The sequence below is a fragment of the Monodon monoceros genome, unplaced genomic scaffold, assembly GCF_005190385.1.
Source record: "Monodon monoceros isolate NGI ecotype Baffin Bay Population unplaced genomic scaffold, NGI_Narwhal_1 Super_Scaffold_21, whole genome shotgun sequence".
In the NCBI taxonomy this organism is placed as follows: domain Eukaryota; kingdom Metazoa; phylum Chordata; class Mammalia; order Artiodactyla; family Monodontidae; genus Monodon; species Monodon monoceros.
This window is the reverse complement of record NW_021703778.1, coordinates 9,925,796-10,069,974: the sequence shown is the minus strand read 5'-3', so window position 1 is coordinate 10,069,974 and position 144,179 is coordinate 9,925,796. Positions and strand designations below refer to the sequence as shown.

The 144,179-nt window shown below is 45.2% G+C and overlaps 4 protein-coding genes across 4 annotated transcripts in view; 3 read left to right on the top strand and 1 right to left on the bottom strand.

Annotated features, from left to right (window-relative positions):
• The window catches only part of MYO3A (myosin IIIA), a 170,475-nt gene extending 151,985 nt beyond the window's left edge, over positions 1 to 18,490 (top strand). Inside the window, exons 30-33 of the mRNA XM_029236397.1 lie at positions 5,438 to 5,544; positions 12,298 to 12,338; positions 13,723 to 13,866; positions 18,373 to 18,490. Coding sequence (XP_029092230.1) covers positions 5,438 to 5,544; positions 12,298 to 12,338; positions 13,723 to 13,866; positions 18,373 to 18,490 — 410 coding nt within the window. The remainder of the gene's footprint in view (positions 1 to 5,437; positions 5,545 to 12,297; positions 12,339 to 13,722; positions 13,867 to 18,372) is intronic.
• Positions 18,491 to 23,286: 4,796 nt separating this feature from the next.
• On the top strand, positions 23,287 to 92,507 carry GAD2 (glutamate decarboxylase 2). Its single transcript, XM_029238239.1, has 17 exons — positions 23,287 to 23,382; positions 24,006 to 24,065; positions 24,261 to 24,410; positions 25,453 to 25,686; positions 30,281 to 30,371; positions 30,908 to 31,020; positions 34,884 to 34,999; positions 47,943 to 48,022; positions 62,792 to 62,846; positions 64,204 to 64,320; positions 66,502 to 66,566; positions 73,196 to 73,274; positions 76,404 to 76,553; positions 82,882 to 82,989; positions 83,304 to 83,393; positions 88,834 to 89,041; positions 91,982 to 92,507. Exons 1-16 carry the CDS (start codon positions 23,307 to 23,309, stop codon positions 89,005 to 89,007), a joined length of 1,758 nt encoding a protein of 585 aa, XP_029094072.1. The 5' UTR covers positions 23,287 to 23,306; the 3' UTR covers positions 89,008 to 89,041; positions 91,982 to 92,507.
• Positions 92,508 to 123,848: 31,341 nt separating this feature from the next.
• On the top strand, positions 123,849 to 126,711 carry GJD4 (gap junction protein delta 4). Its single transcript, XM_029236395.1, has 2 exons — positions 123,849 to 123,912; positions 125,789 to 126,711. The coding sequence occupies exons 1-2, from the start codon at positions 123,849 to 123,851 to the stop codon at positions 126,709 to 126,711; spliced, it is 987 nt and encodes a 328-aa protein (XP_029092228.1).
• A 561-nt stretch (positions 126,712 to 127,272) lies between these two features.
• Positions 127,273 to 144,179, bottom strand: part of LOC114903528 (frizzled-8-like) — a 29,753-nt gene continuing 12,846 nt past the window's right edge. The window contains exons 2-4 of the mRNA XM_029236392.1: positions 131,157 to 131,216; positions 127,559 to 127,798; positions 127,273 to 127,412 (exon numbers count right to left, since the gene is read on the bottom strand). Coding sequence (XP_029092225.1) covers positions 127,273 to 127,412; positions 127,559 to 127,798; positions 131,157 to 131,216 — 440 coding nt within the window. The remainder of the gene's footprint in view (positions 127,413 to 127,558; positions 127,799 to 131,156; positions 131,217 to 144,179) is intronic.

Below are 144,179 nucleotides of genomic sequence, written 5' to 3'. Positions count from 1 at the left end.
CTAATACGTATCATGCACATCATACAAAATAGTCACAAACCTAATTTTGCTATTGCCAGCGTTGATGCGCTGCTGGTAATTTGTGATTATAAATGTTTATGTCACTTTTGTAATTAAGGGGTTAGAATGACGTTGGCAGGCAGTGTCTGTGCTCCCCCAAAGGAACAAAAATTTAGAGGGCAAAATAAACTTAACGCCTTTCTGAAATATTTGTATGCTGAAAAGCTCACAGGCAGTTTGCTCTTCAAAAATACAAAATAGCCTGGGGAAATTTAATCTGAACAGTCAGACCCTGTTGAATACATTCCTCAATAATTTTCACTTACTGGCTGCCCAAGTTACATGGCCATGTGTTAAGGGAAGACACCCTTTAAGAATATTTAGCATTATCCTGGTGAAGAAAAAAGTCAATTCTGCAAGATATAAGAATTAATTGGAAATTCTGAAAATTCAACACGTTTTGGGATTTTTTTTTGTCTCTGTAGTATGCACATGCCCTCATGCATATTTATAATTTTACATAAATGTGACCATACCATACATTCCAGGATTCTTTTGAATGCAATATTTTTTTCATTTTCTCTTTTTTTCCTGTTTCTTCCCCCCTCCCGCCCACCGCCATTCTCCCTCTCCAACCCACATTACTCTCCCCATCAAGGAAGCTCTTATAAAACATGTGTTCTTTTATATCTTTTGTAGATGTGCATAAATGCCCTTACAGACACATACAGATATAGAGATTTTTTGTCATTATTTTATTATGCATCTTGCTTTTCTCCCTTACTACCTCAGCAGGAATCCCTGCACATCAACAGGTATAGCTAAAAATCATTCTTTTTAATAGCCATATGGTATTCCATATGAAGATCACAATAATTTATGTAACCTTTCTCCTATTGTTAGGTATTCACTTTGTTTCGATTTTTTGCCACTATGAAAAATGTTGCAGAAAACTTCTCTGAAAATGTCCTTGTATACTGATGATATTTTTATGGGATAAGCCTCCAGGGGTGGAGCCGTTGAGTTGAAAGGCATTTTGGGTTTTGATAGATTGCTCTCCTAAAAGGCCCTAAGAAGATGTTTCCTTCAACAATTTGTTTGAATTCACTTTTTCTGACATCCTGTCCAGCAGTGTTATCCTTCTTTTTAATCTTAGCTAATATGCCTGGAGTAAAATGATATTACACTGTTATTTTAATTCATATTGTCTTGTCTGCTGACAGGCTCATTTGCCTTTCATGCTTGTTGGCTTTTTGGATTTGAACTTGAACTTGCTATTTACATCTTTTGCCCATTTTTCTGTTGGTCTGTATTTGGTAGTCATTTGCCACCTTTTTATGACTTCTGAGTTGTAGTGAAGACATTTGTACCCCTACATTGTTCATGAAGTCATCCAGATTTCCTTTCAGGATGTTTGTGGGTTCCTTCATTTACATTTATCTTTGAAGAATCAAGATTTATTTTTGTATCTGGTGACAATACTGATCCAGTTAAGAAAATTATATTGAGTGTCTGCTCTTCACTTAGCACTGTGTCTCTAAGCTAAAATGGATTCAGTTAGGCTTTTTAGCATCTCCAAACACCTACCACCTGTACATCCAGTGAAGAAGCATGAGGGCATCAGATCCTAAGGTATAATGCCCACCATCCAAAAACATGGTCCCACTATTTTTTTAAAGTCATAGGTAAAAATAGTAAGAAGTATGAGATTAAGTGTTGCATTATTTTGCTAGGGCTGCCATAACAAAGTTCCACAGACTTGGGGGATTAAACAACAGAAATGTTATTTCCTCACAGTTCTGTAATCTAGAAGTCCAAGATCAACGTGTTGGCAAGTTTGGTTTCTTCTGAGGTCTCTCCTTGGCTTATAGATGCCATCTTCTCCCTCTGTCTCCACATGGTCTGCCTTCTGTGTGTGTCTGTATCCTAATCTCCTCTTCTTACGAGAACACCGAGCATACTGAATTAGGCCGTAGTGACCTCACTTTGAAGACCCTTTCTCCAAACACCTTCATATTCTGAGGAACTGGGGGTTAGGACTTCAGTGTATGAATTTTGAGGGGACACAATTCAGCCCATAACACGTTTCAAATAAATTGCACAGCCAGTGAGTACCACTGATGTTCACGTGAGACGGAGATGACTGGGCCATCTGTGAAAGCTTCACGGAAGAGGCGGAGGTGGAGACAGGCACTGAAGGATGCTTCAGATTTCAGTGAGACCATGAAAAACCTTTCTATGAGAAGATGAGAATAAGCAAAGTTACAGCTCTAAACATGGTGTGCTGGGGTTCCAGTTAGGTAACGAAGCTGACCAGAGGAGGTAGTTCATTTGGGGGGGAAGTGGGCGATCAATTGGAATGGCTGAGATTGTAAGTAACTTGGATTTAGGAGAGGTTTCGGTTTAATGGAGAAGGAAAAAAGCATCACGAATTTTTGGAAAGTGAAATTTCATCGTGGTATTTAAGGAAGGAAAATCTGGTTCTCATGTGTGAGATAAAGCACAGAGCGCATTAAGACGCTGCCACGGTTGTTAAATGAGCTGTTTAGCCCAGGGTGGTAGCAAGGGTAAGCAAGAACTAGTGGATGAGGATTAGGCATTTCAAAGAATGTGTCAAAAAAGTTGACAGAATTTGCTGATTGCCTGCTTCCAGGAAACGAAGAAGAGGAATTAGGCGCGGGTGACATCAATATTACAAACCTGGGGGACAGAAATACAGTGCCATTAAGGTTGTGGTGTACAGAATCTTAGATGGAGAAGAAAGATGACCCCTGGCTCACCTGAGTCTGAGAGTTTGAGATGCACGTATTCAACAGGGGTAGGAAATTAGGGCCGAGCTCTGGTGGATGAGAGGTTCTAGCCAAGTTATGGATTGGGAAGTCATCTGTAGGGGGGTCATTGTGCAAAGTACAAGGAGCTGGGAGCACCATGATTCATTCCAGGAGGCAAAGGATTGTTTCCTCATCCAGCAAACTTTTATTAATCACTTACTATGTGTCAGGCATTTCCTTAAGTGCCAGGAATACAAAGGTAAATGAGATAAGGTGTCTTGCCCTCAGAAACCTCACCCTCAGTCATAAAGGGAAGGGGTGGTCGATAATGTTAAATGGTCATGAAGTCAGAGATAATAAGGACAGAAAAGTGGCCTTTGGCTTGGGCAGTAAAGTTGTCACCCTTGACTGTCTAGAAGGCAGGTTCTGTAGAGTCTTGGTGATAGAAATCAGATAGAATGGCAACATTTGATGAGAAAATGAAGAAAGAGCAAGACTTCCTTTATTCCCAGAATCTGTTTGTTTTTCCCTTTCGTGGCATTTATTCAGGTTCTTTGCCACCTTAAATTTAATTAATTGCTGTTACAATAGTAATATTCTGATATTTTAATTCAGACTTTAAATAGTATTAAAGTCAAGTTAAAATTTAGTCCCTGGTCACCTTTATGTTTCTAAAAACATAATAACTTGATACTATATTTTAATGTTTCTTGCCATTCAGATTCAAATAAGATATATAAGTGCATATGGCCAATACGTTTAAAAATAATAAAACTTGGTAAGAGCCAATCAGAGCTGTTTAATAATCAGCCCTGGGGCTTCCCTGGTGGCGCAGTGGTTGAGAGTCCGCCTGCCGATGCAGGGGACACGGCTTCGTGCCCCGGTTCAGGAGGATCCCACATGCCGCGGAGCGGCTGCGCCCGTGAGCCATGGCCGCTGAGCCTGCGCGTCCGGAGCCTGTGCTCTGCAATGGGAGAGGCCACAACAGTGATAGGCCCACGTACTGCAGAAAAAAAAAAAAGAAAAAATCAGCCCTGGGAGAGAGGATAAATTAGGAGAAGGAAAATAATAAAAGACCACTGTTTTTGGTGGTGGCGAGAATTCAGCTTTTACCATCTTTCCTCGCGCCTGTGATGGTCTAAGACAGGATTCGGCTAGGGCTCCGGTATCTGGATTCCCTCCACCTCCTCTGTCTACTCCTTTGGAGGAAAAGGGAGAGAGAGAATGGGAGATGAACCTCCAGGGATTGGTTGGAAAAGCACTTTTACTCCTCCTGTCTATAACTGATCTCTATTAACGTGGTCTCATTAACAAAGATCCCGTTTTCTTTTGTTTTATTCTAAAAAGGACGGTAATGAATGATTGTCCTGGTTTGCACCGTTCCATGCCTTACACCACGATGACATACTCCCAACTAGCTGATCTATCTTTGTCATCCAGCAATTTCCCATAAATTTTAAAATGAATGAGTTGGCTAACGTTAGGATATGAATGCTCTTGTGATAAATATGTTCACACAGTGAGCTGGGGCTGGGACTAGAAAGTTAGGCATCTGTGAGTCTCCATCCTGGTTGGAGTGGTCTTTCACTGCCAGTCCCGGCTGCTCACACGTAGTAAGTATGGAGCATTCATTGATTTGATTAGATTTGACGTGATCTGATTAGAATCGTTTGGAACAATTCAGTTCCTCTGTGTATTTCTATCTCTGAGGATTAGGAATTATTGTTGCCCCATTATTATATGCAATAATGATCCATTGATGCCCTTAAAGTCCAGCTAAGAAATGTGTGCTCAGATATCTGTTGAATGTAAGCCATTCTCCAGTAAGCACCCATACCCTACTCCCAGCCCAACCCTGATATATTTATCACAAATGCACTTAGGGGATGAGGTGGTCAAGAATCGTGAAAAATAGACAGAAATTGTTTGTAAGCGGCCTATTAACTCTGTAGACATAAGGCCACTTGTAACAAAAGCACTGACAGCAAAGCGTGAAGATCCTCAGAAACTCTGATGATGTTGCCGCAGGTTTGAGGACTTGGCTCTGTCAAAGAAAGAGCAGGGAGAAGAGGACAAACCTAATTCTTTCTTGGCCAAGGATTCTAAAGTCCGATCTGAACATTCTAATAGTTTGAGATTCTAAATATTGGTGAATATCTGTCCAGCCTGCAGTTGAGCTGTCTCTTGGTTTGGGTCATAATATGAGGTGGTACTTTAAAAATGAAGATCATGCAGTGTTTGGATGGATGGATGGATGGATGGAAGGATGGATGGGTCACTCTGTAGTACCAGTGACGGGGAGGCAAGGAGACAACGAGATTCTATGAGCATAATCCTCCTTTCTAGAGATTTTATGGCAGCTTTGTCTGCTCGCCCCATCCACCCTCACCTGCCATTCCCACATTATCAAACTGTGCATTTCTTTTCTTCCCCGTCTTCTCTTCCCCTTAACTTCTCAAAATCCTAGACCACTGGACAATCGGAGGGAAACACATGATGAGGAATATAATAAGGGTTGGTGGGGGGGGGGGACAAAGGAATTTCCTCTTTCTCCCAGTTTTTGCCCCAGTTGTATGTATATAATTTGTCGTTTAACACAAACGGTAAACAGTGCTTGATACTAGCCTTTGTAACTGAGTGCTTGTTTATGATCACCTTTCTTGTAGGTATCTCCAAAGGAGAGGGGCCAAAAATATTGAGACCTCCAAGGCGGCCCCGGAAACCCAAAACACTAAATAACCCTGAAGACTCCACGTACTATTCTCTCCTACATGTAAGTGGCTCACTCTCATTATCAGGTGGGAGCCATAGCATTCCCCTAACAACCAGCGTGGAAACTGACCACACTAGTCCTGTCAAAAGGGAGGGCTTTGCAAAGGAGATGCGCCTCGGTTTCTGCTTACCTGCCCCTCCCTTGGCTGACAGTCTGGGCACTTGGCTGTCCGCCAACCCCTCTTCCTCAGGGTCCACGCCTCTCCAGCAGTCCTGTAACCCCTGTGCCCTCCCACAGTTTTCTCTTCTGGTCCTGTAATCTGAGCTGCTGTGCAAATATCAACCCAGAAAGAGAAGGGCCTCACAGCAGGAGCTCTCCAGGGAGGAACCTTAGTGTAAATGGACGGGGAGAAGGAAGGGGGAGGAAGAGACATTTATTGAACACCTTTTAAATTCCAGGCCTAGAGTGAGGTGAGTTCACACACATGGTGAGATCGAATCTTAGAGCCTGGAGGGTGGCATCCCCATCTCACAGATCAGGATTCTGAGACACGGATAAGGCACCTCTTCGCTGTCAGGGCCATTAATTGTACTGAGGTCTTCTGGTTTCCCAGCTCCCGTTGACTCACGGTGAGCAGCCTGGGAGCTCTCAGCATCACCCCTGCCAGCCTGCCCTTCCTCTAGGTTCCTGTTCTCCGTGAATGCCACCAGCATCTGCCCGGTTACCTAAACCAGCAGAACTGCGAGGCATCCGGAATCTTGCCTGCTGATCAGACACGCTGAAGTGGGACTCCTCCCCACAAAGGCTCGCCCTGGTTCATCATCTGGCCTCACGGCAGCGGCCCTGTTTCAGACCGTCTCACTCCTCACCTGGAGTAGTTCAGGCCCCACCTAACTGCTTCTAATCTCAGCCTCTGCAAGCCGTACCAGAACATCTCTCTAAACCATAACTTTGATTGTGTTCCTCCCTGGAGAGTCCCTTTAATGGCTCGGCAACTCCTTCTACATCAAGTCCAGACTTCTTCGCCCCCGTGCCCACTGGCCAGAGTTAACTGCTGGCACCTCTGCCAGTGCGTGGCCTCCCACGCTCCTGAGTCCTTTGCACCTGCTGGTCCTTCCATTTACAATACTTACTCCCCCTCTCACTTCCTGCTGCCACAGTGAAGACAGCAACAACCCTCCATGTCCTTGTAGAGCCCAGAGAATGTTTTCCATGAGTTGCAATTGAGTTTCCCACCTCCCCGGCCATAAATGAAGGTTGACTTTCAAATCAACCATCTCCCAGTCCTCTCCCTTCTCTCTGCTGATTTCTCTCCAGTGTCCTTGGAAGGGTCCTCTTCCCCTTGGTGTTGCCTAGGGTTCGATCTTAGACTCTCTTCTCATCTCATTGCCTTCGGACAGTCTCATCAGCTGACATGACATCAGTTCCACTGATTCCTGAATCCTGGCCTCTGGCTCAGATTCTCCCTCTGACTCCAGACTCAAATATCAGAGCACCTACCGTTTGACATATTCCACGTGATGCACGAAGGCGGTCATACGTATATGTACGCTCACCTATATAATGTGGGCAATACACACACACCTCCCTATATACTGTGGGTATGTACACACACACCTCCCTATATAATGTGGGCAATACACACACACCTCCCTATATACTGTGGGTATGTACACACACACCTCCCTATATACTGTGGGTACGTACACACACACCTCCCTATATACTGTGGGTATGTACACACACCTCCCTATATACTGTGGGTACGTACACACACACCTCCCTATATACTGTGGGTATGTACACACACCTCCCTATATACTGTGGGTATGTACACACACACCTCCCTATATACTGTGGGTATGCACACACACACCTCCCTATATACTGTGGGTATGTACACACACCTCCCTATATACTGTGGGTATGCACACACACCTCCCTATATACTGTGGGTATGCACACACACCTCCCTATATACTGTGGGTATGTACACACACCTCCCTATATACTGTGGGTACATACACACACACCTCCCTATATACTGTGGGTATGTACACACACACCTCCCTATATACTGTGGGTATGTACACACACCTACCTATATACTGTGGGTATGTACACACACACACCTCCCTATATACTGTGGGTATGTACACACACCTACCTATATACTATGGGTACATACACACACACCTCCCTATATACTGTGGGTATGTACACACACCTACCTATATACTATGGGTACATACACACACACCTCCCTATATACTGTGGGTATGCACACACACACCTCCCTATATACTGTGGGCATGTACACACACACCTCCCTATATACTGTGGGTATGTACACACACCTCCCTATATACTGTGGGTATGCACACACACACCTCCCTATATACCATGGGTACATACACACACACAGACACACACACACCCTTTTATTACTGTGGGTACATACACACACACCTATATACTATGGGTACATACACACACATATCCATCTAAAATACACAATTAAATGGTTTTCAGTATAATCACAGAGTTGTACAACCATCACCACAGTCAATTTTACTTATTTTTAAATTTATTTTCAAAGCAATTTTAACTGAACTATAGTTGATTTACAATGTTGTATTAGTTTCAGGTATACAGCAGACTGACTCAGCTATATATATATATATATATAGCTGATTCACAAATGAGTCCCTGCCCCCAAGAAGCTTACTTTGTCATTGTACTATTATTTTTAAAATGAGTATAAATTGTTTTCATGCATCTTAATTTATCAGTGACTGGAAACCTTTTTATAACCCTGGGTCTTGAAATCTGCGGCTTCAGTGAAACATAGAAAACTAGTATATTATTTGAAGTGAAAACACACCATGGGTTCACATTTATCTGGCCTTTACCCAGATTTGGGGTGTTACACGTAAGTGAAATTTATACCTGTGATGGAGCCCTACCCCCTTTAACCATCAAAGCATTCTCAGTACTTTTAAATGGTTTTCACAAACATCCTTCTCAAATACATTATACTGCACGTTTTAAACCTTTTCTTCATGACCCAGGTCACTGTAGTGAGCAAAAATGTTTGTACTTTATTCAGAACTATGCTTATCAGAGAGGCTCCCTGACAGCCGTATCTATAGTAGCACCCGTCTCTCTGTATCTTCCTGGCCCTACTTAATTTTTCTTCACAGCAGGTATAGATATGTATCTGCTCGTCTCCTGGCTGACTCTCCCCTGTGGACTAGAAGCTCCAGGAAGGCAGGGACTTTGCTCACTCTTATGGCCCGACTGTTGCTCGTCATGAGACTATTTGCTAAATAACACACGACTTACTTTAGACGAGGCTCTCAGGCTGCCGAGCTGTGGACAAGACACCCCTCCCTCATGCTTGCCCGACACGAGCAGCTGTGCTGACAGATGTCTCACCTGTTAATATAGCTTTCGTTTCTCCTTGGATGTCACCACTTAGGGTGGTCATTCCGACTGCCTTAACATCAATACTAGCTCTCTTCTATGATTTGATGCTCTTAGTCTCCTACATCTGGGGAATGTTGCTGTTGTCATGTCCAAAATAAGAGTAAGCTGAAGCTTAGAAACGTGGCTGTGGAGGAGAGAACATTAGCTGAACACTCACGCCCCACTGTCACGGCGTGTGGTGTCTGCTCTAACACGTAGAAGCTGTGCAGCCATCAGCAAAATGACTCCATGCCAACAGCTTCCTCAAGAAGTGAGTAATGGACCCCGTCACATCAACAAGTCCCTTCCGGTCCCATTATTTTTCTGGGGCCTTCCCTCAACCACAGCAGTAGGTGGTTTGGCCACTCCCCGGTCCCTTTTTTGTTATGTCTACATTTCGGCTACCCTCTTCATCCTTGTGAAGGCCTCTGAATACATTATATATTTGTGTATTTCCAAAAGGGAAGTAAGACTGTGTCCGCCATGATGTAATGGTGAATTTTAAAGTCTTACGATAAAATGTATTTCTTTATGTCAGGTGGGAGGGAGAGGGAGTGAGATGCAGTGACTGAGGAGTGGCTTCTTCAGTCCTCTGAGCTCAGACCTCTGTTCTTTCAAAGGCCTCCTCAAGAAACATCCTCACTGGATATCTCCTCCGTAAGTCATCTCTGTTTCCTTGTCTTTCTCTCCTCTTTACTCTAGTTTGATAAGAAACGGCCATAGGACATTTGCTGCTTCTTTGCATTTAAAATTTCAGGTTTGTAATTTGTCACATCAAAACTCTGATTGCAGACATCATTGGTCTTAGTAATTCAGGCATATCTCGTTTTATTGTGCTTCACAGGTACTGTTTTTTCTTTTTTCTTTTTTTTACAAATTGAAGGTTTGTCACAACCCTGCATTCAGCAAGTCTATTGGCACCATATTCCCAACAGCATTTGCTCACTTCCTGTCTCTGTGTCTCTTGGTAATTCTTGTAGTATTTCAAACCCTCCACCGGCAGTTTTATGGCATTTCTAGCAATAAAGTATTTTTAAAATAAGGTATGCATTTGTTTAGACATAATGCTATGGCACACTTAATAGACTATAGTAGAGTGTAAACGTAACTTTTATGTGCACTGGGAAACCAAAAACATTTGTGTGACTTGCTTTATTGCAGTGGCCTGGAACCAAACCTGCAATATCTCCGAGGTGTGTGTGTAAATGCTCCTAATATAAAGTCCTGTGTGATAAAATTCATATTAAGTCCTCTTCCAGGAAATGCAATATCCTTCTTCATGATCAATAATGCCATTTCATACATCCCTTTAGCCCTAGAGCCTAGGGGACTGAGAGACAACTAAATGTAAAGCTCTGTCTTAACACTCATTTCTTCTTCCCTCTTTGTTCCTTATTTACAACTCCTATTTTATTACCTTGATTACATAATTGCTTCTATTATGAACCATCTTAAATAATTTTTGGAAAAATATATCATTGAATTACATTTTATTAGACAGGCAAGAGCAAAATAAGCCCAGACAGTATTTACTCTTCTAAGAATTCCTGTAACTGAGAACCAACTTGTACACACCATCTCCCAGATGGAAGTGCTGATCCAGAATAAAAAGGGGTCCTCGCCAGGGTGGAACGTTATTTGATTCTTGGTTGTAGAAAGGGGATCTCTGTTACTCAGCATCATTTTGGATTATAGAAAATGGTTATCAAGGACAAGAGAGACGTTTCTTTCAGATAATGGATCGAGGAGGCAGGACCTCTCCTATTAAAGCAACCACCACAGCAAACACCACCCTGCTCCCAGGGATCATTAACTGAACTGCTAGGGGCCCTTGTGCTTGTGCTGGTAACAGCATTATTTGTAAGCACCTCCTAGCCTAGGGCACCGTGTCAAGAATGTGAAGTAACAGGAAACGGGAAGGAGGACAGGAATGTAATTGGTGTCCTGCCCCTTACATTGTTACTTCCTGAATGGTCCACTCCCAGACTTGATGCAGGAAAGCATTCATTTCCACCTCATCCACCCACTAAAATACCAACGATAAGAATAAAAGGAACTATGAACTATTTGCCTCATCTAACATTTTAAGTTATTACAAATGATAAGTTATGAGAAAAAATGATTCACTATGTCTAAGGATAACTTGGGAAAACCCTAGATATTTACAAACCATTATTATTATTATTTTTTTTTTTTGCGGTATGCGGGCCTCTCACTGTTGTGGCCTCTCCCGTCGCGGAGCACAGGCTCCGGACGCGCAGGCTCAGCGGCCACGGCTCACGGGCCCAGCCGCTCTGCGGCATGTGGGATCTTACCGGACCGGGGCATGAACCCGCGTCCCCTGCATCGGCAGGCGGACTCTCAACCACTGCGCCACCAGGGAAGCCCACAAACCATTATTAATTGACATTTTTATTATCTGGCACTTTTATGGTGCCACCCAACTTGATACTTGCATTACGGTTGCCACAATTATAATATCTTAAGCTTGTTCAAGGTGAGTGTGGTATTTGTTTTCTCAGCCTAAAAGACATATATCTTCTTTTCAACATGTAAATATAGGAGTTCAAATGCATTGAGCTAGAACACAGTGAAACACATGACTAATGTCACAATACAAAAGAGAATACTGCTTTGTATGTAAGATTAAATGAAATACCACTTGGTGTGTTCAAATTGAATTACTGATTAAAATATATCTAGTTATTTTTATACTTAAACATTCTAAAGTGTGCCGTGATACATCAAATTCCCAATTATGAAAAAACATTTTGCAGTGAACATATGTGTCATCCATGCTGCTACTTTTATGCCATAAGTGGGCTCCTATAGGTTAATGAAGTCAGATTTCCATTCTTCTGTGTCCTGTTGCAGCTGCCCTAACTATCCACCCATCTGCTTTACCTGCAGACAAGGATGACATCAAAGCAGCCTCATTACCCTGCCTAAATACAACTACATTTGTGATAGAGAGATAGACTTTCCAGAAAGTCTGACATTTTGTCCCCATTTGTAGGTAGATACACGTTATGTAATCTTGTGTAGACTGGTCACCACTGTGTGGTAAACTCTTTTTTTACATGGGATGCAAAGATTAATTTCATTCCCGGCCTGATTAAAAAAAAAACAAAAACACAAATTCATAATTAGTAAAATTTGAGTAAATTAAAATTTTTAATTGAGTAAAATTTCTTTAGATTGTAAATATATTTTATCCACTTGCTTATTTCTAAATCAGCTTTATAGGAATACATTTATATGTTAATACTATAGTAATATATAAATTAATCTTATTAAGATCATAATATGATATAGAGTCTTTTTTAATTATTCTATTCTGTTTAGAAATCAATCCAAGAAGAAAAACGAAGATCGAGGAAAGATAGGTAATTATTATGTCTAACTTTTAATGTCATCTTCTCAAACCAAAATATAACTCCATATGTTCAAATTATGATTAAAAACCGCCCATTTTATGTGGATAGATTGTGGGAAGTAGTGTGCTCTCAATACATTTTTATTATAAATATGAGGTTTCTATGTAATTTGTAAGATCTTACCTATCGTGTATATACTATATATACGGAAACATACTGAGATAACACAGTGCAAGTTATTTACTGAGAACTCAAACAGTTTTTAATAAATTGTACCGTCCAGTACGGCATTTGCTTTTCTTGTCCCATTAATATGGTTTTGATCGAGCAGTTTGAGCATGCTTATGTTCATGAACTTTTCTTTCCCCAAACTCTTTGTACTTTTTTGTTCTTCAGCACAAGCTAAATCACTTTTTATAATGTTTATGTATTTGTTAGGAAGATGAGGTTTATGTCACCTGCGTGTGGCCCACTTCTATTCACACTATTCCCCTTTCCCTGTAACATTTCAGCCCACCAGTGCTTTACTGTTTTAATATTATACTCTTTTAATATTATATTTCAAGCAACGAATTTCCAGACAGTGCTCAAAACAATCGAGGGTTCTTCTATTAAGCATGAGTGGACACAGAGTTCCTGATTTATGAATCAGTGGCATTCTGAAAGTTCATTTACAGATTGGTATCTTAACTTGAAAAGCACTTTTCCCCAAAATACTGTAACACCCAGTAGTTTTTCAGACTGACACCTGTTGACCTTAGATGAAGTTCCATCAGACCAGAGATACCAAGCACCACAGGAACCAGAGTGCAGTTTGACTAGATCCAAGAATGAAAATGGTTGAGGACACACCCCTGTGTGTGTGTTGTGTGCAGAAATTAAAATCTAGCACAGGAATCAATCCCCTAAAGACAAATGGGTAGGGAAGGACAGAAGGTTACCTGTGAAGGAAGTAAGGTAAGATCATGACACACGGTGTGCCTCAGTGGGCTGACAAAATTGGGAAATGCTCGTGTTAGTACATAAAGGTCAGCTTTCCTCATGGTGGCCCAAGGGTCAGTTGTGAGTCCTGATGTAGACTGGCCAAGTGAGCATTATAATCACCGGCTATCTAGCAACTACTAGTTTTGTGCCAAGTTGAACGTGGTAGAACTTGGAAAAGCTGTTCCAGCAGCTAATGCCCTCTTAGAGGTAAGAAGTGAGGGGTTTGTTTTTCTTTTTAATTTACGGTATATACTGTTTTTGCACATTTCAAGACCTCTCTCATTCCTGTTGACATACATGTGTTACTGCTTAGTTATTGTAAATACTTTAAATGAAGAGAACAAGTATCTTGTAAGTTTAAGTGAGTAGACAGCTTGATACTGTGGTGTGTTTATGTGTTCATTTGCAGTCAGGGAAAATTATTAGATTTGGAAGATTTCTATTATAAGGAAATTTTGCCCAGTCATCCTGGACCAGAGGAACACAACCTTAGTTTAAGAGAACGAAGACAGCAGCAAGAACTCCAGAATCAATGTTTTAAAGCTGATGAAAGGTAATAAACGTACGTTGAAGTACAGCATTTTCAATTTTATACTCACCATTCCATTTCTAAAGCATTTTCATTTACGTATGGACTAATGACAAAGCGTTCTTACTGAGCATTGCGTCTTAGGATTGATGTGTTGTTTAAAAGTAAAATCATAAGGATTATGGGAAGGTAATCAGACATCCCAGTTTTTCTAGCACAATCCCGGCTTTTACCTGTTTTCTTGGTGTACTCATGAAAAGCACTCCCTTTTGAAAGTTGTTCGGTTTGGGTGATAAATTATGTGGTCATACTGTATAATTATAAACAATATCTGTGTTTAATAATATCCAAAACCTGTGTTTAAGCTCTAACCAGTGTGATTTTATTTACTTATTGGTTTCTCGATTATGCTGTGTAATTTCTCAGAATCAGTGATGTCAGACCAAAAACAAAAAATTGGGGAGAAGTATTCATACAGAAATATGTATTTTGGATTTGATTTTCACTTTGCCACCAACTTTGTTTGACATTTAACTTAAACCATTTGTAGCTTACTTACTACTTTGGGAATGTTTTTTTTCTTTCCCCAAAAAATTCTTTGTAAAGTTTTGAAATTGAGGGCACATAATAAGATGGACATGTGGTATATGAGAAATGGGAGCAGCGCCAGGCAATGAAAAGCTGTTTTTCCAAAATCCTAAGTGAACACCCTGTCAGCCCAGGACACGCAGACCCTGTCCCCCCATAGCTGCCTCTTGTACAGTGTGCTGTGTGGTTAAGAGAAGAGGGTTTAGAGCGAGATGGTCTCAGGTTTGGGTCCCAATTCTGCCACTTAGTAGCTGAGTGACCTTGCCGTGTTACTAGACCTCTTTAAGCTTCCGTTTTCACATCTGCCAAAGGATTTACTAGTTGCCTCGCCGTGTTGTTGGAGAGATTAAATGAAACGATGAATGCGGGGCGCTTAATGCGAGACATGGTGCCGGGGAGGTGTTCCATAAATGGTGGCTGTCATCATCTTTATTTGCTTGTCCAGAACGGACCTGAACTATGATTTCTGCCCCTTGTCTCCAAAAGAAGATGTATTCTTCCATCTTGGAGCTTAGAGATGTTCTGGTCCAACCACAGAGTTCTATATGGGAGAATTACCAAGTGCCCGAGAGATTAAGGGACTTGCCCGAAGTCCCACATTGAGTGAGTGAACTAAAATCCAAGGGCTTTCACTCTTTGCTCAAATGGCTTCTCACTGACGCACCCACTTCCCGTTTTAACAAGCCAGTCTGCCTCCCCTCAGGCGTGTTCTCCCGTCCCCGCAGCGGCAGGCACACATCTACTGTGAACGTGTTCACTCCCTGGTGTTCCAGTGGCATCTCTGGATGTCAAGGCAGTTCACTAGACTAGAAGCTGGGAGCTCACCTCAGCGGAACGCTTGCGGTGTGCTAGGCTGTGCTCTTATCCTGTTACCTTTGCTCGTATCTCATTTAACCCTCACAGGAGCTAGCGAGATGGTTACTCTCCTTGCCCTATTTTACAGATGAGGACGCTAAGCCTGCTTAGTTTAATACTGCAAACAGTCACCTAGATAATAAATGATGGGGTTAGAATTTGAACACAGGCCTTTGTGAATTTAGAGCTGATAACCTTTAGCACCCACGCTGGGTGGTTGAGGAGGGAGTGATTCGGTCGTGTCCAAGATACATCCTTATATCTGTGTCTGAGGATCTGGACCCGAGAGAGAAAGGATTCGTATCTAACCATGCAGACAGGTAACTCCAAGGCGGGATATTTCTAAACTAAGGAAGATTAAAGAGACAAAACAACCAAGTGCAGTAGGTCAACCTTGATAGGATCTTGGCTTTAAAATAGAAAACAAAAACAAAACAGAAAAACAGCTCTAAAGGACCTTTTGGGACAATTAGAGAAGCTTCAGGCCAAGCTATATGTTGGAAGATGTTATTGTAGAAAGAATATTTTATATATCTTATTATATTAAATTATGATCTAATAAATATTATATATTTATCCTATATAGAAATATATAGTACATATTTTATATAGATACTAATACATTATTCTGATAAAATATTTATATATATTATATAATGCATACTCTATATATAGTGTGTTCAGATAAATAAATAAATATATATATTTATCTGAACATACACACACACACACACACACACACACACACACACACACACCACCCAAGTACACACAGAAGGTATAAGCAGGTCTGGGAATCATGGACAAAAGCAATGATGATTTGAGTGTCTCATGAATTTGAATGAATGAAAGCAAGTGCAAGGTAGTCAGTGATAACATGGATGACTGTCCTTGTAGCTAAGACCAAACCTTCCCTTTGTGCACTGAATTCTAGTCCTTCCATGTCCACCAGAACATTGTCTTGCAACTGTCCGCTCTCTCTTCTGCACCTTGAATGTTTGTTCTCTTTACCAAATCATTTCTGACAATCTGCGAACATGATCCAATTGGACGCATCATAAAAAGTACCCTTGACTCGATCTGGAAGTCACCCTTGACTCTCCAGAGCACCCGTATTCCTGCTCTTCATTACAGCAGAAGAGTAAATAGATGGGCGAGATCCTACCTCCTCCTGGGCCTCTCTTCCCATCCTTTCTTGAGCCACCATACTCAAGTTTCCATTCCCATCACTCCATGGAAACTGTCCCTGCCAAGGTCACCATATCCAGTGATGATTCTCCATCCTTATCTCACCCTATCAGCAGCATTTGACACTCTTTCTTTAAACATTTTCTTCATTGGCCTCCAGGACAGCAGCTCCTTCCCTTGGTTTGCCTCCTACCTCACCCTCTGCTTCTCATTCTCCTTCGCTGATTCCTCCTCATTTCACTGACCTCTCAGCACTGGAGAGTCCCAGTCCTTTGTTTGCATCATCAACACATACTCTCATGACCTTAAATGTCATCTATTTACCTAAAATTCCCAAACCGAAATCTCTAGCGTAGGTCAGGGCTTATATATCCAACCGCCTATTCAGTATCTTTTCTCTTGAATATCTAGTAAGTATCTCAAACTTAGCACAACTGAAACCAAAATCTTTATCTCCCCCTCCCCCATGAGGGGCTCTCCTGTAGCCTTCCCCATCTCGTTAAATGGCAACCTCACTTTTCCTGTAGTTTAAAGTAAAAACCTTGGAGACATTCTTGATTCCTTTCTTTTACACCCCACATCCATTCAGCAAACTCTTCCAGATTGACCTGCCAAGATAACTAAAATTTGACCAGTTCTAACCTCCACAAGCCTAAGCCTGTCAGTCTTGCTTAAGACTATTGCAGTGTCTCTTAACAGGCCTCCTTACTTCCACTGAATCACTCAACTCGGAAACCTCCAGTTTGTCTCCTGCTGTAAGTAAAATTCAAATTCTTGCCATGGTCTCAAAGCTCTATGTTGTCTGTCACACTGTCCCCTCATTCCTCCTGCTCTCGTCCCTCACTATTCTCCCCCTTGCTTGCCCCATTCACGCCGCAGTGGCCTCCTTGTTGTGCCATGAACACAATACACACACTCATCTTGGGGCCTTTACGTGGGTCTTGCATCATCCTGGAATGACTGCCCTTCCCCAAGAGATCTGCCTGGCTCTCTCCTCCCGTTCTTTCAGGCCTCTCGTCAAATGTCACCTTATCAGAGAGGCCTTTCCTGATCACCCTCTATGAAATTGCGTAGTCACACACACACACACACACACACACACACACCGTCAGCCTTTCCCCATGAACCTGCTTTACTTCGCTGTAGACTCTGTAGACCTCCCTCCACCTGGTGTATCGGAGCTGTCCATGGTCCTCTCCCCCACTAGACTATAAACGCTGGGAAAGCAGGGACTTGTGTTCACCCATCACCTACACTGCTGGCTGATGCTTACTAGGTGCTCCATGAATAAATGAAAGAATGTAGCTGCATTTTAGGGAGCTCCCCACTTCCCCAGGCAAGCTGCAGACCCTAAAGGGCTTCCCAGCAGTGGGTCCAGGAAGGTGACCCAGCAGCCTCGCTGAAAACGTGGAAGCATTAAAAAAGCTGACAGGGCCCACTCCTTGCGGCTAACAGAGGGGTGGGTCAGATTTGGGGGCAGCGTTTTAAGGAAACAACTGAGCAGTTGCAAAATGATGGTTGTCTGTATAGGCACCTTGAGTTTCCTGTTTGACCGGAACGTACTAAAGTGTTTGTTTCTTGGTTGTGAATTTATTTCAAGCCAAACCAAACTCACCTTTCTGAACTACACCTTCTGATGCTTTACTTAGCTGTCATTCAAACAACCGGGTTCCACCAGGTTCCACCAACCCTTCTGCTCCTCGCTCAGGAGTTTTGAAAACCTGCTGAGGCGATGTCGCAGATCCGTTTGGTCACTGCCCTGCTGTCTTGAACGTGCGGTTATCAAACGCCCGCAGTTTGGTGGGAGGTGTGGGAGGAGGACCCGCCTGGCTCGGGGTGGGCGGGGATGCGCGGCGCGCGGTGGCGCCGCTGATGCTCGGCCCCGGGTCTCGCTCGCAGGTGCTGGGCGGCGGGGAACCGCGAGGAGGAGGAGAATGGGCCCACCGCCAGCCCCTACGACTACAGGAGGCTCCTGCGCAAAACCTCCCAGCGCCGGCGCCTCGTTCAGCATGTGTAGCCCCGGTGCTCGGCGGCCAGCGCCGTCGGCATGTGCCCGAGACTGCGGAGCTTGCCGGAGCCAAGGCGGGGGATCCTCAGGCACTGCACCATGAGGCGCTGGGGCCGCAGCCCTGGCCTTGGCAGGGGCTGCCCGCTGTGCTCGCCCCTCGAGTGCCCGGGCCAGCCTCCGGTGCTCGGAGGGCGGAGAGCCCTTCGGACGCCGCGTCTCCGCGCTCCCGCATCCTCCACTCCCACCAGCCGCCGGTTTGGGCATCCCTGGCCCTGGCCCTCAATGTGTCTCTTTGTTCACTTGTTTGCGACTCCTGTGGACCCGACTGCGCCTGAGCTCTCGCCGACCCCTCCTCTCTCCTTTTGGGTAACTTCACTGATTTCGTCTTTCTCGGAAACGGCTCTGCCAGGCCCGCGGCGTCCTCGCTGACGGGTTGAGTCTGTGAGGACAGAACAAAGCCGGAGCGGGGGGCGAGGGGTGGCTTTGAAGATGAACTTCATCCCTTCCCTTGGTCATTAAGGTTATTAAATAAAGGAAGTGCCTTGGAAAGTTCGCGGCTTTCGGGGCTGGTCCGCTGGATTCCCCCTTGGGCCCAGGCTCCTGCTGTCCGGCTGTGCTGGTGGCAGGTGGCAGCGCCCAGGGAGGGAGGGTGCGGTGTCTTCGGTCTCCATCAGCGAACAACACCCCTGCCCCCAGCCACCCCAAACTTACCATCTAACGTAGAACCCCGTAATTGAGACACAAACGTGGCCTCTAGACAAAGCTCCAAATCCTGCAACACAGCGCGCTCACTCACACAGACTCTCTCTCTCTCACCCCACACAGCCCTCCCAACCGAGGTGTCCTCCTCTGGCCCCGCCTATAAAAATTCTAGTCCCGCCACCGAGCTGAACGGTCAGATTTTTAAGGTTCTCCTAGTCTGCAGATCTGGAGCCGTCTCCACTGCTCTGGATTTTAGTGTATGTAAGATGGAGAGGAGGGCGGTGGGCAGGCAGCCTTTTGCCTTCTTCAGTCGACTGCATCTTATTTAAAAAACCCAGGTTAAGCTCTTCTATGGAAGTGACGCCCTTTGCGTCTACACAGCCCGGAGAGGGTGATGGAAAGGGGTGCGGTGGTATCTTGGACGGCGGAGGTGGGAGCAGCGTTTTGGCTGGAAGGGGGCTTGTCTCTTCTGCCGGCGTCCCCGGCTCGTGCGCCCGCGGCCCCGAGCCAGGGAACTTGGGAAAAATATTCGAGGGGAGAGTGAGGGCGCGTGCAGCTGGCCGAGAGCGTTAGTTGCGCCACTCGCCCGGTGGGTGGTACGGTTGTGTCCATCCCAAACAGTTGGCACGGAAAGGTCCCCAGCGGTGACGTGGACAACCTCTTCCTTTTACCAAGAGGACCCGCGCAAGGGGAAACCTCCCACTGCGGCAGGGCTGAGCTCCGAGGCCAAGTGCGCTCAGGCCCCGGTCCGTAACCTGGGTTCACGCCGCGGCCTCCACCCGGAGCGAGGAGCCACCTCCGCGGTGTGGACCGTCAGCACGGCTGTGGTTGCGCCTGGCCTAGGCACCCACGAAAGCAGCGCTGCCGAGCACCATACCCTGGGGTGGGCGATGGAGGGGGACCTGTAACCCGAGGTGGCCCGGCCCCCTCGGCCACTTCTCACCCGTCCACCCACCACCAGGAGGCCTTAGGGGGAAAAATGAGCTCTGCTTCGTGGCCGGGCCTACTCAGTCCAAGCTTCCAGAGTGGCTCCTGCAGACCAGAGCCTTGGCAGCCCAGCCGGATGCTGGACAGAGAGGCAGTTGGGCCCCTCTCTAAAATCCATCCCTCCTCCCCCACCTTTTTAAGTGGGACTAGAAAAGGGAATAGCAAACACGTGCGGTGAACGGTTGCAATGTTTTTGTTCTCCTTTTTTTTTTAAATTTCTTTGTTTTCTCTCCTTTTTCCTTCTCTCTTTCCATCTCTCCTTCTTTGTCCTTTGACACCTAAGCGCTGGGAGGACACCAGGGAAAACTTGTAGCGCGCACTATTCTTCGGCAGGCCTGCAACGCAATTTCTGGGTAAACTACGGACAAAAAATAGGTCAGCCAAGGAAACCGGCCACCTCCGGCGGCCCCTGGCGCGTGGCTTTCTCTTCCCTTACTCGAGGAAGGGCCTTCGAAAGCTCTCCCCAAGCGCTGGCCCGCCTCCCCTTCCCATTCAGTGGCTGCATCCTTTGAGAACTAATGACGGTAATTATTACCTCCCAGAGCTCTTTTGTTATCTCCAAACCCAGGCCCGAGTGAGGGGGGAGTGGGCTCTTTTTCGAGATGACAGTCTTCATAAAGCAAATTTTCGTCTAGGCTGGTCCGGCGTTGAGGAAAGACAAATCAGATACCGCGTGTATCTGAAGAGGGTGTGTTAAATAAGAAACGTAAATACCACCATTAGATTCAAAAAATACCCTGGAGTTGCGGGATTTAATGCGGTTTAAACAGTAGGATTTAAAGTCATCGCGTTAAAAAAAATCTATTAAATTCGGGCTTTGTGATTTCTACCTTTCTCGTATTTTAATCCGTTTCTTTCTTCGCGGCTTTGTGTGTGTGTTAAATACTTGTTTTAAAGAACCTTTTGGTTTTTGACCGCTCATTCATAGCAGAAAAGTTCAGCAACTCCAGCCTTGCTGACTCGAAGCGAAACGTGTGCAGGATTTGGTGTGTGTTTAAACAAAGGACGGGTCTCTCCGGCTCGCATCAGCGCCGCTGGAGCAGCAGCCGTGGAGCTGCTCTGCCTGCGGCGCGGATGGCCAGCCCGCGAAGCCCTTACCCCGCTGGAGTTGTCGCCTGGATCCACTGGAGCACTGGAGCCCGGATCGCCGGAAACAGGGGTGGGACGCAGGCCAGGGTTCGTGCCAACCGCGCGGCCACAGCTTGACGCAGGCTTCTCGGCACGGCAGGCTCTGCGCCAGGCCTAAGGCCGGACCCGTCCAGCGCCCTTCCCCGCTCCCACTCCTGGGCTCAAGGTCCGGAGGCCACGGTGCAGATCCTACGGATCCTCCAGGCTCGGGCACGTGCCCCATGGCCCATGGTCCCCGGGACCCATGACGCCCTTCCTAAGCGAGAGTCGAGGGGTGGTAGCCAAGACTGAGGATCCGTGGGTCTCTGCTTTAGCAGCAGCTTTGGTAACGTGGCTCTGAGAGCAGAGAAAGAAAGTCCTGTGAACACAGTGGAAATGAGAAGCGCTTGCCCAAGGGGAGCAGCACGCTGAGGAATGCTCCGCGGGAGGCCGGACGCAGCACTTTCCCAGCCACGGTCATCCTCACCCTCTCTCTGCGCACCCAGGAGCTGCAAGGCAAACTTGACACTGATCTTAACTGCCAAGGGAAAGCAACGCGAACTCAACGGGCCCCACATTCTCAAGGCGCCCTCCCTTTGTTTAACAGCTTGTAGAGAAAGGAAAATGTAAGAGAGGAGAGATTATGACTTTCTCAGGAAAGCAGAAACCCCTTACCACCAAGCCTCAGAAATAGCGAAACTCCCGTTTTCCCCCACCCCACCCTATCGTGAAGATTCCCTTGGGGGATCAGGTGGTCATTGATTTGAGGCCCTCTAAAACGAGGGCCCAGCAGGCCATGCCTTCTTTCCGCCTTTGGACAGCTCAGATTGCTTACTGGAAACTCGGTGCACGCTTCCCACGCACACACCGATTCCCGTGACACGTAAGCAGCGGGCCCTTGCGCGCCTCCGCAGGCCAAGGTCACCAAATGACCTGATCCCATCCCCCCATCGGCCGTCAACCCAGCCGGCTCTAGCTCTCTTCCCAGTCCCCTTCCAAGAAGTGTCCGTTCATTTCTCTGCCCAGGCTGAGGTCCTTGGTGATAGATTCCAGCATGGATTTTAATTGCCTCAATCAGCAGTTTTTCTCCCCAGCCGTCAGTCAGAACCTGGACGGTGGGTTCTGCGACCACGCGCTCCGAAGCTCGGAATGGTGCGCCCCCGGGGACTGCGCGGCTCAGTAGGCAGGCATTAGGCTCCACTAAGGAGCTGAATTGAGCCCATCAGTGCATAGATGCCCTTCCCCCTCCGTCCCCTCCCCAGGCTCGCGAACCGCTCCCGATTCCGATTCTGGCCCAGTCGCCAGGGGTCCCGGGGTCACAGCGACCTCAGCACCCTCTTGGAGGAAGGCGGCGCGGGAATCGCGCCTCTTTCCCCGCAGCGGGAGCCAGACCTCAAACAATACACCAATCGAGGCAAATAGAAGACTGTCTCGACCACCCTTCCCGCCTCGCCAAGGTCTCTGGTCTACCCCTGCTGAGGCACGTGAGCACTCCGGACAGCGCACCCGGGCCCGCGGGGGCAGCCGGCACCATCACGCCTCACGCACGCCTGCCACCCACTCACTCTGACTCCAGCTCTGGCGCACTGTCTGCCTCGCACTCTCACGGTTCAGCTCCCTCCCTCTGCCGCTTTTTCTTCCGCCGTCCCCTTATCCTTCCCTATTGGGCTCCCTCTCCTTCAAAATCGCTCCGGCGCTCCGGGCTTTCCCATCTCCTGGCTGTGAGGACCCAGCAACTGCCTTCTCTGTTCAACCCCCAGAGCTTTCAGAGCGTTGCCACGTCTCTAAGCTCTAATCCCAGCACACACACACACGCGCGCACGCACCCGCAGACACGCACGTTTCCTGTCCCTGTGTGACACCCACCCTCTGCGGGGCGGCCGCGCCGGTCCCCGCGCGGTGTCCTCATCCCGCCACACACACACGCACACTCACACACACACACGCACGCGCGCGTGCAGGGCGGATTGGAGGGCAGCTCGCCGACAGTTCGCATTCGGAGGCGTCCTGCTCCAGCCTCGCAGAGCCGATGGCATCTCCCGGCTCCGGGTTTTGGTCCTTCGCATCTGAAGATGGTTCCGGGGATCCCGAGAACCCTGGCACAGGTAGGAGAACCGGGACCTGCAGGAGGCGAGCTTTGCGGGTGGACTGGGGTTTGCGGGGCTGGGGAAGATTGAAAGAGGTTTTTCCACTTGCAGTGGGAAACTTCGGACGCTTAGCCCTGCCCTCGGGGTGTGTCCCTGATGACCCAAGAGACCAAACCCCCCACAGGCTCTTATCCCCTGGGAAGATGCCCAGAGAATCTCTGGCCCTTTCCGCTGAAGCCTGGGAGAGCCCCCAAAACACGGCGGCGTCTCCTGGACACCGAACTCGCGGGCCTGGGGCACTGCCGCCATCGTCGTGTCTGGACGCTGGAGAGGGACAGAGTGGCGGTGGGGAAAAGAAAAACTGGAAAGGGGGGAGAATTCTCTGCCTGGAAGGAGAGCCTGTGAGGAAATGGACAGCCTCGGTGTCTAGGAGAACTCGCCCAAGCGAGGCAGGAAGGGGACTTTGCCCTAACCGAGTGGCACCTCCCGCGCGCCTCCCGCACCTGCCCGCTGTGCGGGGCCGCAGGCAGCCTTTCCCGGACCCCGTTGACGTTGACGTCGTTCACAAAGAACGAAATTTCACACGTCTTTCTGCTCTTTTCTTACGGCCTCGTCCTCCTCCTGCCTGTCTTTCCTTGCAGCGAGGGCCTGGTGTCAGGTGGCTCAGAGGTTCACGGGCGGCATCGGAAACAAGCTGTGCGGTGAGTGCCGGTGCCCGGGGGAGGGAGGCGGACGTGGCCAGGCGCCTCGGAGCCCGCGGGGGGCAAAGGCACCTTCTCATCTCCGCACCCCATCGAGGGTCGGAGATTCTTGATTTTTGGCCGGGGACGGGCGGGGTGCTGGGAGCCGGGCCGGCGGGCGGCTGACTGAGGTCCGCGCTCCGTGTGCTTGCCCAGCCCTGCTCTACGGGGACGCCGAGAAGCCGGCAGAGAGCGGCGGAATCCAGCCCCCGAGGGCCGCCTCCCGCAAGGCCACCTGCGCCTGCAACCAGAAGCCCTGCAGCTGCCCCAAAGCGGGGATCAACTACGCGTTTCTACACGCAACAGGTAAAGGCGCCTCGCGGGGCCCCCGGGAGCCTCAGCCCCTCGCCCTGACCCGCCCACCGCGGCCAGGAGGGACCCCGCGCCGGGAGCTTGAGCCGGGGCGTCGAGTGGAGGGCGGAAGCGGGCCTTAGGAGAACCTTAAGGCGACAGCGAGAAAGGCTGGGCCTGCCCCCCTCGGTCCGACCCCGACCCCGACCTCTTTTGGGCGCTGGGCGCTGGGCGTCGGGCGCTGGGCGCCCGCGTTCCAAGGGAGCTCCGGGGCCGCGGCGCTCTCGGCCGGGCGCCGCCCTCGGGTCTGCGGTGGCCGAGGCGCCCGCGCGCGCCCTGGCTCCAGGTCCGCTCCTCGGTGCCGCTGAGGCCTCGGGTGGGACGCAGTTTCCAGTTCAAAATTTCTGAGACTTTCTAGGTCTTTATATCGCAAGAGTAATTTGTAGCTGTATTTTCACAGGAGAACGATTCACATGAGACCTGCGCGCGGTTTTACTCCCTTGCGCTTACACACGCGGTCACCCAAACATGCGCGCGCGCGCACACACACACACACACACACACACACACACACACGCTGTCTTTGGAAACAGTGGGCTTTCTTAATAGGCCAGAGATCCTAACATTGCATGATCCACTTTGCCTGATATGCCCAAAGGCATTCCTCAAACATTCCTGACTTGAAGTGTTTCCGTGATCATTTAAGAAGATTTACTGAGAAATAACATTTAGCGGGAACGCTGGGGAAACGAATGGAGGCATAGTCTCTTAAAAAAAAAAAAGAAAGAAAGAAAAAGAAAAGAAATAAGAAAGGAAGTAAGCAAACAAGTTATGAACTGAAATGCAAGAAATAATTTGGGGTAGGGAGAGGAATCGGAATTTTTTTCATTCCTTCATCTTTGAAGAATCCCTCCTCTTTAAGAAAATGCTCTCGTTTCCAGAAGATTTTTTTAAAACGTAAAATCTCTCGGTTCAAAGAGAAATTGTCAGCTGACAAACTTGCCCTGGATAGTTTCATTGTAAAATTAAAATGTGGCATTTTGATTCCATTCTTTAGACCTGCTACCAGCGTGTGATGGAGAAAGACCCACTTTGGCATTTCTGCAAGATGTTATGGACATTTTGCTTCAGTATGTGGTGAAAAGTTTCGATAGATCAACCAAAGTGATTGACTTCCATTACCCCAATGAGCTTCTTCAAGAATATAACTGGGGATTGGCAGACCAACCACAAAATTTGGAGGAAATTTTGATGCATTGCCAGACAACTCTAAAATATGCAATTAAAACAGGTATTGTCCAATCAGAAATAATAAAGCTCTTTTTTCTTTTAAAGCTTTAATTTTTTCTATAAAAATGTTTCATTTTATGGAGTTAGTGATAATTTCAGATTTACAAAGTTATGTTTGTCATTTAAGAAAATAGTCATGATTAGAATGATTAACATCAATAGCACCCTTTGCTGTTACTGTTCGTGCTTGTGAAGTTGATAACGTCAGAAACGTTATCTACGTATAAATCATCAGATTTTACACTGCACTATTTGACCATGGAAATTAACCACTGATGTAGAAGCAACCATTTGTCAACAGAGGCCTGTAGAAATGACCGAAAATAGAGAAAGAGAGGGAATCTCGAAATGAAAGAGCAAAAGGCATGCTCCAAACAAAAGCCCAAATACCAGTGCAGTGCTGGTATTTCCTTGGCATAGAAAGCATCAGAAATTGAACAAACCATCCATGTAATGGTTGAAGCAGCAGGATAATATTTTGGCATTGTCTCAAATGACCAAGACTTCAGATGTGAACTCCAGGTTTCCTCTATTTTTAAATAAATGTACACAAAAGAAAACAGAATACAAACTAGCTTAACAATTCAGCCATGTTCTACAAGGATGTTCATGCTTCCTAACCATTCTGTATATATGACAAAGAAAAAAGGGATAGAGGAGAATCAGATATCCTTAAGGGCAAACATTTTTAGTCTATTTTGTATTTATTGCTTTTTTATAGTATTCTTCACACTCTATCCATTTTATAGCCCCAGGTGTAACATTTATGTGGGTGCCCTCTAAGCTTTTATTTTATCTACACAAAGTCAGCTCTTCATCTCCCCAGGTTTTGATTACCCCTTCGTTTGCTACTTTGCCTCTAATCATCCTGATACATGGTGGCACTACACTTCATTAAAGCAATAAAAATAAATGTGAATGAATTTGGGGGGAGGGGAGATCTTGTGGATCTAAATTGATTTTTAGCCTTAAAAAAGATTTGCTAACAAATAAATATGTAAAATATCACAAAATATTAATTTCCCTAGAAACTTAATCTTTTTCTTTGCAAGTTTTGAATTACATGAATTATCAGTATCATTCTAATCAACAACAGATTTTAAGAATGTTTGCCGTGTGACTTTTAGCCCTTTGTTTTGTTTTGTTTTGTTTTTGCACGTCCTTTTTACCAACAGAGAGGAAAGATATGCATAGAAGCCTTAGGAAATTGATTTCCTGTACTATTATTATCCACTTTTGTGAAAGTATAGGCTTAGAATTAGATACATAGGGAAAAGAATTTAACTCGGAGATTTCTATCAGACTCAATCTATGGAATATGAATTTTGACGACTTCTTAGATTTCATTCTCAATTATATTCACAGAGAGTCCACATGATGTGTGTACTAGGTACTAAAGATGGTTTTTCTTCCAGATTTTCATGTACCCGTAGGTGCAAACCTGAGCAATACTTTTAGTTCATTTGTATTTGATCTATTCCCCAACCTAATATTTAAATACATTAACAGTAAATTGCTACCTATTATTTTGATTGTTACCAAGCCAAAAAGAATCTATAAAAATGTTTCACGTCTTCATCCTTAAAAGCTGGTGGTGTCTGAAATGCAATTTAGAGAGTTAAGATAATGGAAGTTGTAGGTCAATGATAGTAATAGTTCTGTCAGTCAATGTTCCATTTAGTGTCGGGAAAAGATGGGCCAACTTAACACTTAGATTTTGCCATAATGCTTGTGAAACTGTTGGTCAGTGTAGCTCTAATGCATTTTATTTAAAGGTCAGAAAAAGTATGATTGAGCTGGATTTCTGACCAAGGCATATCAATATTAATTCAGTGTCAATATTATTCATAACATATGTAGTCTTCTGGTCCTTCCCCCCACCCCCAATAGCATTTCAAGTAATTAACAGCTGTCACCTTCCTTTTTGACTGGCAAGTTTATAGGTTTCATGCTGTAACTTGTATTTGACAACTAGTACTATTTAGGGTCTGTGAAGCAGTTACCATCACTGCTACCATTAGGTGTGCTAATGCCCCTCAGAAGATTCTTTTATAAAATGCATGTTATCACCTGCTTTCTACTGAGAGTCTTTAACCTAATTTCCACTTGGACTCCAGGCTTAGAGAGAAGTGAGGGGCAGGGGGGAAGTCTTCATGCATTGTTAAAATTACCTCTGTAAGGAATGTTGCAAAAGAAAACTGAGAAGTGCAGAGAATGATAAAATTCTGGAATAATTAGCATTTGCTAGGGTCATTGGGTTTGCTAATGGTGGGGTGGGGTGGTGGAGGGCTTAATCTTGTCTTCAATCTCTGAACTCAGCCATGAGACAAAGGCATTGAAGCATCAGTAAACCAGACCATCCTTGGGTGTGTGTCACGGGTCCAGAGAGAGCAGCCTGGACCGACTTGGGGCCCCTTCCCAACGGACACCAGGGTCAGAGCTGCCTGCGGCTGGCTGTTCACAGAGTCTGCGCATCCTTCCTGGCTCATTTGCTGATCTGTGGGGAGTGGTCTAGAGGCGGGTGCAGCTCTAATCTCTGGTTTCAAACTCGCTGTCTCTGGCGGCAGCGCGTGGCCACCCGACTCCTTGGCCGGGTGCTGGCTCACAACATGGGGCCGGCAGGGTGGGCAGCAGCAGTAGCGGCTAGGACAGCAGGCAGGCAGGTCTCAGGGAACCCTACCTGGATTCGGCAGCAGCCTATAGGTTCATGGGAAGCGAGCAAATATAATATTTCTGCAGAAATCAAGAGGACACGTTGTTGTGATTTGTCAAAGCATCTCCCTGCGTGTTTCCACATCGTTATCAGTGAATGCAGATTTTGAGGCAGGAGAGATTTAGGTGAAATAGACCAAGGTCAAAAATTTATGGAAGAAGGAAGCCAAGCAAATGAAGCATCAAAGTTCTTTCCACGGTTTCCGGAAGTCATCAGGGTGAATTGACCTTCTGATTACCGGGGGCACAACACGTATCTTGGGATCCCTCTCAATTTTATGCAGAGGTTTTCATGCCAACATTTCCATAGAGTTAGTGTGTGATCATAGATACCAGATTTGTCCAGAAAATGCATGTGAGTTGGGAGAGTTGATTAATGGATAGATTTGCTAATCCTTATGAATGTCCTCGCTTCAAAGAAATGGCTTAGGGAAAGAGGGATGAAGGGGCCTCAGGAGGGAGAAGAGGGCTGTGATTTCAGCTGTGAGCGCTAATGAAATGGGGAGCAATGAGGCGGAGAGGAGTAGCAGGAAGCCTGTTTCCCTGCCTGTGGATGCGCAGACTGACAGGGTCAGCATCAGAGCAAAAAGCTTGAAGGGCACCGTGCAGGGCCAAAGGGAGGTAAAACAATGCCGGAGAACGAGCGAGAGCTGCCCAAACCCCAATCTCTTTAAGATGTGCTCTTTCCCAGCTCCTATCTCTTCTCGGGGTCTCATGGTCTGGCCACATGCCCGCGGCTGATAAGAGAAACGCTCTGGTCCTGGTCCGGAGATCAGCTTTGTGTTGACTTTTGTCTCTGCTTTCCCCATTGCCTTCCTTTATCTTGTTTTGTCCATGCTGGCATGGGAGACTGTCACATCCCCAGGCTTCAGACAGGCGTCCAGTAAGTGGCAGATGCCTTTTCATCAGAGGCTATTTCCATAATCGTTAATCTTCCAAAATTTTTGCTGCTAAACAAATCACAGATTTATAGATAGGCTTGTGTGGGGCAAGACAAGGAAGTGGAATTCTAACGAGATCTTTACAATCACATTTTAAGTAATAGCCTCAGGAGTGTTTGCGTGTCAACCCCTTTAGAGAGTTTTAGAGGAATCCAGGAGTTAAGTAGATAAGCCTGGCTATTAGACTGATCACTCCATTGACTATACCTTCCTGTATCTTGTTGACAAGACAGTGATGTTGACTGTATTTAGCTTTATTTTGAATTGCAACTACGAAGGAGCTCTGTTGTTTATGATCGAATATTCAGACAGAAAAGAATTGACAATTAGGTCTGTTCATATCATCTTTAGACAGTCATCACCTTTTGAGTCCAGGGCAAACCACTCAATAGAGTGTCATATTTTCTCATTTTTGCCTTGTCTTTTCTGGTCATCAGCCATTTGTCACTGATATTACCATGGATGTTAGCATGCCTGGCGGATGTCATGGTACATGACTGATTCCCAGGACGGCTTCAACGGAAAAGGAGTTTTTAACAGCACAAGTGTAAACAAGAAGCCGCCTGTCTTTGAATAGCTTGGATTGCACCAGCATTTGAGTTTGCAAATACATTGAAAGAATGCTAGAAAATAAACTAGTGTCCACATTGCAAATCACGATTAGTATTTTTTTTATAGGGTATGTTTAAAGGAAGCTTTTTAGAGTATGTTTTAAGAAATATCAAAACCCAAAACAGTTTCTCTTGTTAAAGGAAATGCCCCTTTGGGATGTGTGTGTGTGTGTGTGTGTGTGTGTGTGAGTGAGAGAGAGAGATGGGTTTCTGAGTATGCATTTCCTATTACTGAAGGATCTTTCAAGGTTCTTTAGCAGAGAAATCATGTGTTTCGGAAGCATTTATTTTCATTGGATTCATCCTGATTCTGGTGTTCTGTCTAATTCAGGGCATCCCAGGTATTTCAATCAACTTTCTACAGGACTGGATATGGTTGGATTAGCAGCAGACTGGCTGACATCAACAGCAAACACTAACATGTAAGTAGCTAAACGTGTTTTTGTGTAATCCAGGATAATTATTAATGAGATTCCATAATCTTTATTCTACCTCTCATGTGAAAAATCGCTTTTTATTAAGTAGCCCCTAAAATAGTGAGACGAACTTCAGAGGAGTATAGATGTTTACTTTAGCTTAAAAGATAGTCCTGATATATCTTTCATGCAATCAAAGTTATACACCATGTTCTAAACACCAAAGGGACATTTTGGGGCATGTTGGATTTATAATTATGTATAATATGAGAGAGCAATGGGACCGGATGTTGTCTTTTAGATAGTGTTATAATGTTACTCTGCAATATATTTATTCACTGTGATAAATGACCCTTGCTCATTAAGCCAATGATTGAAGCTCTTGACTTTAGGAATATAGAAAACTGAGCAAAACATTTTTCTCTCTGCCCAGTGCTATAATGGTAAATTGTTCTGTAGATTGAAATTGTTCTGTAGATACCGTAATGATGAATTATTCCTTTGAGTTACGGACATAAAATGTGGCCGTTACTACGTTTCAGGTTCACCTATGAAATTGCTCCAGTATTTGTGCTTTTGGAATATGTCACGCTAAAGAAAATGAGAGAAATCATTGGCTGGCCTGGGGGCTCTGGCGATGGGATATTTTCTCCTGGTATATGATATTTTAACTTTTCTTTGTGTTTTTTTCTTCTGATATGTCATGCCTTATTATGAACCTAGAAATGATTAAATATCTAGTCTGTGTTTCTGCATTAGGTTAAATAGGCTATATACTGATCAAAGGAATGACTGTAATTAAGTGCATGTGACCATTGACCACACCTCCAAGCCAACTACACCATGCTTGAATATTAATTATTTGTGTTCGAAAAAAGCATAGTCAGCAATGGTATTAACCCAGTACTTCTACTGTGATCCTACACATAGGATATGGATCATGTGGAACAAAGGAGGAAAGACTCCTAATAAGGGAATTATAGAATAAGGAGAATTCCCTCTCCCAAGCATCAGTGAAAGGAGGAGTTTCTTAGAGCTAAGAGAGAGGGTGACGATTTCTTCAAGAGGTTTCTCATTCTTTTGCTTCTTTATGATGTCATTCAATCTTCCAGTCTTTCCCATCCTGCCTTTTATCACCAACCATTGCATTCTCAGCTCCGTTATTTACACCTCTTCCAGCCAAGAAAATCAACCTGAGACGGAAAGTCCTGTTTTTGGTTCCTGGGTCTGTGTGCGTGACCTTGGTTTGATGCGGAGATGAAATAAAAGTTAGGAAGGCAGTGGGAAGAGAGAGAGTCACTGACCCATGGAAAGGAAAGCTGGCGGGCAGACTGTCACCTCCTCAGCGGCAAGAGAGGGGTCTTCAGAACGGGTGTTACTGCCCCAGGGCTCACCCCACTGGGGAGGCCAGAGCCACACCAGCCACTGTGTCAGGCAGAGCAAAGGCCAAGTCGTGATCCCTCTTCAGCAGATCTACAAAGACAAGGGGATGATGAGGGAGAGAGAAAGTGAAGAGAAGACAGAAGGAAGAAATGACGATGAGTAACAGTGGCCTCAGGGCCAAGTCTTAAATGAAGCAGCTTTATCTACAAGCTCAGATCGGCTATTTTATTTTCTGGTTTTAAAGCTGTAGCATATGTTTTCAGGTGCTGAAGGAAGATGTGTTAGTTAAATGAAAGGGAAAATTTGCCTTTTTTAATTTAAAGTCATTGAACACCAGCCGTGATGAATTTGAAGCTAGCTTTATTTTGTAGGGAACTGAGTATTTAGTGTTCCTTTGGAAAACCATCCCCAATTGAGGGAAGTTTGTTATCATTAACTGGAACTGATACTCTTAAGGTGTTTTTTCGTGAGGAACTAGGTAGGGTACAGAGATCAACGTTGTTTCTACCTTTATTCTTCCCTCTCTTGTAAGATCTGTTGTGTGATTGAGCTGTCCTGAGGCAACCAGGAGCACCTTGGGCTCTCTTTTAATGGTTCCCAAGAGTGGGAAGAGAACGGCTGCTCCTGTGGCCCCGGAAAAGGTGGCTAAGGGGGGTTGGGCCAGGCCTAACTTACCTGGCTGGTCTTGGGACCCACCTGCCCCAGAAAATACACAGCCAGAGAAAGACTCCTCTTTGGCAGTTCTGCTAAGCCAGATATGGACTAAGGGCTGCCACCCTCATCAATGGTGGGGAATGATCAGGTAGAAGAGACTAGAACTTGATCCTGAGGCTCCTTCCTTAGATCCTGAAGACCCACATGCTCTGACCCCAAGGTGGAAGCCGTAGATGCTAGGCTACAGTGTAATGTAGACCTTGCAAAATCAGAAGGGGACAAAAGAAAAGGTCATCAGCAACCTGTTTCTGCCCTGCTTTCTAGAAGGCGTTACAGAGGAGAGATGGATCATAGCATCCTTACTTGTTAATGGATGCCTTTCTGGGTAGCATCCAGCCTTATTCCTGGGGAAAGGGTCTTATGATTTAAGGGGTGGACATAAGGGAAATCACATATCTATGTGCCTGAGACCTGAGAGTCCCATTGCCTGGGACTAGACATGAAGAGTTAGGTCTGTGCTTGAATATATAGCGCAGCCCAGTGTCCTTACACCTCCATCTGTAACAGCCAGAGGCGACATGCTTCATGGAAAGTCCTTTGAGACTTCTAGAAGAAGTCTGTTTACGGGATGTAACCCTCAGCCGGGACCCAGAGAGAACTAGAGAACGTCACCGCTCAGGGAAATCTTGCACAAACCTTTTCGTACCTAACAGGATTTTCAGAATGTTTCGGGTCTTGCTTTTGCACCCTTTCTCTGGGAGATTCCTGGGAAAGAAGAGCACGTAGGGCTCATGCATCTGTCCTCCTGCCTGTGTGACACAATGCAGTCTGCTCTGTCCAGAGACCCAGGAGCCTCTTCATCCCTCTCCGGACGGCTGAACCTTTATATGGAGAATGACTGAGCCATGAGACAAAGAGTGGGAAGCAGAGTGGGACTCCCTGGACAGTTGTCCTGGGAAGTGCACTCTCTCTGTGTCCATCTTCCCCTTTTTCTTCCTCTCTCCTTTCTCCCCAGCCTCTCTGAAAAGAACTAGGGCAGTGGTTCTCAACTGGGAGCTATTTTGTCCCCAGGGGATATTTGGCAGTGTCTCTGGAGAAATTTTTGATTGTCACAACTCATTTGGGGATGGGGGGCATGTAGTCCTACTGGTATCTGGTGGGTAGAGGCCAGGGATGCCCAGGGAAGCCCCACCATAAGGAATTATCCAGCCTGAAATACCCCTGAGTGCCAGGATGGAGAAACCATGAGCTAGAGTGAAACTTCCTTTAAAAGCTGATCCTTTGCCCACCAGCATCCTGCACGGTCAGGCCTGCTCAGAGCAGGCTTGACCTGGATTCTAGTTGTTCTGTGTCTCTGGGGTCCGGAAGAGGTAGGGACTGCCCTCATTCTGACTGACGACAAAGCCAGGCTCTGGGTGACTACTGCTGTTCTGCCAGGTTGCCTGCTTGCATCAGAGCCCAGGGCAGAGACAGGGCAGAGTCATGGCCCTGCGTGGGCCATCCAGCTTGGTACAGAGAACCCTCCTCCACAGCCACCAGAAGGGAAAGGAGCTCAGAGAACTCACGTGATGGCAGAGCCCAGGCGCCTCCCCCTGTGGGTTGGGGGGGCTCGCTGTGTCTTCACTCTGCATCGTGGTCTCACAGCTCCCACACCAGCATATCCATGTGCATTCGCAACGATCTGTCTTTTACCTGGTTAGCAAAAATCCTAAACTTGCCAACAATCCTGGGGAGAAGCTCACTTTCCTTTGCTTGTCAAATGAAACTCTACTTATAAGATACAGATCTTATGGTATGAAATCCTTGCCAACCTCAGGATGACACATGAAGAGTAATTCAGTATGGACTTCAAATTCCCTTTGTTGTGTATTTTCCTATAATGATGAAATTGTAAGCATTAAAGTTATATTTCAATGATGGCATTGAGAGGGAAGAACCATTTGGGGGGAATTAACAGATGAATATGATGAGATGGGCTTGGATGTTTATCCTCATCCTATAAGGACTGTTAACAGTCCACCTCATTAAGAGCAACTGATTTCTCAGTCCAAGTGCAAGGCATTGCATGAAATGAAAAGTAATGTCCTCTCCAAATGTCCTCTCCATGATATAAGTTCATCACAGGCCTAATGCAGAATGACCACACTGTCAAGCCGAGAAGGAAGGCAGCGCTTTTTAAGTTCTTAAAAACCTCTTCAAAGGGCTCCTAGTAAGAGCAGAGTCAACTGCAGTTCCCCCAGTGACAGAGTTGGGTGTGGAGCGCTGGCATCCATCCTAGAGTTGGGCTAAATGCTCCTTCTCTGGACCCTCTTAGCTAGTGCCTTTGAGTCTGTGGATTCAACTCAAAGGACAGCCAGTAAGAAGGTATTCTCCTGTGTCCAAGGAGGACTCTAGGTCAATGGAAATAAGGAATGTTGCTTGCGTGTGAAATGATGACGTTGACAATGACTAGAAGAGGTAACTTGTTGCTCTGCCCTTTAGGTGGCGCCATATCCAACATGTACGCTATGCTGATTGCGCGCTTTAAGATGTTCCCTGAGGTCAAGGAGAAAGGGATGGCTGCGGTCCCCAGGCTCATTGCCTTCACATCTGAGCATGTAGGTGTCAACGTTCTTTCCAAGTTTAAGGTTATATTCCTTAAAGCCCCGGTTAAAGGGATGGTATTTGGAAATACTTTACCCCATGGTTTCTCTTTCCAGAAGATACTTCTTGGGAGAGAATGAGGGGAGAGATCGGCTGGGTGGTAAAATGGGGTGAGCTGCTTTGTCTTTGAAATTCAAGAAAATGCTCAAAGAGAAAGCAGAATGCTTTTACCCCTCATTCCTTTACTTACTTCTCTGTAATAATGTCACATGCTGGGGCAATGGGAGGAGGAGAGAGGGTAGAGTAACTGTGAACTCATTGCATCATCAATGCTGTGCCCATGTAACTCAAAACTCCCAAGCATCCTGTTGATACAGTCTTTCTGTTATAAAGTTCCGATCAGGTATTGTACCCTCTTGGTTCCCTGAGACACTTTTGCGGCTGACTTAACCAGAGGTTTCATCACTGTAGAGAAATGGTCTAGTGACTGTCGTATCTCATCTCTGGGCCGGATCTGTGTCAGCCAAGCACAGGCTCCTGTCTACTGCCAGGCTGCTGTCCGGGCAGGATGCTGAGAGTTTGGTGCTCCAGGGAATGGTGCTTCACATTCCTTCCATGGCCTTTAAAGAGTTAATGCCGTCGTTCCTACTACCACTTAGGCACTGGAAAAATGGCCCATCCTGTGCACATAAATGAAGCCAAACAGCTTTAGCCTGCCAAGCCACCATCTTTCTCGCATGTGCCAGGGCAATGCAGCACACAAGTTCAAAGCCACAGAGCAGCTGTTTGAGCAAGGCCTTGGTGCCAAACTGTCCTGCCACATGTGACCTGCGGGGAACCAGAGTCTGTTCTTGACAGGTGTTCGTAAGCATCACCTGCTGTGGAATTCCTAAGATTGTTCCTTCAGGACATCTGCTTCAAGGTAGCCTGGAGTCTAGGAAACAATTGCCTCAGAGATTGAAAAGCCTCTGAGGGCCGGGGAGCTGGGAGACGGGGAAGGACTCAGATCTACCGCAGAACTTTTCTTTTTCCTATTTTAAGTGGTGTGTGTGTGTGTGTGTTCATAACAAGGAAACAAAAGGCAAGTACCGATGGGAAGCCAGTGAATACAATTCACAACCACTCCACTAGCCGTGGAATTAAAGGAAACGAATGATTTATCCTTAGCGTCTTTAGCATCTTGCTTTCAGTCACGTTATAGCATTTTAATTTAATGCCCTTCCTCGATTTATAGGCATCAAATTTAGCAGCCTCTGATGTTTTACTTTCCTATTGCTGCTGGAACAAATTACTACAAACTTCACGGCTTAAAACAACATGAATTCATTATCCTGCCGTTCCGGAGGTCAGAAATCTGCAGTGGGTCAGGCAGGGCTGTGTTCCTTCTGGATATCGTAGGAGAGCATCCATTTCCTTGCCTTTCCAGTTTCTAGAGGCTGCTTGCCTGCCTTGGGTCAGGGCCACTTCTTCCATCTTCAAAACCAGCAGCAGCAGGTCTTCCAGTCCCCTCGCCCCCGTCTCTGACCTCTGCTTTCATCTCCTTCCCTGGCCCCGATTCTCCTGTCTCCCTCTTTCTCTTGTGATTACACCCTGGTAACACAGGATAATCTTTCATCTCAAGGTCCTTCATCACACCTTCAAAGTCCCCTTTGCCATGTAAGGTAACAGAGTCACAGGTTTAAGGGATTAGGATGTCAACATCTTTGGGGGGCACATCATTCATGCTACCAAGCCTAGGTCCCCACCATGAGATAACTCTCATTTCTCAGCTTCTCCATGGGTAGAAAAGTATAAGGTAATTCGCCTTCCAATTACGATTTCCCTAAAGTGGATTTGGATCCCTAAATAGTTACATGTACTGTATTCTCAGACTAAAAAGCCCAGGTGATCTTATACTGGCATCTTCTTCCTTTGGTTTCCGTGCTGTTTCCACATCCTGAAATGAGGTTGACCTACCAGCAAGTTCCTTGTGCTCTCTGATTTCTGCACGAGTTTCTTGGGCTCAAGTTGGATGTAAGTTCACTCACCGTTGCTCAGAAAGTCCAGGTCATGTGATCTGAGGATAATTTTGCTATGCCTTTGTTCCTTGATATTGTCAACTTCGATCTCTTTCTCCATTTTCCAAGAAAAGAAAGGTGATTCAGAAAGAAATGACTACGGCAACCATTCGATCCTCCCGCCTCCTTCTGGTATTTCTATCTGTGCCCATAATTAGGGAAGAACATTTGAAAATTATGAACCTAAAGTACCAGTCGTTTCTGACTCAAAGATTATTTTGACAGATGAACTATGCTTCCAATGTACAAAACCTTATATCTGATTGCTATGGACCATTTCCAACTTCTAATAGACAAAAGTTCATCTGATTCAACCTTGTGGGCCCGGCAGAACAGAGATTGTTCTCAGCATTTTTTTTTAAATGAAGAGGCTGCAGTTAGCTAGGTAGGTAGAGCCAGGATTAAGCAGATTTCCTGACTCCCAGACCAGTGAGGGCCCTGCCCCAGCTACCAGTGCAGAAACCAGATTAAAAGATACAGCGACAGAGTTTTATAAACCGCAGATCATCAACTGCTTTAACATTTTATACCTTCCCAAGTCAGATTTCCACCAAGAGCTTTTTCCTTTACGTGAAGGTGATGCTAAACTGTTCCTTCTCCATGCCCCCGCCACACACACACAAAAATCCTCCTTGATACCCATAGGTTGGGCTGGGAAGGGCTTTTAGAACTTGATTTAAAGAACTCCCATGTCTCCTGGAGCACTTGATCCAAACCATTCTGGACAGATGAGCCCTTAAAAGCGAGTCCTGCCTTGAAGCTCCAAGTTAAGAGGTAGCACAAGCCCCGTGTCTAGTTGCTGCTGGGCTCCAGACCTCAGGGCCATTCGACCCTATTCATCCTTTAGTACAGCTCCTTCTACCTTCAGGCCAGGCCAGATCTTTCCTTAGTCTTTTCGGATTTCACAGTCACTGTTCCCATTAGCCCCAGAAATAGATCTTCCCAGGCTAAAGAAAGAAAATTGCCAAGTCAGTTCTCAAATGCCTTTTCTCCAGGCCTGTTTCCATCTCTGCATGGAGGTTTCCTTCCTGAATCCCTTGACCTGCAGGGAGAAGGGTGATGGGGGAGCTGCTGTGTGGATCCTGTGGGGAAAGTGGAGGCCAATGGCCAAGGCAGGAGCTACTTCAGTTACGGTCTCTCTTTATGCTCTCGGAGAGTTTCCAAGGCCCAAGACTTTTGGAGAATCAAATGAGAGCCTTAAAAAACACTTCCCTCAGTGCCTGGGACATAGGGAGCTCTACATAAATATTAGGTAACTTGAAAACAACAACACCACCTTGTTTTATGGATGAAGAAGCCAATCCTCAGAGGTAAAAGATGTCTTGCCCAAGGTTTCGTGTCCAGTCAATGGCAGCATCAGCTCTAGAGCCTCAGTTTTCCAACAATCCCAACACTGCTCTTTCAGCTCCTAGGCTGGCTGACCTGATCGCCACTCTAGCTGGCTGTTCTCCATTCACTTGAAGCATCTTTTCTCAAATCCTGTTTTCTTCATGTTGGTTATTCTAATGCTAATACAATTTCCTGATCTATTGAACCAGGTCCAGTTACTGTCCTTTCTCCTATTCTCAGCACAGAGTTTATAACTGGATGTGGTTAGCACCATAGAGATGAAAATGGGGTTGAGAAACTGTCATCCTTCAGCACCCAGCCAGAAACTTCACATGTTCAGAAAGCAAAGGGTCATCTTTTGTTTTCTAGATGACACTTCACTCTGTCTCTGCCACATCGCACAAAGCTACCCATCACTTTTCCAGCCACCAAAACAGACTAGAACTTTCCCTAGCTGATAAGCAGGGCAAGCTGGGTTTGTTTTTTCGAATCAAACCGTTTTCTTGAAATTTGCATAGGACTAAATCAAACAAATAGTATTGCGATGAAGAACAGAAGAACATAAATCACTGAGTTGAAACAAGAGATAGCGTTTATGAGTTAGGAGCTCCAAGATGATTTTCCTCCAAAATGTAGAATCACAAAATTGGAAGGGATCTTAAAGATTATATGGTTCAGTACTGATCCTTTGCTGGAATCTCATCAAACTCAGCGATAGAAGAGCTTGGCAAAAATTAATCTGATGACTTTTAGGTCCTGTCTTGAAAGGAGGTTTAGAGGAAAGCTAAGATCCCAGCTCAGTAATTCACATCTCTCTCTCTCTCTAAATCTTCTGAAAGCCCCAACTGTGAGCTTAATTCCAAATTCCTCTTATTTCCTCATGTGACACAAGCTCTTCCAGAAATAACTTCAATGAAACAGCATAATCGCATCTAGGAAAAATGTTCCTTATAATCACAGCAGACACTGGGATCTTTCAGGCAAGTCACCATAACTAACTCATTCCACTCTTAACACGCCAGGCTCAGCTCGGGTCCACGGCTCCTGGAACCCGTCACCAGTGTTCTTCTGAGGCCCCTCGTGACCTCAGCCCACTTCCATGGGGAGGTGATTCTCATAATTTGCCTTAGAAAGATGTTTTCATATAACCACACTTTCTGAGAGGGTTTCAATTTCCAAAAAATAGACGTCCTTTCTGTTAAAAACAAAAGCAAAAATCAAATGGTGACCCAGGCAGCTCGGAAAAAGCTCCCATGTCATGCTTCTCATTAGACAGAAACACTGACCGAACTTCCAGTAAGTGAACTAGTGAACCGGATTCACTTCACCCCCGGCACCCCGTCCTCCGCCTCTGCGTTCCTCCCTCCTTTTCCTTGTAGGGTCCTCATCACCCCTGTGTCATCTTCTCTTCTACCCAATCCCATCAAAACCTACTCTTAGGAAAGAACCTGAGAGCCATGTATATGATTGTAAAAGCTAAGTGTTGCCTCTCCTGGGGGTATTTTCACTGCAATAGGAGACAAAGGAATGAGGAGACATTCTCAAAGAGCAGGCATTGTACTGTCAGAGAAGAGACAAATAAGAAGAGGACAGTCACCCATCGAAGTGCCCCTGAGGTCACATTCCTCATCGGGTGGGTGACTCTCCCTTGCTCCAAGTGCCGGGTCGGGAGTCACTGGCTAGACCTATTTTTCTTCAGGTTAGCGGACAGAGCCCATAAGCTTTGGAATGGACTAGAAATGATGATAGGCCCTGCTCTGCCACTTTCCAGGACGTGACTTTGGATTACCTACTTCATTTCCTCTTCATCTGTCCAACAGGGATTATAATACCCAGCTCATGTAGTTGTTGGGAGGATGAAGTGAGGTAATACAGTACCTGGCCTTTGGTAAACACTCCACAAATGGCAGCTAACACTGCCCTTGTAACCAGCCACCCACTGGTGTCCCGATGGGTAGAGAGCTGAACGTCTCCAGGAGGCAGGATGAAGGTGTATTTGGGGCCAGTTATTTTCTTAAGATGGATAATGGCCCCTCTCCCAAAATACAAAGCAACGCCCAAGGAGTCACAGCCGTGGGAGGGTTTGGATTCTCTATTGTTACTGTATGAATTTGAGATTTTTTTTACATGCTCCAATATGGTGTATGTTTATTTTAAGACATAAAGTGAATTAACATGTAATTTAATTTTGTTTAATTCATTAACAAAATTCTGCTCAAGGTACCCAGAGAGACCTGAGGATGGCATCACATTAGGTGTGAGGCTGGAGGAGTGGAAGGGCCACAACTCTGTGAGCATCTGTTGATGCTGGGCAACCTGTAGGTCCTTCCCATGCAGTAGCTACACTTCTCACACCAACAGGAGAGGGATTCATCCTTGCAGCTGAGCAAACAGTGGTTCACAATGAGAGAATAACTTGACTAACTAGAGCCAGGTCATTTTATCTCAAATGACCTCTTGCTTTTTTTAAAAAAATTTTTTTATTGAAGTATAGTTGATTTACAATGTTGTGTTAATTTCTGCTCTACAGCAAAGCGATTCCGTTATATATATAATCTTCTTCATATTCTTTTCCATTATGGTTTATCACAGGATATTGAATAGAGTTCCCTGTGCTTTACAGTAGGACCTTGTTGTTTATCCATTCTCTATGTAATAGTTTGCATCTGCTAATTCCTAAGTCCCAATCCATCCCTCCCCACCTTCCCCTCCTTGGTAACCACAAATCTGTTCTCTGTCTGTGAGTCTGTTTCTGTGTCATAGATAAGTTCATTTGTGTCATAGTTTAGATTCCACATATAGGTGATACCATACGGTATCTGTCTTTCTCCGTCTGACTTACTTCACTTAGTGTGATCATCTCTAGGTCCATCCATGTTGCTGCAGGTGGCATTATTTCTTTTTTTTTTTATGGCTAATGTTCCATTGTTTTTATGTACCACATCTTCTTTATTCATTCATCTGTTGATGGACATTTAGGTTGTTTCCATGCCAAATGACCTCTTTCCACTACACATGTTCATTTCACTCTTCTCAGGATCCTAAAATCATAGAAATAATTGCTTTCATGTGACTGCATACATGCTTAGTGCTGGTGTTCATGTTTGTCACCACACATGCCCGTTGGGTCTACTTAATCCTGGGGCACACCATTCGTTTCTTTTAAAATATACTTAGGGCACAAACTCACACTGGGGTAACTTTAAACTATAGCTTTGAAGGAAAGTAATAAGGTAGCAGCTTCACAGAAATGCCTTGTGTGCAGATCCATATCACCTCTGACTCACATGGAGTCTCTAAGAACGTGGCGGGCAATCCCCTGCCCTCCAAATCATGATCATTAGAAATGAATGAGGCAGTCTCCCAGAGTACAAGCTTCTCTGTACATCAGATGCTTTCAAAAGCAGGGTGCCCTTTTAGACCATTTGATGAGCAGAAGCAAGAACAAGAGCTACCAGCTTCTCTGAGACAGTATAGGAGGCAAACTAGGGGGTGCCGGGAAGGGGTGTGGAGAAATAGGAGGACAGGGAAAGACTATTGGTCCCGTCATCGATGATGGGGGAGGCGGCTCCAGGGTATGGGGAGAGGTCAAAGGAGCAGATTCCAGCTCTTTCATAGGTTGGACTTCAAGATTTCCTTGCTGGGCATCCATGATGTGTAACGATGCGTAATCCATCCGCCTGTGTTCTGTGTTCCTACACACACGTGCCATTCACTCCACCCACAAAGGGAAAGGCTGTTGGTACGAAAGGATCAAATCCAAGGATGATCGATAGACCTTAGAGCTAAGAGGTAAAGGTTTGATGGACTGTCAGAGTTAGGAGCTGAGTATTCCAGCCTAGTGTGTCCTTTTTCTTTGTTTGAAGTCTTTGGGTTGCTTCTTTTTCTTTCCCCCAAGCAGCTCGTCTGGTTAGAAGGGCCCACAACTGCTTCCTGCTTGGGAAGGACCCCATGGGAGGCTGTCTGGGGTGGGTGCCAAGAAGACCTCTGGACATGCTTTTATTTTATTTTATTTTTGTTGTTGTTTCAACTATTACCCTTTATTATAATTATTACTATCATAAGTGAATATGCAAATATCCATAGAACAATTTCTTTTTAAAACATTTTTATTGGAGTGTAGTTGATTTACAGTCTTGTGTTAGCCTCAGGTGTACAGCGAAGTGAATCAGCTATACACACACATATAGCCACTTGGATGTGCTTTTAGAACAGGCCATAGATAAGAGGCACTGGGGTCCATTTAGCCCACCGTCATCTGCCCCAACCACCAAAGCCACACGTCAACATGGCGGCCGGAGATTTATGGCAGCAAATAGTGGACATTTCCCTGAACTTGTTCTCTGCGCACATGGTCAGATTCAACAGATGCTTGTTAACTGTTTCAACAAAGTCTTCGCCCTCGTGCAGCCTATCCTAGTAGGGGAAAGACAGTAGGCTAATAAATATCTACTCTCATGTCAGGTGGTGACAAGAGAGTGGCATGGTAATGGCCTACTTGGCAACCTGGTCGTGAAAGGTGTCTGTGGAGGTGATGGATAGCAGAGACCTGCATCAAATGAGGCAGGGAGCCACATGCATAGATGAGGAAAGGGTTTTCTAAGAAATGCAACAGCAAGTAAAAAGGTCCAGAGGCAAGAACAAATTTAGCAAAGCTCACAAAAGACCAGGAAGGCCACTACCACCAGGTAGAGAGCAAGAAGGGAGGGGACGAGGGAGATGAGGTAGGGGCGATAGCTGGCTGCTGGGGGCTGTCTTGATCATCTTTGTGTCCCCGGAGCCTGGGACGCTTTCCCTGAAACCCTGCGGCCCACAAGGCAGCTGAAGCTGAGCCTCCGTTAAATATCTGGATGTGACCAACAATGGCTTGAAAGAATTAAGGCGGCTTTCTAAAATGCTTATCTCAGTTGTAATGGAGGAGGAGAAACCGGCATGGCGAGAGACCGAAGTGCTTTGTCTCGGAGCTTTCTACCATTCCCCTTACTCTCCCACCATGCCTAAAGACGGGAGACATTTATTGTCCCCATTAAAGAAGAAAGATCCCTAGGCATATTCTCCAGTCATGGGGATGGGTGGGATGGGCTCTCATTCTCACACCTTCTTACTCTGGATAATCTCATCCCACTCAAGCCCCAAAACTTGCTTCTTTTAAAATTACAATTATTTTATAACTGTAAAATCCCATGTTTAATTGCACCCAGTTAAAATACCAGCTGAATTATGTAGCCCATATCAAGATTACTTATATTTTTTAAAAGATGGAGAAATTAATCTTCAACCTTGAGTTTTTCATTTAGTGTAAAATAAAAATCATATGGGTTTTAATGTCTGTTACCCTTGAATAGAAATATGATTTAGTCCTAAGTAACCACTAGGTTCTATCAGGGGTCTATGTTTTTTTTTTCCAGAATCAGGGTGGGGGGAGGGGGCTCTTCGTTAACTCATCCCCCAGCCATTCCATTGATGAACAACTGATCATTACAAGAGCCCTGATGATTTGGGGATACGACAGAACCCTTGTAGCTTCCAATTTGTGTTCATGGTTTTACCTTCTGAAGTCACCCGGCGCGTCTACCCCCATCCTGGCGCAGCCCTTCAGATGTGAACCCGCCATGCCACGTCTCCCTAACGCCCTCTGCTTGTGACCAAGCATCCTCTGAGCTCTCTCTAGATACCTGGTTCCCAGGGTCCTCAGCCTCCAGGACGCTGCCCTCTGCTCTGATTTATCAACAAGTGGTTCCATTAAACATGGTGCCAAGGAGTAAGAATGATTCTCCTCACATGTTCTCACCAGCACAGGGAGTCCTGCCACTTAAGCTGTCTTCACGTTTCTTTGTCACTCGGAAGTGTCTTTTTTTTTCCCACTCAAGTGCCTTCTCTCTTAGGTCCCTGGCTATTTATGGATAACATTTAGCTATTTCCCTGCTCCCTCTCCTGAAAACGTAAACAAACTCACTGTTTGGTACCTAATTTTCTTCTTCACTCCTTTGTTCCCCATCTTGAAGCTTCCTGTTCCGGCAAGTGTTTTTCCTTTAAATGTGCAGCACTTGGTATGGTGATCCATTATCCTAGGTAATTGCTCCTCATTTGAGAATCCCCATTCTTCCTCATTAAAGGCCAGACAAGACTACTTCCTTGCATTGACCGGGTGCACCAGATCTCTTACTTACCCCCGGGGGGCCATTTAGCTGTTTAGTGCTGTCAAAAGTTCAGGAAGGAAAGAAACAGAAGCAAAACCAATGAATCACCGAAGTCATAATTAGTAAAAGTTTATGGTACACATGTTACCAAATCCAAGCTCAGTCTGCTTGCTGCAGGACAGGCCAATAATTGGGAGACGAGGTGTTGAGGCAAGGAATGGTGACTTCATTCAGAAAGCCAGGTGTCTGAGAAGATGGCGGATTAGCAGCCCAGAATACCAATTTACTGGGGTCTGGATGCCAGTTTCTTTTATAGAACAGAGAGGGGGAGGGGGTGAGGAAGTAAAGTAAAAAGGCCATAAGTCTTGCAAAACATCTCCTGGCTTGGCCAGCATTGGGGAGGGGATGTGTTAATTTCTTCTTTTCTGTAGCCTTTCACAGGTGGGCAGGGTCAGAATGTCTCCCTGTGAGCTGAACAAAGGCGCTTTAGTTTAACATTCAGACAGAGGGGCAGGGTTCCTGAGGCAGGCCATTATGCATGCTTACAGTTATAGATAGCATCCTTTTATTGATTACAGTAGCAAAAGCAACGAAAAGCAAAGGTTGAAGTAAGAGAAACAGATCCAACATGGAGTCAGATTTTGCTCTTCCCTGTTACACACATACCAAAAAGACAGTTTGCAAACCATGAGTGCTCCAACCAAAACATGGAAGGAGACTCAGAGGTAGGTTTTACAAAGCAGCTTATATAACGTGGAGGCAGTGACTGTTGATTCTTCCCAGTGATTGGTTGCAATAGAATTTTCTTAAATGAAAGGGAATTGGTTAGTGGTTCCCTCATATGAATCGGGGAGAACAATTTAAGTCTCACGATTTTCAGAGGCGTTAAGTGAGAAGTGACCCAGGTCAAGTGAGCCTCACTTGTCTTGCAAAATCAGCTAAATTAAGCTTTGCTTCTCTGACTAAACTGGTTTTGTCTGCTCAGGGAATATTCAAGTCTCCGTTTGTGTTTGATTTAACAGTGCTTACAAGCTCATTCACTGAGGGGCCTAATTTGGGTAGTGAATGCTTGCTCAGTGGGGCAGCTGGCACCTCGATTCTGTGCCCTCCTGGCAGAAACAGACTTAGTGCTGTTTTCCCCCTAAGCATCTTCTTTCAGGGGTGGTCCAGGGATCCAGTAACTATGTAAGAGAGAACACTTTTTTTTTTTTTTGGTGGAGGAGTCATGTATCTTTCCAATTAAGCTTTCCTAGTTCCCAGGTATCTTCCTAAGGATTCTGCATGTTGTCTTCCTAAGGTTGTAAAATGAGACTAATGATCCTTTCCCATCTCTACTCTTAGCTACACAGGGCTTTTAGAGCTCCTCTATTCAGTGCCTCATTTATTGGTTTATAGTATTGGCTGCTGTTATAAATGTGATTTCTTCTTGCTTACTAGCCACACCCCCTAGAAATATGCATGTTAACAGTTCCTAGCCTGCATATTTAAGAATTCAGAGGAGCCATTGACATGTGTACACTATTGATACTATGTATAAAATAGATAACTAATGAGGACCTACTGTAGAGCACAGGGACCTCTACTCAGCGCTCTGTGGTGACCTAAATGGGAAGGAAATCCAAAAAAGAGGGGATATATGTATACATGTAGCTGATTCACTGTGCTGTACAGCAGAAACTCACACAGCATTGTAAAGCAGCTATACTCCAATAAAAATTAATTTAAAAAAAGAAAATGAATTCAGAGTCAAAAGCAGGCATTCGAGGAGAGTACACTCTGGAGCCATCATTTAAAATTCCAGTCAGCAGCCCTTTGGTGATGTAAATTGAGGAAGCAGCTCCCCTTTTGGAAAGCTTAATGATCTGTAGTTAATAGTAAGAGGCTGCTCACAGATGCAGTACAGCTGGGCTAGGTTAGCCCCTCTCCACTCTCCAGATTGCACAGTGATTACAGCCATCGAGATTCGGATTCTTCCCTGGAATCAATAACCAAAATCACAAACAAAGATTCAGTGGTGGGCTGTCAGGGTGGCCTTTCCGCAGGCGCTGTTTGCCAAGCCAATGACTGATGCCTCCTTCCTGATCACACCCTGGCCTGGACAGTCATGTCCACAACAGACAGCCCCTCCAATGAGTCTGGGATGAAGAGTGCTGGATTTCAGGCCAGCTTCTCTTAATTGAGTGCACACAATTTCACTGAACTCGAGAGAAACTGAATGTAATCTCTGGGTAGGAAATATAAGTCTGGGAGCCATACAGTACACAGCTGCTGTTGCTGTGTTCTTATGCCTTGTACGTGAGATTGGCGTAGGTTACTGTGTGTTGGGGTAACAGGTTCTTGAATAATTTCCAGGGTCTTGTTATCTTCATGCAAAAGCCCAAGCGAATTCAACAACAACAAAAAACCAACCAACCCCCTTCAGAAAAGGGCAAAGAACTTGTATAGACATTTCTCCAAAGAAGATGTACAAATGGCCAATAAGCACATGAAAAGATGCGCAACATCACTAACGATTACAGAAATACAAAGCAAGATCATAATGAAGTAGCACCCCACACCCATCTGAATGACTGTTATCGAAAAACAGAAAACAACACCATTGACAAGGGTATGGAGAAACTGGAACAGTTGTGCACTGTGCGTGAGAAAGTAAAATGGTGCAGCTTTATGGAAGAAAATAGAGCAGTTCCTCAAAAACAGAATTACCATATGATCCAGCAATTCCACTTCTGGGTATATATACCCAAAAGAATTAAAAGCAAGGCTCAGGGCTTCCCTGGTGGTGCAGTGGTTGAGAGTCCACCTGTCGGTACAGGGGACGCAGGTTCGTGCCCCGGTCCGGGAAGATCCCACATGCCGCGGAGCGGCTGGGCCCGTGAGCCATGGCCGCTGAGCCTGTGCGTCCGGAGCCTGTGCTCCGCAGCGGGAGAGGCCACAACAGTGAGAGGCCCGCGTATCACAAAAAAAAATAAAAAATAAATAAAAAAATAAAATAAAAGCAAAGGCTCAAGGAGATATTTGTACATCCATGTTCATAGCAGCATTATTCACAATGGCCAAAAGGTAGAAGCAACCCAGGGGTCCGTTGATGCATGAATGAAAAAACAGATTGCTGTGTATACATAAAATGAATGTGATTGAGCATTAAGAAGGAAGGAAATTCCGAGACATGCTACAACATGGATGAACCTTGAGGACATTATGCTCGTGAAATAAGGCAGTCACAGAAAAATAATTATTGTGTGGTTCCACTTACATGAGGCACTAAAGTAGTCAGATTCATAGAGATAGAAAGTAGAATGGTAGTCACCAGGGGCTGGGGAGGGAGGAATGGGGAGTTGTTGTTTAATGGATACAGAGTTTCAGTTTTGCAAGATGATCAAGACTTAAACAGATAGATGGTAGTGATACAAATGTACTTTCTTTTGCAGAGCCATTTTTCTCTCAAGAAGGGAGCTGCAGCCTTGGGCATTGGAACAGACAGTGTGATTCTGATTAAATGTGATGAAAGGTGAGCATGAATCTGCAACCCTTGTCGGTTAGCAGTTTGCAAATTCTACACATACATCTCAAAAGGACTAAAGTCCGAAAACAGGCAATGACTGTAGAACAGCAAACCTGCGTCCATCCCAGCTGCTGGCCTTTGCTGTTTCTTTTTCACTCTTGCTTGGAGTCCTGGGACATTGTTCCTCTATGCCACTAACGCATTCACAGCCTTTGACTGAATCAGAACCTTTGTTAAATCAATCAAAATATTCTGGGGCTTCCCTGGTGGCGCAGTGGTTGAGAGTCCGCCTGCCGATGCAGGGGACACGGGTTCGTGCCCCGGTCTGGGAAGATCCCACATGCCGCGGAGCGGCTGGGCCCGTGAGCCATGGCCGCTGAGCCTGCGCGTCCGGAGCCTGTGCTCCGCAGCGGGAGAGGCCACAACAGTGAGAGGCCCGTGTACCGCAAAAAAATTCTGCACCAAGAAGGCGCAGAAGGACATTCGTCACCTGGGCACTTAAGCAACAACCAGCAGGTTGAGAACTGATTTATGGAGGTGTCATCATTCCAGGCACCATAGATCGTGTGAACTTGATGGAGTGATTACAGGAGGGGGGACAGTTTAGGGAGCAAGAGGTAAATAATGCCCCCAGCAACTCATCAGCTCAGTGCCTGAACCAAAGAGCTCTCTTAGGAAACATCTGTCTTAACTGGCACCCAAACGTTGTAGGTACTCTGGAAAAAGGTCGAGGGGAGGTTAAAATATTAATATAAGAAAATACATTTAGTCTTTAAAGGATGGAGTAAGAAATTCCACTAAATTAAAAGGATGCCACCCATTTCACTATTTATTTATTCATATATATTTATTAGACATTTATGACTGCTCACCATGGCACTAGGCTCTAGAATAGCATAAGGTGTAATCCCAGTTCCCTGACCGTGTATGGCCTAAGTGGGGAGATGTAGTAACGTCAGAAGGATGGCAGGCTCACCTGAGGTGGAGCAGGGCAGGTGAAGTGCTGGAACTGACAGGAATTACTGACTGGCCGGTGAGTGTGCAGGTTGAGAGGTGAGTTGAGGGGGAACGCCAGGCTTCGGGGCTCACCAGTTAAGCCCTCGCGGTGCTATTCTCTGAGGCAGAGAGCCCCGCCGAAGTGAAAAGTTTAGATTTGGAGCTGCCGAGTGTGAAGAGCTTATGAGATGAGACGTCCAAGTGAGGGTGTCAGGTAGGCAACTGGGAACAGCAGCCTGGATGTCAGAAGGTGTACAGTGGGAGCCACGCAGAGTGGCCTGGGAAAGAGCTGGGGAGCATCCCCATTTCGGGGACAGGCAGAGTCAGAGGGGCCCGCAGTGGAGACTGGGAAGCAACAGCCACAGTTGTTGGAGAAGAATCGGGACCCGGGGCCATGAGGGCCATGGACGTGTTTCTAGAAGGAGTGGTTAACAGCAGCAAATGTCACCAGTAGATGAAACGAGGGTCAACAGCTGCCCCTCAGCTTTCCTGATGAGAAGGTGGCTGGCGAGTCTGGCAGGAGCAGCTTCAGTAGAGGCGTGAGCGTGGAAAGCAGTCCGCAGGGGCTCGAAGGGTGAGGGGAAAGGAAACGGAGATGGAAGGCAGACGTTTCTAGAGGTGGAGCCGCGAAGGGAAGGTGGTAGGGCAGAAGGTGGACGGAGAAGATGTCGAGTCCAGGATGGTTTTGGTTTGGTTGTTTTAAGGAAGGGAACTCAAGGTGTATCTAACTGTGCAATGAAGGGTCTGCTAGAGATGAAATGTGAATTATATGAAAAAAAAGGGATAAAGTAGCCGAGCTTTCACTTCCTTTGTGAGTTCCTTATTCTTTTGGCTAAAATTATGTAGGCTCTTCCTCTCAAGAGCTCACAAGAAGTCTGAAATCATCTTACATTATAAAATGGGAAGGAGACAGAGGGGGAGGCAGGAGTGGTGATGGAAGGGCAGGGGCGAGGTTTAGGGAGGGCTGGCGGGGAGCGAAGGGGAGAGGGCTCTGGGCTATTGCTGTGCTGACCACCTGCTAATGGATTTCAGTCGGGAAACCCTCAGAGTTGGAAGGGTTCTTGGACATTTATTCATCCAGCCTTTTTTTTTTTTTAACTTTGTATTTTTGTGAATAATTTCAAACAAAGAAAAATTACAAGGATAGTAACAGGAACTCTCATACACCCTCACCCAAATTCACCAATTGTTAACATTCTGACATATTTGCTTGATCACTCTTTCTCTCCATGTATGCAATTTAATATTACATGTTGAATGTAATGAATATTACATACATACATTATTTGTATATTACAGATATAATTTTTTCAGAACCATTTGAGAATTCCTTGCAGACATGCCCTTTTTACCCCTTAATACTTCAATGCGTATTTTTTGATAACAAGGATATTCACTTACATAATCGCAGTCCAGTTTTCAAAATCAGGAAATTTGACATTGACACAAGACTATTATTTAATCTATACACCCTATTCAAATGTCATCAATTGTCCCAATACTATCCTTTGGAGCTATTTTTTTTCCCTGTCCAGGATCACAGATTACACTTAGTTGTCATGCCTTTTTATTCCCCTTTAATCTGGAACATGTCCTCATCCTTCCTTTGTTTTTCATGACATTGATATTTTGAAGAGTGTAAACCATTTATTTTGCAGAATATTTCTTAATTTGGCTTTGTCTGACGTTTCCTCATGGTTAGATTCAGGTGATGCATTTTAGGCAGGAATTCCAGGGAGGCGATGCCTGTCTTTCTCAAGTGCATCTGATCAGGAGTAATGTCCGCTTGCCTATTGGTTAAGGTGGTGCCTGCCAGGCCTCTCCACTGTAAAATGACTATTCTCTGCTTTGCAGTTAATAAATATCTGTAGGGGATGCTTTAAGACTATATAAATATTGTGTTCCTCCTAAAACATTCGTTTAGTAGTTTAGCATCCATTGATGATTCTTGCCTGAATTATTACTATGATGGTTGCAAAATAGTGATTTTCTAACTCCATCATTCCTTCTAAGTTTACTAGTTCCTTTCATTCTACTGTAAGGAAGAACTTTCCTTTCCCTTTTTCTCTCTCTCTCTCCATCTCTCTTTCTCTGTCTCTGTCTGTCAGTCTATCTGTATGTCTCTGTTATTTTTTATCAGTATGGACTTACAGGTACTTTAAGAAAGTAATTCTCTCTAGCATTCTCTTCCATTCTCTTCGATTTCTCCATAGCTTGCTCCTTCAGGGTTCCCTTTCACTTACCTAAGTTACTAGTAAATTGCTGTTAAACCTTACAGAAAATGAGTCTGACCGAGATACTTGATGCCTGGTTGGCACACGACTAGAAGAGTCACCAGCCTTCTTAGCTCCCTTGTAACACAAGAATTCTGTTAGCTATTTTGATTAACACTTTTATACCACAAAAATTAACTACTTATGCTTTTGTATACGTCTTTAGTTCTTTCAACTTATCACTTAGCTTTGTCAATTACAGTTACATTTCCCTGCTCTCCTGAAGTACCACACTTTGCCACACAATTGATGTAAACAATTGAAAGTATAAATAATCTGGGGTCATTATACTCTTTTATTCAATTAGCTGAGTTGTGGCAGGTGCCTGGAGGCAGTAGGGAAGCTAATTAACTTTCGGGTCCTCAGGGAGCTACTGAGTGCGCTGTAATAAGATAGACTTCACCCTGAATCAATTATTATCGCTCAGGGCTGTGGGGAGCCCCCTGAGTGTCATATCTCCTATGGGTTTGGATGCAGAGAATTCAGAGATGCTAGCAGTGTCTGTGCTTCATTACGTCCTATATCAAGAAGGATTCTAAAATAATAATAGCTGACACATATGGAGTGTTTATTATACGCCAGGCACAGTCCTAAGCACTTTACACAGTTGCTCTAATTAATTCGTTTATTAGAGACACAGAAGTATGTTCCCTCACATTTCCCTGGTGCTGACATAGCTTGTGAAGAGTTTCTATATACACAGTAGTCTTAAACAGTATGACGTGGTCTTCTTTCTCCATTTGACTCATGGTCTTGGCAGGGTGTGACAGCTACAAGGTCACATAGCTGGGAAGTGAAGAATCAGAGGTTGGACTCAGAAGAGAACTCCAAGTGTTCAACAATTAAGCATGGTCCCTTCTCTTTTTGTGTTTTCCATTTTTTTTAAGTTGTGGTAAAATACACATAAAATTTACCCTCTTAACCGTTTTTAAGGGTGCAGGTCAGCGATGTGAACTACGTTCACATTGTTGTGCTACCATCACCGCTTTCTGTCTCCGAAACTCTTTGCATCTTGCCAAACTGAAAGTCTATACCCATTAAAGACTTTCCGCTCTCCTTCCCCCCGGCCCCTGGCAACCGCCATTCTACTTTGTGTCTATGAATTTGACTGCTTTCAGCACCTCACTCCTTTTTGTCTTTTTGTGATTAACTTGTTTCACTCAGCACAATGAATGCCTCAAGGTTCATCGTGTTGTAGCAAATGTCAGAATTTCCTTCTTTCTTATGGCTGATTCCTCTGTTGAAGGACACTTTAGGTTGTTTCCTAATCTTGTCCATTGTGAATAACGCTGGAATTCACATGGGAGTACAGATATCCCTTTGAAATATTGATTTCATTTCCTTTGGATAATTACCAAGGAGTGGGATTCATAGATCACATTGTATTTCTACTTTTAATTTTCGAGGAACCTCCAACCATACTGTTTCCGTTGTGGCTGTATTAATTTACATTCCCCCCAAGAGTGTAGAAAGGTTTCCTTTTCTCTACAAACTTACCAACATTTGTTTTTTCTTGTCTTTTTGACAATAGCCATCCTAACGAACTGTTAGGATGTAACTAATAGTAACATGTAACTGTATGTGTTAGCATACAGTATTTGTTTTTCTCATTCTGACTTACTTCACTCTGTACGACAGACTCTAGGTCCATCCACCTCACTACACATAACTCAATTTCGTTTCTTTCTATGGCTGAGTAATATTCCATTGTATATATGTGCCACATCTTCTTTATCCATTCATCTGTCGATGGACGCTTAGGTTGCTTTCATGTCCTGGCTAGAAAATAGTGCTGCAATGAACATTGTGGTATGTTCTCTTCTTTTACTCTTTTTGAATTATGGTTTTCTCAGGGTATATGCCCAGTAGTGGGATTGCTGGGTCATATGGTAGTTCTATTTGTAGTTTTTAAGGAACTTCCATACTGTTCTCCATAGTGGCTGTATCAATTTACATTCCCACCAACAGTGCAAGAGGGTTCCCTTTTCTCCACACCCTCTGCAGCATTTATTGTTTGTAGATTTTTTTTTTTGCGGTACGCGGGCCTCTCACTGTTGTGGCCTCTCCCGTTGCGGAGCACAGGCTCTGGACGCGCAGGCTCAGCGGCCATGGCTCATGGGCGCAGCCGCTCCGCGGCATGTGGGATCTTCCCAGACTGGGGCACGAACCCGTGTCCCCTGCATCGGCAGGTGGACTCTCCACCACTGCACCACCAGGGAAGCCCTGTTTGTAGATTTTTTGATGATGGCCATTCTGACCATGTGAGGTGAAAGGAGATATGTCATTGTAGTTTTGATTTGCATTTCTCTAATGATTAGTGATGTTGAGCATCCTTTCATGTGTTTGTTGGCAGTCTGTATATCTTCTTTGGAGAAATGTCTATTTAGGTCTTCTGCCCATTTTTGGATTGGGTTATTTATTTTTTTGTTATTGAGCTGCATGAGCTGCTTATAAATTTTGGAGATTAATCCTTTGTCAGTTGCTTCGTTTGCAAATATTTTCTCCCATTCTGAGGGTAGTCTTTTCATCTTGTTTATTGTTTCCTTTGCTGTGCAAAAGCTTTTAAGTTTCATTAGGTCCCATTTGTTTATTTTTGTTTTTATTTCCATTTCTCTAGGAGGTGGGTCAAAAAGGATCTTGTTGTGATTTATGTCATAGAGTGTTCTGCCTATATTTTCCTCTAAGAGTTTTATAGTGTCTGGCCTTACATTTAGGTCTTTAATCCATTTCGAGTTTATTTTTGCGTATGGTGTTAGGGAATGTTCTAATTTCATTCTTTTACATGTAGCTGTCCAGTTTTCCCAGCACCACTTATTGAAGAGGCCATCTTTTCTCCAATGTATATTCCTGCCTCCTTTATCAAAGATACGGTGACCATATGTGTGTGGGTTTATCTCTGGGCTTTCTATCCTGTTCCATTGATCTATATTTCTGTTTTTGTGCCAGTACCATATTGTCTTGATTACTGTAGCTTTGTAGTATAGTCTGAAGTCAGGGAGCCTAATTCCTCCAGCTCTGTTTTTCTTTCTCAAGATTGCTTTGGCTATTCGGGGTCTTTTGTGTTACCATACAAATTGTAAAATTTTTTGTTCTAGTTCTGTGAAAAATGCCAGTGGTAGTTTGATAGGGATTGCATTGAATCTGTAGATTGCTTTGGGTAGTATAGTCATTTTCACAATGTTGACTCTTCCAATCCAAGAACATGGTATATCTCCCTCTGTATCATCTTTAATTTCTTTCATCAGTGTCTTATAGTTTTCTGCATACAGATCTTTTGTCTCCTTAGGTAGGTTTATTCCTAGGTACTTTATTCTTCTTGTTGCAGTGTTCTTTTTGTTGCAGTGGTAAATGGGAGTGTTTCCTTAATTTCTCTTTCAGATTTTTCAACATTAGTGTATAGGTATGCAAGAGATTTCTGTGCATTAATCTTGTATCCTGCTACTTTACCAAATTCATTGATTAGCTCTAGTAGTTTTCTGGTAGCATCTTTAGGATTCTCTATGTATAGTATCATGTCATCTGCAACGAGTGATGGTTTTACTTCTTCTTTTCTGATTTGGATTCCTTTTATTTCTTTTTCTTCTCTGATTGCTGTGGCTAAAACTTCCAAAACTATGTTGAATAATAGTCGTGAGAGTGGGTAACCTGGCAGCGGCAGGCTGCACAGGCTCCCGGGAGGTGAGGTGTGGATAGTGACCTGTGCTTGCACACAGGCTTCTTGGTGGCTGCACCAGCAGCCGTAGCATCTCATGCCCATCTCTGGTGTCCACGCTGATAGCCGCGGCTCATGCCCATCTCTGGAGCTCCTTTAGGCGGTGCTCTGAATCCCCTCTCCTCGCACACCCCGAAACAATGGTCTCTTGCCTCTTAGGGAGGTCCAGACTTTTTCCTGGACTCCCCCCTGGCTAGCTGTGGCGCACTGGCCCCCTTCAGGGTGTGTTCACGCCACCAATCCTAGTCCTCTCCCTGGGGTCTGACCTCCAAAGCCCGAGCCTCAGCTCCCAGCCCCGCCTGCCCCGGCAGGTGAGCAGACAAGCCTCTCAGGCTGGTGAGTGCAGGTCGGCAGCAATCCTCTGTGTGGGAATCTCTCCGCTTTGCCCTCCGCACCCCTGTTGCTGTGCTCTCCTCCGTGGCTCTGAAGCTTACCCCCTCCGCCACCTGCAGTCTCCGCCCGCGAAGGGGCTTCCTAGTGTGTGGAAACCTTTCCTCCTTCACAGCTCCCTCCCTGAGGGGCAGGTCCCGTCCCTATTCTTTTTTCTCTGTTTTTCCTTTTTTCTTTTGCCCTACCCAGGTACATGGGGAGTTTCTTGCCTTTTGAGAAGTCTGAGGTCTTCTGCCAGCATTCAGTAGGTGTTCTGTAGGAGTTGCTCCACAGGTAGATGCATTTTTGATTTATCTGTGGGGAGGAAGGTGATCTCGGCGTCTTACTCCTCTCCCATCTTGAAGGTCCCCTTCATCTTCTCCATTCTTAGCACATGTTAATATTCATCTCTTCAATTTTTTTTCACCCAGTTGTACCTTAGAATTATTTTTCTAGGTTCCCATTTCTTTAAAATTCATAAAGCTCTACATAGAATTATTTTGTAATATTAAAATATCCTTATAACCTTCTTTCTCATTTCAAATGTTACATTTTCTCTCTTTTTTATTAGACTAATCAGATATTTGTATATTCATTCATCTTTTCAATGTATGAGCTTTTGAATTTATTAATTTGGTTTACTTTATAAAGTTTCTAAATCACTGAAAAAACTTGTCTCATCCTTTCTGCCTACATTGTTTGTTGTTATTTTCCTAGCTTCCTGAATGAAATATGTTTAGTTATTTTTAATTCCCTGTTTAGTTATTTTTAATTTCAAAAGCATGTCAGGCTAAACATTTTCCTCTGAGAATGATTTAGGGTGCTTCTCATATTTTTATATGCCCTATTCCCATGTCATTAATTTTTAATGTTCTGGAAGTGCAGTTTTGATTTCCTCTTTGACTCGAAAGTTATTTAGAATAGCCAAGCATGGTTTCTTACGTGGTAAATTGAACTTCTGGTTTTTTTTTTGGCCACGCCACAAGGTACATGGGATCTTAGTTCCCTGACCAGGGATTGAACCTGTGCCCCCTGCACTGGAAGCGCAGAGTCTTAACCACTGGACCGCCAGGGAAGTCCTTTGAACTTCTTATCATGATCCTTTTCTTCTCTGTACCAACACGTCCAGGGAAGAGGAATGGCGGTTTGGGGAGGAGGAGGGGTGATGAGAGACCACCAGCATCCCTTCCTGCCCACACAGTTTGCCTCGTCATCTACCTCCCTCTCAGCCCCAATGTTAATTCCTAGTGGCAGCGATAAGGTTTCATATTTTCATATGAAAATAACTCTTTACTACATCATGGTTGGGGTCCTCAGTTGCCCATCACTCTAGGGAGTAAGTATAAGTCAGTGCTTTTGGAAAATGTAAAATTTTTTTTGTATAGTTGATTAACCATGATGTGTTAGTTTCAGGTGTACAGCAAAGTGATTCAGTTATACATATACATGTATCTATCCTTTTTCAAATTCTTTTAATTACTAGAATTAGACACAAAAATCACCAAAAACATCCTGTTCCCATATCCTGACCATAATGCCAAGGGATCCCATTGTGCATATTGGAAGACAAATCTTAAAGGAGAAAAATACAGTTCATTATTATAACGTTCTTTTCCCGAATCAAACTCTATTTTAAAGGGACCAAGGAAGTTCACTGTTTATAATTATGGTAAAATTTTTTTGGCGAAGGGCTTGGTTTTGTAATGCCAGTACTTCCTGAATGATCTGTTTTGACCGCTGTTTATTATTTTATCTTACGAGCCCTTCCTAGGATAAGTTATCACGTGGGTAGCAGCCGTGTGGACACACATGGAGCTCTTTTCCCCAAGGTGGTCCCCGAGAATGTTTTACCGTATAATTCCAGCAACACTTTTTTTCCAAGTCAATCCACGCAAATTGTCAAGTCACCACACAGTCCAGGCAATTTGAAAATTCACTTCAGTCCATGAATTCCCCTTGCTTAATCTACATGACAATCAATGTTAAAGAAATAGTCTTGCTAAGCACTGACTAGTTAAAAAACAAAAACAAAAAACTAGCAGTTTTCTGTTAGTCCTGTAGCCTTTGGGGGCTACATAGAACAATATCATCTAAGGATGATAGAGTGATAAGCTTTAGTGGGAGGGTCTATGTTTTTCTTATTTTACTAATCAGTACTAACAGCAATACGAACTGGGCTGAAGGAACTACTCAGTCCAGGGGGGGCTTCCAAGAGACCACAGTGGAAATACTACCTACATCATTACAATTCTAGGACTCAACCTGAAAGGTTTCTTGTTAAGTCAAGGTAGCAGGCATTTTTTGATAAACCCCGTAAACGCTTCAGAAGACATTTATTGTGCAGCACTGAGAACCCCGGGATCTGATGTCAGAATACAGCTCCAAGTTTGAAATCTGCCCCTACTAACTGTGTGGCATCCTGCAAGTCACACAATGCTAGTACTACTAGTAATAACAATGAGACTAACATGCATTGACTGGTTACTATATGCTAGGCAGAGTTTTATACTTAGTGCTTTACAGTGTTTGATATTTACTGTGACATTCAATCCTCCTGTAAACCTTGTGAGGGAGGTACTAGTAATATCAATTTATAAATGAATAAACAGAGGAACTGAATTCCTCAAATACACACAAGTAGCCTAGGGTCTGGAGCGGAAACCTGGTTACTGTCTCCACATTCCAAGCTTTTAGCCACGTTCGTCCGCTTCGATGAGCCTTAGTTTCCTTACCTGCAGAGTAAGGACAGTAAAAATTCTCTTGCGGGGTTGGCATGAGTGGCAGAGATCAGGAGTAAGGCATAGTACAGGGACAGCTTCTAAAACTGGTAATTCGTTATCACTGCTGGGGCTGCTGCTATCAACAGTGGTCGTAACATTAGTCAATTTCTAACGCGAAGGATCACGCGTCCTTTCTTCTTTGCACACAAATCTCTGTGAACAGAGCCAAGCTCTAAGCATTTAGGAAAGGTTGGTAGAATTATTATAGTTCAGCAGGGCCAAGGAGCAGGGTCACCAAAGGCTCAGGCACCCGATTTGTGACCATTTGGATGCCTGCCCAGAGATCTACATTCCCCAGTAACGTGCTTCTTCTGGTAAGATCGTTCTTCCCATCGGAGCCACGGGAAGATAGCTATGCATCTGGGTCCAAAGTCCGCACACGGGGTAATCTGTGCCTTTTGCTTCTTTGCACAAAGAGAAGGTGCTTCCAGCTGGCAGCTCTGGCTGGCAGTGTGGCATTTTGCCCAGGAAACTTCATGAAGTTATCTGACCCTATAGCATCACATGAATCTTTTTTAATTTTCTTTTTTTTAAAATTTATTGAGGTAGCATTGGTTTATCGTATTTATAAAAGTTTTACGTGTACAATGTAAGGTTTTGACTTCCGTATACATGACAGTGAGAGCGTCATATGAATTTTTAAAGACTGTCACAAAATCAAGAATCTCAGTGCAAAACAGCCACATCCGAAGCAGCGGTCTGGTTCAACAGTCCTCACTTTAATGGCAGTTCTTTCTTAAACACTAACACCTAACAGAGAGAGCATCGCAAAGCATCAGTCACAGCTTAACTGGGCACTTAAAGGCTGCATGGGTAAGCGTAAAAGATATGCATTTTTGCTATGGAAATACCTCTAGACCAGACATATGTGATGCAACAGCTGTTATCCAAAGCTGCCCCGCACCAAGACATGCTTGTCTGGAAAAGCCAAGGCTGCCAGACAGCTTCTAATCCTCAGAGGAGCCTGCTGGCTGTCATCCGGCTCTCTCTCCCTCCACAGCACACGGGCAGGCGGGGATGCACAATGCCACTTCCGGACCTCGCTGCCCTACAGCCGTGATGGCTCAAAACCCTGGGTCCTGTGGAAGGTGCTTGGCTAACCTGTTACACAACTACTGAAATACCTACCAGGCTAAAACTTCCATTTCTAAAGCAATATTTCTCAACATGTGGACTTAGGTCTGCCTGTGTCACCATCTCCTTGTTAGAAACGCAGATTGCTATGCGTGTTTGTCTATTTACTTGTCTCTGTTTGTCTCCCTTGTTAGCGTGTAAGCCCTGGAGAGTAAAAGCTGGCCTGTTTACTGTGGTGCCTCATACCCCTAACAGTGTTTGGCACATAATGAGGCCTCAATAAATTAATTTGTAGAATGAATTGATTCCCGGGCCCTATACCTGACCTCCTGAATCAAAATCCCTAAGAGCACGGCCAAGGAATATACATTTTAAAGACATACACAGATGACTTTTATGCATGCTAAATTTTACAAACCATTGTTGTAAAGTAATTCATCCAATTCTAATTGGAGAGATGAAAAGTTTTGTCTCTAGGGGCCCCCATACTAGCGGTCTTGTCAGTCTCTAAGGTAAAATGAACATATTAATACAATCCTAGGGGGAAACTTTTTCCTTCTACTCACATACCTCCAACAGATGTCGATCTGCCACCCACAGTGTGCCAGGCTCTGGGTTCCTAAGTGGACAAAACAAATACGGGCTTGGACGGCCAAATGCCTGGCAAAGTCTGGAGCCTACCTGTTAAGAGCACACCCAGAGCTTTCCACTCTGCGAGAAGCGAACACTTGGACTTGATTATTTGACAAGGCTGTCCCTTCTCCCTGCCCTGATATGGAAATGGGACAGACTGTATGTTCATTACTGTTTTCCCGGCAGGTTTGAATGACACCTCCGATCCATGAAAGCCAGATATTATCTCAAAGAATTTATCTTATCTTAAAAGACAATATAACCTTTCTAAAGAGGTTTCCTATATGTTTGGCCCTTTAAGTTTGTTCTGGAAGCTTGGCATTTTCTTTCTAGGTAAAGCCAGCCTTTACCTGGTCCTGGGCTGTCACACAGGTGACTGTCTTGTCCTGTTTCCTCATTTGAAAAATAAGACAATTAGACTAGAACGAGGTCTAGAGCCCCTCGCAATTCTGACGTCCCCTAATCTGTTACTTCTCCATGAGGTCTCACTGCCTGGGCTTCACAGAATATCCAGATGTGATTAGTGAGCAAACAGCTATTGTCAGGCCGGTCTCCCCAAAACTCTCCAAGGCAGAGAAGGTTAGTTGTGGTAGACTAGGTAACATTTGGGACTTGCAAACCATTTCTGAGAATTCTCTCTCTCAGTTTCTATGTTTGCCTACAAAAATACTACGGCAATTTTAATGCACTTAAAACTTGATGTAAAAAGGTAAATATAAGACCTGAATGTCCTCTGAAATTTGAACTTTTTGTTTCTGTCACGGTGGAGCAAGGTGTTTTAGCACAGCCAGATCTAGGAGAGGCTGAAAAATCACAGCTTTGAGGGACGCTCCCAAGCCAAGCTGTGAAGTATAGGGAGACACGTAGGGCATGAAAGGGCCTCCAGAGCCCTTTCCCCGACCCCCCCCCACCACAAAGCCTGCCCTTCCATTCCCTCTGTCCTTCCTTCAGAGGCGCATCTCACAGAAGTTCCCCAAAGGTAGGCTGCTCTGAATTAGAGTCATACCCTCAGCACCAAATTTAATGCCCTTTGTTCCATTGCAGCCCAACTGACTAATCACTGGTGATGTGTCCATTGCCATTGCCAGGTAATTGCATTTTAACTGCCTTTCTTTGGAAAACAGCCTCACAAAACTCAGTGGTTCTCCATTCTTTCAGACCCAATGTCTACGTTATATGCCAACTATTATGTAATACCTTCTTTGTTAGCCTGAAATGAAAATTGTAGAAAATATAACTTACCTACTCACTGTGCCCAAATTATTTTTATAAAAAGGAGCAAGGTTAGGGGCTTCCCTGGTGGCACAGTGGTTAAGAATCCACCTGCCAATGCAGGGGACACGGGTTCAAGCCCTCGCCCGGGAGGATCCCACATGCTGCGGAGCAACTAAGCCCATGCACCACAACTACTGAGCCTGCGCTCTAGAGCCCACGAGCCACAACTACTGAGCTCGCGTGCCGCAGCTACTGAAGCCTGCACACCTAGAGCCTGTGCTCCACCACAAGAGAAGCCACAAAAATGAGAAGCCCGTGCACCGCAAGAGTAGCCCCCGCTCGCCGCAACTAGAGAAAGCCTGCACAGCAATGAAGACCCAATGCAGCCAAAAAAAAAAAAAAAAAAATAGATAAATTTTTTTTTAAAAGGAGCAAGGTTAGAGAAGTAGTTTATAATAAGACAACATATTTCAATAGGTAAAGCTTAAGCAAGACCACTCTAGAAGCTCTAAAGGAGTAGCCCAAATGCTTGCTCTGTGTCTAAATCTATATCTACCTAAAGTCACAAGGACCACCACAAATGACTATAGAGCTAGTGACACATTCCAAAACCTCACTTACTGTCCCCTAAATGCCAGTAGCCTCCCCAACCATTTATTGTGACAAACGCCTCCCCATCATTTATTTTTCCAAATTGTCTTCTACAAACCTAGATCGATGGCCCAGATGTGAAAAGTTTAGCCAGTTTAGCAATGCCAAGAGAGCTATTTTAGTTTAAACAATAGTTCACAGCCTCCAGTAACATGCAGCTACTCTGTCCTCTGCCTGGTTTTTTTCCCCAAAATCTTGGGGTAGGAATGTCATAATGCATAATGACAATCTCAACAATAAAAGCTAACATTTATGGAATACTTCCCACATGCCAAGTGCTTTAAAAAATTTTTTTGCATTTATTAACTCATTTAATCCTCATAACTCCATAAGTAATATTATTATCACTGCGTTCCAGGGATCATAATAATACGCACAGGGAAATTCAGTAACTTGACTAAGATCACACATGTAGCCACATCTAACTTCTTGTAGAAATCAACTCCTTTGGTTATTATAATAGTGAGGTTTTATAGTAAGCAAAGTACTACCTGTGTTTCTATTTTAGGAAAGGAACATTTCAGAGATGAAAGGATGCTTCTTTCTCCAATGCCTGTCTGCCTGTTTGACATTTGAGTCCATGAGTTCTTGGCCTCCTTTGTGCTTTTAGCCCTTGGAATGTAATTAGGTAGCTTTTGACAATATTTTCATCCAAATGATTCGGAGTGGATTTTCTCTTCTTGGCGCTTCGTCTCTGTGTGAAATTGCAGGTCCATTCACTGGAAGATTTGGAATGCAAATCTTTTTCTGAACTCTGCTTTCATTGCCAAAAATCTTGCTCCAAAGCAGGTTTGTTTTAATCAAATTAAGAAATGACCTAAAAAGCAGGCTGTGTGCAGAGTGGAGAGACATGTGGACAGTGGGGTCGGGCATCTCCTAAACGTGTCAGAAATTACAGTCCAGCATCATTCAGGGAGGAAATGCCTTTCTTTCTGGAAACAACTGAGGAGTTGTTCTAACTGATCATTATTATCAATGATTTAAGGTTGGACTTCTACCCTCCTGTGGCTCCTTGTAAAGACGACAAAGGAAATTATTCAAAGCAAACTTGATATACTTATTTTCCTTTCAGGGGGAAAATGATCCCATCTGATCTTGAAAGAAGGATCCTTGAAGCCAAACAAAAAGTAAGTTTTTGAAGGGAGCTTTATCCAGCCCATAACAAGCTGATGGTATGTATTTCTGTTTCCATCCAGTAGAGAACACATTTCTGTTTTATTTTTAAAAGAGAATATGGAATTTTGCATTGTCGTTACTTATTTCCCTGAGTGATAGGCTCTGCTTTGAAAAGGTCTAAGTTACTGAACAAATACCATACGCAGTGGTACTGTAACAGTTTCCAAAGGATTTTTCTTCCCACGTGATGAGAATTGGCACTAAACAGACACATCGGAAGGACTGTATTCACAAGTGGAAAATCCCAGGAAGCTAATGTAGCATATGGGAGTTACTGTGTGTGGTTATTTGAAAAGAGCCAATATTTCCTGCCTAGACACATGCTGATGTGTTGGCCCTTCAAACACCTTATTTTTCAGGAAGCAATTCAGTACTTTTTTTTAGAAGTGACAATTTCTGAAGACCTGCTAAAAATTCCTACAAAGCTCTAGGAAGTCATTTACATCCCTGGATGGTTCACAGGCCAGAGCTTTTAGTAGATCTAATCTACAGTTCCTAGTTCAACGATATAACACACGAATTGTATTATTAGAATCTCAGGAATAATTATTAACTTTCCTATGCCCTTTTCCCCCCTACAAAGTGGCAGCTGCATCCTTTCCCCTTGTTCTGGTACTGGAACCACTTCTAGTCACATAAACCTTTGCTGCCACCTAAAGACTGACTCTGTAATGTCAGGTTCCATCATGAATTTGAGGCATTCTTGGGCATCTTTCAGCAGTGGCCTATTATTTCTATCCATTTTCATTTAGCCGCGGCCAGACAGACTGAGCCAACTTAGACAGATAAAAGTCATGGCTTACTGTTTGGCCCCAAGTGAACCCTCTCCTCTAAGACTCTAAATAGGAATAATGGGCTGGTCAGAGTTCTTCCCTTTGTCCTCTTGACTGCTCACTCTGGAAGATTTATTACGTTCAGAGGCCCTGTTATGAAAAAGGAAGATTAGAAAAGTAATCGGGCGTGGGGTAGGGAAGGGCAGAAAGTCTCCCTGGAATATATCAGTGGTTTGTGGGCGCCACGAAGCTTACTCACCTCTGAGTCCAGTGTAGCCTCTTCTGAGAACCAGAAGTCTGTTCTCATAAGGCAACTGGCAGGGCCAACAGAATGGCCTGGAGAACCTAGACCCTGGAAAACAAACATCATTCCTACTAGGCTCCAAGGTGTTGTTAACCCTCCTGATGGTTCCAAAAATGCAGACGTGTATGATAGGAGGAGAAAGTCCACTGTCTTTTTTTAATCAGCTTTTTAAAAGGATCCTTTGACCCCCCCCCCCATTTTACAATATTTGGGGCTCTCTCATTTGCGCAGGGATTTGTCCCTTTCCTTGTGAGTGCCACGGCTGGGACCACCGTGTATGGAGCATTCGATCCCCTGTTAGCTGTTGCTGACATTTGCAAAAAGTATAAGGTCTGGATGCACGTGGATGTAAGTATCCCATAGGGACTGCCACTACAATGTCCTTGCACGTTTTTTCACCTGGAGCTCATGGAATGAAATGTATTCTCTCTATTTTTTTACTTTAGGAGTTTATTTTCAGGATGGTGATAGTTAAGCTTTTAAAAATCGCAGAGACAAAGTAGTACACAACTCGCACAGTACATAACATTCACTGGAAGCATTCTGAGGCCGATTATGCCTTAACTTTCCCAACAGGATAATATTCTTATTTCTATGACCAGGACCTGAGCTGCGCACTTAGTTCTCAATTCATTGGACCATAATGTCCAAGGAGGAATATGGCCTGTGTACACACACACACACACAGTCACACACATGCAAAGCTTACTTCCCTATGAGAATGGTCCAAAGAGTAAATAGGAGTTGCATTTATATAGGAAATCCAATGGATGAAAAAATTCAGCTCAAGTCAGAGACTAGTATAATCAAACAGGAAAGCGGACTTGACAACTTGCTAGGAAATATGAATCCGAATTTCCAATGTGTTATCTTAGTCAGCTAGTAAGATAAACTATATATGAGATGTTTTGACTGCAGGGTTAGTCACACCAAAAAATAAAGGAGATGCACCCATCAAGACATTTCCAAATGAAACAAAATGTCAACTTTTAGAAGGACAGATTAAAGGGATTAAAGTTTAGACTGGTATGACTCCAAGTGTGGCTCCAAGATCGGCTGCTCTCTGCAAACTGTTTAGGACCCACCATGAGATAAGGAATCAGTGCCAAATCATCTCTAAGCACGATGCTTGGTTCAGCTGATGTGTTTTCCATTGTGAGACTTTCTCGAAGCAGGAAGCATAAGTTGATTTACATTCTGGTGCAAGAGGCTTATGTTATAGAGTAGACTGTTTTGAGTAGATCATTTTGGCTTTATAGTAAGCATTCAGACCAAATTAATCCCTCTTTCTTAATGAGCAGAAAACCTCCAGAGGCTAAGTTAGGTAAATTTCCATTACCCCAGAGTTATCCTGCATCGCAGTTTCCAGTCTTCTTTTCCTTCCCTGATTCACAGTGTGAGTTGTTCTTTAGCCTACCAGAGACCCCTTTATTTCACACATGAAGACACTGAAAAAAGGCTGACAGACCCAAGTACCATCAGTGACCTGGGTCTTGGAACTGGAGAGCCTATGAAACCTCACCAGCTGATTCAGGAAGAGGATTATCTTGACAGCCTTAAAAGCAGCAATGTGTGTCCCGAGCCAGCAGATGCAGTAGGCTCTCCTCCAGAATTTCTACTTAAAATAGAAGAACCAGTTGTATTAGCTTTCTTTGAAACATATCAAATTTATCACTCATTATCCTTACTGTTTATAATTCTATAATTAAACTGGAAAAAAATCTTAAAATATTACACATTTGGAAAATTGGATAATTTTTCAAAGTGTAAAGGGACTGAAATTACAACAGAGAAAAGAATGCAATTATACCCAGTTTTTTTCTTTAAAATTATCCCAGGATTATTTTTACACCCAAAGAATGTTAACATTTTCCAATGAATCTCCATCTTTACATCTTAAATTTGAAGGAGATCATTACACCAATTCAAATCTTCAAACTTGAGAACAAATTTTTAAAGGGGCACATTCTTTATTGCTCAACCAATTGGCTGATACAAATCTTGCCTGCTTGCTTTTTTTTTTTTGGCTGTTAGTTTTGTTTTGGCTTTTGGTTTATCTTATCCAAAATTACACATCAGTAAAATAGGCTTGGAAGGTGTCTCCTCCCCCTGGAAGCATGCAGACTTGTCAAAAAGAGTTTTCCTTGCAACTTGAAAGCAGTTTAAAGGGTCCCAGCCCATCTTATCTACTCTAAACTGTGGAGATACTAGGGTTTCTAGTTCTGAGATTATGAGCTTCACTAAGACTGAGTGGTGGTGATGGGTTGGGGGAGGATCTCTCTCCTTCTCATGCAGACTGAGGAAATGTTTGGCCCCTTACATCCATAGAAATCTGAGGTGGAGCCTGAGACCTTAGAATAGCCCCCCAATTTAACCTTTGGAAGTCTAGTGCCCAGTCTCCAAGTTACCTGGGGTTGAGGCTGTACCTTTCACCCTATGCAATGCTTGCTGTTCCGGAAGACACCAAACTCTAGAAATCCAGGCAATTAAAAACACTGCCTTTTTTTTTGTATGCTCTCCCTTTTCCAGGCAGCTTGGGGTGGGGGATTACTGATGTCCCGGAAACACAAGTGGAAACTGAGCGGCGTGGAGAGGTACACACATTTTTCTTGTTAAAAACCTAAAGTGTGAAAGCTGAATGTGAAAAGCAAATTACACCCAATTTCCAAGAACTGTGGGTGTACAGATGAGCCCATTCTGTGCAGTGCCTGTGTGCCTTATGTGCTCATGTATGCATGAATATTATGTGTAGACAACGAAGAAATTAAATCCCATACCAAGTGACCCAAGTGGAATGTTTCTAACTGGCCTCCATGGTTGGCCAGAGGACTCAGGAATGACCTTCCTGGGATCTCTGAACCAACTACCAAAACTGTTTAAAACTTCAGGCCGTCCACTGTTTTCTAGGGAGATATACAGCTTTCATGTTTCATGAGAGGATAATATCCGCTGCTTTAAAGAAACCAATAAATAATTTTGTGAAGCAAATAAGCACATTGTAATTTATCAGCGTTGAAAGAGGAGTTTGGGGTTTAACATGGCCCCTTTGCTTAAAGTGAAACCTGCCTGTGATAACATGATCTGATAGTTTCATCCCCATAATAATTTTTCTGGTGTAGCTCTGTTTGATGCTGCAAAGCACCTTTTATTCAGAGACTAAGCAGTAGACCATTGAGAAAAGCCGCAAAATACAAAGGAAATAATTTTTGATTAGCGTAAAGCCTACTCAGGGCCAAAGGAAAAAGGAAAAGAGATACAGAATGCAAAATCAGCCTCGGCCTTTAGTTCTGACCCACGTGCAGAGGGAGCTCAGAGTTCCTGGTCCTCCGTGCACAACATGGCAGGTCAAGGACAGTGGTGAGCTCTGACACTCCGGGCAACTGAGAAAGCCTGGATTCAACCAGGGCTGCCCATTGCCCACTGTGCCCTGCCCAGTAGCCAGATGCTGCCCAGGAAGAGTTTCCCACTGGCTCTGCCTCTGGACATCTTGGCACAATTTCTGTCCCAAGGCGAGAAGAGAGGCTGCTGGAGCTCAGAAGCATCTGGGAGCACTGGGCAGGCAGGGCAGCCGGGCCAGAATGAACGGCAGGGTGTGCTGTGTGACATCCAGGCCCACCCATATGTAGAGAAGCCGCGGCTGTGGAAGGGGGGCAGAGGCAAAGTCTGCGGCACTCTGCCGCAGTAGTGGAAAGAAGGCCGGACAGGCCAGCCCAGGCCCAGGTTGGCAGGGTTGTGTCTCTGAGTCTGCTGCCTGCCCTCTGACTGCAGGTGTCAGTTCAGGTGTGAGTGGGTGAGGACAGGCACGGCCCCTTCCCAGAGGGAGCCAGCTTTAGGTCTCTGCTTCTGGTCCATTGGGCTGAATTCCTTTTTTTCATGAAGATCCGCCTGAAACCAGAAGCTTAAGGACGAGGCAGTGAGCTAAACAGTGAGAGAGAATGAAGAAGAGAGAGCCATTCAGAAGGTGCCTGTTCAGAGGATCAGAACAAGAATTCAATTGACGTGCTATCGAGAGAAGTGGCCTGGACACAGAACCTTCTCGTCTTTGAGTCCCTTTCAATTGAGCAGCCCAAAAAGTGAGAGGCTGTTACTGTACCTTTCATACCAGCTGTGACTCCAAGTGCTGACGGCCAGCCGTGGAGCCCCCTCGACCAGTGATTACCTGAAAGCTCGCTAACTCACCTACCCTGGGCCTTGGAAAGATAAACACCCATGTGCTTTTGGACTAAAGACTAAAGACTTTTGAGAGCAAAGCTTAGAACATTCGTCATGGGACATAGCGTCCTCTCTAATTGCCGCAATTCTTGAAACTGTGTTGTAAGTAAATCTACTAAGTGGAATAGCCAAACAGGTAGTCTTTTTTAAAAACGAGGGACCGTCGGCCCTTCCCTGGCGGTCCAGTGATTAGGACTCCGAGCTTCCACTGCAGGGGGCACGAGTTCGATCCTTGGTCGGGGGGTTTGAGCCGAACCCCCTCAGCCATCCGTTGATCTGAGAGAATCCATCTCAGTGACTCGTTGGCAACAGGCACACTTTCTTTGGTGGATAAGATTGTAAGGCCACGGGACACCCCCGGCCATAATGTGCGTGGACACACGTTTAGGAAAGAAATTTGCCTCACTTGAGATGTTACGTTTCTCCAAGCACTAGGACTCTCTCTGAAGTGGAGGAAATCTGTGGTCGATTCCTGTCGCCAAATCCAGAGGTGGACCAGTGGTCACAGGGATCCCAGAGTACCGTCCTCATAACAAAATGGCACAAGCACCCAGAACCCTGCCTCGCATCCCCTTCGAAAGCCAACCCAGTTCTCAGAAAGCACCTTTCTTCCCTGAAAACAGTGTCAAGCTATTTAGGGATGCTGTGGCTGAGAGAGTGCCCAGAGCCCCGGCACTCCAGAGCATGTTTCTGGGTCCTGTCAGGGACCCTTCTTTAATCCCTCCTGGCAGCAGGCTGCTGTGTATCTGGAAGAACCCAGTGTTGCGGTCCACTCTCAAGACTTTCTGGCCAAGCTGAAGGTTCCAGCACAGATTCTGCCGAATTACCAATTATTACTCTCACTCCCACCCCTGAAACTCAGTTCCCAGACTTCTGTCATAGGCAAGCCACATCGCAAGGCACGGCGCGGGCACAAAGTCAAGTACGACACGAAGCCTATCTTCAAAGGCTTTAGAATCTAGTAGGGAGACTGCAGTCAACCATGGATTACAATTCAAGGCAGAGGAATTAAAGGCTCAAGAGACGATCGGTCTCCTAACCAGGGTTATTAGGAGGTTATAACCTCCTAACCAGGGTTATTAGAGGAGAGGAAGCCTTCCCCCGGGGGTGGGCAGTGGAGCTTCATCAGGCAGAAGTGGAAGAAGGGCGTGAAGGTGAAAGAGCAGGGGCACGGAGGTTTGAGCGGATCCTTGGTGATAGTTCAGACAGGTCTGGTTGGAGACTGAGATGGATTCATGGCAGTGACCAGGGAGCTAGCGGAGGGCCCAAAAGACGTCCTGCCCGGTGAGTCTCAGCGCGGGGCCTGGCCGCAGAGCCAAGTCCAGATCACCGTAAATCCCCGAGCTGAGCTTCACTGCTGTGTGAGCCATTATTACGCATGGAGAGCATTCTGTTTCTCAGGTTGGGGAGAAAACCTGGAAAGGCCCTGCCATAGCAGCCATAGTGCAGATCCGAGGAGAGGAGTGGCATTACCTGCGCTTTGGAAGGGCTCCTCTGGATTCAAGAGGAGAAGGAGGCCAGGACTGGCTAGACCCTGCTGGGCATCACAGAGGTCCAGGTGCAGGAGGTAGCGGAGGGGAGAGATGCTGAGGGTGGGAACCGGAGCAGCCGCAGCAGCTGCGAGGGAAAGGAGGACATGAAACCAGGAGAGCTGCGTTATCATCAGAGACCGGCTCTTCAGTGTAATTTGAAGGACCGCTGCTTCTGCTTCCTTCACTTGCTTCTGGAATATCTTGTGTGTGTGTATAGAAAAGTCGCACTCCAGTTACACTAAGAACACCAGGTGTTACAAATGCTGAAGCATGATTTGCATCTAATGCTTTTTTTTTTTTTTTTTTTTTTGCCTCGCTGTACTTTCTAATATTTTAGGAAGTTCCAGAGAGTTTCCTTTTTGACAGATTTTACAGTTTTGTATATCATGTTGAAAAGCGTGAGGGACATTTTTTTTGGATACGTCTTTGATTGAGCTAGCTTTAGCTTGTTGCATATATCAAACTGCCTGGGGAACTTTTTCAATATGCATATACCAGTCACATCCCAAGGAAACATTGCAGACTCTCCAGGGTTTTGAGTGAATACCTGTGGCATTAGGTCATGGTTAGAGCAAGGACCCTGTGTAGACAGGCAATGGCTTGAATCCCACTTGCTGGTTGTGTACCCTTGGGCAAGGTGTCTCTCCATCTTTAAAACTGGTACAATAACAGTATGTACCTCACAGGGTTACTGTTGTATGGATTAGATAAATTAGTCCATCTGAATCAATTAGAGCAGTGCCTGTCAATAGTAAATACATAGTACATGTAGTTAGTGTGTGAATACTGAAAATTTTCCAAATGATTCTCATACACACACACACAAAACCTAGCACCAAAGTACTACAGAATAAAGTGCTTTATACAGAATTAAAAAAAAAAAAACTGCGAGGGGTGATATCGGTAGAGGGAAAAAAAGAGAATGAAACCAAAACACTAAGGTTTGGGAGCTGGACGCTGGGAAGGAAACGGGTGCGAGGAATCGAGGTCCAGGATAGAGGAGAGAGAGAAGATCTGAAGGATGAGAAGGGAGCAAGTTAACGAGTTCACTTGGGATCTTCTGAGTTTGAGGTGCCAACGAGGGCCCTGCGATATGTCTCAAAACGGCCCTAGGGGGCTCAGCTCTCTCCAACTTACGGAAGATCACAGAGGACTGAATCCCACGGCAAAACGTTTTGAAATGAACCCGAGGCTGTTTTTCCCAAATTGCTAACATTTCTCCAGTAAACGAATGCCCTGTCTTTGAATCACTCTGTGCGTCTTTTTGCACCTTTATGAGGCAGCCCCTCTGAGAGAATTCAGTGACCGGTCGGTGTGAGTCTTGGCAGCTTCTAGTCTAGAAAGACAAATGGGCCGCTGCAGAGAAATAAACACCCTCAGTCAGAGCCGTGGAGAACAGCTATCTTCTTCTCCATCAGGTGCCATTACTGAGAAAGCTGCGTTTCATCAGGATCAGGCATCTAGCTATAGAATATTATAGAATGTACAGAATGACAGTGTATGTGTGCCCAGTGTCGCAAAGCTCGTGAATGATAGAGTTGAAATCAGTAGCAAGAGCCAACCTTATTTGATGTTTACTGTGCGTTGGACACAGTTATAAGCCCTTAACCCAAACAATTTACCATTATTCTCCTTTTAGACACAAGGAAATCAAGGCACAGAGAGGTTAAGTAACCTGCTTAAGGTCTCACAGTTAGGAAGTGATAGAAGCTGAATACAAACTCGAGCTCCCCTCCCTTAACCACTATTTTCCTACAGCTCAGAGCCCAGGTTTCTTAACTCCGGGGTCATTCTAAAGAGCAAGGAGAAGTTTTCCTAGAAGGAGCTTTTCAATATCAGTGTTTTGTTTGTTTTTTAAAAATTATTATTCCTGAAGTCTTTTAGTCCACCATGCAGGGGTGTAGCCATCTGGCCATGAGCTGCCTTCGCTTCTTTCCCTGATTCCAACACATCTGACAGCCAGTGTCAAAGCTAAAGAAAGACCAGACAATGAGCTGGACTATTCATCTATTCAGATAAGATCCCCAGGCCAGTAAGTGTTCCCTGACTGGCCAGCGATGACCGCCATTCATCAACTGGATGAATGGGATCTTTCCCAGCATCTCATTTCTTCCCAAGGTTCTCACACCTTGAGTGCCGGGAACAGGGTGAGCCCCAGTCTGTTGCTCAGCCAGGAGAGGGCCAGCAACGTGCAGCGCTCTGGAGACAGCTGCCATGGATGGTCCTACTACTTTCCTTCCTCCCGTGAGTCTGTTTATGCCAAGGTCGCGGTCCCAAGGCTCTTCCTCAAGGATTCTCTGTCTCTCAGAAGACATGCGCAGAGACTCCTGTGAAGAGAGTAGCTGCTTTCCCGGGAGCTGGGGGAGGAAGGGGTTGGAAGAGCACAGCGGGGAGTTGAAGAAGGCTGCAGAGACCATACTTGTTCGACCTTAAAGAATAAGTGGGATTTAACCAAGTGAAGCAAGGGGAGATGACATTCTAGGAAGAGGAAATAGCCCTAGGAGACCCAGGAGCATGAGAATAGAATTTTCTGAGAACAAAACGTACTCTGGTGTGATGGAAAGTGGTACGGCAAACTGACAGGACTCAAGACTGGCCCCGTGGCCTGGGGTCACCTGTGTGGACACGTGAGCCATACCCCGCAGTTTGGAATTTAGGCCGGAGGCAAAAGGAAAGAGGAGAGGGCCGTAAACAGAGCTAGAAAATAACTATGGTACCGGGTGGAGGATGAAATGGAAACCAAGCATCAGTTAAGACAATATATCCAGATTAAAATAATAATAATAATTATTATTATTAAAGGACTCTGTACCAGGACCATGGTTTAGGCTTTTCAAATAGCATAAACCCCTGAGCTGAGAATCGCTATTACTGATGGGAGAGCATTCTATTTATCAAGTATGTTGGGACAAAATAGATTGAAAGCTGCTGTAGGAGCCACAGCTCATCTCCCCCACGGTCCAGAAGGATATCTCTGGATGAGACAAGAGATGGAAGCAGGGGATGAGCTAGAAGCTGTTACGAAAGGACACATTTGAGACATTTGGTAATTGACTGAATGGGAAGAAGGAGGAACTAGGTAGGGAAAAGAACAAAGTTCAGCTGTGTCATGAGCCATTGCTCTGAGCTCCAGGGCAGGGCTATTGTGTCAGAAGCAGGGACACTGGAGGCACATGAGGGCCCCTGCCTGGTGCCCTGCTCCGTGGTGACCACAGGAGGGACCCTGGACTGGATGATCCCAGTCACTCAGAGAGGTTCTCAGACCACCTTGGAGGCTGAATGGACATACTAGCCCTCACCTACTGTCTCTGCAGACAAAGAAAATGTTGTATATTGAAGAGTCCACTTCTCGTTTTGTAAATTAATGTCATGCTGGAGTCTGAACAACAGTGCCAAGAACCTCGAGCTCTGTTGCCCATCACAGGGTCCTCTGTGCCCGTTACGGGTGCCACCCTCTTAACGTGATTTCTTTCCTTTAGGGCCAACTCTGTGACATGGAATCCACATAAGATGATGGGCGTCCCTTTGCAGTGCTCTGCTCTCCTGGTTAGAGAAGAGGTATGTGTTTCCTGACTCATGGCCCAGTCCATAGGTGGGGTTGTATAGAGTAAATGTGTGTAGTGACAAAACCAGCATGATTTTACAGGCTGGAACAGTGAGCCGCATCCACAAAAAGGGGAGATTGTTAATTAGGATAATTGTAAGGACCTGCTTTTCTGTCCAAATATAGGATGGTTGTATTTTGACAAGACGAGACAGGCGTGTTCCATGAATGGCTAAATTGTTGTACTTGTGAAAAAGGTGTAGGACATTAGGTTGTACTCTGCAGGGTCAACAGAGAAATACCATTCAAAAAATGGTAATGGGATAGAAGAGGTGGAGCTTCAGGATGAGGCAGGTGGCAGTTCCCCACTGTCCTTTGGTTAAACCACACCTGGAGTGGTTTGCTTAGGTTAGTGTCAAATCGTATAGGGAACCCCATCAAGCTAGAGCTCAAACAGTGAGGAACCTTAGTTCACATGGAAGAGAGGTGGTTGAAGGAACTAAAGATGTTTCGTCTAAAAAAATTTAATGTAAAGGGCCGAGAGGAAGGCAGCCTTTGCAGCATAAATGACTCAAGTGGGAGATTCGTTTTTGCTTGACGCTTCGGGGAGCTGGGTTAGTAACACTGGATGGTACAGCTTTGATGGTAAAATCCGAATTACCATGATTTGAGGTCTGACTTGGGATCAGTAAAAGGAATGCTTTTCTGAAAATTAAGCTGCCCAACCGGTAATGAATTACTTATGTAGGAATAAATTCATCATCAGGGGAGGTGACTGAATGGACATTGGGCAAACACTTATTAGTAAGAGGACAGAGAGATAGAAGGGGAAGGAATAGGAACTTCCCTGGAGGTCCAGTGGTTAAGACTCGGTGCTTCCACTGCAGGGTGCACGGGTTTGATCCCTGTTTGGGGAACTAAGATCCCGCATGCCTTGTGGTGTAGCCAAAAAAAAAAAAAAAGGGGAGGGGAAGGAATGCTATAAGATGGTATTAAGTACTCTGTGTTAAGAGAGTTCTCGGTTTTCAAAAAGCGTGGGATATATTAGCTTAAAGAGTTAAAAACAAGTTTCATTACTTCAGGGCATATCAGAGGCTTCAGTTGCTGATATATATTATAAATATCTAAAACGAAGGTATTTATGATAGTTTCCAAAGTTTACTCGACCAGGAGAATTTCTTTGACGGCAACTGTTTTACAACCAGCAGCTATTCACGTATTTTAAATAGTTTAGGATATAATGGCTCAGAATCAGGACACTGTCTCACCTTTATGTGACTTTTACTTATCCTTTTGTACAATGAGGCTGGTGCTGTCCCACCTTCTAGAGGTCATGTGCTTTGCGTTGCTTTTCCTATCCCAGTAGAAGCTGGTCTGGTCTGTCCATGATTCCGCACTCCCTGAGTGGTTTCCCTTAGGATTGATGGCACCTAAGCACGAGCTTGCATGGCTGGGGGAAAATGGTGCTAAGTTTCTGTGACCGTGAAACAAAATAGATGCACCAATTGCTCAGTCTCATTGGTCTTTGAGTCCAATTCAATGTCATTCTACTGCTCTATTACAATTACATTGTATTGAATTTCTACTAGTCTCAAGAAAAAATTACTTAATGAATTCCACTGAATAAAAAGGCCAGACTACAAAACTGAGCCCAGTTCTGTTGTCTACCATCTGGACACTCGGTCTGGTCTTTCAGGACCTAGATCAAATGTTAGTTGCCTTCTGTTTTAGTTTGGAGAACTTTTAAAAAGGGCTCTCACTTCTAACTTCAACGAAGTGATCACAGTTTAGTCTTTTCTTCTCTTGTCGTGAGTCACGAAAGAAAAAAGTAAATGCCAAAGTTTCTGTAAAATCACAGTCACACTGTGGATAACCAAAGCATCAAAGGCTTCCTGTGGTTCGAGACAAATTGCAGTGTGGTGAGGAGACTAATGATGCTGTTTTAGTCAGAGAACGTGATTCATTCACTGGTCTTCGGAATAGTTCAATCACTTTGCCACCCATTTTCCATAGTAAGCTCGTGGTGCAAGGGCAAATTCATGGTGATTGACAATGAAACTTTCTACTGTAACTACCATTAGCAAATGAGTATGAAAACACAGTGCTCGGGCTTCCCTGGTGGCACAGTGGTTGAGGGTCCGCCTGCCGATGCAGGGGACATGGGTTCGTGCCCCGGTCCAGGAGAATCCCACATGCCGTGGAGCGGCTGGGCCCGTGAGCCATGGCCGCTGAGCCTGCGCGTCCGGAGCCTGTGCTCCACAACGGGAGAGGCCGCAACAGTGAGAGGCCCGCGTACCGCAAAAAACAAAACAAAACAAAACACAGTGCACAAGCTTTAACCACTCTTGAGAGAAGAGTGTGACATCTGAAAGATTCCCTGTTGAAGACCCCAGAGTAGCAATGTCTTTATTGTTTTAGATTTTAGCTTATAAAAACGATAGCAATGAACTGTCTTAAAAACTATGATATCCATAAAGAACTCAAACCCTTATAGCTAAATGATAAAGTACTTGAACTAAATATGAACAAAACAGTAGAAGAATCACACCAATAATATTTTACAAAACCAAAGCGTTTCCAAAATAGTTTGCTTACAACAAAACCAGAACATCAGGATATTCTCCCAATGAACATTATACTCTGATTGATTTTTTTAAAAAATAAATGCCTTCTCACTGAAATTCACCTGACCTGGATTTACATCCCAACTGTTCCATTTCTAGGTGTAATTTATAGAGCAGCTTACATAAAGTTTTTGAGATTCAGTCTCATCTGTAAGATGGGAATTATTAATAACCAGCCACAATAAAGGGTATTGTAAAGCTTAAGTAAAGTAATCAACAAATTTTTAAAAAGATAAATGCCTTCTCTTAAAAAGGAGACTAAAAGTACATATATGCCCTGTTGTTAACCCCTGGTGACAGCTGACCCTTAGCCATTTATCCTATAGACTTGACCTATCACAACAGCCCATCCTGTCGAGATATCGGCCTCATTTTTTTTTCTCATTTGATTCTCTCTCCAGGATATTCAGTGCCTGTTTCTTTTATTTTTTTTTCCTTAATAATCTCCATCACAATGTAAATCTAATAGAATACCTAATAAAGTCAGTAGAGTTTCCTAAGTTTTCTCTTCTCTTCTAGGGATTGATGCAGAGTTGCAACCAGATGCAGGCCTCCTACCTCTTTCAGCAAGATAAACACTACGACCTGTCCTACGACACTGGAGATAAGGCCTTACAGTGCGGACGTCATGTTGATGTTTTTAAACTCTGGCTAATGTGGAGAGCAAAGGTGAGCACGCTGGGATTGGCTGAATGTCGACTAAAAACAGACACTATATCTGGTGACCCTTATTATGACATGTTAAAAATTGATTTGCAAATTGAAAATTATTTACCCGAGATTAGGTTTCTTGAATCCTAGATCTAGTTATCTACACGGACAAGAATATAAGAAAACCCATTGAGTGTTTTCTTTCTTTTAAACCTAATTGCTTCTAATGCTCACTCATCTAGAACACCAATACATGTTGCTTTATACGGCAGAACCTCTGGATCCCTAAGAAGTGCTTCATTGTTGTTCTTGTCCCAACTCTTGTTTTTTACCCAGTGATTGATCCTTTGGGCAGGTTAAATGCAGTCTTTTTGTTTGGAGAATAAAAAGGAAAAAGAAAACACCCAGCACGATAGTTTATTTTTGACAGTTCACAGGGTAACCTCTAGTTATGACGCTTTTTTTAAAAACTCTGGAACTACCTAGTGACCTCTTTTGGTTCAGTTTCTCTGTTTACCTCAGAATTTAACGGTAGATGATCACCCCTCTTTCAGAAATGGAACTCTGTAACTAATGGTGTGCGCCACTGGCTGGACCTAATTATAGCTTTCAAAGAGCATACGTGTGCAGTTAAATGTAAGCAGGCTGGAAGGGTCAAAGATTCTGTTTTTCATTTTGGCCAGATTCCTAACTTACGTGTCACTAATCAGTGACCTTCCACCTGGTTTCATTAATCTCCCACGGGAGGCAACGGCCTGAGCCAGTGGGGACACTGGAAAAACCCAACTGCTAGAAAAATCCAGCTGCTAACATAGTACATGAGAGAAACCTGACAAAGGGAGAGATGAGAGGGAAGCTGGCATGCCCCGAGGTCCTGTGTGTTTGGGAAATGGTCCACAAATTTGGCTCTCAGCTTTCTAAGTAGCCTACACAAAGAGGTAACAGGTTCAGCACCATAGGAACAAGCAAATAACTTGGTCTGCTGCATGAGACCACCGAATGGGTCCTTCCTCAGGTCTGTGTAAAGAGGTATGGCCCACGTCCACAGCACCCAGTCCATACGCCGGTGTTTATAAAAGTGTTCAAAGCAAACTGAATCGACTCAAACAGTTCAGAGAGGCGGATGGCTAACAAGAAAAAGAGGGGGCTTGGGAGTGAAACAATGCATTCAGCAACTATCTTATGGAATCTTCTTTAAACCCATCCTGGAAAAGGGCAGTTTAACTAGAAAGACTGTCTTAAAAACTATGATATGGACACATGCCTTTTGCTCAATGCACAAATAACTCTTAGATGGTTTCTGGGGATGGCTAGACTACATGGTCTTCAAACAAGCCTCCATGATGGTATTTGCCCCGGTTGAGTTTTCTCTAAGTATTGCTAAGGATCAGACAGCTACCTGGAGTGAGGCCCAAGGTGAGTTACTGCCCCATAAAGGTGGGTGATGAGTGAGGTCAAATCCCTTGAGCTGGGCAGGGGACCCCTTCCCTTTCCTCTTTTGAAAGTTGAGAGCCTGACAAGGATAGGTATCTGGTCCCCACCGCCCAAGACAAGACTCATGCGGTAGGCAATAACACTTTCATTTGGCAGAAATAAATCAATCGAGAACGTAGATTATTGGTGTACTCTCAGGCTGTTTTTTTTGTTTTTTTTGTTTTGTTTTTTTTGCGGTACGCGGGCCTCTCACTGCTGTGGCCTCTGCCGTTGCGGAGCACAGGCTCCGGACGCGCAGGCTCAGCGGCCATAGCTCACGGGCCCAGCCGCTCCGCGGCATGTGGGATCTTCCCAGACCGGGGCACGAACCCGTGTCCCCTGCATCGGCAGGCGGACCCTCAACCACTGCGCCACCAGGGAATCCCTCTCAGGCTGTTTTAAAACGAGCAGGTTTTTCATTTCATTGATTTGTGGGAATTGTAAAATGACAAAGGTAGACATCAGCTAGTACGTTGAAGCAAGCTTGGTCTCTAAACATTGTCCAGTATCAGTCTTTTTGTCTCTTGTTCCCCTGGTGTTTTTATTAAAATGATGATCATTAGCTATATTTATACAAAAATGCTTCTGACACTGTTCATCGGTTCCTGCTGCTGCTTTTCCATCGGAAACCTCCCTGCCAGTGTGGTGCAGCCGGCTGGTTCTCGGAGAAATCACTCGGAGGACGTCGGGTGTGAATTAAACAGCAGGACCAAATGAAGCTTGAAATAAAGGCAAAGGATCCAGTTTCTAAAGGGCTGAAATACAGGCACCAGAAGAGGGGGTAACAAGAGAGAGAGAGAAAGAGAAAAATCACGGTGGCTATGTAACTTATGGACACATTTTTTTTTTGCATTGAAAAATAGTTTAATATTATACATTATCATCATCCAGAATTTAAAATATTGTAATTATTTCATGTACATCATGTTTGTGTAAAGGAATAATTCATTTTCTAACATTCATATATAAGGTGTGAACAAAAATGAAGACACACTGATAACTTGGTAATTAATGAAAGTCAACACATTATTTATGCTTAAAATGCAGAAACAGATGACAGTGAAGAATTACAAGTGAGAATTTGAGTTACTTAGAAGACATGGACACATATTTTTTTTAATTCCTTATGCAAACCCTTAAGTGTCTAGACAGCTAAACGGGAAAAACGTCCATTGTCTTTCAACTTAAAGCTGCCTTTTTAAAAAATGAAGTGATAATAATTATTAAAGTAATAAGCTCAGCCCTACAGTCCACATCAAGGGTGAGGATAATTACAATCCAACACCCCTAACCCTGTAGTAATGCCAGACAGGGCAGGAGAAGTACCCACTCCTAAGGAGAGCCGTGAGAGTGGCCACATGTCATTCTATTTTGCATCTGCCAAAGCAGTACAGTAAGTCCTCTACATACGAACCTTCAAGTTGCAAACTTTCAAAGATGCGAACGTGCATTCACATGTCCAATCACGTAAGTTAGTTCACGTGTCTGGTGTACCTTGTCACGTGCGTGCATCCTCTACAAGTGGTTGTGCTTTTGTGTACTTTACTGTACGGTACTATTTTCTGTGTTTGTTTCTTATGTATTATTTGTTCAAAGTATTATAAACCTTTTACAGTACAGTACTATGTAGCCGATTGAGTTAGTTGGGTACCTAGGCTAACCTGGTTGGACTTATGGACAGATTGGACTTATGAATGCACTCTCGGAACAGAACGTGTTCGTTTCTAGGGGACTTGCTGTAACGAGGAGGAATGCGGCATTAATCAGCAACCCCCCTGTTATCAGATACACCTGGAGAATACAGTGTTCCAGTGAATCCGCATTTTCTCCTTAGTAAGATAAACCACATGAAAAATATTGACCTAAGTATAAATTACAGTTCTTTCACCGGTTGATAGAAAACGGAGCTAAATGCACTGAAGACGGCCGTCATGTTAAGTCCAAGACAATTTGACTGGAGCAGATGAATGCAAAAAAGAAAATATTGAGCCTCCTGATGTGGGATGCTAGGAGGTGTTCTGGATGGTGGTATGATTTGTAAGCCTTGCACTGGCAAAGACACTGTGTCTGCCCTCAACTCTGTTCTTATTGGGTAGACCGTTTATTTTGTCTGAATTTTATTAGAGAATCCTAGGACTTTAACCTCAGTGGCTAAAACTCACGGGTAGACATAAAAAAAACCCCAAAAAATCTTAAAAGGAGTCCCCTTTTTAAGGCCTGCAGTGATGGCTTAATATGTAACTATTGAGTTTTTACCGTAAATCTTCGTGTTTGTATATGATTATGCAAATTGTCAGATTTCCTTATAGTTTTCTATGATTGGCCTCTGTAATTAAAATGTAGATAACAGAGGGGTTGGCAAATGGCTGAGGGAAAAAAAATAACAGGAGAAAACTATTAAGGGGAATGCCTGGCACTCTTTGCTGAGTGAATGAACGTTCCCTTTCTCTCTAAAATATTAATTTATTTTAATAAGCAGATACTGAGCATCTGTTACCGTGCCTGGTGCTGAACGGGCCCGGGGGCTTCAGTTCTCCAGGCAGGAAAGAGAAGCGCTCTAATGACCATCACAAAGGACAGAACACAACTGGTTATAAAGGAAACACAGACACACCTTGAAGAGTTAAAGAAGGGAGAGTTCAGTCCTAGTTTGGAAGCCAAGAACGATTTATCAAGAGGTGATCTTCGAGATGTGTCGTGAACAGGATGGTAGAATAACTAGGATTTTGACCAGCAGAGCTGGGAAAAGGACATCCCAGGAGGAAGGTCAGGCAGGGGCTAAAGGGCGTATTTTGAGCTAGTAGGGAGTCTCAGTTGACTGAAGGAGAATTAGGGTGCTGCCATCCAGATGAGAAGTGAGAGGCCCTGAGTGGGTGCCTCTAAACCCATCCTGGGTGTGTGGGGGTGAGGGATAAGATAAGACATCTTTCTCCCAAAGTTCCTTCAGTGTAGCCTGATGCTGGGATCCAGCCTTCCACCCACAAGGGCTCCTCTGAAGCTTCAGCTTCCATCACAGCGACTCAGGTCACGGCGATGTGATGCCTGATAAGGTTCTATATGTGTCTTTGTCATTTTCATAAGAAGAGCTGTGTGGTATATAATGATTCAACAAGCATTTGATAAACGAATGAATTTTGGAGAATCTCCTAGAAACCTGCAAAACCTTGAAAATAAAATATAGATCTTTTTCCCATAAATACCCCATTTGAAAGGAGGAGCCCCAGGCTTCAAAGGGCACATCGGAGCTCCTGCGCCGCTCCCCCTGTACCTCTTTAGCCTTCGTCTGAGGGGGCAGTCAGAGTACTCCTGAGCGTCTCCAGAGTGAAGTCCCAGACTAGCAAAGGCTGGAGGGCTCCCATCCCGTCCGTGGTAACCCCACTCCCTTTGCAATACAATCACACTTATTTTCAGAGCGTTCATTTCACCTTGCCACGTCTCTGTGTGGGAAATCAGACAGGCACCGTCATTCCCATGTGACCAGAGAGGTTCGCCAAGGCCATATGGTTGGACAAGGTCAGAGTCATACTGGTCCTGGACATAAACTGGATCAGGTCCATGTGAGATGAAATCCAACTCTAGGCTGGTCCAAAGGATCCAGTTTGGAGAACAGTAAACTCCCCTCCCTCTTACCTAAGGTCCATCCCAAGTGGACCCAAACTGCCAGGTCGGCCCAAACCAATCCTAAATCCTTGGCACTCACAGACTCATGGAGCGCAGGGGTGCTGGCCTGAACGGTCAGGCATCAGCTGGGTCCTTGGAGTCAACAGGAACCAGTCAGCAAGGGTGGCGGTCTCCAAAGAAATGAATTTCTGAACCCATCACACCTCTTTAATGCAGCTTGTTCTTAAACACGTTTCAGAGGTTACAAGTCACTGGCTCTGCCAGATCCCCCCTTTGGCTGGGACGATGAGACTGTGTTAACAGGAAAGTGGGCGCATCTTATCTGTATTACAATTGCTTCCTCTAGATGCCAGCTTGGATTAGTCACTGGTAGGCCTGTTCTAAGTTCCTGGGATGAGCATTAGCTGTTTTCTCTAAGCTTCTCCTGAGCACTCCACAAATACCAAAGGAGTTAGGCGTAAAGCCGTGTTGAAAAGTAATCCCCTAGTGTGTCCTGTTGTCAGTTAAATAGTTCCAGTCCAAGGCTGTTGTGTTGTTTTTCCCCAAGTCCAGATCCTGGGCTTCCAAGAGCTGGAAACTAAAAGACCTCTGTGATAATGTTCACCCATTACAGACAGATGAGCCATTTATCCCCAAAGGAGAAATCTAATAAGCTTTGCAGAACGACAGGCTAACAAAGCATCTGTGTGCCCCTCAAGAGACTGTCATCCGTTTGTCCAACAGATACTCATTGAGCACCTACCCTATTCGTTCTATAATGGGGGGTACACTGGTGAACAAAAGTGGGGTCTGGAAACGACAAATTTACCTGATGGGCAGGGACTAAGCAGGCATCCTGGCGGTGGGATGTGCCTCTGATGACGCTTCTTATCCACAAGAAAAGGATAGGCAGCCCTCCGGTCATTAATGACTTCCATAATTACTCCTCTGAGCGACAGAGGCAAATTTTCCCCTCGAGTAATCAAAATAATTGCCTGGGGAATGGAGGCTCGGAAGGAAAGGGATTGTGCCACGGAGAGCGGGTGATGGCGAAAGGGAACAAAAGCACCTGACAAAGAGAGCATTAGAGGAGAGATAATTGCCAGGAAAGCCTCTAGGAACACAGTCTTATGTCAGGAAAGTGCTGGCGCAGAGCTGAGACCGAAGGGGCAGAAAGGCCACCAGTGTCCAGAGAGATTCGTCCCCGCATCTCACCTGAGAGCTCGCCCACCTTTCTCAGCCTGCTAAGCCTTCTTCTTCTTCTCTCACTTAGGGGACCACCGGGTTTGAAGCACATATTGATAAGTGTTTGGAGCTGGCGGAGTATTTATACAATACCATCAAAAACCGAGAAGGTTATGAAATGGTGTTTGATGGAAAGGTATGTATTCTGATTTCTACAATCCTCCAAAGTTTAGTCCATTCCAATTCTTATCACTAGTAGTTTTTGATGTTAAGAATGTACTGTCCAGGTAAGTGGGACCATTACAAAGGAGAAGCAGGGGTGAGAGGGTAAAAATCAAACTCACAAAAAATAACTCTGTATAATGGTGTGAAAATCAGGCACTCCAAAGGTGATTACAAACGTGAAAAGCAGGATTGTATCCGGAAGCTGCAGAATAGATTTGAAATGTCCTTGGAATTTTCAAACGTGCCAGTTTGGGCGGAGCGTGAATCTTACTTTCCTTTTCGTAGCCTCAGCACACAAACGTCTGCTTCTGGTATGTACCTCCGAGTTTACGTGTTCTAGACAACAATGAAGAGAGAATGAGCCGCCTCTCTAAGGTAAGGACGCGAGCTCCTCTGATCTGTACCTCGGTGTATGTAATGGACCTTTCACGTGCATGTCATCCTTATGACAGATGTGCATGTCTTCAGGAGAAATCCATCCTCAGCCTTAGTCAATTCAGTAATTCAGAATTAGAAATGAAAACATTAGAACACATAAAATATTAAGGTTAACTTTTGTTCGCTTGTGTCAATAGTTTTTCAGAGTTTCAGAAAAGTTTCTTACTAAGTGCGAAACCCTTAAAACACAGTGTCCAAGGACCCGTAAAATCTACACACACACGCACGCACGCACGCACGCGCAATCCCAGAGGTAAAAGCGCTAGGGTGAAATAAATCATCCACACTGTCCAATGCGGTAGAGTAGCTACATGTAGTTACTTAAATCTAAATCAGCTGAAATTAAATTCAACTCAAAATTCACTTCTCAGTCACATTAGACACATTGTAACCTGTGACTCGAGACCAATATATCAGATTGTGCAGACAGAAAACATCTGTGTGGTTACATTAAAGCTCTCTTGGTCAGTACTGACATACACCCAAAATGGGAGGAAACGTGGAGTCTTCTGGGCCACAGGAGAAGTTAAATTCTGGACCTAACAAGGCAATGGAATTACTCTTTGTGGCCTCTTGCCCACTACAGGGCTCAGCATACAACAGGCACTCAAAAATGTTTGTTGAACTAACGTGCCATTTACATATTCCAGAATAGGGAAGGGAAACACACTTAGGAAACCTACTAGTGGATCACAGACGTCTTCCCAGTGCACACTTTGGCTTGAAGACAGATATATAGGTAACAGATGGTTATCACTAAAACGAGCCCAGCCACAGCTTCATGAGGGAGGGAAAGATGAGAATCTGGTGGGTGCATTTTCTGCTCCAGTCAGGACTGTGAGTGTGCAGGTGGCCCACTGTCACTGAGGCAAAGTGGACACAGAAGGCCTGGGGCACCATGGGGACAGGACCACCATGGGGACGGGACCACATACAAACGCATTAGACCAAGGCAGGAGGCAAGGAGATGTCCTGCAGGTGTTCATCAGACAAGAGCCCCAGGCGGCATACCGTAAGTCCCCTACACACGAACCTTCAAGTTGTGAACTTTCAAAGATGCGAACGTGCATTCCATCGTCAGGTGTGAGTGAAATTGCAGCTGGCCCTCCGTCTCCTATTGCTAACGATCCTTCAGCTCTACCATCTCCCACCTCCTCTCCCTCCTCCAGTCAGTAACTCTTCTTGCCTGTTCACTCAGTGCCAGCCCCTGTGTGCCAGCTGTCGTACGGTACTACTATACTTTTCAAGGGACTGTACTGTAAGATTAAACATGTTTTCTTTATTTTTTGTGTTTGTTTTTTATGTATTATTTGTATGAAAAGTATTATAAACCTATTACAGTACAGTACTATATAGCTGATTGTGTTAGTTGGGTACCTAGGCTAACCTTGCTGGACTTACGAACAAATTGGACTTACAAATGCGGTCTCGGAATGGCACTCGTTCGTATGTAGGGGACTTACTGTGTTGGTCACCTCTTGTATTTCTGGTTCTTTTTCTTCTTCATCATCTTCTTGAATTTTAATTTTTATTATATTTCCTATACTGACTGATGGCCTTTCAGAAGGTCACCAGTGGATTTAAAAGTACATTGGTAAGGAGAGACAAGATAGGGGTAGGGAAGTAAAGAAGTACTAACTACTATGTATAAAATAATAAGCTACAAGGATATATTGTACAGCACAGGGAATAGAGCCGATATTTTATAATAACTATAAATGGAGTATAACCTTTAAAAATTGTGAATCACTGAAACATATATTATAAATCAACTATACCTCAATAAAAAATACTAATAAACAATAATAAAAGTTTACAGAAAGTATTACAAAAAGTACATTGGTAGGGCTTCCCTGGTGGCGCAGCGGTTGAGAGTCTGCCTGCCGATGCAGGGGACACGGGTTCGTGCCCCGGTCCGGGAAGATCCCACATGCCGCGGAGCGGCTGGGCCCGTGAGCCATGGCCGCTGAGCCTGTGCATCCGGAGCCTGTGCTCCGCAGCGGGAGAGGCCGCAACGGTGAGAGACCCGCGTACCGCAGAAAAAAAGAAAAAAAAAAAAAAAGTACATTGGTAAAGAAGTAGATTGTCCTCATATATAAAGGGACTTTTTTAAAGCCTATGTTATTAAATGTAATGGGAAATTTAATTGGTGAGATTTTAATGTTTTCAAATATCTTATTTATGGTTATTCTGCTTTTTGATTTTTCAAAATTTCTCTCAGCCTTCCACGATGTAAAAACAAAAAGGTTTTGTAACACATAGTGAGAAATACATTTCTGTGATATCTTTGTGAGATTATTTCATGATGCTTTAATCTGAGCCCTCTTTGGAGGAAACAAATGTGGATTTAAATTATGGAAGAGTTCCCTGGTTATTATTTTCTAAAGGATTGAAAAAGCTAATGGCACAAAGGATACAATGGTACCCTAAAACTCTTAAGGCATCCCCAAAGAGCTCTTGTTGATTGAGCCTTCAGTGAATTCTTCAACATGCAGCCCCTTTTTTCCTGACTTCCTTTATTCAGCAAAACCAAGAATGTGACCCCAAAAAAAGAGTCTAGAAAAAAATTAAAATGCTATATACTCGTCAGAATAGTCAGATTCTTATTTTTCTTCTTAACTTGCAAGTAGTGATCATGCAGTGAAGTAGATGTTCCGTGTTCCTGCTAATTTGAGTTCGGCAGCATTTTCTGGAAGCAACCAAAAGCCATATGTATTTAGATGGCTGTGATTTCTGCCAACCCAGCTCTTTAGGAACTGGGGGGGGGGAGGGGTTCAATCTTACGTTCCGCCAAAACCTGTTTGGGATGATGGCTGTTACCGTCAGTCTTTTGACTTCTGATCTGCATTTATTTCAAAAATTGGTGTTGAATGTCCTTAATAATTAATCCCATTCCTGTGTATTCTTACTTGGATTGCCTATGAAAACGAAATCAGAATTTAATTCACTGAGTAAAGCATTATCACTATTTTATCAGTGCTAAAGAGCAAGCATGATTTATTGCACAAATAAAACTAAGGAACAGTTATGTGATCTTTTTCCTTAAATTCCTGCAGACACATGGATTTGGAATTCTTTTTCTAATCTGGGATTTCTCTTCCCAGGAACACACTGACTTGCCACGCCTCACAGCACAAAGTGATACATTTCATGTCCTTAGGCTAAATTATTCTAGTAGATCCATTTTCAGAACTTAATCCCAGTCTTGAAATATTTAAATTCTTTTTTATATTTATTCCCCGGCATAAGCCTGACGCGCTGCATACATCGTTAATCCTTTGGGTGAAAGAGGATCAACCCAACAGGAACATTCCTCCTTACATTACCTCCTTGTGGAATAAGGAAGGAGCAGAAGGGGATGTAAGAACGTGTTCATCTAGAATCAGAAAATCTAAATGTTGGAATCATCATCCACATTCATTTTTAGGTGAGGAAATTAGGTTCAGGATGTGAAGTGAAGGTGAAATGACCATGAAGGTCAAGTCTGGCTTTGGCTTTGGCTTTCATAACTAACAAATAATTGGTCCTGATGGGGAACCATGTTGATTTTTCCCACTGAGTACTTTGAGGATTAAAACCTCATTGCAAACCAATGATTATCTAAGTGTTGATATTCCAAAGTCACACGTTCATAACACCATTCTATTTGAATCTACCCTTCATTTAAAATGAATACAACTGTGATAGAAGGCATAGTTCCCATATTGAACTGAGTTGCTGACTATGAATATCTAACATAAGTCTAAAGCTTCCCTCACATCTACATTCCTGGTTAGGTATTTGCAGCAACGAACCTAAAAGATCAATGTTATATTTACAAACTCCAGTGGTGAAATACGTGGACAGATCCTGCATACAGTTGGACATAATTTAAAACGTATGCCTCATCCTAGGAGCTCTTCCTCTTATGCCACTTTTTATAGTCAATAAGGACTCAGGGAGCCCTCCATGTGCACACAGTGCTGTCCTGATAAAAGAAGTGAAGGACACTCCCTGCCTTCCGGGAGCTTACAGCTGAAGTACAAAGATGAAGTGTATTGTCTTATAACTGAGGGGATGATAGGAAATTAGAATATAGACAGAATCTATGGATAAGGATCATGTACTTACAACTTAGAGAAAATATGCTAATAGACTGCAGAAGTCAGGAAAGGCTTCCTAGTGGGTGTAGGACTGTGGTGGAGCCTTGGAGTCTGCATAGGATACAAACTGGAAGTGAAAAGGAATTCTAAGCAAAGAGAACAAGTGTGACATGGTGAGACTGAGGACCAGTGTGAAGGGGTAAAAATATGTGTGGTACATCCAAGGGATATTGAATAAGGAGGTCTTGTCAGAGCTGCAGATTCATTTGGGTGGGCACTGGATGAGTCCTCAGAGCTGGTGACAAAAGGCATTTGTGCTGAACTGGAGTTTGAACTTAAATTCGTATACAATAGAGGACTAAGGGCTGTAATCATCCATCTGGCATAAATGTGGTAAAATCGTGTCTGTGATCTGATTCTGCAATGTTAAATCCTTGTGGGTGCAGCTTTTTGCCTCAGCTGATTCTTCATGATTATGAGGTAATATATTTCAAAACATCTTATAAACTGAGTTAATGCAAAAGGAGAATAAAAAGAAACTAGGAAGCTTTAGGGTCTCAAGAAGGAAAATAGCGTTAGGATCTCAAAAGTCTGCTTATTTTCACACATCACTTGATAGTGAGCCTTACATCTTGGTAAGATGAACCATGTGAAGTCTGTGAACCATGTATTACTTCCAATGAGGGGGGAAAAAACCCATCCCCCAAATGTTGTATTGCCAAATTCTTTAGCCTTGGAACCAACATCAGATTCTTCTTGGTCTCCCAAAACACTAAGTAGAAAGTCAAGATGTCAAGCTCCTAAGAAACAAAAAAACAAAAAAAACTAGGGCTTCCCTGGTGGCGCAGTGGTTGAGAGTCCGCCTGCCGATGCAGGGGACGCGGGTTCGTGCCCCGGTCCGGGAAGATCCCACATCCCACATGCCGCGGAGCCGCTGGGCCCGTGAGCCATGGCCGCTGAGCCTGTGCGTCCGGAGCCTGTGCTCCGCAACAGGAGAGGCCACAACAGTGAGAGGCCCGCGCACCGCAAAAAAAAAAAAAAAAAAAAAAAAGTCAAGCTCCTGATGATAGCCTACCACTGATTATTCCTTTTAGCACCTTCGAGATCTTGAAGGTGTTACACTGCTCCAGCCCTCTGATCCCAAGAAAAGTGAGAGGCAGTTCCTTCAAGGGATGACAAATATGGTTCTGATTGTTCAGTTAAAAACTAAAAATGCTACTTGGTATTGGGTTCTTTCATGAAAGGAAGAGTCCCCGGGAGAAACAGTCACCGTCGTGGTCTGGTCTCTTCCGCAGGTGGCTCCAGTGATTAAAGCCAGAATGATGGAGTATGGGACCACAATGGTGAGCTACCAGCCCTTGGGAGACAAGGTCAATTTCTTCCGCGTGGTCATCTCAAACCCCGCAGCAACTCACCAAGACATTGACTTCCTGATTGAAGAAATAGAACGCCTTGGACAAGATTTATAATAACCTAGCTCACTAAGCTGTTTCAATTCTCTAGGTAGACAATTAAGTTGTCACACACTGTGTAAATGTACTTGTAGTTTGTTCCAAAGTAAATCTATTTCTGTATTGTGGTGTCAAAGTAGAGTACAGTTTAAAAATCAAAAACAAACATTGCTCCTTTTAAAAATCCTTTCTTAAGTTTAGAATACCTCTCTAATAATTAGTGACAAAAGGCTGTGTTCTAATCACTAAGGAAAAGCTTAAAATTGTTACAAATACTTCCCTTACTTTTAATATAGTGTGCAAATCAAACTTTATTTTCACTTCAGAGTAGTAGGGTTGAATAGTGCCAAATTGCCCCTGAATCATAAAAGGTTCTCTGGGGTGCAGTGAAAAGGATAAAGTAAATATAAAATGTATGCTGACAATAAAAAAACTCTTGCCTTTTTCATAGTATTAGAAAAAAAAATTCTAATTTACCTATAGCAACATTTCAAATATATTTAAATACATATAATTTTACAAAAGGAAAATATATATATTAAAAAGAAATCCTATTTTGTAACATATAGATTTTTATTTTATATGGGTTATACAAACTGCAGGGGCAGATATTAAAAACTAAGCCAGATTCTTTTTTCTCTTTCTTTTAACGGAGGCACAATAAAACACTTAGCAAAGTTATTCTGAAACATAGGCCCACAAAATTCTTAAAAGGTATGATGCCTTCTTTCTGTTCATTTTATGACTTATCACATCTCTAAAGTTAGTATTACAAAACAGACACAAAAGGATACTGCAGGTTCTTTAAAATGATTGGTTAGCTCGACAGTAAGACTTACTTCCCATTTAAGTTTTCCATCCGTTGGACCTTAGTAGACCCGCTCAGTAGGCATGACAGCCACGCTTCACCTTAGACTAAATTAGGGTCATCGTCTCTATTCTGCTTTCCAGTTCAGCCTGTTTAGAACAGAAGGTTGATGCTGGTTCTTGAGATATCTTCCCAAACAGTATTCTTTTATTAAGTCATTTGGATTCATTAGAGAAAATAAAAATAAAATCTAATCAGCCCAAGCAGAGGCATGAAACACACTCCAGATGTGGTGAGCCCAGAAAATTAAACTTGGCCTTAGATCTCTGTGTGAGAATAATGATGTCATCCTGGATGCCACAGTGTCCCTGCCCAGGAAGGAGTCGTTCCCCTCCCGGGTCATTGCTCTTTCCCATTCACTCCCCATTCCGACCCACAAAAGTCTCTCCTGCTAAGCTCCCCGTGACTGGGATTCCCAATAATTAATTTCTACTCCATTAGTGGTTATTTTCCTCTCAGGAAATGAGCTCCTCACCTAGAATTTTGAGACAGCCTCTTAAGACCTTCTTTTATCATCTGTCTCCCATCAAGACCCAAAGTGACCAGACTATGTAGAGATCATATGCTCCTTAGAATTCAAAATAATATTTTAAAAGCATCCTTCTGCCCCTGCAAACCTGATGGAGAGACGTGAGCTAACGAGAGCTCCCATAGATATTTATGGGGCACAGACTGTCAGAGTCAAAGAGGTAGTGGACCCATATATGCAGACTGCGGATGCACATTTAGGAACATTCATCCTTTCTGTATGCCCCAGTCAGAGCAGTGGTCAGGAAGATGGTAGGTGTATGAGGGAGGAAAGAGGACCCCATCCTTCATCAAATAGAAAAGGCCCCTAATATGACCACGGGATCCAACCACCTGAAAGCTTCCTGAGCTTGCCGCTACATTCTCTCTCCCAGGTTATATATGAAAACGTTGATATTTGAGATGAACATGGCTTTGGGCCCTCTCTGTCTAGGAGGCGAATGGATTCCCTATGACTATTAGAAGAAAACGCTTTATCTGTGCCCCAGAATTTCATGAAGGAACAAGGCTCCCATTCTAGGCTGGGTCTAATGGCCAAGCATTCCTTTCCTTTCTAGAAATTAGCTGTTGAGAATAAGCACACAACTGCCCACCTATTGTGAGCCTCAGGCCACAGACCCCATCTCAGAGGCGAAGACACTAATTATCAAACCCACCATCCTGCTTGGAGGAGACGGTGAAGCCCAGTGCCCTGATCTGGACAGATCCCTCTCTACTCCAGGATGCTGCTATCTAGGGTTATAGATTCTCTATCAGAAGCGGCTGCTTTTTCACTTGATGGTATGACAGAACTTAAAGGAGGAACATTTGTGCCTGTGTTTGAAGTTCCAGCAAAAGAGTTTTTACCAAGAGCTTGCTTCCCCGACCCCCTGCCCCTTCCAGGTTCGTCCCCAAGTTTGCTGGGAGCCTTCCTCAATCCTATGCAGTGAAAAGCTACCAGCCATAACCCAGGGAAGGAGGTAAATAAAAGCCTGATAAGTCCCGGTAGCTTAATAAATATTCTTTAAAGTAAGTTTGTAATCTACTCAAGAGAAAGGGAGGGAGGAAAGAAGGAAGGAAGGAAGGACGGAAGGGAGGGAGATTGTTTTGAACTTTAGCCAAATTCCCAGTGCCAAAGGCCTTTATGTGGGACCATTCTTTACAAATATTAGAAAAGTTTGGCTTTAGCTTTAATCACAATTGACATGGCCATTTTCATTCAGATAGCAACATTGTGTTTATTATTTTTAAATACTTGGAAAAAACAGTGTGGTATGTCTCCATCGGAGACACATAAATGGTATTGACTTCCTGAACTGTCTCAAGGACGTGAGGAAAGAAAAGGAAATCAGTTGTGTGTGTAACTGTGTTGCCTTTATTATACTGCTAGTACTGTCTCGTCACCTCAGATGGGGGTTGTGCACTTTAGATATGAACTTACAGTGTTGCAAATCAACATGTTTTGCTGTAAAAGCTTGTACAATATATTATTGATGTGTCTTTTCCTGTGTGGTAGCCGTACTAATTTTCTGAGAACCATGTTCGCATCTGTGCCCATAACCCTCTCACCCGCCCTCTCTCTGCTAAACGGTGTGCCCTGCACCTCAGCTCTCACAGGGAATACCCTCGGCTCCGCTCGCTGCTGAGAAATCTCCTTTGAGAACTGTGGGATTTCACATAATGCAAGGAGGATGCTACTTCAGTGTCTCCAAGAACAGAGGAAACCAGTATGGAGGGTCACAAACAGCCAACGTTGCAGGCGCTGTCCCTGCTAAGATTGGGAGTAGGTGCTACTCCTCAGAATACGGACCAAGAAAGCACGGGTGTAAATATAGCAGCAGGACAAGGAACCCAGGAACCTAACAGCGGGCATCACCTTGCACGAGCCCTCCTGTTTTCAAATGCTAAGTGCAAATGCTGTGTATTGATTAGTTACCTGTGCCAAAGTCCTGTCCCCAGTCAGTGTTTCCAAAGGACATTGACATCTCCCCAGCATCACTCCGTTATTAAGGACAGAAATCAATAAAAACTATAAACACATGGCAACCTGTTCTTCTTACCAAATATAAACTTGTGTATGATCAAAGTATTTTATGTGTTGTTTCTCTAAATCCAAATAAATGTGTAAACGTGGACGTATCTCAGGCTCTGGATGTGTATTTCCAGCTTTGCAGGCCGTGTGAGGGGCTCATTTCTAGGGAATTGCCTGCATCAAAGGCCCTTCACTTGTCACAGAGCTCAGAGCATCTTTGCTGGGAAAAAATCTCTTACTCCCACAGTCGCTTCTGCAGGATATTGCTTGACCACTCTGATTTCTCCTTCAGTCAGACCCAGTCTTTAACAAAAAATGTATGTATTATGGGAAATTTCACGTACACACAGAAGTGGGAAAAATAAGTATAATAACCTCCCATGAAGGCTTCACCCAGCTTCAAAAGTTACTAATTCAGAGCCTGAATCTTGTTTCGTCCATCCTTCCCCCGCATCGTGTCCTCCCAACACCAAATAATTTTCATGTGAATCCATAAAAGATAAAGAATCCTTTTTAACAAGTCCTCAGTACGATGATCCCAACTAAAATGATAATAGTAATGCCATAATGATATCAAATATCTCATTGCCTGGATTCTCAGCTCTAAAGCAAAACCCGTGGACCATGGCCTGTGCCCAGGAAGCCCAATGAGGCCCCCATGAATTTCAGGACAGCCGGGACCTAACTGTACGCAACGCCAGTGCTCAATGCAACGCGTATAACGTACGTGCGGGCTATGCGTGGGCTGTTGTGTATCTTCCATTGTGTCGAGTTTATTGCTGGACCTCTTTGGGTTGTGATTCTGGGAGGTATCACATGTCTGGGGGCTTTCCTCCCGTGCTTTTAGAGGTTAAGAAATGCAGGCGGGTTAAAAGCTATAACGTCACGAGGATTTAACTAGTGGAATGTATCCTGATTTGCCTTATCAGGTCCAGGCTGCCCTATGGGTTTGAGATGCCCTTAAAGGTATTATTCTGGAGTGAAGAGATAGTATTGATACTTCAAGCAGACAGATGGCTGGGGGAGGGCATAAGAGATGAAGTTTCTGGAAATTTTCAATATTGCTTATAGGGGAACTGGTGGACACCAACCAAATATAGAGGGAACACCTCGACATTTGTGCCTTGGTTTCCATTGTTGCCTCAGGCTGGGAAGAATCTCCCGAAATTCCTCGCATCTTCACGGGCGTTGTTATAACAGTAATCTTCACAGATTCTTGTGCGGCTTAAATAAAATGTTAGCAGTTTGCGTGGTGCTTTGTACCCAATAGCGTGCAACAAATCTCGTTATTGTACTAACGCTGGTAATTGTACGTGAATTCTGTAAACCAGCTCTTGCTGTCTCCTTCGGTGCTCAGCGACCTCTGAATTCCCTACTTTCTCTTGGTCAGCAGTATTCGTACGTAACAGGTTGAGGCTGGAAACGTCCTCTCCTGCATTTTCCTCTGCTCGCCCAATGTTGATCATAAGCAGAGTCTGTTTCTTATGCTTCTGTGTCATCACCCTTCCTTCCTGGCCGCCCTCTAACCACACACATGCCCTGACAAGACTCTCCAATCTCTGGTGCTCTCCTACAGGTAGAAGGCACTCCATCCATACCATTACCGGCTCTGCCCCTGGTGTGGGACATGTTCTCCACCAAGCCCATTTCCTCAGCTGAGAAATGAGGTGGGACTACTTGATCGCCAAAGGAAAGATGTAGGTGGAAGGTGGTTTAAGATGACAGGTTTATAAACCTGGAAGGGTCCTTAGATGCATTAATTAATTCAGCTAACCTTTACTGACAGGCTACCATGTGCCAGATGTTTTCATATATTAATCCAGCGCCTTTATTTTATGAGTGGGACAAAGGAAGCTCAGAGAAGTATAGCCATTATCTAAAGTCAAACTGAATTCATAGCACAAACAGCACATCATATATCTAATATAAGACATATACACACCCGCATACACACATATAACCACACAGATCAAAGTGTGTGCACACACACACACACACACACATCCATTATAATTTAATGGACTTGGTGGTCCAACAATAAAATTCTAATTTATTTCGGTTATTGACACAAAACAAAAGCAAACACCAGCTCAGTGTTCAAGTTTAAGGAGAACTGGAGGGGCCGAGTCCCTTCAACACCAATAGTGGTGTTACAAAAGCATCTTGTGAATACTTGGTTGGTTAACAGGCATACCTGTTGAATTCCACCATGAAATGGAGAGGCTTGGAAAGAGGAAAGGCCAGGGCAGGGAGGCTGGGGAGGCCCTAGGGAGTAACTCTGTGCTCCTGTCACCACCTTTTCAGCTTGCCATTCATTCTGCAACCTGTTCTTCCAGCCCCCAAGGGATTGGTACACTAGCAATTTCCCAGGAAAATGTCAAATAAAAATTGCTCTAAAAGGATAAAATAACTACAAATGGACAATTTTCTGCCATAGAGAGAACAGATGACTGCATGTGAAAGCAAAGATGGGATAAAACTTTTGACGTGGGGGGATGAGAGGGTGGATAGAAATAGACCAAAGGCCAAGGAAGTGAATATATCAGAATATATCGGATCACCCCAGATCTGGCCTGCTCCTTCCTGAGGGTGCTATGGCCCTTTCTCACAGCTGGGCTCGCCTAGTCCACTCCCAGAAGCCCAATCCAAGGGAGCTGCTCCCATTTTCATTAGAAGAAAATACTATCCCTGAAAAGCCCTGACTCAGTTTCACCTTTCCCCCAAAGCCTCCCTCACGGGCCCCCAAGTAAATACACCGCGATTCTAAGGGTTTCATCTGTGTCACCTGCCACTCACTGGCATCCCTGTTGCCTTGAAACTGTTCTCCAGCCATTTCTCATCTGTGAATCTAGTCTTTCTGTTTCACTTTGAGGGCAAAGACAGGTCTTCTGATCACAGGCTAAGAGACCTGCAGAGACTCTGAAAGATCGTCCGTCCAAAGTTTTGCAAACTCTGGCCCGAGGACCCAGGGAGAAGGAAGATGTCTCTAGTTTGGAGCAGTATAAGAAGTTCACGATGAGGAAGGGGTTTCGTACAGCGGAAGCCAGTCTCTCATCTCAGATTATGCCCTTGACGCATTTCATTGTTGCTGTCATTCATCAATGCCCTATCATTTCTAAAATGATAGCAATGATATCTTATTTGGCAAGAGAAAGACTTAGCAACCCTGCTAACTGCATTTTTCCTATAAACCACAAATCTGAGAACCACTAATGCCATGAAATCTTTCCAATTCTCCCCACCCCCAAACTCCATCTCATGACACTTAGCTTTTAATAAATGTTATTTAAATTGAATGGAAGATTTGTAAGCTAGACTGAAAGCTTTGAAAGACTATGGCTAGTGATGTAGTCTACATGTTGTGAGAAGCTACTGATGCCCCAATAATATTTTCATTTTCAAAGCCACACGCGTCCCAACATCTCTTGGCATTAGACTCCTCGTACTTGCTTGCATTTTATTGCACTTCACCCAGGGAACCCCTTAAAGATATTAGAACCTAAGATCTTTCATGGTGTTTCAAATAAACAAGAACCTTGAAAATTAGCCTTTGATAGATGGAGGAGAAGTTGTGACCCTGAAATATCAAGAGCATCTCTTCATTTCACTCTGTTGGCTTCAGAGGAGAGTGAGTTACAGGCTCTTTCACGATCTAGATGCTACCCAGGCTCCAGTGATTAGAATGGCAATTCTTTTTGTACCTCACACAGTGTTTCCTGGTCCATGATTCAAGCAGATGTACAAATTTGACACCATTTGCCACCGCATGGAAACCGACAGTTCTCAGCAACATATATCGAAATGTCCATTGAGGAGAAAAGCACCTGGCTTAACATCTGTCCTTGTTTATTTGAAGAAAACTCTGATCAGAAATGACTTAATAAACTCAGTTCTTTTCTTTATTCTTACCTTCCCAGTTAATTCTTAGTGGAAGTTTGCAGTAGGGGATAGGTAGGGAGATGAGTAGAAGGAGAGAGAAATGAAGCTGCTATTATCATCATTATTATTATTACGACGACTACTACTATTGTTATTATTTTAGGCTGTGCTGCACGGCATGTGGGATCTCAGTTCCCCAACCAGGGATTGAACCCACACCCCCTAAATTGGGAGCGTGGAGTGTCAACCACTGGACCACCAGGAAGTCCCTAAGCCGCTATTATTGTTTTAATCTCTTCATCCCAAAAGGACATCAGAGAAGGTTTTTTTTTTTTTTCTTCTGGCCTTCCATGAGCTGCAATTAACACATACCTACATCATGGGTATATGTGAGTATTTTAAGACTAAATGATGAAAGAGATTTGTTTTGACTGTAAAAACAATATTACCCCAATGTAGATGAGATTTTTGAAGATGTCCCCATTCCCATACCTCCCCTGATATTTTTTGCATCTGTAATAGTAAAGAGATTCCAATTCCCATGCTAACCCAAGCAGCATTGAAATTACCTGCCCAGCGTTTACGATAAACCACCACAGGTGTTCATTACAGAAGCAGAGGGGTCCCAGGGAAATTTCTTCCTGTCCTTGACATCTACTGAGGCACCGAGTCTCATTACCTTCCTTCCCAGAGACTACCATGGCCAAATAAACACAAATTTGATTTAGTAAGTGTTACGAGTGCTTGTGAGTACTGTAATTTCAGGGAGGAGGTGGCCTAAAGGGCTGGGCTTGTGATGCCCAGGGAACCTAGGCTACTGCCAGGAGAGATGGGATCTGTGTGCTCACATTTTCATTCCCCCAACAAGGCAGCTGCTGGAGACATTGCCTGGCCTCAGATGCCAGCTCTGCTACTGATTAGCTCTGTGACCCTGAGCAAATCACTTAACCTCTCTGAACCTCAGTTCCATCTGTAAAGTGAGGACAAAACTAGCACTTACCACCTAGGATGATAGTGAAGATTCAGATGAGAAGAGAACCCGTGCCTGGAACACAGTGAATGTTCAGTATGTGTTCGATATATTTTGATTCTGGCCTGCTGCCTGTAAGGACCGGGCTTCCTAGGCAAGCCCTTCATCCTACGTCACTCACCTAGAGAAGATCATCCTGAACACAGAGCGGACGTGGCAGCACGTCTCCCTGTAGAAAGCCATTCTGTGATTCATCCCTGTGGACCGCAGCCTGGGGACTGAGGCGGCCTCGGCCACAGACTCAGCCTTCCCTTTTGCAGAGAAAAGAGACCCAGGAGGGCTGGGCAGGGTAGCTGAGGAGAAAGGAAGAACAAGAGGAAGTAAGTTATCTCAGTGGGGATGAATCATCCAGTAGCTATTTGAACCCGTTTCCCCAGGGAGCATCCTTGCCTCAGACAGGCACCCAGCAGAGTTACAGCCAATGACATGGGCATCAGCTTTGGCTTCACTGGAATGGCTAACATGCTCACATCCCCAAGCCCTCCCAGCTTCCATTTATACAAGGAGAATGAATCATTGGCCGCACACCACGAGAAGGAAGAGTGACTTGGTCTCCCCAGGCCACTAAAGACTTTCCAGTGCCTCAAAAAGCAAGTAGCAGGGCTTCCCTGGTGGCGCAGTGGTTGAGGGTCCGCCTGCCGATGCAGGGGACGCGGGTTCGTGCCCCGGTCCGGGAGGATCCCACATGCTGCGGAGCGGCTGGGCCCGTGAGCCATGGCCGCTGAGCCTGCGCATCCGGAGCCTGTGCTCCGCAAAGGGAGAGGCCACAACAGTGAGAGGCCCGCATACAGCAAAAAAAGAAAAAGAAAAGAAAAAAAAAACCACTTCACACCCTTTAGGATGACAATTTTTTTTAAAACCCCAGAAAACAACAAGTGTTGGCAAGGATGTGGAAACATTGTAGCCCTTGTGCATCGCCGGTGGGGATGTAAATGGTTCAGCCTCTGTGGAAGATAGTATGGTGGTTCTTCAAAAAATTAAACATTGATTATGATATGATCCAGCAGTTCCACTTCTGGGTGTATACCCGAAAGAATCAAAAGCAGAGGCTCGAACAGATGCTTGTACATCAGCGTTCACAGCAACATTATTCACAGTAGCCGAAAGAGGAAACCCCTCAAATGTCCATCAGTGGGTGATGGATAAACAAAATGTGGTTTGTACCTACGATGGATCATTATTCAGCCTTGAAAAGGAAGGAAATGTTGACACGTGCTACAACGTGGAACATTATGCTCAGTGAAAGAAGCCAATCGCAAGAGGACAAATACGCTGTGATTCCACCCATGTAAGGTACCTAGAGTAGTCATAGCCAGGAGGCGGAAAGTAGAAAGGTGGGTGCCAGGGGCTGGGGGAGGGGAACTGGGGAGTTGTGATAGGTACGGCATTTCAATTTGGGAAGATGAAAAAGTTCTAGAAATAGAGATGGATGGTGGTGATTTCACAGCACGGCGACTGTTCTTAATGCCACAGAACTATACACTGGAAATGGTTAAGTGGTAAATCTTATGTGTATTTTACCATAATGATGAAAACAATAGGTTTATCAACACTGCCTATAAATCTACAATTACCTCAAAAATAAAAATTTAATTTAGAAACAACTACAGATGGAAAAAATCGGTTTCTTCCCTTCACACACTTTGTTCTCCTTGTTGGCTCGTTGGTGGTTTGTCGAATGTGTGTTGATGTCACAGTTGGTAGAGTGAGAAATTAACCCGCGGCTCCTAGAACATGTTCCTGCCCCGGAGTCCTAAGGCCCGGCCTCATCCACACGTCCAGTTACGGAGTGTGCCTCTCAGCCCATTTTGCCTCAGACTCATTGAGGCCTTTGACTTCTTAAAATAAGTGTGATCAGGCCATCAGCGCCTGTTTAAAGTTGAGCTGGGGAGTGCGGTGAACGGCTAGGAGTTGGTTTGCGTGTGCTGGCAAGGGTGCAGCAGGAACAAGGCAGGGCACCGGGCGCTGGCGTGCTCGCGCCTTCCAGGTGTACCTCGAAAGGCTTCTAACGTACGCAGAGACTGACATCTGTCTGGCCAACTGGGAGCGGATTGTTCTGGGGGGCATCCTGCTGGCCTCCAAGGCGTGGGATGACCAGGCAGTAGTGGAACGTGGACCACTGCCAGATCCTGAAGGACAGCACAGTGGAGGACATGTGAGTGCGGCCGGGGGAATCTGCAGAGGAAACGCGACCCTTTGTGGACGTGCACAGCGTGGAGTGAGTGAATGTGACTGCACGTCTGTTGTGTGCTGGCCGAGAAAGGACATGGTTGCGGATAGGATTTGCAAAAACCTGTATGTCTCATCCTGTGGGTCCCGAACAGGTACTGGTGACACCTCCTGGTTTGTGAAACTGGTCACTGAAACTGTATTCTAGGCGAACCTTCCTTTACCTTCCTGCTCTCCGTCTGCGGTGAGGTTCATCCCAGCTCTGTACACACTGCAAACCGATGACAGGCAGCAGATGGGCTAAAATGTTACCTGTTTCTGTTCTGTTTCAGAGAGAAGGTAAAATTTAACTGCTTTTGTCACATTTTGCAAGTTCACCTGCTTAAAATGAGCGTTCTGTCCCCGAGGTCCCCCTGTGCATCCTGGTCAGGCTGCGTGTTCTCCTCTCTCAGGGCACCATCCTGAGCTCACACTTAGCGGCATCCTGGGGGCTGGGTGTACAGGAGGCGGGGTCAGAGCCTCTCGGGAGAAACGAGCTGTTTTGGAAACACTTAATCAGGTTGAACTTCTTATAGTTCCTTACGGTTTACAGGCCTTTCTGACACGATTCTTGCTCATATTTTTCTGGTCTTGTTTGTCTGGCTTCCTTGAGGAAGCTCTGAGCTGGAGCAGGTTCCACTGTGTCCCATCCACATCCAAGTCCCTGGACTCAGTGACCACTACGGGCTCCTGTTCAGCCTGGCCCCTGCTTCCTCTGGTTGCTGGTTCGCTGGGCACCCCATTTTTGTGCTGCCCTGGGAGCACTTGTTTGTGTTTTTGGGTCTTTTGCCAGAGCCTTTTCCTGCTGCAGACCTGTACGACTCCTTCCTGCATCTGTCATTCTTTATTATAAAAAGTAAGACAAATAGGAAGATTTTGATAGTAAGAAAAATAAAATAAAAATATAAAAAAATTCTTGATTATATTTCAAGGTGAAAACAGTTGCTAAGATAATTGTCATCCAGACAGTAAGTAGGTTGCTTCCACCTTTCAGCTGCTGTGAGTAACACTGTCGTGAACACGAACACGGGTGTGCAGACACCTCCCTGAGGCCCTGCTCTCTGTTCTTTGGGGTCTGTGCCCAGAAGTGTGATTGCTGCTTGGTGGCTGGTCTTTAAAGTGAGCCCATTTTTCTAGAAAAGCCGACAGGCCATTAGGTGATGAAAACAACTCTCTTTACTCCATTTGCAAGTTGCTAAATGGCATCAGTTCAGTTGGGTTTCTTTACAACGTTGAGCTAAAATATTTCTGAAATGTTTTTTGTTTATTGACTTGAATTTATTTATTATAGAGCTTTACATCAGGACTATTTCTTCGTAATTATCCCCTTGAGAGCTGTAAATCCATCAAGCCCGTTTTCTGCATCACTGTTAGTTTTCTGATGGTTTATCACATAACAAGCTGTCTGATGTCCCTGGAGGATGTACTGCTGACATTTGAAAATTCAAATTAGGGGAATTATTTTTATTTTCTAAATCTTGCCTTAGTTTGAAAACACAGCAGCTCTAAAATCTTTATTCCCCCCAAACTTAAACAGAAACATTCAAGAAAACAAATATTCAGAAAGGCTGTTTTTTCCCTAAGGAACCCTGGGAAACCGTCACCTTGTTCAAAACCAGATTCCTCTTGACCTTAATCCTAGTTATACCCTCAACAAGAGACAGTGGTGTCTAGATACCATTTGAGGCAGACTAGTTCTCTTAAAGTTTATACTAAAAGCAAGGTTTTCTTCCTGGCATTGGAGAATGGGATCTGCAGTGGCGCCTCTTGGCCACAGGGCGGCAGTCGGTCCACAGGCAGCTCCCAGGTCGTCCAGGAGAGAGCGCTTCTGCCTTAGCGGTATTTTTGACACACCTTGTTAAAATCTTATCTGGGTTCCAGTATTTCACAGGATGACCTCTTAAGTCTCACGTAAAGGAGGCATAAATACAAGTCATTAAAAGTGTAAAGTTTAGCACAACACACATTTGGGGCTTTACCTCTTTCTCGAAGCTGCATCGAAGCAGCCCCTCAGATTAAATGACTGGATGCGACGTCGTGGTCTCTCCCTCGAGGCGCTCAGGCCTTCGATAACGACTTGCTGAGGTTTCTCGCTTCTGATCTGCCTGGGAGCTTCCGTCGGGGAACCAGCCACCCTGCTCACCTCCCAGCCTCCCTGCCGCCTCAGTGCTCCCGCCCCCGTTGTCATAGCAGCGCTAAACAGGCTGGGACGGCTGGATGGGGCCCCTGACCGGAAGCAGACGGGATGCCCCGCCCCCCCGCCAGAAGCAGCCCGCCCCCACCTGGCTCCTCCCCGCCGGAGTTGGTCGCTTCCGGGGCTCAGTTCAGCTCTCACTTCCGGGAAGCCTTCCCTGGATCCCTCCGCCCAGGCTGAGCTTGGACCGCTCCTTTCAGTAACAGGAATTATGGAGCGCCAAGGGCGTGTTAGGTGCTGAGCTGGGGCCAGGCTGCACCGTCAAATGTCACGGTTTCTGGCTTCGAGGAGACAAGGCGGGGAGACTGTGATAAAGGACAGAAGTGAGCCCGGGGTGCTGCCCGGGGAGGTGGCCCAGGACCAGGGCTCCCAGACAGACCTGTCGCCGAGCACGCTTCCACCCCCTCCTCCCCGCAGTAACTTCCGAGAAGTAGGCCTGCAGACTGGGGAAGTTTTCAGATGCATTGTGGCCGCCGTGGTTCTTCTTCATCCAGCTCTAAGTGGGTTGGCTCCCTTATGGACCGGGCGCTGTCGTCGAGTGGTTCTCAGCGTGCGAGCAGGCCCAGCAGCAGCTCGCGGGAGTGTTAGGGATGCACGTTCTCGGGCCCACCCAGACCTGCCGGATCAGACGGGTGGGCCCAGCAGGGGGTCCTCACGTGCCCTGCAGCTGACGGGTGTGCGCTGGGGCTGGGGAACCGCCTCCCCTCCCGTGGTCCCGAGGAAGCCGGTCAGCGTGTCCCCACCGTCTCCTCCCGGGAAGGGCGGTCCTCCAGGTCTTGGGGAGGCCTGTCCTCCAGGCTGCTGTCCGCTCTCGCTGGACTCCACTTGACAGCTCTCGACTGCATCTTCTGCCCCCTGTTTGAGCCGATGGTTCACGCGGAGAGGTGAGGCCAGAGCCTGCCGTGTGTGTGTGTGTGTGTGTGTGTGTGTGTGTGTGTGTGTGTGCGCGCGCGCGCGCTCAGTCTCAGTGTCAGGGTCGCCCTGAAGCACTTTCTGGTGATCATCCCAGTTAATCAGGCCTCATCCTTCCGGGCACTGGATCTGGTGGACTTGGCTGTGTCCAGCAGCCTGCCCAGGGGGCCGCGGGTGGGGACGGCGGCTGAGCTGTGCGTTTCTGTCTTTCTCTGCAGGAACGAGCTGGAGCGACAGTTCCTCGAATTGCTCCAGTTCAACATCAACGTGCCCTCCAGTGTTTATGCCAAGTATTATTTTGATCTTCGTTCTCTGGCGGAAGCCAACAACCAGAGCTTCCCCTCGAAGGCCCTGAGCAGGGAGAGGGCCCACAAGCTGGAGGTAAGAGGCGTCGGCGCTCCGCGGGTGCTCTGCTGCCAAGAGAGCTGTGCCTTCAAGGTTGTTCTCGCCACTGCGTGTCGTTGTAAAATAATGACGAGGTGCCTTGGATTTCGTTTGTACAGCCTCATATTTTTAATAACCTTCTTAATATCAGCTTTAATTTAATGTGCATTGATTCTATTTTTTTAAATCAAACAAGTTTTAAACTCCTGTTTTAAAAAAGTGAGCCCACACAAAAAAGTGTTTCCCAGCATGCACTTTTGTAAGGAAAAAGATACCAGATGACCCTATGATTGGGAATCCAAAAAAGGTTTAATTCTGCTTTTATTTTTCATTTTTTCAAAGTATTTTCTTCACAGCCCTGTTAGATCTGGGGCCAGCCCCATCGGTCTTGGCCTGGGTTTCGGGCCGTCACTGTTAAACTGTGTGACTCTTGTGTCTTATACTTGTGTGTAGCTCAGCTTTGCACTTGCACCTAGCTCTTCCCATCCGACTTTTGACGGCTGAAAGGATGGGGACAGGAAGGATCACAGGTGAGAGTTTCTGCATCTTCATCTCAGCACCGCACGAGACAGGGTTCTCGCCGTGTGACAGCCTGGAAGGCTGTCCTGTCAGTCGTTTTGATGGGAGATTATCTGTTCATGAAGTTAGTCAACACACCGAGCACCTGTATCTACCAGGCTTCGCCCATAATGGGGATAGATCAGGACTCAAACCCGTGGCCCCTGCCCTCGTAAAGCTGTATTGCTTTGGTCTGGACAATGGTTCTGACATGACGAGAAAGTAGACACATGTCTTTATCACGATTGGGGAATGTGGCAGAGTCTCTGAGCCTGTCTCTGGAGAGAAGAATGTGTAGAAGGTGCTTCTTGAATGTCAGTTCATGGGGCTCTACAGTCATTTAGTTAATGTCATACTTCAGTAATTTTTTAGTATCTTGAAGCTAATGTGATTACTACCAGGAAAATCTAGGAGAAGCAACTAGAAAATGGTTACTAAGAATTCTAATAGATGGCAGGTACAAGATCACTATACCCAAATTGATAGTTTTCCAAGTCACCGGCAATAACCATTAGAGAATATAATGGAGGAAAGGTGCCATTCAAAATTGCAACAAAGTATAAGCAAGGGAAGAACACAAGCATTGTCCTTACAATGTGCCCAGCGCAACTTAAGCACTTAGCATACGTCTTTCTTTCTTTCTTTCTTTTTTAGCATATGTTAACTCATGTAATCTTCACCATGGTTTGAGGGGGTAGCTGCTATTATTATTCCCAGACAAGAATGCTTAGGTTTGGAGAGGAGAACAGCCTTGCCCTGGGCGCACTCACGAGGTTGTAGAGCCTGGAAGCCAGAGCATAGAGCTTGTGTTTAAGCACCGTGCTCCAAGGCCTCGCAGTGCCCTTGCTCAGAGAAAAACCTGTCAAGAAAAGTGCTATAGTGTCTGGGTCTTCTCCCCGCCGCAAATTTATTCCAGTCTCAGACCTGCGAGTGTGATCTGTTTGGAGAGGGGGTATTTGCAGATGACGTCACGCTGGATTAGGGTGGGTCCGGAATCCAATACCAGTGTCCTTCTAAGGAGACGGAGACCGGAGACATGGGGACAAGACCACACGGTGACAGCAGAGACTGGAGTGGGAGAGGCAAGGAAGGGGTCTTCCCTGGAGCCTGGAGAGAGCGTGGCCAATGCCTCGATTCCCGACTTGCAGCCTCCAGAGCCGTGAGAAAGTCAAGTTCTGCTGTTGGAAGCCATCCAGCTGCCATTTGTTGCCGCAGCTCCAGGAACCTCAGAGACGTGCAAAACCTAAATAGAGAAAGTGCTCAGTGCTCCTTAAGGGCCGGACAGGATGCACGGTGTTCCTGATGTAAACACGTCCGTCTGCACCCCCTTTCCACTGCCCCCTCCATCCAGGGGATTCCTGTCACCCAGTCCTGTCCCGACTGAGGACCTTTCTCTGAGCTCTGATTTCTGTCTGGCACGTTTCCCCCCACGGATTTGCGTGAGAAACTCTTCTCATTCCGACGCCCCTCAGATGTCACTTCGTCCCAGAGGCCTGCCGTGGCCACCCCGTGGAAGACAGCCCGCCCTGCCGCCCTCACGGCGAGGACCCGGCATGGCCCTCAGTGTCTCAGCTCCCTGGCCCCATCTTCACATCCCCCCGCACCCCGAGTGTGGCCCCGGAGGGAAGGAGGGAGGTCAGAGAACCAAGACAGAGCTGGCCTTGAGGGTGCCTTAGGGAAAGGAACGTGTGTGGGATCTGGGTACACCTGGAGAAGGAGGGGGTTCCACTCAGGAGTCCTCCCCGTACCCCCTCCCCCGCCCCCCTCCATACCTCCTCTCCCCGCCCCTTCCTCGTGTCTGGGCATTGCTGAGGCCCAGCGCTAGGGAGACCTTCCCCTCGGTAGAGATGCACATGCAAACATGAAAGACTTTGGAAGTCAGCCAGGGAAGTCTGAACAGTATCTCAAACGTAGCTTTTCCCCCAGAAACAACGCTGCTGCCTCATATTAGGTGCTTCCGACTCACAGAGCTTCTCACCCGCACCCTGGGCAGCTTCCTGATGGGGCGGAGCAGAGCTGGTCCCCACAGTCCCCGGCTGGGCTGGAGTCTGGAGGGCAGAGTGACTTGGTAAAGGTTGTAGCATCAGCCCCAGCCTGTCTCCAGCTGCCCCTAAAACCGTCTCGTGGGCAGGTCCCACCCGTCACCGGAATCTCCAGAGCCTTGTCCTTGGCGGGGAGACAGCTGCACCCTTTGAGCCTTTTAAGAAGGCTTAGCAGTACCTACCAGCATGAGCGGCATATAGGATTGTTATTTTTATAGCTGCTAAATCCAGATGCCACGCAAATGGTGGGCCCAGTCGGCTCACAGCATCCTGCGGACTCCAGGCACGGCTGTTTCGAAGAGCTGGCTCGGCTTCCGGTGACGCCCTTCTCATCAGGTCTCAGCTTGAGTGCTTTAGAGAGGCTGGACTCTGGGGATTTCATAGGTGGCCCCAGCCGTCCCCTCCCCTGAGGCCTCGGCCTGTCCTCTGGCCTGCAGGGGTCCTGCTGGACCGTGGTTTTCTTTTTCTGTACTTCCGAATTCTCATTTTTAAGTCTGAGGCACATTTTCTCGCTCAAAATATGCCCAGGCCATGGCTGTCACTGGGTGTCTCAGTATGGCTGCTGCTTCCTCATTATTCACGTCTCAGCTCAGAAGTCATCCCTTCAGCGGCTTTTTCTGCCACCTCCTCTGGAATCGCACTGACCCCTCCCTGCCACCTCAGCTCGCTGTTGGCCTTCGTGTTTTGGTCATTTCTCTGCCTGCCATCGGCTGAGAGCACCTGCTGCTTCTCTTGCGTTTAGAGCCTACCTCTCCCTCCTGTAACAGAAAACGGAACTTGCTGCTCTCGGGAAGGGACAGCTGCCAGGGGGCGTCTCTGAGCAAAGGGGATCTTACCTGTGGTGTCAGAGAGCGTGGGGCTCAGGGATTTCAGTCCTTCTTGACGGGTGAGAATGGGTCCTAAACCAGTTCTGATGGATCCTTGCTGCTGTGGCCAAATAACAACCAGAAGCTGTTCGTCCCCTCCCCGCTGTGAGCTCTCTGAGACAAAGGATGTTCTGTCTTGTCCGCCTCAGCGCTGGCGCCAGCTTCTCCTGTGCTGGGAGGGCCTGGGGAATTGAACTCTCAAGGGTTGAGTGGAGAAGATGGCAGGTGGGGTAAGCGCCACCGGGTTCCAGAAGGCAGGGCCTCAACCAGCGGGCAGGGCCAGTTCCACGGCCGGGGCTTTCTGCTCAGTCTAAGGAAGACAACGTTGAAGGGCGGCGGCCACGTGTGGAAATGGCAGCCTGGCCGTGGATCTGATGGGGAAGAGCCTGACTGCTCACCAGGTGAGCAGGTGCCTGCCCACCTGCACATCTTCCCGCTGTTGTCATCAGTGGCAGAATCAAGGCCTCTGGCACTAGCTCCTATTCACCGTTCGCAAAGACACTGGGAAGAAGTGTCTCCTCTCCTTGTCCCAGGCCTCGCTGCCAGCTTCAAAAAGCCTGGAGACCAGAGACTTCCCTGGTGGTCCAGGGGTTAAGACTCTGCGCTTCCACTGTAGGGGGCGCAGGTTAGATCCCTGATCAGGGAGCTAAGATCTTATATGCCTCTGGACGCAGCCCCTGCATGCTCATGCCAGCTGCTGTCCACTGTAAACGACCTGTTCCCCCCTTCTCTGGGTTCTGCTAGGGATTTCAGAGGAGCCCCCGGCCTGGATGCCTTGCAGCTCAATTCCCAGATCCCAAGCACCGGGCGCTCGTGTGGACGTGTGCTCTATGTGTGTTGGGGACCCGCCGCACATCTTCTACGTCGGTGCTGGGCCTGGATGCAGGCAGGGGAGTGGGAGTTCGAGCACAGAGTTGGGTTTGGGTGCTCGGGCCGAGCCCCACCTGGGAGGCTGGTATTGCTCGTTGTCTGGAGCCCATAGATTCTGTCCAAGTCACCCACTGGCTGCGACACAGTCTTGACAGAGCTAGTGGTTTGGTAGCAGCACGTTGTCCCTCCGGCTTCCAGCCAAAGGTCTTCCTGCCCCGTTGGAGCATTTACCAGTCTCTGAGCCGGGTCTGGGCAGGCGGGACGCATGGATACGCTGACACTGACCCGCCGCTCTCCTGGCCGAGGAGAGAAGCCGGCCGGCTCCATCCTGTCCTGGGCCAGACCTGACCACCTTCCCCCTTAGCTGCTGTTCTGCACATGTGAGCATAAAACAACCCTTAGGAAGGGCCTTAGGGAGCATCTTGTCCAACATACACACTTGACAGATGAGTGACTGAGGTCACGAAACTCTGGGAGAAAACTAGGATTGATTGATTGACTGATTTCATATGCAGTGTTTATTGAAAATTTTTAACCTGAATCTTCCCAATAAAGGGGTTGAAGAAATTTACAAAAAGACATATGTGGTAGGACTTATAAAACAGAAAACAAATAAAGTGCACAGAGAATATAAGGGAGTTGTTATCTCAGAAAACTAGGCTCATATGGTTACTACATTTGAGCATTAACTTTACCTTTTTTCAAGTCTTGGTTAAATAAAGGATATATATACATATATATATGTATAATATATACATATGTATATACACATATATATACGTATGTATATATTATACATATGTATATATGTATATTAAAAATATATATAATTATATATGTGCATATATATACATATATGTATATATATGCACATATATAATAATAAATTTTTCCAATTTTTAAAAATTTAAGTATAGTTGATTTACAATATGCTAATCTCTGCTGTACAGAAACGTGACTCAGTCATACACATATATACATTCTTTTTTCCTATTCTTTTCCATTATGGTTTATCTCACCAGATTAGATCTAGTTCCCTGTGCTATACAGTAGGACCTTGTTGTTTATCCATTCTAAATGTAATAGTTTGCATCTACTAACCCCAAACTCCCAGTCCTTCCCTCTCCATGCCCCCTTGGCAACCACAACTCTGTTCTTTATGTCTGTGAGTCTGAAAAGTAGGATTTTGATGGTTTCTGACACACCCCATCCCCGAGCAGCAATTTGCCTGCTGAACCACAATCAACTTCAGATTGCACACGTGGTTGTGAGATAGAGGAGAGTGAGTCTGCGATGTCCGTGGTCTGGGGGCAGAGGCCTTCTCCGCGTCTGCCAGCTCTCCTGTCTGATGCCCCGGGGCCAATGGGCTGGGACCACCAGCGTGACCCATGTTTCAATACTAGTCCCAGCTGCCCTGTCCCTGCATGCTCATGCCAGGTGGGCACGACAGTGGCTGTCACTGCCTAATGCCAGCTGCATGGCCCTTTCCCACAACGCACTCCTCTCTGGAACCCCAGTATATGTGGGACAGAGACACAAGGATGGGTCTGCTTTAGTGGAAGACATTCCACCCACTTAGCAAGCCCTGAAAAACCACCATCAGACCTTAAGGTTCAAAGAAGCAATTTTGAGCATCATATCTTGCACTATTTTCAAATTCCCCAATTGTCCTAGCAGTGCTTTTATTTCCCCCAGTTTCTAGTTGAGGAAACTTAAATGAAGAGAAGTTTATGAACTTGAGGGTGATACAGCAAGGATTCAAACTCAGGCCGGTCGGATTCTTAAATTCTCGCTCCAGATCCCTCTACCCTCAGGAATTCCCTGGCGGATCAGCAGAGAATTGCAGTTTGGGGGCCACAACCATGGTGAGCCGTCTGCAAGACCCTGCACAGCAAAAGGAGGAGGATGCTTTTGTAGGGAGGAAAAGGAAGTGGGTGTGGTGGCTACAGGAAACAAAGAGTCCGTGGCTTCTCATTGGCTGAGCCCTGCCAGGAAAGAGGCGGAGTCTTCTTCCTGTTGGGATCTGCTGTCGGCTCTGGCTGTGAGGGCTCCCCCTGCTGGTCTCCTGATTCCATTCAATTGAGGCTTCTGTGTTATTAATTTTTTTATATCCTGTGTGTCCTAATCTCCTTTTCTCATAAGGACAGCAGTCAGATTGGATTAGGTCCCACCCCAGTGGCCTCATTCTAACTCAATTGCCTCTTTAAAGGCCCTATCTCCAAATTCAGTCACATTATGAGCTCCTGTGGGTTAGGGCTACAACATATGAATGTCTGGGCTGGGGTGTGGCGGGGAGTAGACACAATTCAGCCCATGACCCTTTTCTTAACTTCATTACTTTTGCTCTTTGATGTCTGAAGGTGTTGAGACAGTGACTTCTGACTCCTTTCTCTATGGATGCTGCCTGAGAGTGTGTGCCTCTCTCTCTCTCATGAGGCTATAAATACTTAGATGGCATTGCCCGTGGTGTTCTCTTTCTTCATGTATTTCCCCACCTGAAGATACCACCCTCCCCTTCCACTGTCAGCTGCTGGTGTTGCCACTGGCAAGGTTATCCCAGCTGGCTCCTCTCTGCCTTGGACTTCAGAATGGAAGTCAGGAACTGAACGGCGCTCATCAGGGCCTGAGCCCAGCCGTGGTGTGGCCGCTGTGTGCTCCAGCTCCCCCAGGACACAGGCATCATTCCCGTTAGGGTGCCACCGGTCACAGACGCGTTAGAGACAGGAGGCACCGGCATACCCCTGCTGAAAATGCACCCACCCCCGCAGGTACTGACCGGCTCCCACAGCTTCAGTGATCCCAGCCTTAGTTTAGAATCAATGAGTTTTCCCTCCTTCCGAGCTGCTCTCACTTACTAAGGAGAGGGGTGGACCGACCAGGAAGATCCAGCAAACACACGTGTTGGTGGCTAAAAGAAATTCTTGCTTGAAATCGTCCTTCAGGGAAGGCTTTTCTTTTCTCAGCTCCAGATAGAGAAAGCATTCATGTAGCTAATGGCAGGAGCTCATGCATGTGTTTGGTCACTTAAACTGCTGCCAACGGCCATGTTGAAATAGCTGTACTTTGAGACATTGTTTCACATCTTCAACTCCTGGTCTGCCGTAGTGACCCAATTTAACAAAAAAAGGAGAAACAAGAAACAGCTAGTTTTAGATTTTGCTTGTCCCTGAAAAATGGTAGAAAAACACTCCCAGGAAATTCCCTGCAATTCCCAGACTGTTCGGTCTGATTGCTGAGGCTTTTTACCGAAGAAGGGCATTTCTTCCCCCGACTAAGCCAAAAACAAACAAAAAACTACAACGTTAACAAAAAAAGCACATTAAATTTCCAGCTGTCTTTTGTCAGAAAAAATACCATCACTTTTGATAACTAGCATAACTCTAGCAACTTTGGCAACAGTATGGGTTTTGTTTCCAAAGAGCCAAGTCTGGAATGCAAGTAAGAAATCAGAACTACAAGTAAGAAGGAATAACTCAATCCCTGTTGTCTTTCAGGATGGGTTATTTACTGCTGTCGTAAACTACATGCAGTGAGCCGTTTTTGCTACGGAAGCTGAGAGGCGCCACTTTGCCTTGGCTGTATTATTCAGCACAGCTAGAACACTTATTTAGAAACAGGCTCAAGTCGCAACCGATGTCTCCAGCACTCAACACCTCTTCACTCCAATTCCAAAATCCGTTGTCCTCATTTGATAACTTTGCATTTTTAAAAATTTATTAAGTTAGAATATTTTCCCTATCACCATCACATTTCACTGTCTTATTGTAAGGATTTCTTACCATAAATATGCCCTTCCTTGCAAAAGGGAGAAAATGCAATGATCCAAAAGACATATTTTGGCCCCTTTTCTAGTCCCTACTGCTCACAGCAATCGTGGTGAGCCTCAGGGCTGAGGCATAAGTGTTCTGATTCTTTTGAAAAACTTAATTCGTGGAGATTTAAAGTTCTTGTTCTTTTCCTTATCTGTTCTCCTTTTGGAATTTATTTTCCTCCTCTTTGTCTTCCTTCCGCTCTTCCTCCTCTCGCTTTTCATATCTCTTTCTTTCCTAAGAGTACACAGGTCAGCTCCCTAGGTGGTTATACCCAGGTTTATCTATCATTTTCACGGCCTGGTTAGAATGCTTCAGGGGAAGTTGCTTGCAGAGCCCTGACAGCAAGTACACAGCTCCATATAGCAAGAATAGATGAAAGATGAATGGGAGGAAAAATCTTGCTGTTTCTCTGTGTCCTCAGGGTAAAGGGAAATTGGGGTCAAGGTTGACACAGACCATTAAGTAGGGTTTCTGCCCACAGTCATGTCAGAATAAATGATACTGGACTAGACCTGTCACTGTAAGTAACTTAGAAAACTGGATGCAATAGGTGAAGTAAAAGCTTTCAGATGTTGAAAATAGACAGCAAAGGACTGTGGTCCCTGACGTAAGGGAAACAAATGAAGTCACCCTGATGATACTTCTAGCTTTTTGTCTGGAGGCAGTTTTTGTACTGCTCCCAGGGGAAACCTAAGCAGAGCATGGAGGCCTTACTGAGTTGAGAAGACAGATTAGAGGAAGCTATATAGAACCCCAGGAATGTGCATAGAATTTCCGTGAGTCTTTGACTGAATACTGAGCTCTACATGTAAAGAGAAAAACTCTATACGGTCAGGAAATAAGTAACTTCAAGGAAGCTTTTTAAGCTGAACAATTCCTAGGTCTCACATAGGATAGGAAGACATTTAAATTCCATCCAGCCAGAGTGAGGATACCTTGTTAACCCCCTGGGAAATTCAATAAAGACTAGAAATGTAATACCTTAGTGGTAGGGCCAAACTGAATTCACTCTAACAGCTTAAAATGAATCTCAGAAGGAGATATGAGGATATATGTATATGTATAGCTGACTCACTTTGTTATAAAGAAGAAACTAACAGACCACTGTAATGCAATTAAACTCCAATAAAGATGTTAAAAAAAATGAGTCTCAGAAATATCAAGCTAATCCTCAAACAACTCAACTCTCTGTCAAATCAAAATTCAACATTTTTGAGTGAAGATAAAATCCAGACATCTAACAATGTAGCGTACACAATGTCCAGCATTCAATAAAAATAGCTAGACGTGTGAAGAAGCAGGAAAAAGTGTGACTCATAATGAAGCAGGAAAAAGTGTGACTCATAATGAAGAGAAAAAACAGTCAATATCAATAGACCCAGACATAGTAGTTCCAGAAGATGGAATTAGCAGACAAGGACTTTTTTTTTTTTTTTTGGCATGGAATAGGTCTCCAATTTATTATTAAGCAAAAGAGCAAGTTACCAGAACATGAAATTTAGAGCAAATCTACTTTTGTTAAAAATTCAACATAGATGGAAGCAGCACAGTGAAGAACTTAAGGCATGGGCTTGTGGAATTCTGTTGACCTGGGTTCAAACGCCTCCTCTATGGTTGCTTGATGTTTAACCTTGAGAAAATTGCTTACTCTCTGAGCCTCTATTTCCTTCTCTATGCAACATATTTAGTAGGAAAATATAAGTTCTCTTGCAGTTTTGTGTGAGACTAAAACGGAAAACCCCTGAGATACGCTGAGGACTGTGTCTGAGGAGCCTCCCTATGTTCACTTGGAGCCCAGTGGAAGGGCCATGGCCTGGGCACCAGGCTGACGTGGGCTCAAGGCCCGGGTTCAGCATTGACAAACCTGCTGATTCTGGGAAGGCCACTCCCTTCCTCTGTTTTGGTTTCCTCTTTTATGAAGCATGATTCCACTTTTCTGTGTCTGCTGTGAGTTTTAAACGAAGACACAGGGTTGTCAAGGACATGGCCTGAATGTTGAGATGGTCAGAATCAGTGGGACCATTGTATGTTCATATATGCATTAACGAAGACCTGGCAGGATATAACAGCGAAAACTTACACAGAAGCTTCTGTTTGCCACACACCACTCCAAACACTTAAAAATTAACAACATGTTTAATTTTCACCACAACCCTCGTAAGGCATTATTACTTATCCATGTTTCTAGACAAGAAAACAGAGGCCCAGAGATGTTTAGTAACTTTTCCAAAGTCAAACATGGTATAAGTGATGAAACTTGGATTATGAAGCTTGGCACATTGGTATCAAAATATATTTATGCCTTTAACCATGTTACTAGATCACCTTTCAATTGAAATGTTAACACCGCTGGGAAGGGAGGAGTGCCTCATCTCTCTGCCTGGGTCTGGGGTCAGTGGTGCAGAGAAGGGAGAGGACAGGCAGGATTAGCTCCCACATCAAGAATATAATCTTTTTCTTTCTTTTCTTTTTTTTTCTTTAACATGGTTATTGGAATATAATTGATTTACAGTGTTGTGTTAGTTTCTGAGGTATAACAAAGTGAATCAGCTCTGTGTATACATATATCCCCATATCCCCTCCCTCTTGGATCTCCCTCCCACCCTCCATGCCCCAGCCGTCTAGGTGGTCACAAAGCACCGAGCTGATCTCCCTGTGCAATGCAGCTGCTTCCCACTAGCTATCTGTTTTACATTTGGTAGTGTATATATGTCCATGACACTCTCTCACTTCGTCCCAGCTTACCCTTGTCCCGTGTCCTCAGGTCCATTCTCTATGTCTGTGTCTTTATTCCTGTCCTGTCAGAACCATTTTTTTTTTTAGATTCCATATATATGTGTCAGCATATGGTATTTGCTTTTCTCTTTCTGATTTACTTCACTCTGTATGACAGACTCTAGGTCCATACACCTCACTACAAATAACTCAATTTCGTTTCTTTCTATGGCTGAATAATATTCCTTTGTATATATGTGCCACATCTCCTTTATCCGTTCATCTGTCGATGGACACTTAGGTTGCTTCCATGTGCAGACAAGGACTTTAAGACCAGTTATTCTAAATATACTCAAGAATTTAAGAGAAAACAAATATAATGAGGAGAATGGCTATATTAACACCAGAAAAATATACTTCAGGAAACAGAATATTACTAGAGATGAACAGGGACATTTCACAGTGATAAAAGGGTCAATTCATCAAGAAGACATAAAAATCTTAATATATATGCATCTGATAACAAAATTTCAAATTACATGGAGCCAGTCAACTAGGGAAAAACAACAGTTGTAGTGGCTGTTTTAAATTAAAAAGAAAAATACGACACAGCTATTTGCGAGGCCATCTTTATCACCATGGATTGATTAAGGGAACTACCCTGGGACGTTCTTGGGGTGACAGGAAAACAGCTTAACAGATTTGGCTTTGACCTCAAAGACCTCACAATAGGGCTGAAATACAGAACACATACACACCGATTAAAATATTAAGAGGTATGTCTTACGTATTTTCCTTAAACTTCTGCCTTTCAATTTTTTTTATTAATTAATTTATTTTTGGCTGTGTTGGGTCTTCGTTTCAGTGTGAGGGCTTTCTCTAGTTGCGGCAAGCGGGGGGCACTCTTCATCATGGTGCTCGGGCCTCTCCCTACCGCGGCCTCTCTTGTGGAGCAAAGGCTCCAGACGCGCAGGCTCAGTAGTTGTGGCTCACGGGCCCAGCTGCTCCGCGGCATGTGGGATCCTTCCAGACCAGGGCTCGAACCCGTGTCCCCTGCATTAGCAGGCGGACTCTCAACCACTGTGCCACCAGAGAAGCCCTGCCTTTCAATTTTTGAATCAAATATAAATCATTAAGCTCTTGTTGGCTGTTTTCCACCTTGAAGGATTAGTGCTTGGCCTTACAAACATAACAGTACCTGCTTAGTCATCTCGGCTACGCCCAGGTGGCTACATGACCACTCCCCTCCCAGGTTCAGCTAGAACCCACAGAACTGAAGGAGGATCGCTGTTAATATGACATGAGACCAGAGATCAACGCTGGGGTCCCAAGAAGGCTTGTGATGAGCTACTGCAGGCCCCTTGCTTTCAACTCTTCTCGAAGCAGGCTGAGGCATCAGTGCACTCAGATAAGGAGAATAGTTATCAAAAAAGAAAAAAGATTCATTCTCAGGGTGATTCACACTCATTAAAAGCCCCACGTAAGATGAGACCAGAGCCACAGCTTGGGAAAAATCATTCTTAAAGATTCACTTTGTACACACAACTCAATCTTTTCAAGGAAACTGTCTGGAGGTAGTGCTGGGATTAGAATGGATTACCCCCTAAAAGAGGCTTTCCAGAAATCCCAACTCAGCTAACAGGAGGGGGGGGCTCTTTGTTGCCTTTTAATAAATGATTGAATTTATTTATGCCACTTCTTTCCAAGAAAGATGAAAGTAGGTCACCAAACAAACTTCCGTGAGCTTAGCTCGTTCCAGAAAGGAAAAGCAGAGGCCCAGAGAGATGTCTGTTCTGAGCTCGGCTGAGAGTGGCAGCTTCTCTTTGGATCTTCCCCAGTTTCCCCAGTTGTTCCCAGCTCTGTGTCATATGGCAACACCAGGGACTTTGGGGTCAAATAATGTGGGATGGATCCCAGCCTTGCACTTACACCGTGTGGGCTTAGGCAGTCATGAGATGTCAGAGAACCCTATGTTCTTCATCTATAACGTGCCTCTCTCTCTCTCTCTCTCTCTCTCTCTCTCTCTCTCTCTAGTGTGCGCACACACACGCACACACACACGCACACGTGCACACATTGCAGATATTCGTTTTCTCCTTCACAGCCTCTTTGTGCCTCTATTACAGGCCCATCATTCATTACTGTTACTTCACCATGTCTTAGCTCTCTTGGGATCTGGAAAGTTGATCACTATTCTTATGGGTAGAAAAGTCCTTGTCTCCCTGTCCTTGAAGGGAAGGGCTGTGTATTACTCACCTACATCCCTAAACCTGGCCCAGTGTCTGGCACGGAGTATATATCAATATATTATTGTTGGATGAAACCCTCACTCTTTTTCAGAAGGACTCAACAAGCTCTCTAGTACCTTCTTTAGAAAACAAAACAAAAGAACTCCTCCAGCTTCCTCTCGTGGCCCCTCCCAGAATCTGTTCTCTCCTAGGCTGAGGCCATCGCACTTAAGGGGCGAAGGGCGAAGGGCTTTGATATCGGGCCCTGTGTTGAGTTCCAGCTCCTCCACCCACAAGGTGGGTGGCCTTGTGCCATCCAGGGAGGGAATGTGTGCTCTGGCCGGGGCGGGCCTGCCTCCTGTCTCTGTGATGACCCTGCTCCTACCTGGATCACACCCTTAGATATAAAGTGATCCTTTGCCGTCCGATCCCGCTCTGCTGTATCACCCATCACTCTGTCTACCCTCCTGTCCATTTCCTCACACTGACTTTCTCTGCTCTGTGGTCTGTCTTTGCTTTCACAGGTGAGTACAGTGTGGTCCCGGCCTGGCCTGTTTCCCCGGAGGTCCAGGTGGAAGCAACCACAGCTGATGAGATGCATGTTCCCTCCTTCCTTCATTTCCCCCTTAGGAGAAAACTTGACCTGAAAACACTGCCTGAGGAGACCCGTGTCCCTTCCATCGCCGGTGGGTAGGGGGGACCTTGGCTCAGAGAGGAATCCCCTGTCGCCTGCTTGTCCAGACACCACTGTCGGGGGCTTCCGAATATATCCTTCCTTCAACAAACAGGCTCATCACTCGTCCCAAATTAAAGTGTTTTGAATGCTTGGGGGGTTAGCGTTTAACAGTTGTTGAGTTTTAAAATAGATTGAATTCCTTCATTCTCCCTCCTAGCATTTCATGGTCAAGAACAGGCAGAGACACACATAGAGGGGAATGGGGACTGGTTTGTGCTCCTGACAAGACTTGTTCATCTAATCCTGGACTCACAGTCACAGCCACCCAGTGTCTCCCTCCTTCCCTCCCTCCCTCCCCCCCTTCCTTCATTCCTTCCTCCCTCCCTCCCTTCCTCCCCACCCCGACCCCCATTACCTAAAACATAAGAGGAAAATACAAGCGCTAACAAACCTGAACTGCTTGGTAACATGGGAGCGTGTTTATGACACTCCGTTGACACATCTTCCCTAACCAAGATCCTCACCTTCACAAAAAAGCCTGCTTCCAGGACCGGTGCTTCTGGACTCAGAATCTAGTGAAGGTGACTGGTGAGGATTCATGTGTTGCCTCTTCCAGAGGCTTTCATTGTCATCGCTTGTAAAAGCCAAAGGACGGCAAGCATTTACCATGTGATACTGAACAAGAGGTAGAGGTGTCTGAGGCAGGAGGTCCTACTCAGGGCCTGAAACCACCTCTCAATTATCCAGAGAGAGAAATATGAACACAGCTCTTTCTCTCTCTCTTTCAGCTATTGGAGAAAAACAAATGTAAAAATAAAACAATTAAAAATATGTGACTCAAAATGTTTTCAAAAACAAAGCACACACTTGTTCCAAACCCAGAGACGAGCTAGTCATCTGTGGGACATTTGGGGCCCAGTGTGGTCAGACTCTGCCTTACACGCAGGTGGCCCAGACATAGGGCTGGTCGGCATGCCTTCTGGGACAAGTCTGCTCCACGCAGCGGGGCTTCCAGTGATGTCTGGGGAACCTCAGGGGCACAGCATTCTGTTTTCTCAGAGAAACAGTGCAATCCACAGAGGCTCTGGGCCATTAGGATTCGGGCAAACTTCAGGAGCCCTAAAGCATCTGGGCTCAACACAGGAAAGTTGGGGCAAAATAGTTCATGCCAGGGCTTCCCTGATGGCGCAGTGGTTGAGAGTCCGCCTGCTAATGCAGGGGACACGGGTTCAAGCCCTGGTCTGGGAGGATCCCACATGCCGCGGAGCAACTAGGCCCGTGAGCCACAACTACTGAGCCTGCGCATCTGGAGCCTGTGCTCCGCAACAAGAGAGGTCGCGATAGTGAGAGGCCTGCGCACCGCGATGAAGAGTGGCCCCCGCTTGCCACAACTAGAGAAAGCCCTCGCACAGAAACGAAGACCCAACACAGCAACAATAATTTAATTAATTAATAAACTCCTACCCCCAACATCTTAAAAAAAAAAGAAAACCACAGCTTTACTCCTTTAAAAAAAAATAAATAAAAGCCCAGAGATAAACCCACACACGTATGGTCACCTTATCTTCGATAAAGGAGGCAACAATATACAGTGGAGAAAAGACAGCCTCTTCAATAAGTGGTGCTGGGAAAATTGGACAGCTACATGTAAAAGAATGAAATTAAAACACTCCCTAACACCATACACAAAAATAAATTCAAAATGGATTAAAGACCTAAATGTAAGGCCAGACACCATCAAACTCTTAGAGGAAAACATAGGCAGAACACTCTATGACATAAATCACAGCAAGATCCTTTTTGACCCACCTCCTAGAGAAATGGAAATAAAAACAAAAATAAACAAATGGGACCTAATGAAACTTAAAAGCTTTTGCGCAGCAAAGGAAACCATAAACAGGACGAAAAGACAGCCCTCAGAATGGGAGAAAATATTTGCAAACAGAGCAACTGACAAAGGATTAATCTCCAAAATTTACAAGCAGTTCATGCTGCTTGTTTTGAATATCACAAAAACAAACAACCCAATCCAGAAATGGGCAGAAGACCTAAATAGATATTTCTCCAGAGAAGACATACAGATTGCCAACGAACACATGAAAGGATGCTCAACATCACTAATCATTAGAGAAATGTAAATCAAAACTACAATGAGGTGTCACCTAACACCAGTCAGAATGGCCATCATCAAAAAATCTACAAACAATAAATGCTGGAGAGGGTGTGGAGAAAAGGGAACCATCTTGCACTGTTGGTGGGAATGTAAATTGATACAGCCACTATGGAGAACGGTATAGAGGTTCCTTAAAAAACTACAAATAGAACTACCATACGACCCAGCAATCCCACTCCTGGGCATATACCCTGAGAAAACCATCATTCAAAAAGAGTCCTGTACCACAATGTTCACTGCAGCACTATTTACAATAGCCAGGACATGGAAGCAACCTAAGTGTCCATGGACAGATGAATGGATAAAGAAGATGTGGCACATACATACAATGGAATATTACTCAGCCATAAAAAGGAATGAAACTGAGTTATTTGTAGTGAGGTGGATGGACCTAGAGACTGTCATACAGAGTGAAGTAAGTGAGAAAGAGAAAAACAAATACCGTATGCTAACACACATATATGGAATCTAAAAAAAAAAAAGTGGTCAGAAGAACCTAGGGGCAAGAGGGGAATAAAGATGCAGACCTACTAGAGAATGGACTTGAGGATACGGGGAGGGGGAAGGGTAAGCTGGGACAAAGTGAGAGAGTGGCATGGACACATATACACTACCAAACGTAAGGTAGATAGCTAGTGGGAAGCAGCCGCATAGCACAGGGAGATCAGCTCGGTGCTCTGTGACCACCTGGAGGGGTGGGATAGGGAGGGTGGGAGGGAGGGAGATGCAAGAGGGAAGAGATGTGGGGACATATGCATATGTATAACTGATTCACTTTGTTATAAAGCAGAAACTTACACACCATTGTGAAGCTATTATACTCCAATAAAGATGTTTAAAAAAATACATATATCCACTCTTTTTAACATTCTTTTCCCATATAGGCCATTATGGAGTACTGAGTAGAGTTCCCTGTGCTATGTAGGAGGTCCTTATTAGTTATCTATTTTATATATAGTAGTGTGTATGTCTCAATCCCAGTCTTCAGTTTGCATTCTCAAGACTTGACAGAGTTCTCAGGAGGGACCTCAATACATTTGGAAGGAATGAATCCTCAACTCCGTGAAGAGAAGAAAACAAGCTCAGATGGGTTAATGTTTGCTCAGGGTCAAACGCTGGTATGTGTTTGGAACCAGGTTGGAACCCAGACCCTCTGACCTGGAAGTCTGTACTCTTTCCCTAATGACCTCTTTGACTACCGGCGACTGTTTTGATGAAGAATTTTGAACTGTTTGGACGTGACCTGAAAACAAAAATCCCCCAGGTGTATCTGTGGCAGGTGCAGCGACCCCATGCTGGATGCTGGGGAACAGCTCCACTGCGTCCCTGGTCCCTGCTCTGCAGTGTGGTCCCACTGCTTCACCCTCGGACCCACATGCTCAGTGAGGGTCCTGAGAGGTTGCACTGTGTAACATGGTGCATACACAGGCCCTAGAAAGGATTGGGGACCATTTAGTAACTTTTGCTACGTAGGCCTGGGTCTGGGCAAATTAGAAAAGAGAGTAGGAATTACGAGGACTCCCTCCCTCCCCTGCCTCAGTCTTGGTTCAGATGTGCCCTCCTTAGCGAGGTTGTCTCTGGCCGCCCTACTACTCCTGGGCATCCTTTACTCCCATCTCCACTTTATTCTCCTCTCCAGCACTTACCACCCTCTAATTAGTAATTCACGTTCCCTTGTTTACTGTCAGTTCTTTCCACTAGAATGTAAGTTCAGCGAGGGCAGCAACTTGTTTCATTCTCTGTGCCGAGAACAGTGCCTGAGACATAGTAGGTGCTTAGTAAATATGGACTGAACTGTGTTTGTCACACTAGCAATGATATTTCAAAAGGCACCCATAAGTCACAGCACATCTATAGTAACAGTAACGAGTAAGAGGATGCCTCCCTCCTGCCTGGATGGTGAGAACATCTGTTGGATTCCATTTCAGCTGATATCACAGTGTCTTATTCCATTTGGGCTGCTATCACAAAATGCTATACACTAGGTGGCTCAGATACAATAGAAATTCATTTCTCACAGTTCTGGGAGAATAAGCTTTCTCCGGCCTCTTTCAAAAGGGCACTCATTCCATAAATCACCTCCAAAGGTCTCACCTCCGAATATCATCACCTTGGGGGTTGGGATTTCAAGGTATGAATTCTGGGGGGACACATTCAGACCACAGCACTCAGGAAGGGTGTTCTGACTTACTGCCCAACACCTGGGAACAAAAAGCAAGCTTGTGGTGGAGACTTGTGTTTTCGTCATAAGGAAAGCCTGATTCTAAGTGACTCTTGGTACCCAGGCATCCCTTCTACCCGTATAGCCGGTCCTGCCCCTCTGCTTAGATTCCAGCGGTGTCTTAGAAAGACTTCCATGAAAAAGTTAAAAAAATACAATTTCAAATACTTGAAATGCTAACATTGTATTATGCAGATAATTGAATTTCTTTAACATTCTGGAGAGTTGAAACTTTTTTGTACTTTTAATGTTTCCTGGATCAAACATTCTCTGGGCAGGGCAGGGACACCGAATGTCATGTAAGCGCTCTACTGAGGCCGGTGGTCTGGGCTATACCTTTAATTTCAAGATTAGGAAAATTAGGAAGGTGGCTGAGTGGATTTTAAGGTATTTTCTAAATCTGCATGAATCAGCAAGTCTGTGGAGAATGGAATTTGGGGGGTTTTGTATTCCCCATGGGGACCAGTTTGTGCTGTCTTGTGGGTGATATGGTTTAGTGGACAGATGCACATCTCAGAAGTCAGTATGGAAAAAGGAAAAGGAAAAGGGGGAAGGCAGAAGTGTCCCTGACTCCTGCTGGGTTTCTTTTCCATTGGGCCGAGCACAGGACTCCCCTGGATATTCTCTCCACCCAACAGACACGCGAATCAGAGTTCCCCATCGATTCTGGGGTAATTTTATGGAGGGAGAGGTAGGATCTGATGCTCCAGTTACAGCCCCTCCTCTCTGTCCCCGTCTTGTTTCTGGCAGCCACAAGGGGTTAGTATTTCCAGGAAAAGCAAGATGCCCTCTAGCAGGAGAGAGAGGAAACAAAGGAGAGAGAGGAAGAAAGACAGAATGGGGACCAGGTAGACTTAGAGGAGGGAGGGCAAAGTGATGAAGGAGGGGGAGGGGACAGGCAGCCAGAAGATGCCATGGGAGCAAAAGGAAAGGCTGAGGGTGGGAACCCAGAGGAGCAGACCCTGAGATGCACCACCAGCCACTCCCATGCGTAATTCTTTACATTTTTAAACCATTTTCGTGCCTATGATCTCACTTTGCATGTCACAGCCTCTCTGTGTAGGTAAAAGGCACATTTTTTTTTCTACTTCACTGATGAGAAAACTGAGGCATGAAAAGCCCTAGTGATTTGCTCAAGGTCACAACATTCTAACTGAATCCCCATGCAGAATAGGCTATTTATATCATACAGCAAAATTCAGTCATTGCTTTCCTGGTCTTTCCATTTTTAAGCCAATAACCTGAACGGTCTATTAGGAAGTGAAGATATTTTCCTTTATTTTATACTTGAACCCTTGAAACAAGTACTTCAAAATTTTAATGTGACTACAATTTCTCTAAATTTCATTGTTCATGTCAAAGCGTTTGACTAAAATATAGCAAAACTACTGTTCCTTTCAAGGGGGTCAAAATGTTTTCTGTGGGTGGAAACGTGTCCTGTGCATGAAGATGAAAGCATCTTTGTTGTACTCTTCCTTGGGGACTCTTTCTAGGGTTATTACTAAAGTCAAGAATAGATCAGAAATGGAGAAAAGGTAGGATATCAAGAATAGCTTTCATGGAAAATTGAAATCATTCCTTTTAAAGTTCACAAATTCCACTCTGAGGATAGACCCCCCAGCCTTGCAGGATGGGCTCTTCCCAGATAGAAAGGTGGCAGCCACGAGAGGATTTTGATGCAACTGTGATTGATGTCAGCAGGTCCAGACGGTGATATTTTATGACAAATTTAATGGACATTTGTTAAGCTGATTCAACGGCACCAGCCCTGGGCTCGATGGGGCCGGGAGATACAAAAGGACATCATCTATGAAGGTCTTTGGGGCCAGTTAGGGATGGAAATGCCACTGATTCGAGTTTTGCACACCCTCTGCATGCTAGGTGCTCTTAACACCATCATTTCATGTCTGTCTCCCACAAAACCCACTGCAAGACAAGGCTATCGGGAGATTTAGTGACTCCTGGTGACCAGGTGGCTGCCCCCAGTTTTGCATCCAGGTCCTTTGTCTCTGAGTGAAGGGCTCTCGTCACTAAGCCAGACAGGAAGCAGCTACGGAATGACTGTGTCACAGCCTAACGCTGGGACATGCATCCCAGGTGCAGATTCCTGCTGGCACCCATGGTATAGGAATTCAGAGTTGAGGACAAGATCCTCTGGGGCTCGAGTTATGGTGGATTATGCTTCATAGAAGAGACGAAATATGGACATTTTAGTGCTGCTTTAAGCAGTGAAGAAGTGGGTGTGGAAATGTTTTCAAGGAGGAAACGCCTTTTTAATAGAGACTTGGCTGGTTAACAGAACTTTTCTTTCTTGGGATGACCGTCATCGCTTCTTTTATATCCTGAAGCATCAGCTCTCCTGGTGGAGACACGTGAGCACTGCCAAGGGCCTGGAATGTCCCAAGAGGGTAAGAATAGCCACGATGAGAGACGGCTGCTTCTGGCCTCTGATCACTGCAGTTGTCAGGAAGGCTTTGCCTCACACAGCTCGGGACCGTCTCAACTGGAGACAGAAGAACGACCTTGTGCTCCTGGGCTTGAATCTTCTCTTTAGTATCTCCAGCTCTCACCTGGGAGTCTTTTGTAGCTAAGATACATTTTTTCCTGCAAAGATTTCCCACCTCCTTGGAGAACACAGGCTCTGGAAATCTCCAGCCACCTTGAGTCTGTGACCCCCTGAAAGCATGGACCAGCTGGACCTGCTGGGGTTCCTCGTCATCACCCTAAACTGCAACGTGACCATGGTGGGTGAGTAGCGCCAACCCCTGCAGAACACTGGTTCTGCCTTGGGTCACTTTTCCTGGCCCTCCCCCATGAGTAAGGCCTGCCTATCCCTGGAGGACAGGGAACCAGGGCTCAAGCTTTCCTCTAATTCTCCATTATTTAAGGAGGCTCCCCCATCCTTTAAGGATGTCTTGGGAGTGAGCGATGTTTCTCTCAAGGGGAGTCTTTTTGCTGACATTTGGGGGCTGAGCAGATGGGAGGGGTATTTTTGTGTAACTCTTCTCTGGCTACGTTACCAGGAAAAGGAACAATATAGTCAAAGTTAGAGAAATTCATGCCTTGAGTAAGCTTTCTTGTTCATCTTTTTAGGGTTTATCCTTGAAGCTCCATTTGTAAAGAATAGTAAGTTCTCTGTGCACTTTAAACCAAATCCCAATTTTAGTTTTTATTTTTTTGACAAAGTAATACGTTTTCTGAGTTTGTTGTAGCCGAGTTAAATTTTCAGAGAGGTATGGGTGTCCTATTAAAGGGGATTGAGAAAAGGATTAAAATATGTCTGTGAAGTGGTTGATATTTTCTTCATTGCTTTTTAGTCGAAGCCAACTTGGTTTTAGAAGTTTGAGTTAATGACTTTATCACGTAATGGTCACACAGTCCTTGAGTTGAACTGCCTTCGTTTATAAGAGAGTTTAGTTTTTCTGATGTCAGGTGATGATTTCTGTATCTCATCACAAAACAGAATATTTACAAATTATTTTGACTGGGTCTTCAACACACTCCAAAATAGTTGACTCATGAAATGAAAATAGGACTTGGAAGTTATTTTGATTTCTATGTTAGCCTCATTTATTCATGATAAATTGAAGAAAGACAAACTTCAATTCATAATAGTTGGAATGGGGGGAAGGAGTTCTGAATTACTGAAGAGTCTGAAAAACTGAATGTTCTTCAAGAAATTCGATTTCAAGGGCTTCAGAGCCCACTGATTACATAAAGATCGCGTGGACTCTTACCGTGGAGAAAACTCACTGAACGGTGTATTTGCTATACACGGTTACAGGAGTGCACTAACATCCTTGAAAAAGTTCACTCTTTTTAAGAGGAAGACTTTATTTCCATCCGCCCAATTTTCTTTCTAGAACTTTCAGCCCGAACTCTGAACTAGCCAAACTAGATTAAACATTTTAGTATTCATGCTTCTTTAAATCTGCCAATTTCAAAGCATTTTACAAACACGTACAGGCATACCTCGTTCTATGGTGCTTCTCAGATACCGCATTTTTTTTTTAACAGTTGAAGGTTTGTGGCAACCCTGCCTCAAGCAAGTCTATTGGTGCCATTTTTCCTACAGCATTTGCTCACTTCATGTCTGTGTGTCACATTTTGGTAATTCTCACAATATTTCCAACTTTTTCATTGTTATTATATTTATTCTGATGAGCTGTGATCAGCGATCTTTGATGTTACTACCACCAGTGGCTGAAGGCTCAGAGGATGGTTAGCAATTTTTAGCAACGAAGTACTTTTTACTTAAGGTATGTGCATTGTTTTTTATCATGCTATTGCACGCTTAATAGACCAAGGTATAGTGGAAACACAGCTTTTATATGCACTGGGAAACCAAAAGATCCGTGTGACTCGCTTTTTGGGGGGTGGTCTGGACCTGAACCCGCAGTATCTCCGAGGTGTGCCTAGTTGAACACACTGTCCGACACCTTGTAAGTGCTCATTAGACATTCGTCCAATGAGCTAACAGGCTGATACCGTTGCTGTGACTAAAACACATGCTTACACACTTAGTTCTCCAGGCTCAGCACCAGTAAAGATTTAAAACTGTTGCTGGGAGGAGGAGATGTGTTTGTCTGGCTGTGACGGCGCCCCTCCTGTTGCCTCTTTCCAGGGAAGGTCTGGCTTATCTTCATGGTGCTGCTGAGGATGGGGGTGCTCGTCCTGGCCGGGTCGCCGGTCTACCAGGATGAGCAGGAGAGGTTCGTGTGCAATACTCTGCAGCCCGGATGCGCCAACGTTTGCTACGACATCTTCGCCCCCGTGTCCCACCTGCGGTTCTGGCTGATCCAGAGCGTGTCTGTTCTGCTTCCATCCGCCGTCTTCAGTGTCTACGTGCTGCACAAAGGAGCCGAGCTGGCGGCACGTGGATCCTGCTGGCTGGATGATGACTCGGAGGACCACGACGGCCCTGAACTGACCCCGGGGGCCAGGCGCTGCCTGACGGTGCCGGACTTCTCCTCGGGCTACGTGGTCCACCTCTGCCTCCGGACCCTGACGGAGGCAGCTTTCGGTGCCCTGCATTACCTCCTCTTCGGATTCTTGGTCCCCAAGAGATTCTCGTGCACGCACCCTCCTTGCACCAGCGTGGTGGACTGTTACGTCTCTCGGCCCACGGAGAAGTCCATCCTGATGCTTTTCGTCTGGGCGGTCTGCGCGCTGTCCTTGTTGCTCAGTGTCGCCGACCTGGTCTGCAGCGTGCGCTGGGAGACGCGCAGGCGACACGGCGGGGCCCGGAGGAGGCCGTGTCAAGGGGCGGGGAGTGCGGCGCGGGAGGGACACGGGGCGCCCGAGGGACGTGGGGCGCGCGCTCGCCGGGGCCTGCGGACTGGAGGGCAGGGCGCGTACAGCCCCGCAGCGGAGCCCACCGAGCCGGGACACCCGGATCTGCCAGGGGAGGACGAGAGCGACGCGCTGTCCTCTGCCAGCGACCAGCCGCGCGGGGCCGGGCCGGGAGCGGCGGCCCCGGGGTGGGAGGAGCGCCCCTGCGCGCCAAGCGCCGCGCTCCCGGGCCCCAGCAAGTCCGAGTGGGTGTGAGCGGCCGGCGTCCCTCCCCGGGAGCGCGGAGACCAGGACCGAGAACATCGACCTGCAGAAAGGTGAGCTGGCGGGACAGACCGACTTCCCGAGAGGCTCCGGTGCAGCGCAGCAGGGATTTAATTTAGATGAAGCCTTCTGGGGAACCCTGCACTTGGCGTGCAAATGCGGATGGAAGCTCCAAGGATTAACCGGCGAGCATCAGGTCCATGAGTTTGTCGCACTCTAGTTCTGTTGTCTTATTTTACCGCAGTATGGGCTTGAAAAGCACGTTCTTTGGATTTACAGAGCTCATGAATATTTTATTGTTTTCGGGTGGATTATTTTGACGGTTTGTTGTTGTTTGTTTTGGTTTGTTTTTCTGCTTAGCCAAAAAGGGCATCTGTTATGCACGTCATCCATAGAGGGATATTAGTTTAACTTCTCCAAACCCCTTTAATAAAATTAATGCTGATTGCGTTGCCATATCACACTTCCTACTTCACTGTGTTAAAGGAGAAACCACAAATGCAGGAAATATGACTAAAAACTTTGGGGTCTTTTGGGGGTCATCTTGGGTTCTTATTGCATGTGGGTGTGAGGTGCACAGGATGAAGGGTGGCCGCTGGCTTGCTTTAGTGTCGCTGGGCTGTTGGCTGGGTGGCTGTCCTCACTGAGCAGAGGGGGGCACTCTGGCTGCTGACAGTCCCGGCTCTGTGTCCCTGAGACAGTCATACAGTTAGGGCTGCCCTGAGGGTCTTCGTGTCCCAGGGAAGCAGATGAGGAATGCTGCAGGTGTTCCAGGCTTGTGGTCTGTGCTCATGCTCTGGGGGGGGGGGGGGTTACCCTAGAGACACAACAGTCTCACCTCTCAGGGGAGCCCCTCTGCTCTCCTCTGCTCGCCCTGGTTTCGGTCCTGGTGCTGTCCAGTTGGAGTGTGAGTCTGTTAGAGCTTCCGTGCTGCCTTCAGCTGCCACGCGGAAGACACAGTGCAGCAGAAAGACGGGGTAAGCCTGCTCCTCTTCCGGCGAGGAAGAGCCACTGGGTGGCCCCCCAGAACGGATGAAGAACCTCTGGTTCCCAAACCCCCAACGCTGAGGAAGACGAACTGCCCTCCATGCCAGCAAATAGTAAAAAAAAAAAAGTGAACCAAAGCACCCAGGGAACCAGTGGGCACTTTTAACTGTTCTAAAGATGACTTTGACAGTGAAATATCAGCCGGGATGGGGAATGACATCCTCCTTGATCTATCTAGAGTGTCAAAGCCATTGGTTAAAACTTTAAAAAAATCATCCAAAATTGGTTTTGGCATAAAGCTCTTTGAATGAATGTACCTGGTTTTTGTTTGTTTTTTTGCGGTATGCGGGCCTGTCACTGCTGCGGCCTCTCCTGTTGTGGAGCACAGGCTCCGGACACGCAGGCTCAGTGGCCATGGCTCACGGGCCCAGCCGCTCCGCGGCATGTGGGATCCTCCCGGACCGGGGCACGAACCCGCGTCCCCTGCATCGGCAGGCGGACTCCCAACCACTGCGCCACCAGGGAAGCCCGAATGTACCTGCTTTTAACCCCTGCAGTAAATCTCTCTCCCACTCTCTGTCTCTGTCTCTCTCTCAATTGCTCCTCGATCCGTCGATAACTATGAACCATGACTCAGACCCCTTCCTTCAGCATTTGGATTGGCGTCCGGCGCATAGCAAGTGCTCAGTAAGTGTGGTTTTTGTGCCTGATATCCCTGAAGTACTCAGGGCCAAATCTGGTTCTTGTCCCTTGCAGCATGCAGTTCTGATGGAGTTCCAAGGTTGGCCACAGTCTTAAAGACATAAGAATTCTCTAGGGCCTTCATTGCTATTTTAAAAATAAGTTCCATAGGCCCCTCAATACCCCAGTGTGAGCCTTGATAATGTTGAGTGAAGAAAGGAAATCAAATTAACAAATATTGGTAGGTGTGCCCACACAGGGCCCCCAGATGACAGCTAGGAAAGGAAGGTGGTGAAGGCTGAGTGGGGACTCCCTCCCAGCCATGGCCCCAGAGAAAACTGGGCCCTGTTCTCCTATGAGTCTTATGAGTCCATGCTTGGATTTACAGATGGTGCCTGTGTTTGGGTGGCACTGGGAAGGGCTGCTTTGGCCTCTCTGCTGATGTCCCAAATCCCACTATCAGAGGATCAGAGCCTTGAAGTTTTTTCCATGGAAAACTGTAAAATCCATTCAGAGTGATGGAGGCCAAGAGAGGGGGAGAGGTGTGGAATCAAGGATAAGACATGTGGGTTCTGCCCCCATGTGCATCATTTCTTGGCAGGTCACTCCCTTCCTTTGGGCCTCAGTTTCCTTCTCTAAGGGATAAGGGCCTGGACTAGATGATTCCTTAGTGTTCTTACATGGTTAGGAATCCACCAGTGATGGGTGTCCTTTTAACCTCAGTAGGGGCTGGTTTATCAGGCCTGTCCATCCTCTACCTGCCTGAGCACAGGTTTTCATAAATGAAAATGGTCAGAACAGGAGAGACCTGCATGTCCCGGGGAGAGCTGCCATGGAAGAGCGATGCAGACCTCATGAAAGGGGGCGATGACGACTCACCAGCTCCCCACTCTGCTGAGAGATGGCAGAGGCTGCGTGGACAGACGTGGGGTCATCTGCTGTGACCGCTCACTGTGAGAGCAAGGTTGCAGAAGAGGCTTCAAGCATTCTGGAGCGTGGTTGGCGGTGTTGGCATGATGGTGGCCACCTTGTCAGAACACACACAGGGGGTGACCCTCCTCTTCTCTTTGCTCTCACAGGCCACTGTACATCTCCCCTGGTTCAGAACTTAGGTTTTGAAGCCTTTGAAGATCTTTTCTTTCTTTTTTAAAAATATTTATTTATTTACTTACTTTTGGCTGTGTTGGGTCTTTGTTGCTGTGCGTGGGCTTTCTCTAGTTGCGGGGAGCCAGGGGCTACTCTTCGTTGTGGTGCGCAGGCTTCTCACTGTGGTGGCTTCTCTTGTTGCGGAGCACGGGCTCTAGTCGTGGGGGCTTCAGTAGTTGTGGCTCATGGGCTCTAGAGCGCAGGCTCAGTAGTTGTGGCGCACGGGCTTAGTTGCTCCGTGGCATGTGGGATCTTCCCGGCCCAGGGCTCGAACCTGTGTCCCCTGCATTGGCAGGCAGTTTCTTAACCACTGTGCCACCAGGGAAGTCCTGAAGATCTTTTCTAGTCATCTAAGGGGAGGGGGAAAAATTCTCAGACTGTATCCAAAAGGTAAAAAACGGCGAAAATCGTGTGGCTATCATCCTTCTTTCCAAGATTTTGGTCTTCCTCTCTGCATCTTTGGCACGCTGGGTGAATGCAAGATGGTTCACGGGCTTGTGTTCCTCCCACAGAGTGTTACTGAGTCACCCAGTGCCCAAGGTAGAGGCAGCAGGAGGTAAGGTAATTGTAGCTGCTGCAACAGGTCACCCCAATCTTAAACATTTAACACAGAAGTTTCATAAAGTACAGAGCCTAGTTTTCTGATTGATGGGCAGCTTTCCTCTGTGTGGTGACTCAGGGGTCCTTCCATCCTAGGCTCTACCATCTTCCGTCTGCTGTGGAAGAGACCAGACTGGTTCCAAGGCCAGGTCTGGAGAGGGCACAGGGCTCACTTGGCTAGAACTCGGTCCTGACTGCTTGGAAGGCTCTGAAGGGTGGCCTAGTTATACAGCTGGCCCTCTGCATCTGTGGATGGATTGAATTCAACCAACCATGCATCTAAAATTAAAAAAAAATCGAGAAAGTTCCAAAAAGCAACACTTGAATTTGCTGCATGCAGGCAACTATTTACATAGCATTTACATTGTATTTACAATTATTTACATAGCATTTATATGGTATTAGGAGTTATAAGTCATCTAGAGATGATATAAAGCGTAAGGGAGGATGTGCTTAGGCTATATGCGAGTACTAGGCCATTTCATATACGAGACTGGAGCACCTTCGGATTTTGGAACCAATTCCCAGTGGATAGTGAGGGATGACTGTCCGGGAAGAAGGAGGAAAAGTTGGGACCAACAGCTGTCCAGTATTTGCCTCAGGCAGCACCCATGCCCTGGGTACCTGCCCTGTGGGAGGGATTTAATGCATTCTCAGGGGCCAACGAACCAGTCTCGGGAGGGAAGCTAAGTGAGGACGTTGGCTCGGGTCCCTGCACAGGCTTCACTGGGCCCGCAGAGAGGAGAAAAGAGGTGACGAGGTTGAAGAGAACTCACGGAAAAGGGCCTGGAACCCAAATCTCTTGTACTGGGAACTGCCGTCTTAGATATGTGCGTTTCAGACGAGAAAGGATCTTAGTGGGTGTAAGTGCACAGCGATGGTCTTTGCTCAGTATGAATGGCTCGTTAGATGCTGTCTAAGTCTAGCTTTCTAGATTAGCTTTCCAGAAATCTTCCCAGTTGGTGTCCTGGCCGCGATGAGCACCAGCTGGTGGAGCCCAGGTCTGAACCACCACGCCTGACCCTGGCTGCCCTGAGACAGATGCGCAAGAGAGAGCGTCAGTGAGATGATGCGCGCTCGGCCTAGAGAGGGATTATTTACGGAAAGAGTAAACGCGACTCTTTTTTTTGTAGGATGCTAAAATCCACTGCGAGAACCACTGCGAATTTTCTGAGTGTGAATCTGGTTTTCGGCAGGAAGTGAGGAGGAGGCCGGTGTTTTGCAGTGAAGGCTTGTCCGGGGTCGCCCCCTGCTGTGGAGACGCCGCCACCACTAATTCGGCATCCCAACTGCAGGACGCGGCTGGCAGCCGAGCCCCTGAGCCCTGCCGGCTGTGTTTTGGTTGTTCTGTGGGAGAAATGTTTCCTAGAAAGCAAACAGATGTCTCTCCCCCCACACACACATTGGAAATAGATGAATGTATATTTTTCCTCCCTCTTGTCCATCATAGGGTGATGGACGACTTTCCTCAGGCAGCTTTCTCCTCTGTGCTGTGACCCAAGAGAGAGATGTGAGTGGCAGAAAATTGAGCCGAAAGAAGTGACTAAGTTTTCTCAGAAGCTAACTCGGATGAAATGCGTTTCATGGAGAATTCAGGAAATTCAAAATCAAATGCAAAATCTAGATTTTAGTAAGAGTCTCCTCCTTCCCCAGACAGGTGGAGCACAGAAGTACGTGACCTGTGTAAAGGATGCAGTGATAGTGTAGCATGTGCCCCTGGCCTACTGGCGTCCACATCCCAGGCTCCCCGCCAATCGCCCTGCCGAGAGGTTGCTGGGGAGGGTTCTTCTCCCTGCAGCCCTCCCTCCCTCCTCTGGCGGGTGCTTCCTGCTTTCCACACCGCCCCTGTGTGTGCTTTATCAATAGGCTGAGAAATGAGATTTCAAATCAATGGAGCTACGTTGATTAACCAGTATTTATTGAGCATCAGCTCTGCACCTAGCATTTAATCTCTTGGTTTTGTTTCTTTCTATGAGGCTAAGAGAAAAAAGAAAGTCAGCTTATCACCTGAGAGGCCAGCAAACGGATAGGAAGAGCTCTAGCTAAAGGCCATTGTTCCGGTTCAAATAACTCCTCCAATTCCCGTCAACTTTGATTTTCTCCGCCCTGAAAGGAGCATGTAAGGACTGCCTTTGTGGGCTTGTTGGGAAGTTTAGATGAGATCATGGAAGTGGATGCCCCCCAGCAAGAGAACAGAGCCGTGTGTAAGGTGTCTCTGGGGCGGTGGGTTCACCCATGCTTGACAGATGACTCTAAACAGGTCTGTCCAGGAATTTGTGCTGATACGACATTTGCATGAGGAGGAAGGTGTCCGCAGACTCAGGGATGCCCCCAACCTCCTCCCCACATCCTTTCTGACCAGCAGAGGCCTCTCTTGGACCATATTTAGGATGTAATATTTCTAAGCCCCAAAATGGTAATTTATTCTGGTGGTGGTCTCTTGACCGTTTTCACTCTGTTCTGTTCTTGCTTATCCCTGCCCAGAAAGAGCAGGGTTTAAGAAATCTCAGCCGCAGATCTGGGAATTGTATTAGGTTAACTTTGGAAAACAGGGGGTGAGAAATTAGGGCTAATGGAGAAATTGTGGGCACTCTGGCCTCCTGGGAAAGAGATAATTTAACAAGACAATGATTCTTCCTCTTGGGGTTGACAGGCAGCCCCTTATTTCTAATTTACTTTATTTTTGCCTACGGTGTCTGTCCACTTCCCTGGCTTTCACGTGATCAGGCTGCGAACTGCAAATGTTTGGCCTGAGATGTGGATTTGTAATAAAAGATGACAGCTGAGACCCTCAGAGGTGGAGTTCAGAGTGGATCCTGCAAAGCTTGCAGCGTGACTACCCAGGAAGCTGTGTAGTGGGCGTGCTAACAGATGCAAATATCTGTCTTCATTTACTATTCTTCCTTCCAGCTGCTTGCTAAACAGCCACAAAAATTCCCTTGCGGCTGTAACTTGTCAAATAAGGTATCTGCAAAGGTGCCTGAGGTTTTTTCCCCCTGGGTTTATGAAATGATGTGTTATTTTGTGTTTAAGAATTTGTTTTCCTTTTCTTGTGCTTTAGAAGGTTAAAGTGCTTTTGACCTCAGAAATAGTATTTGAGAGGCAATTAAATGTCTATAAATTGGTCTTCTTCACCTGGGATATTTGATCCGAAAAAAGCCTCACGCATTATTAAAGTTTACACTGAGCATATCTAGGGCCATTTCCTTCAGAAATAAAAATTCAGTCATTTCATAGAGGTGGTTTGCGGGATTGGCCATTAGAAGGAAATAAAGTCTTATGCTAAAGCAGGTTCGTCAGATTTTGTTCTGTGCCGGGAGTGGTTCTTCAGAGAGCAGTTGAGAACATTGTTAAGCCTGAACTCCAGGGACAAGGAAATGTTTCCATTCTCCCACCAGCTGAGGGCTCTGGGAACAGTAGCTTTTTTTGTTTGTTTGTCTTTGTTTCCTCATCTATTAAAAAAAAAGTGTCACCTTTCAGAAGTAAGATAAATGTAAATATGGAAGATGACTTGTTATGTCCACGTATTTATCGAGCATTTTTAGTGTGTCTGGTACTTGTACAAGGCAAGAGATGAGTTACAAGAGAAATATAAGGAAAGACCATTTTGATGAGACAATTGGGGAATAAATGCAGGCAACATATGCTTAAAAATTAAATTTCATGGTTCAGACTTGGATATTTCATTATAAAATTTCTGTTGTTTATAAATAAACCACCATTGAGCTGAATGGCAAAACTTCTCAAAGTAGAGGAATTGGGCCACCTCGTTACTCACGTGGTGGCTGAGCCTCGGGTGTGAAGCTACCGCACCTTCCTGGGCCCTTCGGGTGCCCCTCCCTCAGGTACTTGCCTACTCACTGCCCTGCTGGCCGTGGCTCCTCCCCTAGACTGCACCCCCAGGAGGCCTCCCAAGCCCATTCCCTCCAGCACCTCTCTCATCATCTTGGAATCTTCCATCTGCCAGGGGCCTTAGTGACTCAAACTTAACGAGCTAATTTTACACCTGGGTAAATGAAGGTCCAGGAAGGTGAAGTCACTTATCTAATATAATCTGGCCAGCTGGTGGCCAAGCCTTCCCACTCCCAGCTGGTTTTGGTCATTCCATCGCTCCAGGATGCCTTCTTGAAGCAGTCAGACAGAAGGGGTTATTGTTCACAAAGCTGAACTTTGACAATAGTGTAAGTTTTCTAGGAGGTTAACAAATGAACAGAGGGTGCACGGTCCCCATAGAGTGAGTCCTACATATATACATTCACACACACATACGTATATACATATTCTTTTTCATATTCTTTTCCACTATAGTTTATTACAAGATGTTGAATATAGTTCCCTGTGCTCTCCAGTAAGACCTTGTTGGTTTTGAGTAAGTCTTGAATAGTGGTATTTGAGGCCATACGAGAGGTCTACAGTAGAAGAATGCAATTGGTGTCTGATTACAAGTTAGAGCGGCAGACATTTCTTGAAGTTAAAACAGTTATAATGGAAATATAAGAACATAGAAGTTTTGTAATAATGCCCCTAGCCTCGCTCTATAACACAACATCATAATCTTTTTGTAGTCTTAGCTTCTTAGTTGTTAAAATTTATAACTGCACTTGTAATACTTTTATTCTGCTTTTCCCCCTTGCTCACCAGTCATACACATTGTTCATGATTCTCTGATCTTTATCAGCCGTTTGAATGGATGCGGAATAATCCACCAAGTGACCACGCTGATCATCAACCCCAGCCTCTGCTATGGAACATTCAGATTGCTGTTGACTAAAGTGCTTCTAGCTTTTTGATATTAGATAATAAAATAGCATGGGCACACAGGCCTTTTCTCTTATTAGGTTATTTCTTTACGATAAATTTCCAGAAAATTTTTATTAAAGTTTGCATACATTCTCAACTGTTAAACCACTTTTGACTCCAGGCAGACCATTTGTGATGCTTTCATAATTTCGTGGGTTGAATTTAAGATGCTAACCCTGAAGATACCATTTCCCTGTCATGCTTTGTCAAGAACTTGGGGGAGTTCCCTCCAGGTAGATGGCGTGTCTGAGTCCCCCACTAAGTCTGTCAGTGAAGTTGACCTTGGGCATGGAACTGAGTCACAGTGACACACGTTAGTTACATTTTAGTGATTAACCAGATAGTAAAATAGTCATCCTTACCTATTAGAGAATTTAAATCCAATAAGATTTACAAGTTGGGCCAGCTTTTCAAAGAACTTGATCATCTAGGTGTGTTTCAGTGCATTTCAGGCTGTAATTATTTAAATCATGATTTTCCCCCATGCTTGAGGAAATTGCCTTTCCGGAATAAATTTCAGTCCACATTAAACTCAAAAACACAATTCTATGTTTTTCAGCTTGTGGCTCCCAGCTGTCCTGATTAAGAGCTGGTCTTGCCCTGTTCCCGGGCTCTTCTGCCCCTCTACTTTATTTCAACTTGGCAGCCCCCAGACCCAGGTACGCCTGGAAGTAAGGATGCTGACGAGCTGTCGAGAGGCGGTGGAATCTGCACGGCTCTGACGGCGGGGTTGGGGAATGAGGAAGAGGGATGAGATCCTGGGTACTTGGTAACTTTCACCAGAGGAAACCCTGGTGGAAGATGGATGCTAATGGTTTCTGGTTTGGAAGTGCCGAGGTTGAGTTGTCTGTGGAGCGTTCAGGAGATGCCCAGCTGGAAGTTGGTCTTACTGGACCAGAGCTCAGAGGTGTTTGGCAGGAGACAGATCTGGGAATAATCAATGTAGAGCTGCTATCAGATCCTTGGGCATTCGTGCCCACACTCTATCCTCTGCTTCAGGCAACCCCTAAGGGACAGGAAAAGAGCCAGCGGTGTCAGCAAGACCTTCAGGATCCCTATGGCCACTTCTAAGGGAGTGAGTCCCTTGTCTCCTCAAAACAACCAGACCTCATAGCAAAGCAGCCCCGATTATTCACCCTGAGCAGGGACTGAGTCGGTGGGACAAATAGCGGATCTGCAGTATTCCAGAAGTTGTCACATATCCGTGCTTGAGTTCATATATTCCTTTAAAACTCTAAGCTCTTTCCTTCTGTGTCCTCCTTTCTGACACCACCTGGGTTTCCACCCAAAGCCTCTGATGAGATGTATCATATCTACTACACCCCAGGGGGGCCCAATGTGCGCCGTGTCCCCCATTCCTTGTATTTCCGTGTCATTGGCAGGGGGAAGGGTCTGGCATCCTGCACCTGGTTTGGCGGATAGAGCAGAATTACTTATTTACTTAGCGTTATTTCTGTGGGCACGAGTTGATATGAAACCTGTTCTTTCGCTTAAGTGGCCTTATGCTGTTGCTTCCATTGTTTGTTCTTGTTGCCAGATTGTCTTTTTCTCAGATGAAATTTACCCTTTTTTGGGGGGGGGGAATATTTAAATTTCATCATGCTGATATCTTTTACTGCCAGTTTCTTTTATTGCCAGTTTTACTTTCCAGACACACACGGACATGATGCCCCAGCAATAGTGGGTAGAGTGCCGGGGAGAGAAGAGGGCCAGGGCGGTGGCCTAAAGGGGCTGCCCAGCGGCTGGCCTTATCTGGAGAGCTTGGTCCTAGCACCCAAATTGGTGCCACTATAAGTCACAGTCTCCAGTGGGGTCCCCACCACTGTCCCCCCAACTCCATGTTTTCTTAGTTAGCTTCCCATCAACCATTTTAAACTCTTCTTCCCCACTCCCACCTTAGCTGGTGACCTTGCTTACTACCTGCCCTGCCTGGATTTCCTTTTTTTAGCTGCTCCATGTGGCTTGCAGGATCTTAGTTCCCTGACCAGGGATCGAACCCAGGCCCTGGCAGTGAAAATGACGAATCTTAACCACTGGACGGCCAGGGAATTCCCCTGTCTGGATTTTCTGATTGAATCTGTCATAACCCCCCTACAGGATAGGTACTGGGGCTCAGCGTACAAATGAAAAGTTAGAGAAGGTACAATAAACTCCAAATTCCCCACTGTAGCCCCAATATAGGGCCTAGTGTCTGGCGCCAGGTGGGTGTTCAAAAGGCAATTTTTCAAGTTAATTTTACCATAGGAGAAACTTAAAACTGTGGGGAGGTGGCAGCACAGAAGGAAGGTTTGAAGTCGTGAGATAAAGAGGAATCAGTAACAGAACAGCTATTCGACCTGATGGAGGATCAGACAAAGAATGCAGGTGAGGGGATCGGCCCTGAGTGGAGGGGAGACGTCTCCTTGGAGACCAGAGGCAAGGGGGTCAGGGCGGAGCAGACGGGATGCTCACGGGAGGGTGGGGAGTGTCTGTGGGCAAGTGTGTTTGGAGAAAGTCTGGAACAGCTGCCATAGGGAACGGAGAAGGAAGCTGACCAAGGACCCGCACAAGAGATCAGCCTGTGTCCCTCTGGCTGGAGGAGAAGGGCATTAAGTGAGTGTCTACTGCATGCCAAGAGCACAGGTCAGGTCACTTGATCCTCTCAGTAGCCCTGAGGGTACCATTTGACAGATAAGGAAACCAAGGCTCACTGGTAACTTTCTCAAGGCCACACAGTGAAGGAAACTGCAGCAGGAATTTATTAATAGATCTGACTCCAAAAACCTGTGTTCTTTCCCCATACCCCACCGCCCCTTGCAAGGTTTTGGCTCATTAAGGACAAAAGCCCTCCCTAAGCCGCAATCAACTCTTGGCCGGCTCGAGGCTTCTTAATCACTCCTTTTCTGGGCCAGGAACAGAGAGGACGCCTACGGTCATGGAGGTACTACCTTTGCCAGCTACTGATTTTTCCATGAGGAGAGGATTTCTCAGCTGCTTGATGCTCTCACTCTGTGTGCCTCTCCCACTGGGTATGTAGCAGTCTGGTTGCAGTTGACCCTTTGATCAGATGCCCGACTGCGCTGCTCGGGGCGTAACGAACCTCAACCATGTCTTCTTACACAACTTAAAGTTCAATAGTGATATAAAACTTTTAAAATTCACTTTTTATATACTGAATCCAACAAGTCTTTAAAACAGAGGTGTGCACACTACTATATATAAAATTGATAAACAACAAGGACCAACTGTATAGCACAGGGAACTATATTCAATATCTTGTAATAACCTACAAGAAAAGAAAAGAATCTGAAAAGTTATATATATATATAAGTTGTATATACATATATACACATATATATGTATATATGTGCATGTGTGTGTGTGTATATATATATATGTGTGTATATATATATATATATATAACTGAGTCACTTTGCTGTAGAGCTGAAACATTATAAATTAAGTATACTTCAATAAAATAAAAGCCCCAGAGGCGTGACATGATATTTCTATGACTCTTGGAAATTTTCTCTAGTTGGGTGGGGCCCATCCATGGCTGATGTTTGAAATTACTCATCAAGATTCGGCTCTTGAATTAAATATTCAATCTTGGATACCTTTTAAAGTCCCAAGGCTTTGGGAGAAACTGCTCCCTGTATCACCTGGTATCAGCAATTACTTTGGTGATCATGACAGATCAATAACTGTGATAAGAGGACAAGGAAGATGAAAAGTCCAGGGAAGGGGGTGGACTTCTTGGGGATGGAGGGGAGAAGACGTTGGTACCCAAGTGGGAAGAGGGAGAAAAGGAGGAGAGACTAGAGTCCCAAAGACCAACTTTGTGTGAGAGACGCCAAGGGACAGAGAACGGAGCCCAGGCAGGGAGCTGGTGCTTGAGGAGATCAGGGCAAACACCAGGATGAAGGGCCAGAGGCAGAGTTTAAGGCCCCATCATTGTGAGGCTGGGTAATAGCATGTGGGGATAGGGTGCAGAGGGAGCCTAGTGGCCTTCGACATTTGGGAAAGTGGAGGAATGGTGACTTGCCTTTGTGTGGGGGGGTCAAAGAGGTCTAAGGGCCTAGCTGATCTGTTGGTAACTCCACATCTCCAAATAGGGCCGACAGAAGCCCAAAAAGACTCCCTTTAGAGAAATGGAAATAAAAACAAAAATAAAGAAATGGGACCTAATGAAACTTAAAAGCTTTTGCACAGCAAAGGAAACCATAAACAAGACGAAAAGACAACCCTCAGGATGGGAGAAAATATTTGCAAACAGAGCAACTGACAAAGGATTAATCTCCAAAATTTACAAGCAGTTCATGCTGCTTGTTTTGAATATCACAAAAACAAACAACCCAATCCAGAAATGGGCAGAAGACCTAAATAGATATTTCTCCAGAGAAGACATACAGATTGCCAACGAACACATGAAAGGATGCTCAACATCACTAATCATTAGAGAAATGCAAATCAAAACCACAATGAGGTATCACCTCACACCAGTCAGAATGGCCATCATCAAAAATTCTACAAACAATAAATGCTGGAGAGGGTGTGGAGAAAAGGGAACCCTCTTGCACTGTTGGTGGGAATGTAAACTGATACAGCCACTATGGAGAACAGTATGGAGTTTCCTTACAAAACTAAAAATAGAACTACCATATGACCCAGCAATCCCACTCCCGGGCATATACCCTGAGAAAACCATAATTCAAAAAGAGTCATGCACCTCAATGTTTACTGCAGCACTATTTACAATAGTCAGGACATGGAAGCAACCTAAATGTCCTTCGAGAGATGAATGGATAAAAAAGATGTGGCACATATATACAATAGAATATTACTCAGCCATAAAGAGAAATGAAATTGAGTTATTTGTAGTGAGGTGGATGGACCTAGAGTTTGTCATACAGAGTGAAGTAAGTGAGAAAGAGAAAAACAAATACCCTATGCTAACACATATATATGGAATCTAAAAAAAAAATGGCTCTGATGAACCTAGGGGAGGGACGTAGAGAATGGACTTGAGGACACGGGGAGGGGAAAGGGTAAGCTGGGACGAAGTGAGAGAGTAGCATGGACATATATACACTACCAAACGTAAAATAGATAGCTAGTGGGAAGCAGCCGCGTAGCACAGGGAGATCAGCTCGGCGCTTTGTGACCACCTAGAGGGGTGGGATAGGGAGGGTGGGAGGGAGACACAAGAGGGAGGGGATATAGGGATATATGTATATATATAGCTGATTCACTTTGTTATACAGCAGAAACTAACACAACATTGTATAGCAACTATACTCAAGTAAAGATGTTAATAAAACAAAACAAGACTCCCTTGAGTCAGCCCAAGATGAGGGAGTGCATGTGGTCTCCTTGGGGGTATTGGGAGACTTTGTCCAGGTATATCTCCCCAGGGGACCTTGCCAATAACCCTGCATGTGTTTCTAACACCAGTGTTTCCTAATAAATTGTTATTCATTAGTTGGGTCAGAAAGCATGCTTTCTGTATTACATTTTATTTTTGGCTTTGTTGGGTCTTTGTTGCTGCATGCGGGCTTTCTCTAGTTGTGGCGAGCGGGGGCTACTCTTCGTTGCGGTGCGTGGGCTTCTTGTTGTGGTGGCTTCTCTTGTTGCGGAGCACAGGCTCTAGGTCGTGGGCTTCAGTAGTTGTGGCACGCAGGCTCAGTAGTTGTGGCACATGGGCTTAGCTGCTCCGCGGCATGTGGGATCTTCCCAGACCATGGCTCGGACCTCTGTCCCTGCATTGGCAGGCAGATTCTTAACCACTGCACCACCAGGGAAGTCCCATAAATTACATTTTTTTTTAATACCTCCCAGAAATTCTGGTTTGGATGGGGCATGTACTCTGTTTTGTATTCTTTTCCTTGGAGCCTTGTTGGGTTTGATTGGTGAAGAGACTATAATGAAGTTCATTGTAAATAAAAGGAAGCAGGATGGAACTTCGTACCAGAGAAAGAAATACGGATGTCATCAAAGAGGAGGACACAGAACAGGGTGGAGGGACCCCAAAGACACACTTCCTCTACTTCTCAAATGGGTGCTTGCCCCCAGCCCAGCAGGGTGCCTCTGGATGGGGGCTGGTCCAATGGGGGTGTTATGGGAGATTTGGAGGCAAAATATAGGCCCAGAGACTCACATAGAACTGGGGGTAGAATGGCATCCAGGTTGTGTCAGTAGAGTTTTGATTGTGCTGGGAAATCACACTGCTGATAATCCAAATGGAATTAACTCCTTTTTTTGTTAACTTGACACTTCTCACCCAAGCTAATGAACAGCTTACTGTAAAACCAAATTGGTAACTTTAGGGGCCTGGAAAAGAGTTCCCGGACTTTCCGCAGACCTACCCAGCCTCACTTTATTGAACTTGGAAACTTCTGTGTTAGTCTTGCATTAATCCTTCTTGAGCTGGCACAACACGATCGTGCTGGCAAGTCACGGAATTCACCACATTCGTCCTTTAATTAGAATAAACTTGGATTTAAAAGCTTCTGTGTGATTTGGAAAAATCCAATCTTTGCTCTCAGACTGCTAAATCCTCTGAGAATTTTGAAATGCAAATACACAAAGCATAATACAGTGTTAGGTTCTATTAATCTGAAGAGTATGTGAGTCATTTTAAACCTACAGTATTTCAGACTTAGTCATTTCCTTCATATGAAATCCAACTTTCCAGCATAAAAGTTATGAAGGGCAAGGTTTTCCAGCATATAGAACTACACATCTTCAGTGTGGGAACTGGGTGTGGAGGTAGGATTGCTAATGGGCTTTGCAGCATTTTGTTGCAACTCTGATTAAACTTTTTTTTTTTTTTTTGCTTCATCCAAACTTTGCTTCTCTTAAACTTTCTTCTCTATTTTTCTCTCCTCTTTACTCTTCTTGCTGTTTAGCTCTACTGGGTGTTCATTTTCTCCGGTGAGTTTCACATGAAGAAAGTGTCTGCAGCTGAACACAGTGCTTTGAATCCCCCTCATATCCTGGTGGTTCACAGAGTTGCTGAAGTGTAATTCCCAGCTCCCTGCACAGTAGGTGCTCGACAGGCATGTGCTGAATGAATGGCTTTTTAGAACAGCATAAAATTTTTAAAAATAATAGAAATTCTCCCTTCTGAGTGGGTTAAAGCACTGACATTTAACCATTATAAGGACAGTGGAAGTCACAAGTATCTCATTGAGGAGTTTATACATATATATATATATATATATATATATATATTTTTTTTTTTTTTTTTTTTTGCGGTACACGGGCCTCTCACTGTTGTGGCCTCTCCTGTTGCGGAGCACAGGCTCCGGACGCGCAGGCTCAGCGGCCATGGCTCACGGGCCCAGCCGCTCCACGGCATGTGGAATCTTCCCGGACTGGGGCTCGAACCCGTGTCCCCTGCATCGGCAGGCGGACTCTCAACCACTGTGCCACCAGGGAAGCCCTATACTTATATCTTGATTTTTCTTCTTTTTCTTGTAAATAGGGATTTAAAATATACTATTTTTCTTTCGATCATGTCATTTGTTTCTCAGAAGAATTGTGTGAGAAGGGCAGAGCGATAGTACATCAATTATACCTCAACTTAAAAAAAGAGAAAAAAAAAAGGAAGAGCCACACAATAATTATTACCCTCATTTCATGGATGAGGAAAATGGAGTCCAGAAACATTGATGATAAAAACTAAGGGAAGAACACAGAAATTCTTAGTCCAGTTCTTTTTGTATTTTTACTTCCCTCCTTTCAGGAGAAGGCAGACTTAACTGTGGTGAACAGTCTGTGGGGAGCTGTGGTGGTCATTACTGCTATTCAATAAATATTTCCAGGCACATGGTTACTTCCCTGCACCCTTTGGGGTGTAATATGGCCATATGATTTGCTTTGGTTCATGACACATGTAAATATGACACTGCCATTTCCAGGCAGAAACTTTAAGAATCAGTGGCTATATCCCTTCCAACCTATGCAGGGAAAATGGAAGCACGTGCCAAGATAAAGCTTTCAGCAACCTGGCATCTAAGGTGGAAAGAATCCCTCTACTGACACATACTGGACAATGTGTGCAAGTGATAAAGTATTATCATTACTTTATTGAAGTATAATTGACATACAATATAATATTAGTTTCAGGTGTACAACATAGTGATTTGACATTTGTATACACTGGGAAATGATCCCCACAAAAATTCTAGTTACCATCTGTCACCCTACAAAGTTCCAAGTTTTCTTTTCTTCTTGTCATGAGATCTTTTAAGATTTGCTTTCTTAGTAACTTCCAAATTTGTACTACAATATTATTGACTATAGTCCTCATGCTTGTACATGATATCCCTATGATTTATTTATTTTATAACTGAAGTTTATACCTCTTGACCCCTTCACCCATTTCACCCACCCCTCATCTCCCTCCCCTCTAGCAACCACCCATCTGTTCTCTGTATCTCTGAGTGTTGTTTTGTTTTTCAGATTCCACATACAAGTAAAATCATATGATATTTGTCTTTCTCTGATAAATTATCTTTTGTTGCATTAAGCCATTGAGATTTTGGAGTTGTCTGTTATTGTAGCAAAACTTAGCCTTATTTTGATCGGTACGGAAACGAAGGAGCAACATGGGTAAAGGATGCTTGGGTCACTGGGCGGCTGGATGATGAGATGAGTGAATAATCACTTGTGACTGCATAAGGTCCAAGGGATGAATCTCTTCTCTTTGTACCAATGTCCTAAGTGCATAGATTCAAATAAAATGTAAACCACAAGGATCGAGGAGGGTATTTTTTTTTTTTGAGGAGGGTATTTTTAATGAGGGCACACATATGTTCATTTTCACAAGCTAAGTGTCTACAGCTACATCCTGTATTTCTAATCCCAGTGATGCTATGAAATGAGACCTTTTGTTTAGTTCTAACAGATCCTTTTAATAACAACTTCCATTTTAGCAACTTCCACTTTTTTGGCCCCCCAAAGTTGTCTGTGTCCTAATTCCTGGAATTAACTTCTTTTTGGTTCCTATTAAGTATAGCCAAGCATGCTCTTTAACGGTATTACACAAAATTTGTATCCTGTCTATGGGTTTGACCTATGACCCTCTGCTCAGACTCTTTCTTACAGAAATTGGATGAGGTGTGACAGTTAAGATCTAAGATCATACTTGTTAGGTAGACTCAGGAAAACCTCAGAGTTTACTTGCGGAATGAATCTCACTTTCTGGGTCTTTGGTCAAGGACTCGTCCCTTCTTTCAGGGTACCTGGAGAAAGAGTAGATT

Excerpts from the sequence above, each read along its gene's own strand:
- GAD2 (XM_029238239.1), top strand. The coding sequence starts at position 23,307 with ATGGCATCTCCCGGCTCCGGGTTTTGGTCCTTCGCATCTGAAGATGGT. Across the intron at positions 64,321-66,501 it reads AGGTCTGGATGCACGTGGAT|GCAGCTTGGGGTGGGGGATT; the intron begins GTAAGTATCCCA and ends TCCCTTTTCCAG. Across the intron at positions 83,394-88,833 it reads GAATGAGCCGCCTCTCTAAG|GTGGCTCCAGTGATTAAAGC; the intron begins GTAAGGACGCGA and ends TCTCTTCCGCAG.
- GJD4 (XM_029236395.1), top strand. The coding sequence starts at position 123,849 with ATGGACCAGCTGGACCTGCTGGGGTTCCTCGTCATCACCCTAAACTGC. Across the intron at positions 123,913-125,788 it reads CTGCAACGTGACCATGGTGG|GGAAGGTCTGGCTTATCTTC; the intron begins GTGAGTAGCGCC and ends GCCTCTTTCCAG.